The sequence below is a fragment of the Seriola lalandi genome, unplaced genomic scaffold (assembly GCF_002814215.2).
Source record: "Seriola lalandi dorsalis isolate HSWRI2012SDOR001 ecotype SW California unplaced genomic scaffold, Sedor1 jcf7180002054580, whole genome shotgun sequence".
Classification (NCBI taxonomy): Eukaryota; Metazoa; Chordata; class Actinopteri; order Carangiformes; family Carangidae; genus Seriola; species Seriola lalandi.
In genome coordinates this window covers 113,150-240,726 of record NW_019525133.1, presented here as the reverse complement: position 1 = coordinate 240,726, position 127,577 = coordinate 113,150, and the positions used below count along the sequence as shown (strand labels likewise).

At 40.4% G+C, this 127,577-nt stretch overlaps 5 protein-coding genes and 1 long non-coding RNA gene across 12 annotated transcripts in view; 2 read left to right on the top strand and 4 right to left on the bottom strand.

Moving 5' to 3' along the window:
- Positions 1-3,032, bottom strand: part of LOC111663743 (serine protease HTRA1A-like) — a 23,016-nt gene extending 19,984 nt beyond the window's left edge. The window contains exon 1 of the mRNA XM_023418038.2: positions 2,409-3,032. Coding sequence (XP_023273806.1) covers positions 2,409-2,871 — 463 coding nt within the window. The 5' untranslated portion in view covers positions 2,872-3,032. The remainder of the gene's footprint in view (positions 1-2,408) is intronic.
- A 3,165-nt stretch (positions 3,033-6,197) lies between these two features.
- LOC111663744 (pleckstrin homology domain-containing family A member 1-like) lies at positions 6,198-23,242 on the bottom strand. Of its 3 annotated transcripts, XM_023418039.2 has the most exons (14): positions 23,099-23,242; positions 18,277-18,506; positions 17,261-17,317; positions 17,088-17,133; positions 14,356-14,453; positions 13,777-13,908; positions 13,446-13,586; positions 12,882-12,950; positions 12,250-12,314; positions 12,058-12,121; positions 11,754-11,843; positions 10,381-10,454; positions 9,474-9,548; positions 6,198-8,347 (listed from the first exon to the last, which is right to left on the bottom strand). In XM_023418039.2, the coding sequence occupies exons 2-14, from the start codon at positions 18,415-18,417 to the stop codon at positions 8,116-8,118; spliced, it is 1,284 nt and encodes a 427-aa protein (XP_023273807.1). In that variant the 5' UTR covers positions 18,418-18,506; positions 23,099-23,242; the 3' UTR covers positions 6,198-8,115. The 3 variants fall into 3 exon arrangements, with proteins under 3 accessions (XP_023273807.1, XP_023273809.1, XP_023273808.1); XM_023418041.2 differs by lacking the exon at positions 9,474-9,548; XM_023418040.2 differs by lacking the exons at positions 9,474-9,548; positions 10,381-10,454.
- Positions 23,243-25,125: 1,883 nt separating this feature from the next.
- On the top strand, positions 25,126-66,142 carry phactr2 (phosphatase and actin regulator 2). Of its 5 annotated transcripts, none has more exons than XM_087177080.1 (13): positions 25,127-25,292; positions 50,105-50,290; positions 51,695-51,769; positions 52,216-52,356; positions 53,548-53,793; positions 56,258-56,783; positions 57,043-57,221; positions 57,895-58,051; positions 58,402-58,457; positions 59,760-59,821; positions 60,249-60,386; positions 61,201-61,277; positions 62,514-66,142. In XM_087177080.1, exons 1-13 carry the CDS (start codon positions 25,157-25,159, stop codon positions 62,527-62,529), a joined length of 1,995 nt encoding a protein of 664 aa, XP_087033206.1. In that variant the 5' UTR covers positions 25,127-25,156; the 3' UTR covers positions 62,530-66,142. The 5 variants fall into 5 exon arrangements, with proteins under 5 accessions (XP_087033207.1, XP_087033206.1, XP_087033208.1 ...); XM_023418098.2 differs by lacking the exon at positions 25,127-25,292 and adding an exon at positions 33,975-34,063; XM_023418097.2 differs by lacking the exon at positions 25,127-25,292 and adding an exon at positions 42,229-42,454.
- An 8,163-nt stretch (positions 66,143-74,305) lies between these two features.
- On the bottom strand, positions 74,306-76,008 carry sf3b5 (splicing factor 3b, subunit 5). The gene is made up of 2 exons (XM_023418030.2): positions 75,881-76,008; positions 74,306-75,055 (listed from the first exon to the last, which is right to left on the bottom strand). Exon 2 carries the CDS (start codon positions 75,024-75,026, stop codon positions 74,766-74,768), a length of 261 nt encoding a protein of 86 aa, XP_023273798.1. The 5' UTR covers positions 75,027-75,055; positions 75,881-76,008; the 3' UTR covers positions 74,306-74,765.
- On the top strand, positions 75,224-79,109 carry LOC111663738 (uncharacterized). The gene is made up of 3 exons (XR_002761407.2): positions 75,224-75,505; positions 77,444-77,561; positions 77,720-79,109. It is a non-coding gene; the product is annotated as an uncharacterized LOC111663738 (long non-coding RNA).
- Positions 79,110-84,412: 5,303 nt separating this feature from the next.
- oprm1 (opioid receptor, mu 1) lies at positions 84,413-111,718 on the bottom strand. Its single transcript, XM_023418024.2, has 6 exons — positions 111,137-111,718; positions 90,645-90,994; positions 88,949-89,124; positions 88,052-88,230; positions 87,591-87,774; positions 84,413-87,246 (listed from the first exon to the last, which is right to left on the bottom strand). The coding sequence occupies exons 1-6, from the start codon at positions 111,427-111,429 to the stop codon at positions 87,241-87,243; spliced, it is 1,188 nt and encodes a 395-aa protein (XP_023273792.1). The 5' UTR covers positions 111,430-111,718; the 3' UTR covers positions 84,413-87,240.
- Between the last annotated feature and the right edge of the window lie 15,859 nt (positions 111,719-127,577).

Here is a 127,577-nt window from a genome sequence, read left to right as displayed (position 1 = left end):
GAGAGAGCAGAGGGGACGTACGGACAGGAGGAAATGGCATCAGGTTTGTTTATCTTATCAGTTTGATCTTGGGATAGAGAAGGCGCAAACATAACACTTCCATTTTGTCAGAATTAGATGAAATCAGAGGAAGGGATGTCCACTAAACAGACTGCAGCAAAGGTGGTCGTTCAGACAGAGAAATACAGGAATAATAAGTAAGAGAATCCCAGGCCTCCTGAACAGGAAGGAAAACAGATGAGGAAAACAGACAGACAGAAACACAGACATGCAGTATTGGGTTTTCAATTAGATTAAAATCTAAATGGAGTGTTAAGAAATCTGCATGATCACAACTTTTCACCTATTCACCCAGATTCCACATTATTAGTCTCAGCAGCCAGTAAATACAGTTTTGTGTCACAAATGGGTAATTTGGGGCATGCTGGTAGTCTAGTAGATGCACACCATCTTGGTTGTTTTCCAACCCCCATCCCTCAAAAGCTTTCCTGCCAGCTTCTCCACTGTCACTTTCAATATTGGCTTGAAAAAATCTTTTTGAAAAAAAAAAAAAAAAGGATCAGTTTAAACAAATATAACCCAAAGATCACAGCAATATTTGACCTACTTTTCTTTGCCAGAATGAACAACTTGCATAATCACCATCTTTACCGTCCAGACACGAAATGACATCATGCAAAGTGTACTTGCATATGTGTTCTTAACATGGGGCCAAGTTGCAGGGGAGCTAAAATGGGGGGGGTCAGTTTCTTTTCATTGGGGGGTTCAGTTTCTTTTCATTGCCAGTCAACAGCCTTGATCACTTCTTATGCTGAAGTTTGTTTTTTTGTTTTTTTTTAATGGAGAGACAGCATTATTCTTCAACAGTGTGGACAGAGACACGTCTGATGTATGTACCAAATGAAATGTGACTCGTTTTATTGCGGCGATGGAAATTTTAACAGGGTGCCATGGAAAATCAATAGCACTCACCACAGTCTCTGCTCTGGTTTAGACATGGTTAGCTGCCTGGGAATGACTTAACCATATAAGTTGCTTACATGACTGACAAACAAATGTGGCAATATAGTCTGCCCCACCGCTGCGCCCACACCAGTTTTGATGTACATGTAAACCTTTCCCAAAAATATGGGTTGCTAATCTTGTGCTTTCCCCTCTGTGTCTCCTGCCTGTTTGAAACTGTCTTCCACAGAGGAGGACCCGTGGCTCTGAAGCAGCGCCAGGCATTCCTCCATCTGACTGTTAAGTGTGATTTATGAGTGACAACAGAGACACAGAGAGGAAGAGAGACACTAAAAGAGAGAATGGAGAGAGAGAGATAGGAAGGAGTTGGGGACGTTGTTGTTGTTGGGACATGGGGGTCAATAGGTTTCCAAGACTTGAGGTAAGTTACAGGTCTTTGAGGTAACAGGTGCTGAAGCTCTTCATTCAGACGTTGTCAGTTGCACATATGTTGCCTGTTTCAGATATAAAAGACATGCACACACACACACACACACACACACACACACACAAAAAACTGAAGAATGATACAATGTCTTTCCCACCTGTAGCTTCACATGTGCACAAGTGTGTTTGAATCAAGATATATCACACACACACACACACACACACACATATATATATAGCATTAATGATGATGAATGACTCACTAAATTAACTATACAACTGTAACTGTGCTGTTTCATGGAGCAGCAGAGGTGACAACTGACGTCTGTTTATTATTGAGCTCCACTGATTAGGGTGAAATACTTTTCACATGACACTGATGAAGTTCAGGTCCACATTCAAAACACTCATATACCAATTATTACACATGCATCATTTTCAGTACCGTTTATCATACTTATCAGGCTTTGGAAATACTTTTCAATCCAGCTAATGTTTATTCGACTGCCCTGGCAAGAGCTGTTTTGTATGAAACAATCAAGCACTTTATAGCCATGTGACTGTATGCATGCAAGAGATAATCCAAAGGCTCACATCTAGCTTTACATCAGGGGAGAGCTCATGACTTCATGCAGCCGGGAGAAAGTAAAAACGGTTCTCTGATCAAGTCTAATTAATGCAGGAACAAGGAGGAAACACACTTGAACAGTGGCTCTTGTTACCCCAGACACAATGGGGATTGTGTGCCACTGAATGAAGCTTTTAGTTTTCAAAATCTGTGTAGTTCGAACCACAATCGTCGAGCGAGGATATGAGGGGTCACGTTCAAGAGCAAGAAAAAACAAAAACATTTTAGACTTGAGCCAAAACTGACATTGCTGACTGTCTATGCAGGAAGTTTTCCAAATACAGATTTAAGACTGTCACACTGAACTCCCTACCATTTCTGATCGGCATCTGAGTAAGTTTTGGGGCCCTTGTTGACCCTGTTGTCCTGAACAAAACAACCTGAGCATTACCTTGCCCGCAGGCTCCTCGCTGAATGAAAAGAACAGGTGGCTGCTGCAGCTTCTCCGCCCGGCGGCTGACCCTCTTCAGCTCGCAGATATTCCGGTAGGACACCCCATCGCTTCCACAAACCGGGTCGGTGGCTTTGCACACGCAAATCCCGCTCTTGCTTCTCCTCCTCACCGTGACAGTGTATGCCACCCCGCCGGAGACGGAGCACTCCAGCCCGTCTCCGCACACGGGGTCCCCGAGCTTCCCGCTGCCGCCGCAGGCTTCGCCCTCGCCGGACGCACACACCGGGCAGCAGTGGCAGGCGTCGAGGGCTTGTCCCGCCTGGCAGACCGCTGGCAGCCGGGGACACATCGACTTGTCACACCTCGCGGGACATCCGATAACATACCGGCCTGAGATTTGCGCATCAGCCGGCGCGGACGCAAAGGCTACAATTACGCACAACAACAGTGACCCAAACATGATTCAAACTAGAAATACGTTTTAAAAAGTTAATAAGAAAGTCTACAGGAGCTCCAAAAGTTCGCTCTTTGCTTGCAGTGTTATGGGATGAGAGAGCTCAGTAGTGCTGAAGGGGGAGTCACTTCAGCTGGAGAGGCATTTAACTGAAACTCCACCGCGCAGCCAATTACGCTGCTGTACGTTTTTGCTGGCACCGCTTCATAGAGGCAACTCACTTTCTAGATAATCACAACAAGCCTGGTCATTGGTGGGTTTACGTGACGTGACGTACTGCCTCCAGAGGCGTGAGAGGAGAGAGAGCAGAAAACGAGCCTGTGTGTAGACAGATGTAAAATATACTGTATTTATTTAAGAGCTGTGAACTTGGTTAGAAGAAAAAAAAAGTAAGTTGTGTGTAAATTCTCTTTTCTGTTGATTCTATTGAAGAAAGAGGGTGGAGGAGCTCAGAGAGGTCAAGGTCAACTTCACAACACCTCTGGAATTTATAGACAACCACTGAAAAGCTCAAAGACATTTCAGCTGTGTCAGTGTTTGCTGATAATGACACTGAAAGTGATTTAATTATTTACAAACAAATAAAAATATAAAATTAAAAACCCAGTAGTGGAAAGAAAAATGCTGCCCAGATGTTTTATATGCTGTACAGCCCTCCACACATCCTGCAGGCCAATGTTTTTTTTTTTTTTTTTTAAACTACTCCCTTATGAATTAGTCACTCCTGGCACAACACACAAGCCTTATGGCTAATTAGGAAAATCAGTGATGGAAAAAAGTTGTGTGGATTGTGGGATTTGTGGAGTTAATGTAGCGCTTTCGGATGCTCTTGGTAAACAGCCAAATTTATTCTAATTGGAAAATAGCAAGAGAACATGATTTATCCATTTATTATGATCTAATCCCAGCTCTATGGGTTATAAGCACCCTGCTTGCAGGGAAATAAACAACATTTAATGGTGAGATCCAAATAACAGTAATCATTGCCTCCCAAGCTAAAGCGTAAATCATTTTAATCTCTTTTTTTCAATAATCATTTGTGCCACAGACTCAATGGAAACACCATAAAAACTGTTTAAATTGATTGTTTGTTGGAATGACACACATTTACAATATTAAGGGACAAACAACAAACCTCTGTTAGGGTTAGATGTCTGTGGTGAGCTGTAAAAGAGTCCAGTAAACACAGGAGGCAATGAATCAGTGCCATAAAATGCCTCAGCACAGTGTGATTGATTTTGGGTTCAGGGCAGTTTTGATGGCTCTTGGTTTAAATGCAGTGGCCAGGTGAATGGGAGCAGCTCTCTGGGAATGGAGGGAATGGAGGGACTTGAGGGGCGAAGCCCCCCGTGGTGCGCTGGAGCACTTAGTAACACAAGCTCCTGTATCCTAAAGGCAATTAGAGAGGGGGCATAAAGGGATGGAGTCGTATGCTCTCAAAGACTGGACTGGCTCGTACAGCAGAGGAAGCAGTAAGTAATTCAGATTTGTAACCTAGAGTTCAAGCTTGGCTAATTGTTTGAGGTATTTATGTTCAGAGTACTGTTGACAATGAATGAAACTCATACAGCAGCATTAAATATGACCTCACAGCATCGTCAGACTACACTATGTGGCAATACGCAGACAGGAAACGATGGGAAAATCTGCAGATGAAAACAACCTCATCTATAAGTCACACCCATTCTCCAACCAAGGGCAGTGAGCGTAACCAAGGATGGATGAGGTCTGTGTGATCTCCTCACTCAAGTCCGCAAAGATGTCTGAGCTGTGTGTGAATTCATGTCCACGCCTGAAGCCACAACAAAGTCTTACATCCCACAGTTAAGATCAATGAAGATAAACTGTAGCCCTCAGCTACAGTAGCCTGTATATCGAACATCTGTACAGCTATAGATGTTGGTTTCCGCTTTTTCTGTGAATCACTTACCACCACCATCCTCATCAACTGCCCAGTGCCTACACATGCAGTATCCACTATATTCTGTACATACAAACACTGCAGCCCAGACTGTGCCGTAGCTCTTTATCGGACTGATTAAAGAAGCTTTACATATTCAGCGTTGCTCCATGACATCACTGTGTAAATCCATCTGCACATACTGCATCAAGCCAGAGGCTGTATATGTAACTGATGCTGATGAAGCTGCAGGATAAACAAACATACTGTAGATGACTCAATCGTCAGTGCTGAAGGAAAATGAAACTAATTCATCCAAGTCCTGGAAAAGCAAATCTAAACAAACTTTACTCTATTTTACGTTTTTTTTTACTTTCCATTACATTCTACGGCTTTAGTTACTAGTGCAAATTAAGATTTTATCCCCAAAACATACAATAAATGATTACGCACCATTACAAATTTAACCACCCAACAGTATATGAAAGTGTTAATGCCACGTCAACCAACTACAACAGTAAACTGACACATGAATACATCAGTAATATAATATTATAACATTCACAGGAGCTTTTTTTATTTTATTTTGTACGTTTGATATTTTAGGTACATTTCCTTAATACCAATTAAGTACTTTTATTCAGTGTGGTATATCAGTGTACATACTGAGAAAAACAGATTATTCTTCTTGATACTGGCAGTAAATGATTTTGTAAACAGAAGGAGCAAGGCCAGCTCCTAACTGGGGCTCAGCTCTAATTCAACATCATCATTTAATAAATTTCAATACAAACAATAATGTTTTGCTTTAGTTTTTACATATTGAGTCTCTCAATGCATCGCACTAAAACACAGATCATTGCACTGATCTGTTTGATTCTTTATGTGGTTTTGTATACATTTGCCAAATCATAATACATATTGTGCCCTGCTGTTAATTGCAGTAATAATATTCAAAATAAAATAAAAAAACTTGCACATTTGCACATCACATTTAAATCTGTTGAGTGGACAAGTGTGGACAAAAAGAGAAAAACATAGCCTGCTGTTTTAAAGGTTTGGTTAAGTTTTGTTATTGTCTTGTATTGTTTACTGATTTTTTCATTTCATGACTTCATTCTCACAGATATTTTGTACAACTTGTATTTATTTCCACTCTTAAAACTAAAATCATCCTGTCACTGACAAATACAGAACTTATAGGGCACTGTGTTATTCACAGGAAGTTCAGTGAAACAGGTGCAGGTATTTCTCGAACCACAAGAGGGCAGAAGGAGCCGTGACGAGTGAACAAGCAGTTACACCAAAGGTCCACATGAAAACATGAGTGCAGACAATGGTGAATTTCTTTCCTCTTTTTATCTCAACAGACTGACTGTGCTCTTTGGTGAACGATTAGCACGTTATTGAATGATACTCCAGGAAACCTGAGCACGTTTTCAGTGTTTATTTCTTTCAAGTCATCCACATAATAAATAGAAACAATTCAAACCAATTACACCAGACTGAACACAGGTGAAGTAGCTTGGCTTTGTTGGGCTGAAATGGAGCAGGCACTTAAAAAAAAAAAAAGATTAGTGTGTATTATTTAGCAGGACTAAAATGGGAGATTTTTAAATAAAACCATACTGCCTGCTACTGGGATGGTAACACAAGTAAAAGGAATAAGATCAGGAAACATCTAAAAGCATATAAAAATAATTCTGCTGCACACAGCTCTATTCTGCAAACACACAACACACAGATCGGCCATAGATTAACTAAAAACCAAAACTAAAACCAGAAAGACAATCTGAGGAATCATTAACATGTTAACATGTTAAGTGTCTGAGCTTGAATGTTTTTTCTGTTAAATCATGTTCCAAAATGTTTGCATGGTGTTCACACAGACTAATCATCTTCAAACAATGATCTGCAGGTTTAGTTCATAATGTGAAACTGTTAGAACCCAGTCTGTCAGGACATGAAGCTTATTTATAACTGACCTGTTGCTGAAGTTTTTATTACTATGAATTACAAAAAAGCATACAAGCTTATGTCTTGCACTTCTTGTTTACTTATAACGCTGTTGCTCCTTTCCCACGTCATCCAGTGTCACAAATGTGAGTCCACAAAGTCTGGTATGCTGAATGTAGTTTGCAAAGACACTGATTCAGGTTGTGAAGTGATGCATGTACTGTGATAGCTTTCAAATTTTTTGTTTTTCTTTTGCGCCTCTGCACAGTACTCTCACTTTACTGCCAGAGGTGGAATAACTGTAAAAACTGTACATTAACATGTAAGTTAATTCAGCTCGTGGTCAATAACAGTCACTGAAAACGGCATTGTAAAATCAAACAATTGACCATAACCCTGCTATGTATTCAAAAATAAATGTAGTTTAAGTCAAAGGCTTGGCAACTAAAAAATCATACTAGATGTTGCTGGAATACATTTGGTCTTGCATTATTATACACACTGGATCACATATATATACACACATATATTTCCAATTTTTTTGCATCTGGTCCTAGACCAGTCCAGAATGTTTGAGTTATTGTATTTATTTGCATTAGAGTGAGGGTTTGATGTCAGACTAGGCTTGACCTATATCCCTAACACCGGCCAACAATAGTAGACAAATCCAGTGTTAGAATAGTGAGTGTGTGAATGGACCACACTGTTTAAATTAGATTATATTGAGGTGATGAAAAGCCAGCCCTCAGTTTGGATACTCTTTTCATATGAGGAAACACCTTGCATCATTAAAAGCTCCCTTATTTTTTGGAACAAAGTGGTTTACAAAAATGCTCTGCCCACAAATACCATTGAACGCATCTCTGTGCCTGTACAGGTTAAAATAAAGCTCTGTCACTGAAATCTAATCAGCACAAGTAAACTAAAAATTTGTAGTTTTGTTTGACAACATCAACTCATAGTAAATAAATATGCCATTGCAAATTCGACAGCACGCAGGCAGAGGGGTGTGGGTGAAGACCGGGTCGTCTTTGGCACACGTGTGCAGTTCAGTGGTGACCCAACTTGTTTCTTTTGCACACTGACAGCACTGACGGAGGAGCTCAAAAGATGAGTTTGAGATGTTGTGCACCGTCATCTGCCAACAGCTTCGGTTTGAAAACCAATGCCTGCCCTTTTGTGAACACCTGTTGGGCATGATTTCCTCTTTATCCATGGCATCTCTGTCAACATCCATCTAGACAAACAAGTGTCAACGGCTCAGACCTCACTCACTGGCAGGTCAGCGTCATCCAGGTCCAGGGGTGGTTCAGGCATGTAGGGTTCAAAGCTGCTCCGCCGTCGCCACGGTGACTCCTCCGAGTTGGTGATGGTGGTCACAGGTGGTTCGCAGGTCACTTTGCCAGACGCGTCTCCTGCAGGGACAGGCGTGCTGGCGTGTGGCTGTGACTGGGCCGTGGCAGCAGGCTCATGAAGTGCTCGCTGTCCCACGCCAGGCTGCGAGCGTGTGCCGCACGTGACAGCAGCCCCCCACTCTGGGTAGCATGGTGGCATGGCAGATATGGGCGAGCGAGGGACGGGGGGGCCCGAGGGGCTGCGGTAGAAAGTGGAACGGCTGCCGTGTTCCTGCAGCGGAAACAGTGGATGACACAGAGAGAGCAAGAATGAGGGGAAACAAGACAAGTGGGTGTTAGTAACAACAGTGACATCCTGATATGTATAGCTCATTTGAGAGGTGAGTTACAGACTTGGAATTAGCACCAACATGAGGGGCCTGACGCAGCTTGAAGGCTGTAGGTGCTGAAGAATGTAGCATTGCTAGAGAGTGGAGATGGTGGTAGTAGCAGTAGAAGAAGAAGTAGTAGTAGTAGTAGCAGAAGTAGAGGTAACGGGAGTAGTGGTAGTAGTGTCAGCAGGTTTTAGTTTTGGTAGTCTCAACAGGTTGTAGTGGAAGAGCAGAGTGTCTTAGGAAGCAGTGGTTGGTTGTTGCTCATTATTTCACAGCTTTTCATTGTCAGATTTCAATCTCTGAAACACAAAGCAGAACCATGGGAAGAAGAAAAAAAAAACAGCAGAGGTAGTGAAAACAAAAAAAGGGGGTAGCCACCGAGTAGTTGGTGAAATGTCGGTTAGAGAAAAATCCCAGACATAAAGAGAGAGACCACAATACAAATATCTCTGTCAACTTTCAGGTTCTGTATTTCCACAGTTTCTCCTACATGATGTGACCGTGACAGAGTGACATGCTGGGACTTTGCAGGCTTGTGAAATTTATGATCAGTAAAATCAATCAAAGTGTCACTTAAGCATCACAAGATTTAAGATTTAAAATTCCTTACACAAACATGTCAAAATATCCTGGGGGGAGCCACACATGTAAACACATTTATGCTGAATCCAAAGGTCCAAAATCTGGCTTTTTAGGAGCTGTTAGACAGATCACCAGATAATCTGATCACACTGAAGACTTAAAAAAACCTGAGAATTTTCCGCAGTTCATTGCACTGTTGATTAATTGATATCATCACATAACACAGACACTTTATAGCTCTTAAAACCCCAAATATTTGCATGTAAATCAACAGACCACCATGAAAACCTATAGTTTGTGACTCGACGTGTGGATTCAGCACTGGTAAGTTCTCATTTCAAAGCTGTTAAAATGTTCAACATTTAGCACATAGAAGGTATAGGAAGTCAACATGGAAACATCATTATTGTGTATATGAGAAAGAGAGAAAAAAAAACATACAGGCAGCGAACAGGAGGGAGGAGGAGAGACAAGCAGGATGTCACACATCTAAGACAGGTACACAGCTGCAGCAGACTGCAGAGATAACAGGGCATGAAGGGAAGAGAAACAGAAGGTGTGAAAGACACATGTACCCAGTAATAAAGACAGAGATAGAAACAGGCTTACGGTATTCATAGCTACGCTGGCACCGTAGTTTAAGCAGTGTGTGTGTGTTCGTGCATGGATTGTTCATCAACTCATGTATATTTTTACACCGAAGCGTCATCAATAATGGTGAAGACATGTGAAAGCTGTGAAAGTGAAGCCATAAGGGAGGGAGGGAGAGAGGGAGGAAGGAGGCAGTGGCTGCAGGTCTTTCCAATAGTTAGATTTTCATATTCCAACCGTTTAGAGCCATTCTGTACCTTTACTTTACTTTTTAGCATTTGAAAGACTTGAGGTGTGCTTGACTTGAGGTGCCATGTTTGTGGCGACAGTCATCACATGCAAGAGAAGCTAAATTAAGCACACCTTGAGCCTTTCAATTCCTGACACAAGATCTTTTTATACCTGTTTTGCTGGAAACTATCTGAATGCAATGGATGTAAACTTTGAACTGAGCTTAAAGTGACAGTTCAGCAGGGGAAAAGAAAAGCAAAGGAGGAGGAGAAGTGGATGAGAGAAGCAGTGCGGACGAGGGCGTGAAGGGAGGAGCGCTTGTTGGGTTATCACAGCCATACGTAGGGTGTGGTTGGTTCTTAGCAAAAAAAAGAAAAAAAGAAAAAAATAGAGCATCAGATGTGCCGTCAGATCTGATCTGCCCTCACAATGTCTACAACCACAAAGGGCCAGCCAGTGAGTGGAAAACAGTATTAAAAAAGATGAACTTATAGTTTAAAGGGGGAATTTAGACGAGCTGACATACGTGCTGCTGCACTCCCCGATTCGGGACGTATACCTCTGTATACAGGGGTTCGACAGCCGTCTGGCCTGCCGCATCTGCAACAACACAGTGCAAAGCAGGATTAGAGCAGATGGGCCATCTGCCCACAGGGAGAGGAGGAGGTGGAGAGAATGTGACAAAGAAAGACAGAAAGGGAAAAAGAGGATACAGAGAACAGGCACAGGAGAGGAAAAAGGAGGTGAGAGAAAAACAAGCGAGAGAGAGACAGACACAGGAGGCAAGAAAGAGGGAACTGTAGAGAAACAGTCAGCGGAGACGTGTTGAGAAGGATTCCAGTCTAACCAGAAGGAACCAGCTGCGGCAGAGGACAGTGTTTCCTCTGCAGTCGGGACTACGGAACCGGTTTATTTCTGTCTTCACACCTGCCAAGTCCATCTACCTGTCTCTAAGCATGTAGGCTGCTGACTGAGATAACTAAGCAGCTCTAAGACACAGGTAGCGTACTCACACAGATTTCATGTACTGCAGGAAACTGAAAAGTGGTGATGGCATATCGGTCATCTTTTGCACTGATGACCTACTTTAGTTTAAAAAAAAACCCCAAAAAATCAGTGTAGGGACGCCCTGGTGGCTCAGGGGATAAGGCGCCAACCATGAACTGCAACATCCCCAGCTCGGGTCCAGCTGGGACCTTTGTTACACGCGATTCTCTCTCTCTCTCTCCCTTCATTTCCTGTCATCTATCAACTGTCAGTTGTCTAATGAAGACACAACATGGCCAAAAAAGGACCTTTAAAAAGACATCTGTATTTGTCGTTGGATGGTGGGAAAATGCAGGACAGGCTGTGCCAAACACAGCAAATACTGAAAAAATACCCTATAATAGCCTATTAAGTTCCATCATAATGAGCTTTTTTTGCCAGATCATGTTGTTTCCTCATGGCTTGGTAGCAACTGTCCCAAGGCCCTGCACCAGTCCTCGGCTCGGGAGTTGGGAAGTCCTCATGTAGACTACACAGAGCAGAATTTAGCTTCAGACTTTTCAACCACAGCTACAACAGCTGGGCTTAATGTTGTTAATGCTGCAACAATAAGGGCAAGGTGATGCAGCCATACTACTGTTTCTGCATCTGTTTGACATGAAGTAAAAGGGGATTATCATTACATCTATGTAGCTTTCAGCTGGGTGAGCTGTTGTGTGAACAAGAAACTGCAAGCAACAATCAATAAATGACACAATATCAACAATAAGTGTTGTGAATCTTAGTCTTAGTCTAAGATAAGTCTTATGTTAAGCACATGTAAGACAAAGTCATGCCTGAAGTCATTTCTCTTTTCCACAGGTACATGTGAGGTTTGTGACTCGATGCTGAACTGTAGTGCATGATACATACTGTGGCAGCAGACCTCCCAGGCCCCCGCTGGGCCACAATAGCCCCAGAGACAGCCTTGATCCAGCTGTGCATCTCCTCTGGACTGTCCGCCTGGTGGAAACAGTGTAAGAAAACGACAGTAAGAAAACAGAAAAGAGAAAAGACAGAGGAAATGAGAATGAGGTAAAAGATGGGAAGGGAAACATGCAAATAGCCAAGAAAGTACAGAATATATGAACACTGCAGTACAGTAACACCTCAGAAACATCTGAGTGTGTAAATGAGAATCAACTGTACATTCCTTTTATCATAGAAAAAGATGCACCTGTATGTAAAACGTCCTTGATGTGGTGACGACTTCAAACAGATTATCTCTCATCATAATGTCACTACAACAAAAGTGGACAACAAGTCAAATCATATTTTTCTCATCTGCTGTACATCTTTATCTAAATCAGAAAAAGTAAACACCATCCTCTTTTTGTACAATGGGAAAATGCTGGGACATGTTAAATACCTCTGTTTGCACTCCTGGACTTTGTGAACTTCCTTCAGTGGAATCATTCTCAGAGGCTCCTTCTCCTAAAGTTAAGAAAATAACTTTTAATAATATTTGAAGAAGCCAAAACTAAACAACTGAAATACACAGGACAAATATTACAAATGCTTTTTATAATATATACTAGATTAAAACAAGGCTGAGTTTTTATGTTTCATAGGAATTGAAGTGAACTTTGCTAGAAGCAGCAGACTGCAAACTAAAAACCCTGAAGGTTTGTAACTTTCTTGACCTGGCTATTTGATACAGCAGACAGAGAGTCTGTGTCCTTGGGGCCTGTTGATAGCCAAATAGACAGATAAAACTGTCAAATAAGGGCAGACTCTGCCAAGTACGAGGAATGGGACGTGCAGTATTGTCCTGAGGACAGTCTGTGTGTGTGTAAGAAAAGCCAGGGGGGAACAGGGCATGATAGGACATGTGAAGTGAGGGCATTGAATTCCACAGACTGTGGATAAAACATGTTAGAAGTCAGGGCTGTGTGTTTGCTGTTATTCTGCCTCAGACTGTGGGGGTGAATCCAATCCACGTGCACCATCAATAAAAACATTCCTTGAAGGCTTCACATAACTAAATCAAAAGATAATTACCAAATCAGACTTGAAGTAACTCATTGAATTTTCTTCCAGGAGGAAATATCGTCGTTTCCAGTTCCTCATCTGAGGGAGAAGATGTTCAGAGCTTTTGTTTAATTTTCTGGCAACACAAGATCTGTCAAAGTTGTCAGTTTGCCACAATAATGAAAGCAATGTTTTTTCTAGTTCCGACACAATTTACAATGTATATATATAGAGAGGGGAGATTTATACTTGGACATTTATAAAGTACGGATTTGTACACACTGGAGAAATTGTTTTTCCTTAGGCAACCAATTTCTTTACCATTATCAAGCTGAAATCTCATCATCTCACATTCCCCAAGTCATAAGACTTAATACTCCCTCTCACATGAAGGAGCTACTTATTTTTATGCATGTCATCTTCATTATAACTGTGACATTAATCGTAAATTGTATTGTATGTCCACAGTGAGGAAAAGCCTGTCGTTCTGGCCACCACGACATACCTAATGTGAAACATCTCTTAATGATACCAGAAGGCAAAATGAAACCACCTCAGCCTAACAGGGAACCATGAGAGTGGCAGGTAACTCACCACAGCTCCTTGCTTGACGCAGTAGCCCGACTTAATGACGGTGTGCTCCTGAGCCGGCCTGCCCAGGAAGTACGGCAGCTGGCTGTGAGACCGATGCATGGCCTCACGCTCTGCTCTGTCTGCACCGTCAGCACCTTCACGCTGGGGGAAGAGTGACGACGGAAATATCGTAATTGCAAGTTCCAACAACATTTGAAAAAACAAACAAACAGACTTTCGAGAGTCTGAGTTAGACTGAGTCTATAAGTTAGACCTATATTATCTATGCAACTTCCAGTTAACAGTAGTTTTTCAGTGTTGTGTGTGATGGTGGTGTGAGGGTCATGTTTACCTGTGTCTGGGTGACGATGGGGACTCCTCCTATGATCTCTGTCTTATAGGAGACTTGTTTCTTGGTCGCCGCAACATCTGGCAAAACCTTCTGGTTCTCTGAATTCTGTTGGCCATCAGACGCCTTTGGCACCTTAGGAACACACAAACACATCAGACTTCAGAGGACTGAAGACAGTTATTCATTTAACGCATATAAACGCAGAAATAGACATTTTGCGGAATTTTGTAGTCGTATTTTTGTAGTAGGATGTAGTAGGACTTCTATGAATGCAGAAGTTGACAAGCCTTTAACACATTTTTATATCCCTTTCCTTTCTGGATGGTTAAAGCTTCATGGAGAACAAAGGAAACAGTCCTTTATCCCAGTACTCAGGGTAACAATACAGCATCCTGTTAGTCATGCTCTGACTCACTCTAGTCTTGTTTCTTGACAGTCCACTCATTCATTTCTCCAGAAGAGGAAGAAATAAAAGTTCCTCCAAGTGATAAAACATGAGCCAAAAAGAACAGATGATTGCAGCTGAATCTGGGATAAACTTGTGTTTATCTGTGAAAAATGTGTATGTGTTTGTCTCACAGTGATTTTAGTGGCTTTATTGAGAGCGTTGACCCAGTCCACGAGGTCCTGCTGATCATTGGCCTGCAGGAAGAACTTCCTCATCCCCGCATTGATGACTAATAGATCATAAAAAAAAAAGTGATGGGAATTGAAAGAGTGAAAGTATATTGAGACCTTTTCAGTCAGTGTGAGACCACATTCTCTTCACTACACCGTCTGATTCATTCTGTTTAATATGAATCACATGCATACGACACTACTAGTACAAAGCTGTACTGACTAGCTGCGCTTGTGGCTTTTCTTGTATAGAAAATAAGATGTGAATACGAGCGGCAGGAGAACAGATCCACTGCCACAGATTTCTCTAACTGAAAAACAACTGAGCCAAGGGACTCTCCCACACACTACCAGCAGCATTTTCTCTCCATGTGGATGATGACCCAGCTCGATTCAGCTGCCTCAGTCTGCCACCACCTACCCACTTCTGACCATGACGGGGAAGGAAAAACCCCATAGCTCCCAACCACCAAATTTTCTCGCACATTTTCACACCCATGTGAACATGAGCAAACCCCATTTTCAATCACAAAGAAATTTTTGGGTCAAATGCTGATTAGCTATGGATCAGGATTTGGGAGCTGAAAGAACTCAAGTCTCTCATTCTCTCTCTCTCTCTCTCTCTCTCTCTCTCTCTACCATAAATCCTTGAATTCTGCAGCTCAAACCGTCCTTGTGTCTCCTCTGTTTCCTTTCGACACCATGGGAATAAATTACATTAAAGCTGGACTGGTAAATCTGGCGGGGGCGAGCTGTAAAATGCACTGAGAGCTCAAACTCTGTGGCACAATGAAGATCATTCTTCCTTGTTCGTTTGGTCCAGCTCTTAGACACATGCAAGACCTCACGCTCTTTTTTTTCAACTTCCCTGTAAATAAATCTGTCTGTCTGGTCTCATTCAGGTGATCAGCATGACTTAATCCAACTGTATTAACCTTCTCATGTGCCCACTGTATCTTTGGGAGTGGAAAACTGCTTGGTAGTGGTGTAAGTGTAGTGGTCTCTTAGGCGCTGGGATGACAAATCAGGGAGGGGGTTATCAGATCTGACTCATAGTTACACATAATAAAACAATGTGTGCTCTTGAGAAATGCAGCCAAGCACCAAAGTTCACACAAATGCGGCACTTTTGATCTCCCTCATCACCACACATCAATCCCACACTGTAGTGGGGTTCTAGTTTCTCGCTGTAAAAAGATCTGTTAGTGTGATGGCCAGTACCTAACTTCTCTAAATACTCCTTCCCCCTATGTTAAGTTGCTAGATGCAGGAAGGGGGTTGGGGGGGGGTGATTCGTAGATATCAGCAAAACATGTGGCACACAAACGGCAGTTTAAAAATAACTTAATCAGAATCAGGTTCCGATTAGGATGCCGGCATCCTGTCGCAACCTCTGCAAGGCAACTGGTGCGCGCACACAACCAGACACAAACACACACTGTGGTCAACTTCTTGTTACACACTTGTATTTCCTGCTATTGAAGCAGATGGAAGAGGAGGAGCAGGGCTAGTAAACAATAATAGGGAATGGAGGTTTACTGCTACATAACCTGTGATGGTTCATATTTATGCAACATTTTTTATTCCTGTCTCAAACACACGGGGTGAGAAGAAAAGGACAAATCAAGTCAACATAAACAACACAAAATATTTACTAGTAGGATATCAAGCAATGAAAAAATAAGGAACTAATTTTTCTGGATTTCGTTATTGAACATGCATGTGTGTTTAAATGAATAAACGAGTTTGCTTACTTGAAAAATGCAATCTATGTTTCAAATGGTGAATTTATTTAATCTAAGTTGAGAAATATAATAAAAAATCTCAAGTCCTGAAGTTCTTAAATTGCTCTGCCCTCTGCCCTCTTAAAGGTAAACTGTGGACTGTTTGACCACTGGTGGCGCTGTGCAGAAGTGGATAAGTAAATAGTTAAGCCAACCACAGAGAACAGTAATACTTATCAATAGTTGGTGGAGGCAACGTGCCTTAAAAGCAAGCAATGAACCAGCGTGACAGAAGAAGAAGCTGGTGTAAACAATGAAGGTTTGGAAGACAATTATAAAAACAGGATGTTGGGAGAAATGTTGCTGATCCTCTGAATTTATTAGACCTAAAAATATGACCCAAGAAAACTTATCAGGTGCCAACACAACCATCTCATTGATTAAAGTTATGAAATATGAAAGGCACAAACGAGCCTTTAATAGTTACATCTAATGAACACAAGCCCAGATCATCAACTGCTGCCACCTCCTGCATCTCTGTGTGTTGGCTAAACAGACAATGTTGAACAAAGCTGCCTGGTCAATGGTGGAGAAAGTATGTTGAGAGTAGTGCTTGACCAAGTCTAGAGGGCAGACAAGGACATTCTCCCCTTAGGTTATAGTACTCAGCTCAGTCAACGTATGATAAATCACACACTCATTGCTCATGTTTGCAAAGCACTGTAGGCATTTTTAGGTTCTATACATGATGTGAGTTTCTTTAAAATGATTCATGCTGTCAACCCATTGTCCAAGACCCATGTCAGTACAGAAAAACAACGCTAAAAGGCTAGAGAAAATTATGTATATTTCGAGATAGATCTATATATTTTTATGACACTGCTCCTTCAGTAAACTATAAAATTAGTATTTTAATGCTAAGAATTTAATAAGACATAGCTAAGACTGTGATGATCAGTGTTTTCTTACCAAAGCAGAATTCTGCCTTAGGCCTCAGCTTGGTGGCATCGCTGACCTAGAGGAGGACAAAGCTCACAACTGTTAGCCTCCCAGTTCAACCAAATACTGTAAACTAAATCTATTTATACATAATCTTACCATGTTAGTGTCAGATAAGCTTCAGTGGTAAAAGTTTTGTGTACCTTAGAGATGTAGGTGAGCTTGAGGGAACCCACGCAGTCTGCTCCAACAGGCAGGTTCTGTCAGAAAAAGGTAAAAAGAACAAAATATGCAAAAAGAGAAAACTAAAACTGATCATTCATCATTCTATTCAGGCAGGGGTCTTAGCTGTAGATTACTGACAAAAAGTGTGGTGGAGGGGTGAATTCAAGTTCTGAAAAGCGAGTCAATGTTATAGAGTAAGTACAGTATATTTTGGCTTCATTCCATGATTGTTAATTTCAGTGTCTTGCTGTGTTTCTGAAACTAGGGGATCCAGATTTAACATCATTAAAATTTAACCTTTTTCAATCTATAAAAAGAAAGGGACTTACTGAATTATTTAAAATTCCTCTTGCACTACATCATTTATGAATACTTCATGTAACAGCACACTTACAAATACAGCATCTCCAAACCAGCATGATGTACAAACCAAGGGGAGAGTTACACTGTAAAAACTGTGACACCGTGGGTCATAGAGCAGAATATGTTGACCACTGTGCTCCCTGCAAATATCTGTGCTCACTACATGGACACAATGTTTAGAATACAAAAAACTAATCCCTGGTTTAGAGTTAAACTATGAATTCATTTTATCCTTATTCTAACCCATTTACAGCAATATCTGCTGATAGCTGAAACACAGACGCATTGTTAGCAATGAGCTACTCCTGTGCCTGTAATTTGCGCTTCCTAACTGCTGTAAACAAGGATAGCATAAGTTCTCCCATCCTTGCATGGCTGTGTGGTGGTGAAACTGCCTGTACTTTGCTTTGTGTTCAAAGTGAATGAAGACAGACTAGCTAAAAGTGGCCTGCAGTTAGCCTACAAGTGCATGACAGCTGACCATCCACATGGATAACTAATGTTAGCTGCCAGACCGTTCCCTGTAAATTGTACAATATCACATCAACAAATTTGCCTGTGCAGTTACCTGCAGGATTTTTTCCCCCAAAACAAAGCTAACAGTTAAGCTAACGCAGCCCTGTGTAATTACCTGTGGGTTGTCCATGAACCACACCAGGCTTCCCTGCTGTGTGTCCAGTATGAAGTAACGGCGCAGGAACTTGCCACTGCTCTCATTCTCCTCGATGTCCAGGAAGCCGCAGATGCGGTTCTGTCGGTCCACGTAAGGCATCTCGCCGCCGGGACATTCCCTGGCCTGCTGGGGCCGGGAGTGGAGAAGAGCGGGAGAAGAGCGGGGGCAAACGGGACTGGGAAGAATTCCTGAAGGACAGAGAGAAAAGAGTGCACACAGATGGGTGTAAGGAGGGAGTAAATGAGGAATTTCTGTTGTCTTTGTGGTGAGCCTTGCTAGTGTGTCCCGCTCCCTCCTTCTCTTTCTCTCTGTATCTACTGTATCTGTGGTCTCTCTGCCACCTGGAGCTCACTAGACTACAGCCTGCATGGGGATCATGTGACAAAAACCACAACCCCGCCTTTATCCTTTTATATCAGCCTCACCCACTCTCTCTCCTTTCGTTCTCTCTGAGTCTCTCTCTTTTTCCTGTAACACACGCTACACTCTGTCACTCTCTCTTCTATCTCCTCCACCCACCCTGGCTTGCTCTCTTTCTTTCGTTCTCCCTCTTCTCTTGCCGGCCTCTCCTCTCTCACTTTCTGTGCTATCTCTTCCCAATTGCTCTCTCATCCGATTTGGCAAGCCTCTGGCCAGCCCCTTCTATCCCCTCCCTCCTGCCACAGCTGAGCACCCACTTGAGCATGGTCGAAAAAAAAAAGAAAAAAAAAAGAAGAAAAAAAAGGGCTCAGCCGTGTTCAACACAAAGAAACAACACATACACCCCGAGGAGCTGCACAGGAGAGAATGTACAATATTTAACCTGCTGAGGTCTGACACATCCCTGAAACCTCCTGCTCACTGGAAATAAACAAAAAAGTAAATGATTGAAGTACATCTGTTTAGTCTTACGTGTGCAAACGAAAGCGTCTCAATGTCAAACCCCTGTGTGGGTGAGCACAGCGTTACTGTAGGCATATTGTCGCATTAGCCTGTTTAAGCTGCTGTCTTTTTGGACTGAGCCTAAAATATGTGAGTGAGATGAGTCTTTGGAAAGCAAAGATAAAGACGCTCTTTCTCCATGACGTTATGAGCACTGTGTGGGTGGATGGGGGCAAATCAGGGACAAAAGGCCTGGTTGTTGTGCATGGAGTCTGGGCTGGGAGCATCTCAGTTAGTCCCTGCATCTATCCGAGTCATCCCATTTGACACACAGGCACGAGAAAGGAGCCACACTGTCAGAGGCGACTATCTCAACACTACACAAGCCCTGATTGTCATGTGAGAGTGAGAGACGTCTCTGTAGAGTTTAGTGATCCTGTAAATGAGGTGTTGTGCACTAGTTCATCTGCATGCATGCTCATGCATTTCAGTGATGCAGATTAGATGTTAAAGATAGCGCTAAACAAAATCCCTACAAGGTGAACAGGCAACCATGTGTACTACGTAGACTTTTAATTGAATGACAGGTAAAACAGTGGCCTAGTTTTTTTTTCTAGTTCTTGTGGAAAAATATGTAAATCAATTACAGCAAAAGAGCCACATATTTCCCTCAGTAGTTGGTAGAGACCAAAAAGGGAGCTAAAAGGGAGTGAATATTGGACTTATATTCGACAGGTGGTCAGACACACAACTCCAAAAGAATGCAAATATTTCTTCGTCGAGTAACTACTGGATGTGTTAAAAAAAAAGTTCACCATAATCAACTTGAAGGTGATAATATGTCAGTGTTGTGTTTACAACAACTGTCCCTGTTTCTGGAGAACAAACTATGTAATAGAGCCATGTTCATAATTATTGGCCATCAAATTCAAACATACCAATATATCTGCATTTAACTTATATCCATGTATCAATCTAACGCTGTCCTAATTCACATGGCATGGATGTTTTAAGATCAACAATTTCTCGCTGAAGCAACCCCTGTATAGATGCATAAGGCTAGTCGGACTTTGTGGACTCACACTCATGTTAGACAACACAAAGCAGGTTTACATGCACACTAGTATCACAGTTGATCATCTTATTATGCTGATTGGGAACATGAGAAGCCTGGTTATTAAATATTTTCTGTATACACAATCACAGCAGTATGCAGGTTTTTCTGATCGCCAGTCAGTGTAGGCAAGTGTTTGAATCCTGCACATACAAACAATCTGTGTCACTACTCTACTGGCTGAGTTGCACCAGTAGTTAGCAATGAACCCGGTTTGGTTTCCAGCTGCCATGACATTTTACATTTACCACTGTGCTAGATTTTGCTCTCCATCTCATCTTTAGTAATGAATGAAGAAATTCACAATAAGGTTTATCCTCTGGTTTATCCTCAAAGCCTGACCAATACTGGATTATTTAGAATGATATGGATATTTGGAAGTTTTAAAAAATCTGAACAACAATCTTGATACGGGTCCCTTATATCTGTTTTATGTCTGAGAAGGACAATTTACAGTCGAAAAATCAACTGGTCAGGACAAACTATGTAACAGTGCCACAGTTTCTAAACTACCTCAAACCTAGTTGTCTTACATTTACAACCAGTATATCTGCAGCAAGGTAACACTGATATATATACTGAATATATCAGCCTGTCCAATTTATCAGCCTAACTCTAATCCTCTGCATTACCAGTGTCAGACTTAAGTGAATACATCATCATTCGATTTTTTTATCATCTTTTTTTTTTTCATTTTACAGTCTTATTACTTGTTTAATCCATCCATTGGGCTGATGGCTATGATAGGATGATAAGAAAACATAAGGTGTTTGTACGATGTGTTAGCATAATTGGATTTCTGAAGCCAGGATATTGGGTTTACGTGTGCAAACATAACTGTGGTATTTAAAAACAGACAATTACCAGGATACTAGTGTACATGAACAAATGAAAATCATTCTGTCCGGGCTCACAAATGGGAGAACAGATCAGGGCTTCCTGTGTAATCAGTTGGGACCGTATAAAGACTGGGTTACAGTGAATGAGGGAAAGCGAGAGGTATACACTCACAAAATAAATGAAAACATGCAAAGTGAGAACCAGAAGACTGCACAGAGGAGCAAGTTTAAAGGTCCAACTCTGAAGAAGGTCAGACGAGGCTGTACGATATACGTTGACTTCTTTCTATGTCAAACATTTCCCCCTGGTATACTCACTCTTTACATTTGTTGGAAGGCTTTGTCCACCATCACATGGCAACCAACTGGTCACACAGGACAAGTCATAAAACGAGAGTAAGCCAACAGCTGGATAGCCCAGTAGAGAGTCATTGTTTTCCTTTCATGATCTTACACCACTGCCATACAATTGAAAGTAACACAACAGCTGGAGACAGTAACTGTGCCTGCGTACCTCTTCTCACCACACATGAACTACACAGTAAATCACTAATCTAGGTGTCGAGAACATGGAGATAAACTCCCAGGGGGCAAAAAATTTGCTACTGGGCCCCTGTTGAACCCAACTATCCATGGCTGTGTGCCTTACACAGAAACCAAACACTACACTAGAGATTAAATAGCTGATAAGACATTACAAATTAATTGGCAACAATTCTGATAATTGATTATCTGTTTAAGTACATTTGTTAAGTAAAAATGCCAAAACAAATCTCTGGTAACAGATTTTCAAATGTTAATATTTTCTAGTCTCAGTTCAGTAAACTCAACATCTTGTGTTGACTGTTGGTTAACTTGGGCTTCAGGGAATAATGATGGGCATTTTTCACAATTTTCTGACATTTTATCCAGTGAACAATCAGTTGATTGTTACAGAAAATAACTGTCAGATCTACTGATCGTGAAGTCCAATCCAGCCTTGCTCGACTTTCCCTGTGTTAACCACTTGACAGAGAGAAAAAATATAGCAATATGATAAAACACAACTTTTCAATTAATCTAATTATGTAGACCCATAACACATGGACTAAACCTGGGGGGTGGGGGGTGGCTGTGGCTGAGGCCCCTGTGCAGTTGGCCATTCTGCCCGTTGATGATTCAGCCTTGTTCAAGCAGATCCGATGTTTAACATTGGCTTTCAGAAAGACTAATGCAATAAACCATCTATAAGAACAAACACTGAAGTACAGAAGAACAAGGGCAGTAAAGAAAACGGCTTGGGGCTGAATTGGCTGCTCACGGGTCAAAGGTGGGACAGGTCATTCCAGTTCAGCAGAAAAGAGTAATTTCTGGTCGGGGTCTGGCTGTGAAAGCAGCACATAAGACCAGCAGGTTTGACAGGCTGGGTCCCATTTACCACAGCAAAATGCTAGTGTGGGTTTTTGTATCTCCATAGCAGGACAAAATGAAGATGCACACTTGCTAATTGCTAACTTGTAACACCGACTCCGCCACGAGTCACTAAAACAAACGACATAGCCAACAAGCTTTCTGAACTTCACAAAGGATAACACAGAAATAACTTCACATTACCACAACACGCTGACAACATTTGTGTTAGCAGCATCAGTAACTCTGGCTCGCTGGCCTGAAGTTAACTGGGAGACATGGCTCAGGTTAGCCTGCTTTTAGCAATTAAGGCTACTCGACAACACATCATAATATTAATTTACCAAAAACTAGAAACTGTCATTCCTGTATGTTTGGACCTTTACTAGCTAACTGCATCTGCCGTTCTGACAAACAACTTTTGTCACACGCGTTAACCCAACGTTAACCTAGCTAACATTAGCGACTCGTCTTAGCCACCCTCGAGAAATTTATCAGACAACTTTGACTGTACGAAACAACACAGCTACGTTTATTAGCGTTGACTAGTTTCGTTTAACGTCCCGGGTCAGCTTACCCGAGTCTTCCCTTCTGTGGCTGCTGAAGTCAGGGTCCGTTGGTGTCGGTTGTGTCGGGTCTGTGTGCTCTGCCTCAGCCCATCTCCACTGATCCACGACACAGAGAGCTCCACTGCTGCTACTGCACAGATCGTCTATTATGAAGATGATCACGCTGTGGTTTAAAAAAAAAAAAAAAAAAAAAAAAAGGAAAAAAAGAAAAGTAGTCTACCCGCTTTGTGATATCACAAGCTTGAATTCATACAAGTAACAATGTAGCTATTCCAAACTTTAAAGACAAAAAAGTAATTAAAAGATAAAATAAGTACTATTAATAAGATAGATAGATAGATAGATAGATAGATAGATAGATAGATAGATGATAGATAGATAGATAGATAGATGCTATGTGCTGAATATACTCTGTACATGATAGTAATATATTGTATTACACTGTACATTAGTGCAAATTAGGTAGATATTCCTACAGCTGTACAGTAAGGTGCAGGATTGTATTGTCCATGCATGTTAAACAGAATTAACAGTACTCTGAATAGGCACTATGTGTGATGTGTGGCTAATTTAGACATTGTTTATACATATGGCAACATAATATAAACACAGCGCTGGAAAGATTATCAGATTATTACATTAACAGATTATCAACTCTGCAATGTTCAACCTTACACACAGATGGACAAGCTTGTTCTACTGCTAAGGATTAAGGACCCTCTCCGCTATAAAGGGCATAAACCAATGACAGGAGGGTATTAGAACATCCACATAAAGGGACTTAATAAGTCTTTATTACAGATAATATTCTGCACGCCACTCAATATGTCACTTTACATAACCGGCCTAGTGAAAACAAAACAAGGATTTTGTTGCTATGGGTAGTGTGGTTTGAATCTATATGACAAACAAGCCCAATATTTCGTTTGGATGAAACCTGTTAGCCTATATTAAAATAAATAAACAAATAAAAAACCCTGCATGTTAACTACTGTGTCATACTTACTGTAATCTGCTCCATTCAAACCTTAAACTGCTCTGCAAAATGTTTTCAAGATCTGGTTCTCAGAAAGAAGATCAGAGTGAGAGCTCTTACTTTTTTTTAATCACTTCTGGTGTAAAGTGTGAGACAAGCAGTGGGTGTCAAAGCGGGATAAATAAACCACAGTGGTGATTTAGCGACATCTAACGTTTCAAGGCTGCAGCCACTTGGGTTTGTCTATTATTTCCCATGATGTTACAGTTTGTCATTGCGTAACATTTATTTTGTCAATTCAACACAGAAAACACTTCCTTCAAGCAAACCTTGTTGCGTTGCGTGTATCTACATAATAGACCTGAAATCAGTAGACTACTGCTGGCTGTTCATAACATCTATGACTATTCTGTTCACCACTGAGCAAAACTGGAGCTACAGGTTTCATGATTTCATGTTTTTCTTTTTCATTTCAACCACTGGGATCCCTTCAGAAAATGTAACGTCAAAGTCAAACACCCTGCGTCCAAATAATAAAAGTTTTATTTTGTTGACCTCCTCATTTCCTGAAGATAAATTAAACATATTTATTTTCATTCAAACAAAACAGAAATCACACTAAAGGGCAATTTGATACACATTTGTGCATACAGTCTATGCAAACCTTATATTCAAATTAGCAGGAATAAGCTGCTAATAAATAGGCTATATGAGGCCTATTTTTAATGCGAGTATCCTGCAATGGATTTGGCAGTGTAGCACTCAGACATAGGAAATAAAAGAACAGGTTTAGCAGTCAGGCAGATACTTGGCATGCAGCTACCACTACCTTTCATCATCCCTCTCTTAGTAGTCACTCATATCGGTAACCTCTGTTTCGATGGGCGTCAACAAGCACAGGGACAACTCACACACGGTCTGTCAGTGTCTTCTGCAGGACGAAAGTTTGAGTGGAAGAGGAGGGGGAGGAGGGTTGGGGTGAGGATGAGGGGCGGACTCCTGCTCTTGCTACTGCTGCTGAGGCTCGTGAAGTTTCCTGTCCTTTCGTCTCTGCGACCTCTCTCCCGGCGGGCTGACAGAGGAAGCGACCATGGAAGAGGACGGGGATACCTACACGGAGATGAGGCATTTTACTCAGCTGTGGCCTCTCCCCAGGTTCCGCTCTCACAGTGACACCTACGGATTTCGCTCCAGAGTGCTGTTCAGGCTGCGGGGAGCCCGCTCAGGTAGGACCAACTCCACAGTTTTACTAACCCAACAGCTGTACAACAAGGCAGATTCATAAAAGCAGATAATGGAAACCTGGTCACAGGATCTTGACGCTGAGAGAACACATGTAACTCAGTGTAACCCAATGATGCTGTTTTATTCATTTAGGCCTAAATTAAACTCTTGTTCATTTTTGTGAAGCAACTGTCAGAGCTGAGACATAAGACCTAAACCGCCTCTGTCTTTCATTTCTTTTCTTTTGGTGTTGCAAGGTATACTAGTTGCTCCCGGCTACACAGCATCTCCAGATGACTAATAAAGCAGCAGCAGCAGCTTCCTGCTCTCCTACACACAAAAACTTCCCCCCTCTCTTTCTCTGTGTTCGTGTGTCTCTGGATACCACACATTTTCTTTTTTTTGTTCTTCATTATTAGGTCATAACCTTTTTAATAATATCTCCTTGTAGTTTCCTTCCACTGATCATCAAAAAAGAGAAGTCTGAAGTTTGTTGTAAAATACAATATGACCCTCTTAAGTCATCACTGGTGCACCCAGTGGTTAATAGTCACACGGTACGTTGAATGGAGATCTCATTTGTGTAATGAAGGTGTTGCAAGTGAGTTTATGTTAAATAGGCTGCACCCAGTAACTAGTAATCCAAGTGCTTGGCAAAAGGCACATCATGAAGACAAAGAACCAAAGAAATCTACAGTAATCAAAATACAATTCTACCTGTAAAGATAGATATATAAATAGATTTAAATAAATAGATTATAGACTTTATTTATCCCCTAGGGGAAATTCATATGCAATTAATAATTTATTTAATATTTGTTCTCACTTTACATCACTGCGTGTAAATTAGTTTTCACTTTGATATGTGGCTTCTTCTCTAGAGTAAGTGTTGTAGAACACTGAGTCTTAAGGCCTAAGAGGAGAAGATGAAACCTTTTCACAGGCATTGTAAGATCTCCACCACAGTGCTAACCAGCTATTTGTTGTCCTCAGCGCTTTACTTAAATGTCAGTGTCATATTTTTTCTGCCTGCTGACGACATTGGCTGTTGCGAGAGACTTCATACACATATATATTGTTTCAGTGGTTATAACCACTTCCTGTCAGCCATCTTTAGTGCTTTAGCCAAGATCTCACCCTGCAGTTGTGCTCTCCACTCCAACTACACACCTAGATCTGCTCTCACATAATCTGCAGACATGGAATGTATTAATGTATTTTTTCCACAAGGTCTGCCTTGTTTTACAGTCTGATCAAAGTATTTTAACATTACAGTAATATTTATGGTAGAAGTTGCACTTATTCTTCTTGTGTTAAGTGGCCACAGGAAGTTTTCTGTGTTTATGGTTAAGTTGTAATTACAGGAAATAGTCATGAAGTGGAGCCGTTAGGAAATTAGATGTCCAAAGTTGTTTATGTCTCCTGCCAGTTTGGATTTTGAGCTTGATGTTTGAACTGTCTAAGAGTTATTTGACTGAACCTGAACATGAAACACAAGACGACCTGATTGTTAAATACTTCATATCTATGTCCATATACAATCCACTCATATGCAATCCTCACATTAAATCATAGTTTTATAAATCTAGATTTCACAATTAAACTAAATTCACAAAATATCCCTTTAAGATTTAGTCTGTGTTGTGATATTGTGTAAACCGAACAGTTTGTTCATCAAGCAACAGGGGGAGCTAATCTACCTTTTAACAGAGATCCTGGAAAACAATGTGCATTAAAATGTCAGCTCACACATATGAGAGCATCCATCCCACAGGGCGAGGCTTCAAAAGCATGTCTGAAAGTGATCTGAAATGTAGATCAAATCTGACATGAAGTTATAAAACCACACATGACACAAACAGTATTTCTCTCTGAAAGTTTTATTTGAATTACAGCACTCTTTTTTAAACCTAAAGAGATGTAGTAGATTCTGCTGATGAGAAATTTCTCTCGCCCAAGGGAACATGCTCCTGTGGGGAATATTACCAGAATTAATGTTTTAAGGGAGGGATGTAAATTAATTTTTTTTTTCAACAAAATCTAAGAAAACCTACGACTAAAAAGGAAATGTGGCCCACAGAGTTCAGGAACGTGCAAATCAACAGGAAGCATAAACAAATATAAAGTAGGCCGTTTTGGGTAAAAGTGAACTCTCAGATTCAGTTTGATGAGGATCAATAATCCGTCCCCACTTCAATTATGTATCCTTTATGTCCACTTCATCCCTTTCAGGGTTTTGAAGGAAGCTATTAAGTCCACTTGTGGCAGCATTCATCTCTGTGCTACTAACTTTATATGGACTTGTAAGGTAATTGGTTATTTTAAAAGCAGTTCCTGCATGTTATCCAAGTTATCAGCAGTTTTGACATAAAGATTTGTAAAGGAGGAAACAATCTCACTATTATCTGCTGATGAAGGTCATGTGATATGACTGTGATATGAACCTCTCCCTCCTTTCTCCAGGGGCTCCACCTGTTTTATGTCTCAGTTTGACCGCTTAGATCCAACAGATCTCTCTAATATTGTTGGTCAGCTCAGGTCCTCCACCTGTTGCTTGGATCCTATTCCAACAACATTTTTTAAAACCGTCTTCAATTGTTTAGCACCCGAAGTTTTAAAAATCATAAACTGGTCTCTTCAGTCTGGTATTTTCCCCACATCACTTAAAACAGCCGTCATAAAACCACTCCTGAAGAAAAAGAATTTGGATCCCAATGTTATAGCAAACTATCGGCCCATCTCCAATCTGCCATTCCTGAGTAAAATACTTGAAAAAACTGTTTACATTCAACTCAAAAAATATCTCACATCAAATAGCCTCCTAGATATTTATAAATCAGGTTTTCGTCCCCACCATAGTACAGAAACAGCTCCCATCAAAGTAATAAACGAGCTGCATATAAACACAGACTCCAAAAAAATATCCATTTTTGTTTTACTTGATCTCAGTGCCGCCTTTGATACGGTTGACCATAAAATTCTGCTGGAGAGACTCGAGAAATGGGTGGGCTTATCTGGTCCTGTTCTAAAATGGTTCAATTCATATTTACATGACAGGAAGTCTTATGTTTCCATCAGCGACTTTTCTTCCAACAAAAGGGACGTTACATGTGGGGTTCCCCTGGGGTCAATTCTTGGACTATTACTGTTCAACCTGTACATGCTTCCACTTTCACATATCATCACTAACCATAACGTCAATTACCACAATTATGCAGACGATTTGCAACTTTACATTTCTCTAAACCACAATGACTTATCTCCCATACAGTCCCTCACCCAATGTATCAGTGACATTAATAAATGGATGACAGAAAACTTCCTGCAGTTAAATAAAGACAAAACAGAAATACTAATCTTTGGTGCACAGACTCAAAGACTGAGAGTGGCTGAACACCTCAAGTCCCTCTCTCTGGAGAGCAAAACTGTTGCAAAAAATCTTGGCATAATCATGGATAGCAATTTAAACTTCAGGAGTCATATCAACCACATCACAAAATCATCTTTCTACCATCTAAAAAATATATCTAAATTAAGAAGTTTTCTATCAAAACCTGACTCTGAAAAATTAATTCATGCATTCATAACCAGCAGATTAGATTACTGTAACGGCCTATTCACTGGCCTCGCAAACACAAGCATTCGACAATTACAACTAATTCAAAATGCAGCAGCACGTGTTCTCACTGGTACAAAAAAATATCAACACATCACACCCGTTCTTAAAACCCTGCACTGGTTACCTGTCAAAAAAAGAATAGATTTCAAAGTCCTCCTGTTAGTTTATAAAGCACTAAATGGTCTTGCACCTCAGTACCTAACAGACATGCTAATTACCTACACACCAGCAAGAACCCTCAGGTCCACAAACACTAGTACACTAGTCATTCCCCGCACCAAAACTCAGGAAGGGGAGGCTTCATTTTCTGTTTATGCCCCACGCAGGTGGAACAGTTTGCCTGAGGCAGTAAAGACTGCCCCGTCAGTCAATCTTTTTAAAAGTAGGTTAAAAACTTTTCTCTTCTCAACAGCGTTTGATTGTGTGTGTGTGTGTTTGTGTGCTTGTCTACTCTGTGCTTTGTATTGTTTGTTATTGTTGTATGCTGTAAAGCGCATTGTGTCTGCCTCGTGCATGAAATGCGCTCTATAAATAAAGTTTGAATTGAATTGAATTGAATGACTGAAAGCTCCAGAACAGCTGCTGAGTGAGTGACAAGAACATTGCAGTTTATATTTTCAAAGATTATACTAAACAACCAATTGTTAGTTATGTTAATGAAGATAATTTTAAAGCTCTTTTCCATAACTGTTATAATGTGTATAAGAATATGAGAACGCACATTAATGCGTATCTGCATATGAACTTTGTGTATCTGTTTGTGAAAAAAAAACTATTTGGCATAATGTGTAGGCTGAGATGGTCTTTGCTGTCCGCTGTAAATAGCATGTTGTCCTCCAGATGGGCACCGTATCGCTATGGTAATTACACAGGCAGAGAAAAGAAGAAAGAAGAGAAGGTGGGGGGTGATAAAAGGGAAGAATAGTTAAAGGGTGAACAAGAGAGGAGAAAAATGTAAAGGACGGCAAAGAAGTAGATATATTAAGACAAAAGAAAACAATAAGGGACAAAAGGAGGAGATGGAAGAGAGTCAAAGAGCGGAAAGTAAAGGAGGCAGTCTGATGGGGACAAGGGAAAATTATGAAAACGGTAAAGAGAAGAGAGGAGGCAAAAAGAGATGCAAGGACAGGATGATTAAGGAGGATGAGAAGGCAGAAGCAAAGATTGAAGAAAAGAAGAGGATGTGTGGGTACTCTCCCCGAAATAACATTGATTACGTACCCTTTTAGTCAGCAATAACTACTTGTTAAATGTACTGTAATGCAGAGAACCACCCTTCCTCCTTCACTGCCCACACACAGTCTATGCTCCGGCACTGTTGAAGCTGCGGTAACAGCCACTGACATAACCAAAGTGTTGTCGTTAATCTGTAATTGTGTTCTAGCTTGAACTGTTCACATATCATTGCTTTCTTCAGCTGTTGCTTCAGAAGTATAATCTCAAATTTGATCACCAAAATTATTACAAATTCAGCCTGTGGGGGTGATGAATGCGTGTACCAACTTCGTTACAAGCCATTCTGTAGGTTCAGTAGGACAGAGTCCCCAGATAAAACAACACAAAATAACATTTGTCTGCAGTGGTCATAGGTGGTGGAAGCATGGGTCAACAAAACACTGGACCTTACCTCGGGAGGCCACTGTTTGTTTCCTGTTTCCGACTGTAGCCATGGCGATGACGTTTCCCAAACCATAACCAAACCATAACCATAATGCTGTCAGACCATAAAACGTACTGTATTTAACTTTCAACAGTGACTGATATTGTCAGATCAGAAAATGCTTTGTTGTGTCGTTCTAAAGGGAAATTACAAACATATTTTGTTGTATAATTTGGTTGAATTGTTTCTTGGCTGTTCATCTCATTTTAAATACCCTACGCCACATGATTACAATGGTACCGGATACTGGATTATACCAGTAGACAAACAGGTGATCGCAATCCAATAACTGAGGTGATTGCGTGATGACACACAGGTGTGTTGTCTAGGTCGTTAATGCACAAAACATTTTTTGTTCTCTTCTGTTCCCTTCAATCCTCCTGAACTCCTGTATACTTTGATGCTTTTGAAAACCAACTGCTCTTTCTATCGCTTGTATTTGCACGCTCAGTGTTGAATGTGACCGCCTCTTTTAGGGAGGATTGTATGTGTTGCTCTCACATTTAATGGTGGGAAAAGAGCGTTAGACTGCATGTCTTTTTAAATGCAGTTGAAGTACTGGCGCATTCATGTTTTTGATCTACTTCATTTCTTTTGTGTGAGACCGTGTCGTGTGTGTGTGTGTGTGTGTGTGTGTGTGTGTGTGTGCGTGTGCATGTGTGAGGTGAGTTGATGATTCTTTGGACTGCATCACAAGTCAAAGTCTATCCGTTACTCTGTGTGGTTACTTACTTACCCTTTAACTCTATTAACACAGCGAATAAACAGGATGTTAACATTATGCTGTGCAGCCTCTAATCATGCTGTGTACATACAGTAAGTGTATGTGTGTGTGTGTTATGAAAATTTTAATAAACGCCTAGGTTTGTGTGTTTAATTAAAACCGCAGGTGGAGCGGAGAGAAGATACTGAGAAAAACAACAAATGTGAGATCTTAAGCTTTAAGATTTTGAGACATTAGACTGTCAGCGAGAGGATTAAAAGGAGAAGAATTGAAAAGGGAGAAAAGGGGAAAGAAAAAGAATGAAACAGGAAAACTAGAATGCAAATAGAACAATAAAATAGATCACCAAGAGAGGAGAGGAGCACTACGCTGTATGGCTTAGTAGTAGCTGCTCTTATGTAGTCAATAACCTAATGGTTGTGTGGACAATATGTCTCTTCTCTGTCCAGTCTACTTGTGTTTACATTGGCATACACACACACACACACACACACACACACACACACACACACACACACACACACACACACAAAGTGATTTGTGTCTCTCATTTGAGTCCATCAGCGAATTTATAAGGTCCTGCTCCTCTTAGTCATAAGTGGATCTTTAGTATCAGATAGAGATATGTTTTATAAAGAAATTAAGAATCAGACAAACATACACACAAACACTGAAGTGGGTGCATATTTGAAGGGGACATGCAATGCCAACTATGATTTGTCTGGTGCTATCGACCCACAGTGAGCTGTGAGATCCAGCATCACCCCTCACTGGCATACAGATGACATATTTACTGTATTGAGTGGCTCTTCACAACACTACAGGTGTGTGTGTGTGTGTGTGTGTGTGTGTGTGTGTGTGTGTGTGTGTGTGTGAAAAAAATTGAAATGATCATCTGTCTGCATCTTTGCCCTTCTTGCATTTGATCTAGCACCATCTGTGATTCCTCTCTATTTCTCCAGAGTGTTGCGATTATTACTGACGTTATGTTTATGATCTGCAATGTTTTTATCATGGTGAGGTCAGGGTGGCATCATAGTCAGTTTGGGGAGTTTGTATTTGACGCCATCGAATTATTTCTCCTTGATATTAAATATTGCGTTACTAAGCAACAATCATGGTTAAAAACACTTTAAATGTCATTTATTGAGAGTTTAACACTCAAACACCCAACTAATGTGCTTTGTCAGGACTGTGTAGGTGTGATTTGATCAGATCTGATTGACAGTGATTAAACAGCCCACCACTTGTCATCAGAGCTACGTCGATGCTAAGTCATTATAGGTGCACACATGTTCATGACATTCACTTTTTCAAACTGTTAAACCAGAAAGAGTGATAAAATCGAAATAGTTCTGACTGGCTGTACATTTTGTGACTTGTTTGTTTGTATGTGTAAACTCCCATCACTCATGGTAAGAAGCTGATTGCAAAAATAGATTTTAAATCATTTTCAGGACCTTTAATTAATGACGAAAAACAACTGATGTATTATTGTAAAGATTCAAATTTCACTGTGAGTTTTCTTTTCTGGTTTAAGATTATTTATTAAACTCCCTGCAAACAATAAAATAAAACTTAATGCTGAATCAATTACTCAAAAATGTAATTTCCCACATAATCCATAAGTCATTTTTTAAAAGCAAAAATTCCAAACACTGTCTGTTCCAGCTTTCTTTACATCAATGTAGATTTAATATTTTTTTCACATTTAATTGGCTCTGGGAAATTGTGATCAACATTTTGTCTGAAATTTTTTGTAGACTTAACAATTAAATGAAAATATAGTAAACAGATTTATTGATAATGACAATAACTGTTAGTTGAAGCACTAGTTAAAATAAATATGTTTAAAAAGGACTTAAAATATTTCTGACATTAGTTTGAAAAGGAGGAATATAACGTGGTGCTGATCACCTCGGCAGTGAGAAAACTGTCACCATGAAATAATCACTGTAGGTGAATATATCACTGCCACTGGTCAGACAGAATCACTTATTCTTCTGTCTGCCACTTTAATTATGATAATGTTGCATGTCTGCTGAAGATGATTGACTGTACAGAGATGAAGAAAAGTGCAGCAAGGAAAACTAAAGACACTAAACACACAGCAAACTTCCTGCTTATTTTGATGCATTTCTCTTCCGTTCTCCTTCTCTTTCTCTATCCTTAGCAATGACTCCTCAACTGCATCCCGTTCTCCCATCCTTTCCTTTCCTCTTTTCCTTTCCTTATTCCTCCTTATTTCCTACGTCACCGTGGGACCTCAGCACAGCAGGGGAAAAAAAAGGAAAAAAGAAAAGGAGTGACACTGGAGCCAGACTCAGTAGCCAGAGGAAGGAGGAAAACCCTGACAGGCAGGGGAGATGGAGATAAACGCAGGACGAGACGCAGACTGGGAGGGAGAACGAGGAACAGAGATGGAAACAAACATTAACTTTTAATGCTCTTTATTGGAGTGAATGGAGGCAGGAGGGAGGGAGGTGATGGAGGGAGGAGGGGCGAGGGAGTAGCAGTAAGTGGAGAGAGAATGAGGGAGGGAGAGAGGCAGGGCCAAGCGATTAAGGAGGGAAGTAGATAGCGAGAGAGGGGGAGAGAGAGACAGAGAGGGAGGGGAGAGAGAAGAGGAGAAGAAGGAAGACAGTGAGAAAGGGGGGAGGGGGAGCCAGAGGGGGGAGGGAGGGAGGCAGAGAGGTGGTGTGTCGGGAAGAGGCAAGGATCAACTCACACTGCTGATAATCTTTCCTGGGTCAAATCATGGAGCATGATGGTGAGTTTCCTCCTCATATATATATATATACGCTTCTCTTTCCCTGTGCATGTGTTGTCCAGTGTCTCATTGACTTTGTGTTAACGTAGCAGAAGGTATGTGAGTCACGTAGAAAGAAGCTTTCCACCACTTCTTCTATTCTCATGCTGTCCTTTACATGCAGCTTTGGATGTCACCTGTTAGCCAGTGATCGCTGCATATGTAAAGTCCACACACAGGCTGTAAATCTTCAGCCTGTATTAGCTGAGTTATGACCCAGCCTGGTAACAGTAACAGTGTTACTGTGTTTAGTTTGAAGTGAGCTTTTGTAAAGACCACTCAGTTAATCATATAAACAAGGGGGTCACACTGCATTTAAATGTGCACGTGACTCAGTACTGGTGTCTTTGACTGTTTCGCAACATGAGCGTCTGACCATTGTTGCCAGACAGCATTTGGCTGGGTGGCTGTCGCTGTATCTGTGTGAGCAATGCAGGGCTGTAGCGAGTTTTCCTGGTTTCATGATCCAAAATAAATATGTCAATGACAGCACACACACAGTCATGCATTATGTACAGGAACACTACTTTACAGACACTAACGGCTACACTGTGCAATATTAATAAGATGCTAATGCTGCAAGTAGAACACTTAATAACATTAAGGTTGGCCGTATCTTCACTTAACCAGGCTTCTGGTGCGCGGCGAGGCCCAGCTTTTCTGATGACACTTTTAATAAAAGATTATTTGGCAATGCTTATGAATCGATGATTGTGTGCTTAAGTTTAAAAGCAGGTATTGGTTTTGTAAATCTGCCCACACTTGCATTATCTTATACGGCTAATACAAAGCTGCATCCACTGTAATGGCATTAACTTTATTGTCAATATTTCTATAGAGGAAAGAAAGCTTAATTCCAGATGTGCTCGGCTGGTAGCCATCTTGGGTGAATTGAACTAAATGACAATGATATGTTGTTACATTGGTTGGTGTCACACTCAGCTAGAGGAGGCAGGCAGGCTATATCGGGCCCATGTTATCTAATATAGTTTAATTACTGTTTGCAGAGGTTGTCATAACATATCATTGTGTTTAATGGACTAAAAACCCTGTCTGCTTTCGTTGCCATGCATTAATAAAGGAAGCCAGAATTCAGGGCAGAGATGAGGGTTAGACTCCAGTTGTTTGTTTTGTCTCTCTTGTTGTCACCGGTAAGATTTACAGCAAGAGATCCATTTTTATCTGTGTTCTAATATGTGTGTTTATCATTACTGACAGAGATGCGGGCTGGGTGCTGAATAGGTACACAACAAATTTCCTCTGTTGTGAATTTGTGAAACAGCATTTTGCAATGCAAAGCAGTATCTGTGAGTGCGCACACATGCATATGCATGTTATGTGATGTGTGTGTGTCTAGTGAGCATAAATGGTGGGTCATAATGCTCCTCTGTATTTTCTCTGCTCACTGTTGATTGTATATGTGTCATACTTTGTGTCAGTGTGTTTACAAGGTCTGCGCTTGATATGGAGACAATGAACACATTTGTCATGTGCACAGTTTAGTTTATAGAAGCTCTTGTAGTTTGTTCACATTCTGTTTGCACATCCACCTCTGCACTCAGGACAAGTGAAGTTACCTTCTTAGAGAAAAAAGGTAATTCCTTAAGTTCAGTTATGCTGAAGTGACAAATACTGTGTCAGTTTGCAGTGTGCTTCTGTCTTTGTCAGATAAGTCTGCTTATCTCTCCCTCACACACTCATTTAATTTGATGTGAGACTTGCTTTACAACATACTTCCAGTTTGGCAGATGGATCTACAGGTACAGCCAACTCTCTTCTTTCTTAAAAGAGAAATATCCTTTGATGAAATGATTCACTGAATGGCGTAATTGCCAGAAATAATATATAAGTTGTATTATTTTATCTGGCTGATAAATCTGCACTTCTATTTACATGAATATTGCCACTTTCAAAACAGACGTCAGCGTGTCAGTGAAAAGTAGCTGGACGTCGGACAAAGCAACCACCATCAACCAGTGGCAGTGTGGTTTAAAGCAAACCATGTTGAGTCTCCATAAGGGTAATAATGTCCTGACTAACAGCCGCACGACACAGCTGAGCTAACATGACTATCATGCTTAGGACAGCTGTTTTTCCAATTGACATCGGCTCTCCATTAAATCTGTGCAGATATGGCCTTATATAGTTGGAATATGAAGGTGTAGATATAAATGCTGGCTTCTGTTTGTTTACTCTCCCCATTCACTGTCCTCTTGTGGCCTCATGTCACACACTTCTGAAGCACAGTCATGGCTTGTGTTTTCTTTATGTCTGTAATATTAAGTTGTCATTACATTTTCCTGCCACTGTGGCCTTTATTCTGCGGTTATTATTAAAGGGAATATCAGTCTCTCCTCCAGCTCTTTCTGTCCCCGTCTCTTTCCTTGTGCATCTCTCTTGAGCTCGTTTTCTCTCAAGCTCTCAGGCCGCCTGTCTGGCAGGATGTCAACTATTGATTTATACAGGCAACATTTTAGCAATGATGGCGGCTTATGGGTTGTGCCAAACAGAATACAACAAACAGGAGATCAGGTTTCAGACGAGTCGACTGGTGGATGTGAAGAGGAAGAGAAATGACAGTAACCACTACTGTATCAATCAACAAAAGACTGCACAGTTAATATTATATGGTAAAAATCCCTTTAATAGGAACGCATTAGGTTATGAGAGTAGAGAGAAGGGACAAACTGGTGTTTGTAAGGAATGATTAAATACTGGGACAATATTGCAGGACTAAGGAATATACAGGACAAATTGTTCAATATTAAGTTTACGATTTTGGGTTATTATTAGCAGCCAAAGCCACAAGCATTGCAATTTATTCTCAAAGCAATTTCAAGCCCACACAGGTGAGCGATAAATGTCAGTCAGTGATTTACATTTGGTGGCTACACAGCAAAAACACCAAGAGAAAGTCAGACCTATTGAGAGCAGAGGTAGTTTGGGATAAAATCAAAACCCCAGAAAACGTGGCTACAGAAGTCTTCATCTATAGCATTAAATATTCATGAAGTCCAAATGTTTAGGTAGGAAGTGCCACTTGAAAACTCAATCTGCTTTGTCAGGGCTGTTGGGGTGTTGCTGGATTAGATTTGATTGACAGGTACCAAATGACACACAAACAGAGTGCAATAGAAACCTTCCTCAAGCTAATAGGCTACATGAAACAACCTGAAATTCCACATTTCCACCATATTTTCCATATGGTTTTCGTCGTGGATGAATCAAGGACAGCAGTTTGCGTTTTTATCACTCTTTTAATCCCATTATCTTGTTGCCGTCTTCTACAGCGGTTTGGATGGAAATGAGCATTTATTTGGAATTTCTTTTGCTGATCTTCTGGAAATTCTGGCAAGATTTGCATTTAATTTTGAGGGGAACTTGTCTACAGTAAAAAGCTGATGGAGAAAGAAAGTTTGATATTCATAATCCTACAGAAGGATCTGCTAATGACAAGGAACCCTCACACATACACTGACAGCATGGTCGGTGCACTTTACACGACACTAACAATGCCAACAATGACCTGCAATATACTGAAAATGTTCCTAATCATATGCATTTGATAGAGAATGATTTGGACCAATGACAGCCCTCAGTGCTGTGATGAAATTCCACTGGTTGTGTACTGAGACCATTTAAGTACAGTTGGTCTCAGCTGAGCTCAGTTTGCTTGTGTAACCGAGCCTGTTCCTTGCTGAGTCACACTTGACTGTTATGACAGTTTGTGGTCTGAATCACGATCCTGATGCAGAGATGTCTGCTTCCCGACAATTGAAAAGGTTAGCTGCTCCGTAACATGCATTAAGAGCCACAGGTGTCACGCCTCACACTTAAACCAGCATGCATGTAAAGAGATTGTGCAACTGCGCATAACTGTGAGATGGGCAACTTCTAAGGAAGGTGCTCCTTTCCTTTCAAGACAGTCATGGATGCACAAAATCATTTCAGCCCAAATGACACACACACATGCACATAGGTTCCTTGAACTTTGGCTATGACAATATTATGAGACTGTACCCTGGCAGAAACTGAGTTTAATAAATAAATCAAGGGGAAGGGAGAAAGGCTTTGAAAGTAGCACTTAAACAATTATTACCCCCTTGTTCCGCTGAGGCTACTACTTAATATTTGATGACTCCTTCCCTTTCCTCAGGCCCTTCTTCTCCTCCTCCTCCCCTGTCTTCCCTTTTGTTTTTCTGGTCAAAGAAAAGGTCAGGCACCCTCAAGTGATCTCAGTTATTTAGTGTCAGGACAAACAGGAACTGGTTCCTGAAAATTGTCACCTTCGCGTACAAATTCCCGTTCTCAATGAGATGTCCTCTTGACTTTGAGGATTTTCCCAAAGATCTACGTTTTGGATATCGTATTCTTGTCCAGATTTACAGAAAAGTATCAAATTGATCTAAGCTAAATCCAGAGGGAACTTTTCCCTGCATTTGTTTGATCAGGCATTGACGGAGGGGAATAAAGCAGCAGCCAAATAGTCAATTGTGAGTTTGTGACCACGAGTTCCCAAAGAAAAGATACCATCACAATCAAACATATTATTATATGATAAAATTTCCCATGTACACACATTCACTTTTGGTCATATCATATAGTGACTACAATAAATACAGTGAATACTGAATAAGTGGAAAATAGGTCGTTGGATTCAAAATGACAAACTTGTGGAACATGAAGGTCAGTTTACTCGTCATGGGGAGTACTACTGAGCTTGTGAAAACAGCTGTATAATGTCTTTTTTATTCACTAGAATTACTGTGATGATGTCATGAGGATTATTTGTGCGTGGGCTTGGAGTAGAATAAAGGTTGGGCTCAATTTATATTCAGTCTAATTGGGTCAGGTAGGGTCGTGTTGCGTTGCTGTGGGTTAAGGGGCCTGTGTTTCAGTATGTGTAATAGTGAAGTGGATCAGTGAGGATATGGTGTGTCATAAGGAGAATTTTTTTATTTCTTTTTTTGGTGTGGACTGTAAAGTGAAGGGAAAAATTTCACAATAAGATACATAAAACAAAATAAAATATGTAAAACATAGGGACTAAAACCCACCACACAAGCTGACATACAATGAAAACATAGTCTAAAGCTGGTCATCGTTAAAACAGCATCACCATCATCACCCATCAATACTATGTGGAAGACTGATTGTTGGGTTTTGTTAATTCACGAGCATCAACGGTACTGGGATATTAATTCATCACCACAGTATTTTCCACTGTCCTTATTGTCTCTTTAACACACGTAACATATTCAACATGCTTTGCTGATAATGCTGTTAATGACATTACCTCTCTGTCAATGCTAACGCTGTCACCTTCCTCTGTTAACTTTACTTCCATCCTTCCATCCTGTCTTTATCCTTCCACCTCTTCGCAGACTTCCTTCCTGTCTCCGTTTATCCAGTTCCATTTTACTCACTAACGACGGTCCCGTCAGACTGCAGTTAATCTGGCAGCTCCCAGGTGTGAATGTGGCTCTGAAACGGCTTAATGATTTATACTCAATATATACATGTTTAAAGATGTCAGATGTAGGATCTTGCAAATCACATTGAGATGACAAGATTTAAAGTGTGTATGCAAAACAAAACAAAACAAAAAACAAATGCTGCCAGTCATATGACATTGTTGACTGATTGTAGATGAGTCAGGTTACTGCATTATAAGGGGGTGAATAAGGCCATGGAAAACTTCAGTCTGCCCACATTGAGTGTTTTGTTCAGAGTTCACTGCTAGCTTTATTTTCGCTATTGCAGCAACCCTTATCAATAATGAGCTGTAATTATATACATGATAAGACCTACGCTTTAATGACTTAAGAGAGTATACAACAGGGTTGCAAAATAATAGTGAAGAGGAACTGGGTAACGACAAATCATCAGTAGTCTTCCTATGTCAAATACAAAATTTCAGTTTAGTAGTTAACACCAGATGGCAGTATTGGCTTTGAATGTCACATTGTGTGTGTGTGTGTGTGTGTGTGTGTGTGTGTGTGTGTGTGTGTGGGTGTGTGTGTGTGAGAGAGAGAGAGAAAGGGAGAGGGAGAGCTTTATCTGTCATCACTGTCAACAGAGTGTCAGTTGAGACCATGCAGAACCCAGCCTGACAGAAAACACACACACACACACACACACACACACTATACTATGATACAGTCTACAGTCGTTCTGTGGCGGGAGTCTTTGGCTTGGTTTGCCACAGTTGTCAGTGAGAAGTGATTCGAGTTCATGTGTCTAATATTAAACAGATATTATTTCTGTGTCCTATTAACAAAGCATCTAATGGCCATGCTGACAAACCTTGACAGATTTTGCCCCCATTTGACCCACTCAAAGCTGGACTGTCATTTTGTTTTTTCAAAATAAATCTGAATACTGATAAATTGATAAATACTGACACTCCTCCTCAGCCACATACACTGACCAGACCCTAAAAGTATTTATTAATTACGGACTAAGCTAAGCTAAATATATTGTGTCACACTGAAACCAAATCTAAGTGTTTCCACTTTCTTACTTTCTTTCCAGTTCTTTAAGATCATTAAAGATAATTTGATGAAATATTAGAGAAAATAAAGAAAATAATATGCAGATAAATCAATAATGAGAATAGTCATTAGCTGCTAATCGATTTCAGTTGTTTTAGCACTGCAACATACCATACCACTTATCATCACCCCACCATCCGTTCTTATCTCTCCCTGCTTCAACAGATCAACAGTCAGGTCTATTTGTGGATCTCTGTGATATCAAGACATGAGCAGATCTCTACCACAGTCTGTACAGTCTTCGTTTTGCACACACACACCCGTATTTGTCCTCTTTAAAGGCTTGTAGAAATTAATTTATAGTGATGGAAGAACTACTCAGATCCTTTCCTTAAGTAAAAGTAAAAAATAATGTAAAAATACTCCATTTCTAGTAAAAGTAGTTTAATCCAGTAGTTTCAAGTCCTGGGGTCAGGCCCCTCCTAAAGGTCACCAGATAAATTTGCGGGGTCATACAAACATATGTTTATATTATTTGGGCTATTTTTATAATCTTTGCTTTTTAATGATAAAATGTATCATTTGACCTCTTTGGACGTCAAACAGTTAAATAAAACCCGTCAGAGAAGTTCAGAGGGGAAATCTGAAACATGGCAAAGGGCCCCCAGACACTCTCTGTCACAAGCCACATGGTTGGAAACCACTGGAGTAATCTTAACATATCTTATATTCTATAAGCTTGTGGAATATTTTTATTGTAAAATATGAATCTCTGCAGTAACTAAAATCTATATTCGTCAAATAAATGTAGTGTCATAAAGTATGCAGATCAAAACACATAAATCCAGTCGTTAGCCAAGGTTGGACCAACTGGGCAAAGCAAACTGCCCAGGGGGCCTAAGGGATCTGGGGTTTTCTGGGCCGCAGATCACCTGAGGCCCAAAAAGCCCCAGGTTTACTAGTTATAATTTGGGTCTACATAATTTAAAACCTCATGCAAGGTCATATTATTCCATCATAGGAGATCTAAAAGGCTGCAACCAGGCTGCCAGAGAAAACAGACAATATATACCAAATATTCACATTTGGGAAGTTGATACCAGTGAATTTTTTACCGTTTCAGCATAAAAAATGAAATATTTTTCTGTCAATCAATTTATCGATTAATCAACTAATCATTACAGCTTTAGAATAAGCCTATGGGTGGTTTCTGGGTGTCTGGGTAAATAATGACACTGCCATGTATAGTGGTGGGGGGGCAACAGGGGTCCAACAACAAATGTTTGCCCCTCAGGAGGTTAATGCAGCCATGTTCGTAGCTACTTTCTACTTTTGTTAATTTAAGATATCTATCTAACCCTACATCATTCATCGGGACTGTTTTTCTCACAGTGAGTGTTTTCACTGTTTTAAACTTTCCCGCTCTTGCAGCCCTTGCCGCCCATTATGCCCATTATCTCGGCCAGTGTAAACTGGTGACTGAGGGTGTCGGACCCCTTCACCCTTTGACCCCAGCAGCGCCTCTAATCTGCATAGAGGAATGAGAGGCATTCTTCAGCTGCTCACAGGAGGTGGTGGTGGAGGAGGAGTAGGAGGAGGAGGAGGAGGAGGTGGGAGGGGAAGTTACGACGTAGTAGCGGACCCAGTCAGTCAGTGAACCAAGTTTCCAGAGACTCAGCCATCACGGTGTGAAACTTTTTTTTTTTTTTGAAATGAACACACTCGGCGGCCGCGGACGGGATTTATGCGGCGTTAGAAGGCCGTGATCGCGGGTTCGGGGGCCCGGTCCGGCCCGGTGCTCCGGAGAAGTTGAATATGGGTCAGACTGCTGTGTCCGCCGTGTCCCAGAACGCAAGCGGTGAGTGTGTGTGTATATGTGTGTGTATATATGTGTGTGTGTGTGTGTGTGTATATGTGTGTATACGTGCAGTCTCCCTCCCTCTCGTCTCTCTCTCTCACACACAAATTCCGCAATCTTTACTCAGGAAGTCTGCTCATTTTTACTTTCTTTCTTTAACAGCTATGTCGGTTAATGTATCGGAACTTATACACAGTTGAACTCAAACAAAGCGCTTCATTTTCTCCTGTTAATGGGAAGTTGGTGAACTACATGTGTGTTAAATGAATTCAAACGCTCTTGTATCATTACAGGACGGTGTTTCTAAAGCCCTCGCTGGCTGGGTGACACAAACACAGTGAAACAGCCAGTGTTAAAGCGGGCAACAGTTTGAGAGGATGTGTTGTATAACCACAGAGTTGTTTATAAAGCTGCATTGTAGCTGCCGGGTAATGAAGTTCACTGTTTGGTGTGAGTTTATGTGCTTTAGCAGCCGCTTTGACATGGGTCCAGATGAACTGAATGAGAGCAGCTGAGTTTTCCACCAATTAGTTTTCTCAGACGAGTCCAGAGATTGACCGGAGGAAACATCTGAAGACTGTCTAGCTCAGTTATATCCATGTAGATTTACATTTAATTCACAGTCAGGAATCTGTTAAATCAAGACAACATCATGTCATGAGTCAACAAGTGGGCCTACTCATCTTTGTCGAGGCTTAGCCGGAAATTTCCTCACTTACAGTTGAGGTTTGACAGAGGCAGAGCTTTTCCGTCCAAGTAGAAGAGAGAATGGAGTTAACACTACATGTGCAACTAATGATAATAGACTAACGCTAATAGATTAATCTGCTGATGACTTTCTCGATTCATTGAGTGAACATTTGGTCTATCAATGTCAGAAAAATGCTTATCACAGTTTCCCGGGGCACAAGATGCTGTCATCAGTTTGTTTGAACCAACAGTTCAAACCAAAAAAGATCAATGAAACTTCAGCGATGAAGTGATTGTCAAAATAGCTTCCAACTACTTTCTGTCGATTGACCAATGGACTAATAGTTCCAAGTCTAGTTGTCGCAGTTTTATCTCTATGTGGGTTTTCCTTCTGTGTTTTTTCACACAAGGCTACAACCACATCCTTTTGAACATATTCTTAATCTTAGTTCCTGGGACTGAGGACCTCGCAGGTTTGATTCTCACTGGTGAATCAAGGGCTGTTTCACACACCTGGCGCAATCAAAAACCAGCAATTCAATACGCACTACATGACTATGAAACATTGCTTCAACTGTTTGAGTTTAGAGATGAGTGAAAAATAAAGTAAAACCCAGCTCAAAGAGTCTTAGTAAGACCAGCTTCAAATAGTCTTTGGAGGGATGGACATCATTTCTCTAGAATATATCACCTCCTTTGGTGTTTCGATGATGGTGGTGGCGTCCGCTGTCTAACAAGTTTGCTCCTAAATCTCCCAAAAGTGTGGAGGTAGACTGACATGTGGTGACAGTGGAGGCAATGGCATATGATTCACATCATTATCATACTCATCAAACCCTGCAGTGACCTCCTGTGCCATGTATAAGGCTAATAAACGTCAGTACTTCAATTCTTAATCAGATTCTTTCTCTTGTTTACTTCTCCTTTAGTAAGATTTTGCCAGATCTAAATATAAATTTAGTTCCTTTTAGACTGTATTTTATTTAAACAAAGATCCTGTACGGCTGCTTTGAGTTCAGCTCCGGCCCTGTGTGGAAGGATCTGCATGTTCCTCCAGGGAGGTTATGTTTTCATCTGTGTCTTTTTATTTGTCAGCAGGATTACGCACTTTTTGCATTGAACTTGTTGGAGGGGTCAGGCATGGAACATTTTCAGGGAAGAACCAATTACATTTTCGGCAGATCTCGCTCATTTACTATGAATATGAATTTTCTTTCTCTGAAGTCCGGTGGAGGTTGTTTGACATTGGCCTTGGTGGAGGACTGTGCTCCATGAGTGCCTCTCTAGTTTGTTCTTGCTTTCATTTGCCAGATTTCTGATTATTGACAACATCACTGAAGCATCAAATCATCTACATTGATGTTAATTTTCACTAGAGCTGCAAATAATGAGTACTTTCATTATTGATTATCGATTAACTGTCAAAAAATTGTGAAAAGGGACCATTATAATGAGCAGCTTTGTCATATACCATAAAGAAAAGCATCAAATCCTCCCATTTGAGAAGCTGGAACCAACAAAGGTTTTGCGGTTTCGCTTGATTAAAACGATTATTCAATTATGAAAACTGATCCTGATGCTAATTTTCTGTAAATGAACTAATCAATTCCTCGACTAATGGTTGCAGCTCTTACTCAAACAACATAAAGTCACTCAGGTGTTTGGATAACAGTTACAAAGCCTTCGACTTAAATTGCTGGCTCCTAAACTGGATGTATCATAATCTTTTTCATTCACTGAAGGAGAACTTTACTTCTTTAGAGAACTCCACTGATAATGAAGCTGGAGCTATGAGAGAAAATTGATTATATTGGGATGTTGGATTGTTGTTTGGTGAAATCTGAAGCCGTCAGCGTGGCTTCACTTTTCACTGTATTCTGATATTGTATAGAAAAATCATTACTAGAGAAAATAAGTGGCATATTAATCAAGTTTCAGTTACAGAGGGACATTAACTATAATACATAACTTTCAGGGGATCAGGAGATGCTATACCTCCATGCTTAAAAATGTTTGCATGCTTTGCATGGTCGGTCTGTCTGTAAACATTTCACATTGGTTCACATTTTTTATGGGAAGGCTTTAAGGCCGTGAGGTGCAGGAAGGGACGAAGGACGCCGGATGAAAACAAAACTGGACCTTTTTTATGACGCTGTCAGCATTTAGAGTAAAACCCAAACTGTTTAGTGGAGCACTTAGTCCAACATGCTTAGGAACCTGAGGCAATAATAATGATGCATATCGTCTGCATTTGGCTGCGTTATGGATTACATAATGACAATGTGATGTGCTTTAAATGCTGAATCTACAGTACTAAGAGCAGGAGGGGGAAGTGATTCTGTCAGGGTCTTACTGAAAGACCATAACATTAAATGGATATCCTGTGAGCCTTGATGAGTTATTAGCGTACGTTAAAATACTGTAAAGCTGTGGTTTCCTTTTTGATTTCTTTTAGGTCTGTTACTCTTGACTTAATCCAAGCTGCTTGGTCCTGTGAGAATCATGAGTTAGGCTGTAATGTGCTTCTCTGTCCTACATTGGAGAAAGATTTGGAAGAAATGACCCAAGTGTTAAAACTGGAGCTAATGCCCAGCGTCCACCCTCCCTCCGCTCTCGTCCAACACCTCTTGTTGCCCTCTTTTCTTCTCCTTTCCTTCCCCCTTTTTCTGCCCTCCTATTTCCCATGTCGTCGTCCCCCCCGCCTCAGTTTCCACCTCTCCCCCTCTTTCTCTTCTCCCCTCTTTTGTCTCTCTTCGCCTCTCTCTCCCCCTCCATCCCTCTTCCTCTGTTCGTGATGTCTGGTTCTTCCCTCCCCGGTGACTTGTAGCGAAGGAAGGAAGCCTCTCCCTTTCCCCCTCCTCCTCAACACATGTTCCTGCTATAAGGTCTGAAAAAAAAAACATGCTGGCAGCTTTGTCACAGTACATTGCCACTTAAACCCTGTGATGTTGTGCCAGACAATATATGCCATATAATGCCATTGAAAACATGAATATAACTGCCAGGCTGAACGGCGGTTAAACCAGTTCAACATACAGGATTACATACAAATTGAGTATGACTCTAACATCATCGGCATGTGCATCTTGGCACAATAATTACAGCTGACTGAACAAATCCTGTGTGTTATTTATTCATTCAGATGTCTGCTGTGTCTCAAGTTGTGTTTCTGATTATTCCACCCACTTCCACAGCTGCTTCATATCCAAATCCCAACTCGCCCCTGTAGCATGATATCGCGATCGAGTCATCTGTTGCAAAATAAAACGCCTTGCTATGAAATCCAGTGTGGAATCATGGAGTCGAGTCAGCATTTGTTTTGTGTAACAACATCCCAGAGTAAAGTCGAGGTGGATTCGAGCCACATCGGCGTAATTAAAAAGCTGTAGTCAATATTATTTTGGTAAAAATCCAATGCTTTTCTTGGACGGATCGCTCTTGCAGGACTGCTGTGTTAAAAAAAAAAAAAAAAAAAGTGCAACCTTTCGCAGTTCCTGTGTGAAATGGAAGGATTTGAATTTGATTCAATTGACTGAGGTTTGCTTATCCACATAATACTTACCATTGTTGTAATCAGCAGATTAATAAATGAACAATTGTCCTTAGGGCTTACATCTTACATCCGTATCTAATTCCATTCGTCATACTGTACAAGTTTGTGTTTCGGAAGACTTTGAGGTGAAGCTATATTCAATTCTGTATTTGTTTACGGATGGTGGTTCATGCTGTTACTTCCTTTGTTGCTGACAGGATTCTATGTCAGAGGCGTGAAGTGGTGAGTTGGAGTTGGGGTGGATGACCATGAAGCTGCCTGTTTGCTCACCCTTACCCATGACATAAAAATTAAGTGAATTAAAATAGGTCTGTTGTGGTGCAGAGTCACTATTTAACTTATTCATATAAACAATTGATTAAATCAGGTATACTACTTGGTTAATGTATTTCCTTTGTTTTCTTCAAAAGTAAAATTAGCACACATGTTTTGACATTTTACATAGAAATGTTGCAAATGTTTCTATAATGAAAAGCTATTTAAATGTACATTAGAATAATGGAAATGAACAAATCTTGCAGCACCCTCGGCCTATCCTCTTGACACCCCATTATGGGAACCAGAGGTCTAGTGGACAGGAGTACTGGATTTTCTTTGGGGGGAAAAAAAACCCCGAAAATAACCTCTGACGTAATGAATGCTGTAGAACGGGACTGGGATCAATTAACGGTGTAATAAAGTGGCTGCACATGTAATTTACTGACTCACAAAAGTTGATTTGTGAGATTTTTGCAACTGAACACACTCATTGTGAATGTCTGGTGAACTGAATGTGTGCGACAAAGGAATGTAAGCGTACTCAAATATCCATTTCCTGTATTGCTATGTGACACACATGAGTCTCAAATCAAATCTTCCCTTTTTCTTAAAGTACCTATTCACTCTCGGTACTTTCACAAAGAGAAGTGTGTTTAGAGAACCGTGCTCTCTAAAGTTAACAATAATCCTTCCCTTGCTCCTCTTCACTCTTTCGCTTTCTCTTCTTTCTCTCCTCGGTTCTCTGCATGTAATAAGTTGGATCATTGTCCATATTTGGTTCCCACTAGAGGTTTTAATAGTTGGACTAATGGTGATGATAATCGCTGTTACTGATTTTCCCATCATTAGCAGCACAAAGCAGCTGCTGAAATGCACCTATTGTTGCGATTTGATATCAACACAGAAACAGGAAATGAGTATGTGAGAGTGTGTGTGTGTGTGTGTGTGTGTGTGTGTGTGTGTGTGTGTGTGTGTGTGGATGTATATGTGTGTGCGAGAGAGAGAGCTAAATGAGTGTCTGGGGAGATCATGTACTGGGCTCTGCACTGCACTCTTCCCTGTCTTCTCTCTTGGTTTTTGTGCTCTTAATTGCCATGTTGTGTACGTACATGGGTCAGGGTCATAAGGTGAGCAGAGTCTGGCTGGGAGCAATCATACCTGCATGGTTTTTATGTCTTGCTGTGTTTTACAGAGCACAATTGCTTTTCATTATTGGAACCCCACTTTATAGTTCAGGCTGTGGAGACATCTGGTTCTTGACATAATAATCCTACTTTGTCCAATTTAACTCTTCTGCAGGCCACCAAATGATTTAAAGGCCCAAAAGCTTGGCTTTAAATCTTAAGTATTACTCTATAACGTTCAGATTTCATGACTAAATAAGCAACAATCATCAGATTTTGATTCCATGGTAAATCCTGATTGGTGCATGGATATGTGACATCATCTTTATCTAACTCAGCCAACCTTAATGATAATAATAACTGAAAAACTGTTCTAACTCATAGTAAGAAGATGATTGACTTTAACTTCATCCTTATATCTGATATAATACGCTTTGCTCTTACATTGATCCGCCGTCACCAGTAAGCAGCAATCAGAGGCAGTTTACACTCATCAGTTTAATTCCCATCAGTCAGGCGTATTGAGCGCCAGATGGCTATCAACATCTAGTATTGGCATGATCAGTCTGTCAGCACTGATGAGAGCCGACCAATCAGCTGGGAGCTGACTGTTTTTCATTGAGCTGAAGGTTAGAATATGGATTTGCTCCACCAGAGAAAATGTTACGAATGAGTTTTTTTTATTTATTAATTATTTTTATTTCCTGGGATTCAGCTGCATTGTTTTTATTCAGCCTTCAAACAATAGTTTAGTCATCAATGTGGAAAAGTTTATCTCACTAATAATTCCAGTGTTGGTCAATGGGAAATCTGGGAGATTTTTGCTGACTTAGTTGCTACTTCTACCAACCTTTTATTGTGTTTCTGTCAAAACTGTGTGACAGAGAAATTTGGGGGGGAGGGGGGTTAACTGGAATGAATGTTATAACTAAACCTTTTTAGATGCACAGTCCCATCCATGTGACTTTGGCCTCGTTAACGCAACTTCAGGTGTTTTGGTCTGCACACAGACACAACCTTGACAAATTATACGTCACTCAAAAGCGCCAAGTCTCCTGATTCCATCTGAGCAAAGAATTTCAGGATCATCACTGCAACAGCTGTCGTGCTGTTGTAATTGGTTCAGACTTGAGGCTATGGCTCCCAAGTGTTTCCCTCACAGTGGTATTAGTACAGTCTTTATATTCCACTTTTGATGGGTGAAGCAAAAAACCAAACAAAATTTTACATTTTATTTTTGGGCTTGTGCATGAAAATGCGGGTGTTTGTTGAGTCTGTTACACCGATGCATATGTGAAAAAGTTGTATAAAGCCTTTTGTGGTGAAATCTGCTAAACTGCCTCATGTGATGTCACTTGAGTCGGCATTGTTTTAGGCTGAAGAGTTTGAAAGTGAAAGAAATCATCAAAACGGATGTGGAATTAGAAACAAGTGAGCTGACAGTAAAGTGTCCCAAGTGTCTTCTCTGAAAACGGCTTAAAACTTGACATTCCTTCGGGGGAATGGATTAACTACTTCGAGATCACAAATAATATGATTCATGGAAAAAAATCATTTAAGTTTGCGTAAACTTTTGATTCCTGCTGGGCTCCATACACTCAGGAGGCGTGAGCGATTCAGCAGTGTTATGTGGCTGCAAAAACAAAAACCCCCCTGAGCTTGAATCTGAGGAATCACACACCACCTCTCTTTCCTCTGTAAGATTCCAGTATGGTACACACACACACACACACACATGCACGCACGCACATAAACACACACACACACACACAATCTGCAGTTTTCCAGAAGGTTCACAGCACCTCTAATCTTTCAACAGGAAGAGGAGGAGTTGTGGAAGGACAGGGATCTAGCCAACACACACATGAGAACACACACTACAAATACTGTACAGAGACAGAGTTAGAAAGAGTTGTAGAGTGGAACTGACATATGTCAACATTATGCTTTATGACAATACTTCTCTGCCTTTTCAGCTGTTGCTTACTCTGATGTTGTATTTTTTTGTATATGTGTGTCTTCCAGTCGATGGGTTGGAGAAATCATCATCGCTGGCCAGCTGTGACGTGGTGGTGGACAGCGCCACCAATACCCAGAATGCCCCTGCATCACGGCAGCAGCGAGGCAAGCTGTCGTCACTGGGAAAGCTGTTCAAACCCTGGAAGTGGAGGAAGAAGAAGACAAGTGACAAGTTCCAGGATCTTTCCAAAGGTGAGACGTCTTGCGTGTGGGTTGTATTTTAATGTCATTGTACGAGCAGGTTGACGAGAGGCCTCTGATTTGCTCTCCTCAATTGACCGTCTGTGCAACATCATGGCTTACGTTTCTGTATTTGTGCTGAACATTAAGTGTGAACAGGAGCAACGTTGCTCCCAGAAGAGCTGTAAAAGGAAAAGAGTGAACGCTTTGGTTTCACTAATTCATTCCTGAAGCGCCGACGTGGAAATAAAAAGGAACAGAAGCAAATACAGAAAGCAGAGACTGTTTTCTTTACGGTTGCCAGGTGTGGTGAGCCTCTCTCCTTTATGTAGCTGTATGTATGCTTCATACCTCCATGTCCTGCTAGTGGATTTCAGGCGTCTGTGCTGGTTGGAGAAAAAGCAGAGTCGGTATAACACACTAAGTGGGAGGGAAACTTTAGCCATTAGCATTTTGGTTGTAGTTCTTTTTGTGTAATACTTCATCGATCATTGTGTCAAGTTCCTCTTTTGAGGAGTTCAGTTTTTGGATGTCAGAGGTCAGGAGCAGCTAGAGTGCATCATCCCTGGAGCCTTACTACATCTGCACTTGCAGTCGATATGTTATGGAGTCCATTTAATCTTTTTCATGGAGGTCATATCAGTATTTTCTCCTCTTGATTATATTCCGCTGATGTAGTCTGCTCAGGTGTTATCTCCTTTAATTTGATCCCCAGTAATCCCTTGTTATTTAAAGGTATAAAACAGTGGTAAATGGACGGTGGCATAACTTTATACAAATGCAATTAAAAAAAAAAAAAAAAAAAAAAAATGTGAATCTTGATTTTGAGCCCAGTTATTTAAACCATGTATTTTGAAGAGAAAACAAACACGGACATTCAGAGAATTTAACTTTGCTTGGAGCATCTTTTTTTGACAATCAAGCACAATTAAGGGAAAAAGTGCATAATAATCCCCCAGAACCAAAGGCAGTGTCTTCAAATTCATTCAGTTTGGATATTCAGTTTTCTGTCGTACGTAATGAAGAAAAGCAGCAAATCCTCATGTTTGAGAGGTTGAAATCAGACAATGTTTAATGTTTTTGCTTGAAAAATGATCGGTCCATTAGCTTTTTGTCGGTTCACCGATTGATTATTGATTAATATTTTCAGCTCTAATTGTGTAGTCAACTGTGACCGTGCTCATTAGGTGATGATGATGTAAGATTGCAGCACGATGGCAGAATCGGCTTAGTTCCTCCTGTGGGGGGGGGGGCAACGATGCTTTCGCAATAAGAGGAGGATAATGGTGTGGCTGTTGTGCAATGCTTTCGCAGATTTCTGTGTAAATTCATTGCTGCAGAAGACTAGATAAAGGAAGACCAAGTAGAATTCCCCTGTTGAATCAGACATTGACCTTGACCTTGTTCATCTTTCAGTTCTAGAGAGAAAAATCTCCACCAGACAAACGAGGGAGGAGCTCATCAGAAAAGGAGTTCTCATCCCTGACCAAGGTTTGTCTGATTGCGCAAAATCTCAGACATTAATTACTTTGGGAATAAAAATAAAAAGAGGGAAATGATGAAGCCGTCCAACACTCAACATGACCGTGATTGGCCGGTGATAGAGCTGTAATTAGAACTCAGAATCCAAGTCACTTAAAAAACCCAGATGGAAACTTTGTCATTTGTGAGATCTGACATCTCAACCGCTTCTTTAATGATTTATTTTTCATCAACTACATATATTTGTCTTTCTGTCTCAGTGTCCTTCACACTTCAAATGTTTCATATACACTAAAGATACCATGTCCAGTGAAATGCAATTCCATTTGTCTGTAGCAATGCCAGTAACAGCAGCAGCAGCTTGAAATACAAATTTGAGCTCTGCTTCAGAGCAACTGAACATTAGTGATTTGGTGGATTTCAGTTACGGTAACAGTTCTTCTTTTCTCTTCTAGACGAGCCAGTCGGCAGTGAAAATCTCAACGGCCACGCCACATCCAGTGTGACATCAGAGGAGGTCAAGGTTGACATTGAGTCTCCAGAAACATTGCAGGAGGAACAGGCCAGCGGGCCCGTCAGCACTGAGGACAAAACAGGTAACTTCTGCATCAGTAGCTGTGTCTAACATGAGCTCTTGTCCTACTGTGACCTGTACTCTAGAGATAACTGGATCCTCAACACTGGCATCTCTGTATCAATTGAGGCTTTAGAGCAGAGAAAATAGCTTCTCACTGATGTTCACATGAAGAAATTTCTGCACAGAGAAGGAAATAAGGAAAAAATATGGCAAATGAAAAAAAAAAAGATAAGAGAAAGGTTTTCTCTCCAAGGTACTCCCTAAATCAGTTTGATTAGATAAATATATTCCAGTGCTTATTTGTAGACACGTTTTTCAGGATGTTGTGGTTCTAGTTTGTACATTTATTTTGGTAAATAAAGATGGTCTCATCCACAGAGGTGAGACACTGTAGAATAATGTTGTGTTGTGTGCCGATAAGCACATACCAGGAAAAACATCCTTGACAGCCGAGCAGCTACTAAATGTTAGATTGATCAATGTGGTTTCACTCTTCCAAACATGTCATGTTGCTCAGGAATGTGGGACTTTTTACAGCCCTTTAGCGATTCTATTTTTATATGCTAGAACTAAATGTTGTAGCTTTTTTTAGACGTCGGTTGCTTTGAAATCTTTGACTCCTGGTCGTGGAATGCATTTGTATCGGCAGCAGTTTTCTGCCTGACATTGAATCCTCTGTGGGATCTCTGACCGGGCCTAATGTGTTCAAATAGATATTCCCATTATATCAGCCTGCAGCAGGCGATCACAGTCTGAACAGAGCAGAAGCTCCATCTCCTAATGCCTCCCTCTCCCCCAGGAGACAGGCCACTGTTCTTCCCTCTGATGCTGCTTAAGTGTTGTGCTGTTTTCATCTCAACCCTGTTAGCATTGAACTCAGAGCCATTTGTTCATTCATTTATCAATAATCAGAAAGGCACAGGTAACAAACACTGCAAATACAGTAACGGTGCACACATACCATCATACTGGAGGTTTGGAAGGTTAACGGGTTAGTTTTATCTGTTAATCTTATGGAAAAGATGTGCAAGACTATAGATTAAACATCATCCTCATTCGGTCTTTCCAACTCGCTCTTTATCTTTCATTATGTCTTCTGTCTTCGTTTGTTTGTGTGCACGTCCATTGGACAGATGTGCATCTTTTGTCTTGCTTTCAGTCTCCGTTTTAACCTCTAAAATTTTCTTCCTGATTCCTCTGCTCTGCTCAGAGAGGTGTGATACTAAACCCCTCGCCCGGGCTAACCAGGTGCGACCTCGAGACGTTCAGTCTAAAAAGCAGCAAAGTGCCACTCTGCCCGCCTCTTCCAAACCTGCGGGTGGCACCGCAGGCACGAGCAGGCACAGAGAGGGGACCTTGGCGACTAAAAAGACAACTAAAACCACAGGGAAGGCAGGCTCGTCCACTCAGGCTAAAGCTAACCCGCGGAGCACTAACACCACTAGTCGTGGGATTGGTAAGTTCAGCGAGTTGGGACTGAAGACAGTTTGCCTGACCCTTGTTCTCGCCTTGCCTGCCTCCCTGCATGGACAATGTGCTTGTATCACTGTTTGAAAAGAAAGAATACTCACTATGAAACCGACTGCACCTGTAAACCATGGCTTAATGTGCACTCCGTCATGTGTTTGAAGTGATGGTCAAGTTTCTGTCAAGTGCCTACAAACTAGTTTTTCCCTGTTTCTCCCTCTCGATAGTGTCCTTTCCTCATTAGAAGGGATTTTCAGTCAAGTGAGTAACTGTAGGAGTGTTGCAGTTATGGTCTCTCCCTGTCTGTTTTCTGAGAAAGCAGAAGTGAAGATTTATTTTTGTAGCTCTGTAAACGCCTCTACACTACAAGTGTGTGTGTGTGTGTGTGCATGAGAGAGAGAGAGAGAGCACGTGAGGAGTTTTTGTCGCATGGCTTTCATGAAATATAAAATGAGCTCTGACAACCTCATGTGCTTTTGACTGACGGCATGATGCTAGGGCATGATCACCACCCCTTGTCTGTGTGTGTGTGTGTGTGTGTGTGTGTGTGTGCGTGTGTGTGTGCGTGCGTGTGTGTGTGTGTGCGTGCGTGTGCACGTGCGTGTGGTGCCTACAGCATGGTAAAGGAAACAGACGGGAGCCCAGAATACTGCATGTGATGTTCACGCAGTCTTTGCTGAAGGGCTCTGTGTATTTTTCTGTTGTTATCAGAGAAATGGTACAAAAGTTGTTTCATTAGGGTTTGAATAACATTCTAAGTTCATCCCGTCCCTCAGGCTGCTTTTACCAGCGCACAAAGACACTTTACAGACACTTAAAGTACTGCCTCAGTCAGTATTACCTTAGGTATTCTATATTTGTCTCAGTTTTAAAGATGTGATTAAAAGTGGTTATTCTAGTCATAAAATATTATGGCTGCCAGCATGTTCTAATAGAGCAGTTTATTGCTCCAGCTGTTATTATTCAATGGTATGAATTGTCAATGTAAATACTTTTACTTTTTTACTAAGCTGTGAGTTTTTGACTGTTGGCCGGACAGAAAAATAAATCGGAGGACATCATCTTTTGTTCCAGCAAATAATGATCGACATGTTTACAATTTTCTGTCGTTTGATGGCACAATCAAAAGATTATTTTGGGGGCGTCGTGTAGCGTAGTGGTTTAAGCAGGCGCCCCATGTGTAGAGGCTACAGTCCTCGCTGCAGTCGGCCCCGGTTCGAATCCCGCATCGGACGGCCTTTCATTGCATGTCATTCCCCCTCTCTCTCTGCCTCCCCGATTCCTGTCACTCTCCACTGTGCTGTCCATTAAAGGCATAAAAGCCCAAAAAAATATACTTTAAAAAAAAAAAAAAAGATTATTTTGGAAAATAACCAATAATAATGGATTAAGTAAGGAAATGAATCATGAAGTGTAGCCCTGTTGATCATACTATTTTAAGTCCAGCTATGTTTTTTTTTCTGCAGCAGCATACACATCTGCTTGTTAACTGGCTTTCCCTATCTTCTTCTTTTAAAATGAAAATAATAATTTAATTTATATTTTTTTGTTTCATGATGGTATAAAAGTAGCTACATTTTTCATTTTTGATATCAGTATAATTAAATGATTTTTTTTTTCTTCAAAGTCTTTTGGATAATGTTGCATTAAATCAGTGTCTACTTATATGAACAAACTTGAATTATACTGTGGGCTCCAACTTTTTTAGACTATATCTGTTTACATTTTGGAAAATGTACTCTGAATTTGCTTTTAGTAATTCCTGTTTGGAATGAACCCTTGGATGTACTGACAGCTATCACTGGATGACTTTGATCCTGAAGAAAACTTGTTTCTCAGGCAACTTCTGCAGTTATAAGGAACATCTTTTTTCAGTAATTTTAAGTGAATTTACAGTTGTTTACTCTTGACAGACAGTGATCGAGTGAACGATATCCCCACACTGAATGTAAAAATACGTGTATTGCGTCTGTGTTCGCATTTGTTATGACCCAGATTTTTTTTGACTCAAACAGCTGCATTTGTGGCCTGCTTTAATTGCATCCGAAAAACCGCTCAATCTGCCAACGCTGGCTGTCAATGAAACACAGACGCAAACACACCCCACTAGCCAGCTGAGGCAAAAAGGGGCATTTTTGATATTTCCCCAAAGACATCTTTATGTTTTTTTACTTTTCATATAAAAATCCATAAACAACATGTTGATATTATGTTGACTGCAAAAAGAGATGCCTAAATGTGACTTAAGATGGACTTTGTAGTAAATACTAGTGTAAGACGATGCATTTGCATAGACTGAACCACATTCACACCTACAGACAACAGAGAATTTTTGTTTACGTAGCTTTGCATGTCCTCAGACTGTGGGAGGAAACTGAATCAGCTGGGGGAAAGAAAAAGTCAAACTCTTCATCTTTCCCTTCTCATTTTCTCTTGCTCATTCTTCTCCTCAGCCAAATCCTCCCATCCAAAGAAGACAGGAGGCGCAACAAAAACTACCCACACCTCCGCCTCCACCCCTCGTTCTCGTGCATCTAAGGACACTAGCACTGCAGCGCAGACTGATGGGAAGGATGCAAGGACCAACCGGAAATCAGACACTCCCACCTCTTCCTCTGCACCTCAAAAGGCCTCTGCAGAGACTCCTAGCCAGCCTGGGGAGATAAAATCCTTGCCCCTTTCCTCAGACTCCAAGCCTGCCTCACATAAAGCCTCAGGCAATGAGACAGAGGGGGGTCGAGCTGTTTCTCAATCTGCTCCCGATGCCTCAACTGTGGACGAGGAGACTCGGAAAGGTATGGCTCCTGAACCCACAGACCAGTCTCCCCATGTCAATGCTGCTACAGAGGACACTTCCTTCACGGAGGGCGAGACAGACAGCAGCTCGCAGGGGGAGAAACTGGGGAGAACGGGAGAAGAGGGAGGAGAGGAAGAAAAGAAGAAGGGGGAGACGGATTCTGCTGTGGAGAACGTCCCAAGGTAAAAATCTAGTTAGGACATACAAGAAGGAAAGGTTTAAAAACACCTTTCCTTCTGTTCGCTTTCTCTGCAGGTCAGTTGCTTACGCTTCTACATTACATATCTACACAGAGGTTGGTTAAAGCAATGAGTGGTTGATAGTAAATCTGTGATTTTACTTAACTGTGTCCAATAGAGTAAATATTAATATTTAGTAGATATCCAAGGACTTGTTCTGCTTCAACAAATGCGTGTGCTCATAATTTCTTGTTTCCTGCAGGTCATCAGAGGGCCAAACTGAAAAGCCACAGGGCCTGAGTGTGAAAACGGAGAATGCCGAAGTGACAGTGATCCCTGATAGGCCGAGAGACAGCCAAACTAGCGACTCTGACTCTGACGGCCCAATCCTGTACCGAGATGAGGAGGAAGAAGAGGAGGAGGAAGACGAGTACACAAATAGTATGGCAGTAGCTTTGTGACACATCACACAATAAAGGAGAGAAGTTGTTATGCCACCTGCAGCCATTGTGCTAACATTTGTCTGTGTGAGGTGCTTCATTAAGAAGTACGTTAGATTCTTCCCGTGCTTTCACACAGTATGTACATTCCAACTAAGTAGTCATGTGCTCCTGCAGTTTGTGGTATAAACAAATCAGGTAGCACAGTGTTTCACCCAGGGATGAGTCGAACTGAGCATTGGAAAAGGAAAAACAAGTGACTTTGAGGGTGTCATGATAGTTGATGCGTGGCAGGTCCGTTCTTGAATCTCCCAACAAGTATGGGAGTTCTAGAATCTCCCAGCAGCCTCCAAGAGTTTCAGAATCTCAGAGCAGCTGTTTGGGAGTTTTCTGAGCATGTCCCAGCAGCGTGTGGAGGTTCTAGAATCTCCCAGTAGCCACTTGAGAATTCTAGAATCTCTCAGCAACCAAGGTTTGTAATTCAATTGCACCTGCCCCATCTACTACTACTATAGGAGCTAGATGCCATGTTGTTGTTTTTTTTTTGTTTTTGTAGCATACACTATATCTTCAGATGCGTCACTTTTCTTCATTGACGCTTAATTGTTCTCTGCAGCTAATCTCCACGCAGGTTGTTTCAAGGCCCTAAGAACCAGGTTGCGTTTCTGTTCCAGGCTCTCTGGCCAGCAAGATCCGGCGACGAGACACCCTGAACATCAAGATTGGGAACCGACCCAGCAAGAAAGAGCTGGAGGAGAAAAACATTCTGCCGCGGAGCTCTGAGACAGAGAGACACGAGCTGCGCCAGCAGATCGGCTGCAAACTAGTCAGGTACACACACACACATGCACAGACACATTCAGCATGTTGTGAAAATGTAGCAAGGTGTGAATTTTCATCAAAGATTTGGCGGCGCTGTGGGCTAATAACAGGGAATGTTAATTATTTTTTGGTATAGTTGTGGGCGGTGTACTTGTACAAATCACAGTAAAATTCTGTGCTGAAGTTTAGTTTGGCCTTTTCTACCAGACGAGGCAGAAAGGATGGTGGCAAACAACTGTTGGATCCACAACAAAAAATAATAATTCATGTTGTTTTCTGTAGAAATCAGTGTAATGTTTAAATCATTTGCTTTCTGCTGCTTGTTGAAAAGTATGAGAAACACATTTTTGTCTTTTCAGGCGCCTGAGCCAAAGACCCACCACAGAGGAGCTGGAGCAGAGAAACATCCTCAAGCGTAAGTTTCTGAAATACACTTTTAAACTGGGGAAAGATGTGATGCACCACTGATATATTACTATTTAAGTTCAGAGGCTTAAATAGTAATATCATTTATATTATTTTCAAGCTATGACAAGATGAAGAATCAATATGAGTTCATGGAAATGGGTATTGTGGTGTTTCATCGCTCCATCTGTGGGAAGCTTCGTGTCTCCCACACTGAACTAATGTGTTCAGTCACACTTCTTCTTTTTGCTTTAGTCACAGTACACCACTGTGATAAAAGTTAGTTCAGGTCAGCTAGTTAGGCTGCTTTGTTCACAAGACACACACACACACACACACACACGCACACACACACTAGTTCTGATAAATTAAATATATATTCTTATTAAATATAATCTTTCAAATGGTCAATAAAATGAGTTTGTGATGCGAGCAGTACTAATTGTTTTGCAGGAGGGTTTGCTAGCTCACTCTTTGTGCTAACTTATTACTTACTAATTTCAAAGAGTTTTAAGCAAACAGGTTTTTCGTGGCATAACACTGAGTAATTATTAACATAGGAAATTAAATAAAAATAAAATCCAATATGTAGGTGGTATAACTACAATTTTTAGAAGTTTAATTGTAAAAGTTTAATTTTAACATAACGTGGGTGCAACAGTATAGCATGACTACAAATATGCGAATACTGTATCCGACTAAGTTCAACATTTTGCCACACTGTGTGTGAGTGGACACTCTCGGTTCTTTGAGGCTGTTAAAGTTAAAGAAGACTAAAGTGCCTTGTTAGAACTGGAGCAAAAACTTGTTTGGAGGTGTGTACTGTTCCATTTACTCAGATTTTGCAATAAATTGGTTTGCAACTTATTGCACAACTCGCAACTTCAGTACATCCGATGTGTCCAGCACAAAGACTTTTTCATTCAGGAAGAAGCACAGAAACAAGAAAAACAGTTCTACATGCTTGTTCTGGTGGTGGAAAAGAAGAGTTGGGTCTCTCCGGGCTGTGAATCCCAGACGGCTTGTATTTCAATCTCTGATGGGAACACTAGAGGTAAAGGAGTTTACCAGCATCCCAGGCCAAGTCACTCACTGGTTATTTACACACATGTATTGTACATAATGTACATCCACGAAGACACAACAAGAGTATATATATATATGTCTATGTTAATGTTAAGGCAGTTACTCCGCTACATAATCATGGACACGGTTGAATGTAGTGAATCACATCCCCCACTTATAGATAGAAGCAGAAGCTTGTTGCAGACACAGTAGGTGTGAAATAACTCTGCTGGTTCTCTACATGCAGAAAAGAATGAAGCAGAGGAGCAAGAAGCCAAGCAAGAGATTAAAAGGAGACTCTCCAGAAAGGTACTGTACACGCCAGCTACACACACATACACACACACACACACACACACTTAAGAGAGTACAGAAAGGAGAGAGCGAGTCTATATTTAGCTGCTAATATGTTTTGCTCCACCTTATGAGTCAGAAAAGATGCTCTGTGTGGTGAAATGGACCATCTAGTGGACAGAGGTGGAACTGAAGGAGAAAAGCATTCCTGAGAAGTTGGGCGTTTTCTGTCTCTGCAGCTGCTTCCTGGAAATGTATTCATTAATCAATACAGGGCACAACAGTAAAATGAAACATAAGAGCACAGGCGTAGAGAGTATGTTAGATTTTATTATAACTTCAAACTAAAAAGAAGAACATTGCCTTCTCCTGAAATATATGTTTATGATCTAACTTCTCTCCCTCTTTCACGTTGTGTGTGTTTGCGTGCGTGTGTGTGTAGTTGAGCGTGAGGCCTACAGTGGCAGAGCTTGTTGCTCGAAGGATCCTGCGTTTCAATGAGTATGTTGAAGTAACAGACGCCAAGGATTACGATCGGCGGGCAGACAAACCCTGGACACGGCTTACTCCCGCTGACAAGGTACAACAGTTAATACACTGCTTTGTAAAATGCACTTTGCTTTGTGTACAGGCAACTTGTCATGTTGAAACAGGAAAGGCCTTTAACTGTTGCCACAAACTTAGCAGAGCACTGATAAACAACCCCAGACCGAAATTACACACAGTAAACTGTGGACCGTGAAGTGGATGTTGCACGACGCTGTGCTGGAGGACACTATCTGTGTCAAGCCTGCCCCCTGCTGTTGACGTGTAGAACTACACAGCACAGAGAAATCACACACCCTAGTGCCGATGTCCCTCACCCTAAATCCTAAACACTGAACCCTCACAGACTTGAATTTGCATCACCTCCGTAATCAGCACGAACGCCTGGGTGCAAGAGGGCGAGACAAAGGCAGTGTGAGGAAAGGGGCAGAACTTCATGCTCTTTGTGGGATTTCCATGACCAGTCAAAATGCGAGACTTATTTTTCAGTTCAAGTTATTTGGTGCAGTAAACCTTTATATCATTATTTATGTTGTTTGATAGTAAGAGACAATAATAAATCAACATAAGAGAGAGAACAAAGAACAAGACACATGTGTGCTGCTTCATACATTTGACCTTGTCCTTTCCAGCACTGTTTTAAATTCTGGACTGTCAACATTACAACATTATTTTATGAATTGTGGGCAGTTCCCTAAAGCAAAGGCTGCCCTCAAAGACTGTTAGATATCAGCCTCAGAGACATAGTTGATTATTGGCTTTGATTTGATGTGTGTGTGTGTGTGTGTGTGTGTGTGTGTGTGTGTGTGTGTGTGTGTGTGTGTGTGTGTGTGTGTTCTGCCCCTCAGGCTGCTATCCGTAAGGAGCTGAATGAGTTTAAGAGCCGAGAGATGGAGGTTCATGAAGACAGCAAACAGTTCACCAGGTACTCAAGCGGTCGATGGCCTCCACCATTTAGCCCCGACTCTGACGATAACTTACGCTTCATTAGTAATTTATCACTGCGAATCCTGCTCTTTATTAGCTCACAATGATCAATATGTATATTACTCTGGTCCCCCGAAGCCATTTTCACTAACCACATTGAAGTCGTGATATACACCTGGGTCAGCTCCAGTTCATTAGCCTTGGGCATGGATTGCCAATAAAGTTCAGGTTCACTCTCTCGTATGTTATTAGATCTGTGTGACATGGTTTTATATTGTATCGCTGTACAGAGAATATGTCCACCAGTAAAAACCTATAATATGTTTTTAAAACAACTGCACAATATGAGATTGCAATGTTTGGATTAACCCTTAGGAGAAATTTCTCAATGTTTGTCACATTCACTGTCTGATACGAATTCTATATATTTTTGCTCAATTATAAAAAACAAATTTAGAGAATCCAGTTTCTAAGGATGAATATCATTTGTTTTGTGCAAATCTCCTGCATGTGTTGTAATACTGTTTAATTTGTTTTTCAGCCCTCAGGAGAACAGTCTAGCTTCACCAAGGTCTTTTGACAAATCCGATTATATTAGGCGCACACAAGTCCTCCTAAATCCACCTTTTTTTTAACCTTTATTTAACCTGGAGTCTAGATAGCAGGAATACGTTTTGTTCTCTACTGCTGCAACATTTCAAATAGTCAAAAATCTTTGGCAGAAAGAAACACCATTATACCAATCTCTAAAGCCACTGGCTCAAAATGGACCAGCATATTGTTGTGGTAGATAATTGGCTGTATAACTGGATTAGACTTGAATATACGCTGCTTTGACCAGCACCTGTTAAAATGTTTTGGCTAAGCAGATTTCTGTACAGTGCCAGTAATCTGAAGAGATTTTTGCCCCAGGAAGATACAACATTTCAGTTCCACACAGGTGGTTAAGTCAGGCTTAGCTGTGCTGAAATTAAACTATGTCATGAAACTTCACAAACCAGCCACAAAGTGATATATTGAGGTAGCTTTTCTTATTCAGTTAACACTCCAAAACTCAATGATATACAGTTTACTCTCATATATGCCAAAGAAAAGCAGCAGTTTTGAGAAGTTGGAACCAACAAATGTTTGATATTGTTTTTTTATTGTTCAATATAATATATATGTATATCTTATAATTGTTATTTATTATCATGTACTGTCTCATGAATGAAGCCTGTGTGTGTGTTTTCAGATTCCATCGGCCCTAAGTGCTCTTACTGCCAGCTGGACGTCGGCACCACAAGCTCTCCCGTCCACAGCTCCCAGCAGTCTCCCGGCCCTCCAGACCCTCAGTGCACAGCTCAGTACACTCCGCTTTGGGATCCTCTTGCCCCTGATGTTGTTACATCTATAGTGACAGCTACAGGTGTGTCTTAAGGCCTCGGCCATCCAAGGGCACCTGTGAAACATACAACACATATCCATAGTCACAACAGTGGTGTGTGTGTGTGTGTGTATAGCGCTCTGATTAGAACCATTGATTTACTGTAGATGGCCAGAGCCTGCTGGTAAATGATGATTTTTGTTTTTTTGGTTCACTGCAGGCCTTGTGATGAGAGGTTCCGGTGAGGAAAAGGGGCAGAATGACCCCTGTAGTAATGATTGTGGCTATTGAGTTTGAGTCCATGCCATGGTATGCCTTGACATAAAGTGGCCATATATGGGCGTCCTCATGGCACAGGAAATGGGAGTGATTGGATGGTTGTGTGCTGATGTCAGTGCCTGTGTCATAGATCAGAGGGAAGGAGAGGCAGTTTGTTCCGCTCCGATGTGCCTCTCGGAGTTGAATCTGAAATACTGCAGTTCATTTATAGACATATTTAAAGTATATTGCCACTAGAGGGCATTATATCATAAGAATTATAGCCTGTAAGGATGAAGACGAGTATGTAGATGAAGAATAAACTGCGAGTGTTAATATTTATAAGTTCTGAAGCTGAGGGGGCGCTGGGTACCGGAGGCATTAAGAGTGAAGTGCAATGGAAATCGCTGCAGTTCTAGCCACTTCTAATCCCTCAGCACTCTTCATGGTGATACATGATAACCATTTACCATCATATATCCTGTGTTGAGTTATTAAGCACCAGACGTCGAATCACAAAGTGCTGGACTTGCCGTTTAGAGGATCTACTTTTCATTCTTTGACTTCAGTTTTTCATTTTAGGCTTTTGGCTGGAGCTCCTACTCAGAGTATCTTGGTGCCAAAGAAGAAGCAGGAGTTTGATTGCACATTTGAAAGTTGGCTGATTTGATATTTGTTGGGTGGACTTCATATGAAGGTTTTATGAATATAGAGCAGAGAGGCACTAAGAGTTTCACCACTGAAGCAATCAGCTGGCCTCTCAAAGAAGTGGAGAAGTACTTTTCCATTCCCTTGAACATGCTTTTGCAATTTAATCTTGTCAGCCGATGACAGTTACGTAAGACAGGCTTCCTGACAAATGGCCCTTTTACACTTTGCCCTAACGTGCACCTTGAATCCGGCCGTAACAGTCTGTTATCATCAACACAGCTGGATTTCTCTTTTTACCCCCAAACTGTAGAATTTTACCATTAATCCGAAAATATGAGGGAACTGTTTGGTATTTCTGGAAATACACTAATCAGTTAAACTACAAATATTTTGAAACAAAGAGGAGGATTTGATGCTTTTTTCTCTCATATGATATTAAACTGAATACCTGTGGTCAGATAATACAAGCAATTTAAATTGAAATTGAAGATATCAGCTTGGGCTTTGGGAAATTCTAACATGGATTTTTCAATATTTTATGACATTTTATACATAAAACAAAAAAAAATACCGAATCGTCATATTAATTGATAATCAAAGCAATCATTAGTTCCTACTCTAAAATGCACTTATTCGCTTTCTTGCTAAGTATTAGATGAGAAGATCGACACCATCCTAATGCCTGTATGCCTAATATGAAGATACAGTCAGCAGATGATTAGCTTAGCTTAGCAAGAAGACTTTTCTTTACCTTTGAACAGAACAGTTAGCTGTTCTTTCTCCTGTCTTTATGCTAAGCTAAGCTAGTCGCCTGCTTGTTTCATATTTAGCGCACAGACTAAATCTTCTCATTTAACTCCTGACAAAAAATTTGATTATGAGTGTTTCTCAAAATGTTGAACTATCCCTTTAATACTTCACACATAACGATTACATTTTGTATTTTGCACACTAAAATAAAAAACCTCAAGATGCATGTTTAAAGGGGATGAGTTGTCAGCTGTTTTTGTGTGGTTGTGTTTGTGTTGACTGAGCTACCGGAGATGAAAAGTCAGATGTAAAAGAACAGATCAAACCTGTCAGAGATGTTTAAGGACTAAATATGAGAAGCTGGTAGAGGAGAACAAAACAAAACATGACAGCTCACTCATTGTGGATTTTCATATCAAAATTAAACAAAAACATTAGTAATTTTTCATTCCCAGCATATTTGAACTAGATAGACGATGTTTGCTGACAAGTGATTGACAGATTGAGCTTGCTGACGTCCAAAGGCTTGTGTTCAAATAAAAGACCTCCAGCCTTCACAACACTCGTCATTCTGGCAAATAGTAACCGAAAAGGACGGATGTGTTCCCTCTGCTTCCGAATGTGCGGAGGTTGTAACATGAAATGATGTACAGTGATGGAAAAGAAACCAACAGTATTCATTCGTGTCAATGTCTATGTTGTTATATATATTGATTATTTTGTACAGAATGTATATTGAGCATGTGCATACATTGAAATCAACTTTACTACCAATATGATACAATGCAACTTCGATGTGAACGTTTTAAGCTCTGATTTTAGTCGTCTTATTTTTATTTTTTTTATCCTCCCCGGACACTGGTAATGAAATGAGCAGCACAGCGCACATACACGTGCTGTTTCCAGGCAGAATATCAAGCTTAATGTCTTGAATAACTGTCATGTCTTTATCAAACCTACCTGTTCCCTAAGCAGATGATAGACAAAACATTATACAGGTAGTTATAAATCGGATTATTATTTAATATTCTGCGTCACTTTCGTTTTAAGTGAAGTCAAGAGGTGCAATGCAAGCAAAGAATAATCCTCTCTGGACCTCACGTTTGATTTATTTCTTCAGATGACAGGATACAGCTCCACATTTTGACATGATCCCAACAACTTTTTAAACAAGCTCAAGTTTCAACAATCCAGTTGAATTTTATAAGAACAGGAAATAGACGTCTGATTGGTTGCACGCAGTGTGAAATCAGTTTCTATAAAAGCAAACATGGTGCACACCAACAGCAAATACTGTGATAAAAGACCAGAAAGCTCTTATATCAGATAAACAAATAAAAAGTCTTACTTCTTTTCGCAGCTTTGCTCCTGTCGCAGTGAAGTAAACATGAACATGTTGCTTACACCCACCTTAGAAAAATAAGATAAGTTAAAGCAGTTGAAGCATAACTGGTAACACTGTATTTTAACTCGGTGTATAAGCAGTATATAGTCAATGAATAAATGATTATGTAGTGAGCAGATATAAAGACATTTTTATGCGTTTATGAATGTATTTGTTAACAACTTTAACTCCTTTTATGAAGCATTGATAACTATTAAACATGATATAGTATATGTGTAATTTTATATAGTATGTCTTCACAAGTTTTAAACACATTTATGAACGGTTTAAAACCTGCCTGTCATTTGTACATGTGTATAAAGGATTTGTTATCATTATTACAGCCATGTTATATGTTATCGGTCATTCATTAACTATGTATACAACAGGATGCTTCATAGGAGAAGTTATAACTGTGGGCGAAATATATTAATAAACACTTTATATGTCCTTATATTTGATTACAACTACATTATAGTGTATTACAGATCATTTATGAGGTGTTCATATGCTGCATATTAATGCTAAATTGACATGTTAAGATAAAGTGGTGCCCAATAAGAAGCTTTAGAAATCTTGTTTGGGTAAATCCAGACAAGAGCTTGGTGTTATCTTAGAGAGTCCACAGACAGACCACATCTACAATTTTTATTTTTTTTCAACACTGATGTCTAATTCCATATTTTAGTCCAGAATTGGGAATAAGTATATCTAAACTAAGCAGTTGATATTGTGGAGGAGCCTTGGCAGCTGATGTTTAGTCATAACCTGTCAGTATTAATCAGAAGGGGGAGTCCTGTAAAAACCTTTATGGCTGCCGTCTGGTTTCATCTCACCTCGTACAGGACTGCAAAAATAAACACAATAAACCTTCAGAGTTAAGAGACCCAAAGAAGCTGTAGGAGTTATAAACACACCCTACATTTCTATCCACTGCAGACTATGTGGAATTAAAGTGTAAAACATAAAATAACTGCTTAATTTCAGAAAGTTTTTCTCTAAAATTCCAGTTGAGTTGTTTTAAAACATTCACATCCATTTTGACTCTGGCTTTCCTGACTGCCACTTTTAATTTGCAATTCTGGAGACATACACCAGTTCATGAAAATGTTTGTTTTGTGAATGTTTGCTGCTGTAAAGTGTCCTCCATCGCTTCCCCAAATCAAATCTCTAATTTCACACAGGAGCCATAAACCAGACTGCTGCTGCTGCTGTTGTTGATTGAAAGCCTTTTATCTTTATCATGTAGTCTTTTCTTGATCATGTGAAATTCACGGTAAGGTAACATGATTTGTGGGGTATTGATTTTTTTTTTTTCCACAAAAACGCAACAAGATGCTCAAAGCAGCAAAGACCCAGGACTGAACATTTCACATGGACTCCAAACACCTTTACTGTATGTTTGATCTTTGAACTCATAGGACGATGTCATATATCCCAAAAAACCTGCTACTGTTACGTGCAAACTGTCAGACTGTGTATATTGTTTTTGTATATAAAGAATCATGGAGAAAAAAAACATAAAAACATCCATTTTGTCATTGTGGTTTCTCACTTGAGTAATAACACACTTGAGCATATAAGACAGGAATGTAAGAGTTAAAATGCATGGATGCAAACAGCACATACAAAGTGCAGCAGCAGAGCTCTCTGAGATGAAGAAAGCTCTGGAAAGAACAAGACACTCAGTACGGTTTTTTAAATACATGCACCATTCCATTATTTCCTGGACTAATAAAAAAAAAAAGATCTGCACTGAGGTCAGGAAAAATTTACAGCCTAGGTGGGCGCTGAAAAGTGTAGCAATAAGTGCCAATTAAGCCTTTCTAGGATTTTTTCTTTATTCAAAAAAATGAATAAAGCCTTTAACTCATCACCTTACATGTGACCTGATTGTGAACTATTGTCGAAGATGACAGCATAATTACTCTGAGAAATCTGCTCTGAACCTCACTGTGCCTTTTAGTTCTTACTGAGTTTCTGCTTGGGTTACTAAAGGACAAACCATCATTGTAAAAGTGCAACAGCTGTATTTCTATTAGTCTTACTAACAGTGCAGCTCAAGGGAACATGGGTCTGTCTCCGCTATAAGACATCACTGTTAGATGGATTGAATACGGACATTCATGGTGCCTAAGAGATGAATCTGGATGACATAGGTGATCCTCTGAACTTTCCTTTAGCACCGTGAGGTTGACATTTGTGGGTTTGAGTGAAACGTCTCAACAGCTTTCCGCTGGATTGCCGTGACGTGGATATTTTTATGTTCCTGTCACACATGAAAATTTAAGGTTGTTATGATAATTCGTCAGAAAATGTATTTATTTATTGAATACTTCAGTTTATGATTAAAATGCCTGCAAAGGTAATGACGTTCCCATCAGCTTCAGCTCTGCTTTGTATTTAGTTCATATGTTAGCATGTGGGCTAACAGGCTAAATTATGATTGTGAGTATGGTAAAGCTGCTAAAAAAAACTATAGTTAATGTCATTATGAACATGTTAGCATGCTGACATTTGTATAGTGTGAGTAAGTACAGTCTCACAAAGCTGCTACCAATGACTCTGTACACTTAAGTTAACGTAAGAGCATCAATAATCACTAAAATAATCCTGTTAATGTCTCTCTGCTGTCTTTTCACACTTGTGGCTCGGTTTGCCCACAAAATACAACTCTAATCAAATCCTTCGCATGTAGTTGTGATGCTCATCAGTTTAGCCTGACTGGTGCAAAACAAAGTAATTCCAGTAAACTCCCCTGTCTGTTTCCCAAATGTGAAGTCAATATTTAAATGCATCTTCAGTCTGCAATATGCAAACACAATCTGACAAACACATGACTGAGAGATGAAACACATTACTCTGCCGTGCCATTAAAACCACATTTTCCCAAATGGATTTCCAATAAATATCCCAGATAAATGTGACTGTAAATACTGTGTGTTTGAACTGTTCTGACCTCATGCTTGCTTACACGTGGGATTTCTGAGAGTGCATGTCATCTTAATGTATGTGCCGCAAACATCTCTGAACCTTTGAGTAAGTGTGTATTCTGGTTGATGTTGGAGGTTTCTATGTGAGTGACCATTATAGTATCAAATTGCACCCCCATATACTCAGCCTCATGCAGAGTACAAGCCTGCCAGCTTTTAAAGTGGATGTGGGCATAATGGAGTTGGTTCGGAGGAAGAGGACGAAGGAAAATGAGAACTAGCGGCTGAAGGAGACATGGGACGAGGAGAGTAGTGAGGAGATTGCAGAGACGGAGATGGTAGGAAATGAGAAACAATCAAAGACATGAATCACTGGTGGAGCTTATATGTTCCGCTTTAGAGGCCATCTCTGACAACCTGCTGGCTTTGGAATGGATTTTACAGCACAAAGATGATTCAGCTTGACCTCGGTGACAGGAGGGTCGAAAATTGAAGTTTTTGATTTGTTTGCCAACTTGTCATTATTGCAGCTCCCTTGTTCAATATATTGATATATATATTATTCTGACAGTGGTGATAATGGGTTTTATAGAACAAAGGAGGACAGCAAGGTAGCTGTAGCATCTGGTGCTTGTATCTGGAAGATGCCCCCCTAGGACCACAGTGGTCATAAATCTCCTGCTGTTTCTCCCTCAAACACACACACGGCCCCGCACACACACACTTTTTTGACCTGTGAGCACCCACAACTTTATTCCTAGAATTCCCCACAGCCATATTCTTCCAACCTGAAACCTAACCCTTATAGAATGAGGCCCTTTTTTTTTTAAAATTGTAAAACAACCAGTCTTCTTCAAAAAGTTTCCAAGTTTTAGCCCCAAAAGTCATACTAGCTTTAAATCAGACACACTCACACACACACACACACACACACACACACACACTCCCCACATTAATGAAGTTTCCCAGGCAGGATGGTAAGGCAGTTTTGTCCCTGGCGCGCTGCCTGGAGGTCTCCGCTGTAATGCAGCTCTTCTACTCAATTGGAAAACGCTGGATATCAATCATGAGTCTAATATCCTCCAAGGTTACAAAAAGTGTGATTATTATAGGGTTGGTTCTGCCTTGTTGTGCTGTTCTTATTACAGTCATTCCACTTCTCAAGTTACTCACTCCCTTTGCAAAAAGTGAGTGAAAGGTTATAAAGGGTTGCCAATGCTGGGGAGAAAGAATATTTCTGAAATCTTTAATCTTCTGTGCTGAGAAATTTTATGAAAAGGTAATTGATGGTTAAGAAGTGTGGGTGATGACATTTGTTTCAAATCCAGTTAAAAATGCATTTGTTAATCAAAGCTGAGTTTAAGTTAAACTTTTATCGCACAAAACTGCTTCCAAAACAGTTCAGACCAGACACTCATTTCAGTATTTTGTCATTAAGGTCTAGCATTCATTCCTTCTCATCTTCTGAGTGCCATTGTTCCTCAGGAATTCTGGTGCCAGACACGTACTCCTGAGTTCTTCACAGAAGACATCCATGTGTTTTGTCCCTGCTGCAGAGTCAGATAACTTGTGTGTTTTATCTTGGATGTTTCCACTCCACTGCTATAGGCTAATCTGAGCAGCAGAGATGGAGAAAGAAAGAGGGAGCAGGCAGTGGGAGAAAAGGAGGAAGTGGTGAGGTTTTGCGGGGGTGGGGTGGGGTGGGGTAAAGAAAATAAGAGTGAAGAGTTTGGCGGAGGGGAACAAAGGAGGAGAAGAAGAGTCAGCGCAGATAGATGGATCAAAGAGGTGGGTGGCATGGAAGGGCAAAGATAATTGGATTGTGGGAGCATTCATATTTGATAAGGGTGAATGTGCTTCCTGGACCTTTTCACCATTTGGCTGAGCTCCTGTGTAATCAGAGGAGAGAGCAGATGTGGACAACTGGCCAAACGAGACGCTCACATTAGCATCAACACAGAAAGGCCAAACGGCTATTAAAAGGTGCCATTCACCGTTTCAGGTGCCATTTAAAAATGCTAACACGCACCGATGCAGGTGCAGTTTCCACTGTAACCATAGCCTTTAAAAGGGTCACCTCAAGGAACAGAATTAATTGCCTCTTCTATCAAGACAATGCAGGATGCTGAGTGAGGCGATAATGAGCTGCCATGCCAGATGAGATCGATTCAGTGGGTGTTGGGCTGTGAGATGTTCGAGGAGGCCTGTACTTAATGACCTCAGCACTGGTGCGATGGACCTCACAGTTAAAAGAGTTAGTAGTTGAGCTGCTTCGAACGGAGGTGAACCTCATTTCTCTGTAGGTTTCAGCTTCAGTACCTCTGGAGGTTAGAAAAAACAAAGTGAAAAATGATGTGAGGAAAAAGTTCTGCATATTCAAGATGATTATTAATTGCACTATAATAACTTACTAATCAATCCAATAAGGAAATATTCTTTGAGAATCATCTTGTCAATTGAAAACAAATAACCTTGTAGCCAAACCCTGAATGAAGTGAACTTATGCAAGCACAGGGCTTCTGTATCTTTCTGTCAACATCTATTTGCTCTTTATGATGCCAATGTGATCTGTACGGGTTATATGATCTATTGTTCTGTCATTTTTTTCAGTTTTGTCAACACAGAAGCTGCTATTGAGTTTGAGTTGTATGTCTCGTTTGTTTTTCTGGATCAACGCCAACTCATTCAGGTGAAAGATGTTTCATGTATAGTGCCAGTATGTTATGAAGTAACCAACAACTACAGGCAATCTTCTCCTGATTCTTCAAGATTCGTCGCAGGGAGATATCCTGATAGAAGATTAAGATTGGCAATACAGTTCACTGTGAGGGAAACGAGGCAAAACAGTCCTAATATAGAGCTGCTTATCTTTATCTGGGTTTTAACAGACTCATGTTTACTTTGCAGAGAATCTTGGCAGGTTCAATATCAGGCTCAATTTATCAATGTATCATAAATCATGCAGCAGGCTTCAGGTGTTGCAAACATTGCTCATTTTCTAATCTGAATTTCTTTACTTTTCTCATTTCCCCAGCCCAACGGAGGATCAGCAGGAAGGGGCTAAACACAAGGCATTTTCCCTGATATTTCTCTTGGTTACACACACATTTAGAAGAAGAAATTGTCACTTAATATATTGGTACAGTAAAGACATATTTCACATAACCAAACAAAAGCCAACAATCTCTCACAGTAAATGAACAACCTTGTGATGATTGATCCTTTCTCACAGGGATCATTTTGGGTGTAGGAAACTTCTGAAGACATCCTGATCAGCCTATTCAATCATCTCTCCTATCTGCTGGTGGTTTTCTCACTAGACTTAACACAATACATTTTATCCTTTTTTCCTCTTTTCTTTAGAGAAAGCTCTGTAAAAGAAATGCTGCAGAGGTTTCTCTGAGTGCTTCACTTACAAAGTGGGTGTTGCACTTGTACTTGAGAGCCTATAATTAAAGAACACCCACCTGCAAGTATTATTACCATTAGAAAAGGTGAGCCCATCCCCACTGATGCAACTAGAAACTCAGCAGCAGATGTCTATTTATATGCTTGTCTCTCAGAGAAAACAAGTCAAGCAGTTTATCAGTGTTTTATGTGCATGTCTGCATGTGTGTATGTGTGTGTGTGCGTGTGTGTGTGCCTGTGTGACGGCACACCGACAGACCTCATGTTGTTTTCTCGCCTGACTTGGCAGCACTGTCTCTGCGGCTCTCACAGTGAGGACAGATGGCAAGGACTTACCCTACTAAGAAGCCCTCCAACACACACGCGCGCACACACACACACACACATTGAGACGTAATGCACAACACAAGAACTTCTTTGGCACCCATTGACTTGTCTCTCAATCCAACAATGAGTCACGCATAGCATCCTCTCCCACCAAGTGTCTGTGTTTGTGCGTGTGAATCTGGCTGGGAGTATGCTTTGATAAATCACCTGAAGTCAGCAAGTCAAAACACAGCACCTGCTGCTCTTCTCTAGTCACGTCTCACTGTGGCTGCTGCTTCAAACATCTATTCTACTTCAACCACACTGAGGCAATTTGCATTATAAACACATTTTGTCATGTACCAGTAACATATTAAATTGAGGGTCCTGATCAAAGGCACTGATTCAAATTCAACACTGGATTAATCCTGAGCTGTGTTTCATGGTAGTTTATATGGTAGTGCCACTGCTTGAAAGGTTAATTTGCGCATACAGATCTAATTGCTATTATTTGCTCTTCAGATATGTAGAATGAAAAATACCAGACCTGTCAATTTTTAGCTCAATCCACCATGAAAATACGATACATGAGAATCAACCATCTGCTCAAACAACGAAGAGTGATATACTGTTGCCTATTAAATAGACAGTAAATCTTGAACATGTGGCAATGTAATAACTTCCTTTAAATGAGACAGAGCTGATCTATGTGCACTGAAATGCGTGGGTGGACAATTGGGTACAAATGTGTGTGCGTGTGTGCCTGAATGTGATGCATGTGTGAGAGGCTGTGTAGGTGGACAACAGTTTGTTGGATCTGCAAGGCCAAACAAAGTCTCTGCTGAAAAACACAGCTGTGCAGTACATACATGCAGCTGAAGAGCTTTATGTCTGAGGTGATAATATTCTAGCTTGTAGGTTACATTTTCCAGACTGATCTTAAAACAGCTGTATTCTTACAGGTTTATTGTTAAACATAAACGTCAGTGCAAAACTCAAACATCACATACTATTATTTATGCCTAGTATTTATCATCTGACATTTTAAGCTACAAAAAGGTATTGAAGACCCACATACTGTATGTTGAGAAATTGCTCCCTATGGTTCCAGACTAGGAGACTTTTATGCCCTATGTTGAGTTCACTTTGATTGCTCTGTACATTATGGCTGTAATATATCTATTTTCCTTCTTCAAGGACACTACATATTTGCTGTTTCATTTATCATTTCTTCATTTTTAAAAGTAACCAAATGTTTTCTCCCTTCCCTGTTGTTTTTCACTTCATTATTTTTCCTATTTTGAAGTTTGTTTTTTTCCCTCAACTTTGTCCCTCTTATAAAAAATTCAGACTGGCACATGCCCTTTCCTACTGTCTGAAAATGTAATTGTCAAATATATCCGTGTCCAATTTAGTACCAGTAAACTGACATCTACTATGCATGCATACCACACTACCGCTTTATTTGTTGTTTACTTCTTCGGATAGGTGACACATTGAAGGAAAAACTTGAATAAGCCAGTGGAATAACATCAATAATGCAAATGCTTCTGTACTGGATGTGAGTTCACTCAAGGATTTCATGCCTATGAATATGATGTGAATCATACACAATAGGGAGATTTTGAAGTGACATATTTGAAAACTCTTTCCACAGCCTGACATCAAATGAGGGAATATCTTTCGGAAGAATGGTGTTCCATCCCTCCTGTAGCATTAGAGATATTGAAAATCTATACCAAGGAGCAGTGGTCTGATCATGGTGGCCCAGCACTGCACAAAGTGACTTTTTGTTGGCTTTACTTTAATTAGTCAGCCATTTGTATGTAGTCTGGGTACAGACATTGTGATGAGAAACTATTTTATTTTCAAAAGCAGCACATGAATAATTGAGCAGGTGCCTGTCGACTAATTAAACCCATGAACCATAAAATTCAAAAGCATGCATTCATGATGTGAATATATCAACATAGAGAAAAACCTCATTTTAATTAAATCAAAACAGATGTTTCAATCAAGAATACATCTCCATCAGTTAATACGAATACTTGACAATGATAGTACACTACTTTGTACACATGTTTCTATTATCTTCTCTTGGGTCCTTAAGTCTTGAAGCTCTTCCTTACTCTCATTTCTTTCACCTTCATAGCTAACTTCCCTGAGAGCTGCAGATCTGTACAGGGAAAGAAATATTTTTCAGTGGTCCAGATACAACAAAAAATATTCTGTTGTATACAAAGACCCTCCAGTCAGAGTTGGAAGAGTTGGCAGGGATGGAGCAGAAGTTCTAACTTATGGTCAGAAATTTTAGAAGAACATAAAATTGAAAATGTTTGGCAGAAAATCAAGTTGAATGTCCATGAGAAATAAAACCGATCCTACAAAACAAACTCCAGTATAAAAACATCATGTGCCCTTCAGTGTAATCTAAGCATCATCAGGTTTGTCTGCTGGTGGTCCACATGGTTGGAGCATCTTTTCCATCAGGTTAAAGCGGACACGCGCTTTGCTCTCATTCTCAGCAACAGAAAAGTAGTTGAGCAGGTCAAAATGTCCCATGTAGGAGCAGTAAGAGTCTCGGTGCTGGTTCACCAGCCATTCCCACTTGCTGGTGTCCGCGTGTCCTGTGCCGATGTACTTAGACTGGAGATGCTCCAGTTGACTGTGGATGTTGTATCTGTCTGTCATTCTCACTGAGAATGAGAATCCCTGAGGCCCTGGACAGAGAAGGAAAAAAATTATAATTCATCATAAAAGTACAAGTTAATACAAAATTCAAACAGAGGCAGAGAGGTCTTCTCAGCGTAGAAGCTAGTTTAAAAAAAAAAAAAAAAAAGGGGGAAAAAAGCAGTACGCCTGTCTCAAACAGGCTATATGTGCGTTTTCTCTGCTGCCAAACAAGGGTTTCTTTCCGGGAGCGAATGGTGATTGTCGCTTGACAAGAGCTTCGGCCATAATTGTCTTTATAATACAAGAGGTTATAATACGCCGTCTAAGCAGGTTTCAGGTCAGATTGGAGGATGCAATTAGCTGTTACCGGGAAGTGACGAGACGGACCATGGCTAGCTAGTTAGCATACTAACTTCAGTAGGAGAACGAGAAGAAAGGGCACGATATAGACAATAATTGATATTGGCGTTGCTTTCCACTACCGGAGACAGCTCATGGTGAGTAAAAGAATGAAGTTTGATGCTGAACTCACGACGTTTCTTCTAGATTGCTAAGTAAACAGTTGTTAATGCTAACGTTGGCTACGTAGCAATAGCAAAACTTACAAATAGCTCCCTCCGCTCCATCTTTCTAAAATTAACTACGTTCTATATGTTTGACTCAATTTCCTGCCGAATATAACTTAAAATTGATAGAAAGGTCCTAAAATGTTCTCTAACGCTACAAAGAAACAGTTAGCATGCTAACAGTAACGTAATGCTAGCTAGCTGATATTACTCCAATAAAAGTATTTTCGAAACGGCTCTTTTAGCTAAATATCAGTTTTTTAGAGATAGTATATCGTACAGCGTTCAGAAGCATAACATACTTACTCGATAATATGTAAAGAGCTGACAAACAAAGGCAGAAGATGTAAATAACCAACAGACCGACCACACTTCGTCTCAAAGCAATGCAGCGATGACTTCCGGCAGTGTCCCCCTGTAAAATGAACCGGGGGGAAAAAAGCTTTAACAATTTGTTCTCGTTCAGCAAGACAGATTGGATTTTAAGATATAGTTTGTAGATATACTATAATTAAAATAAATTGTTGCAAACAATTCATTAAAAGAATAATATTATAAGAACAGATATAAGAAAAACAAACAGACAAACAAAAAAAAGTCTGGCTCGCCATGATTCTGTCACTCGCTATAAATTGCTTCCAGTTTGTAGTTACTCACAGTTCTCAGGAAATATGTCACATGGTTTTTATCACTTTCTTGTACCAGATGCCAAGTGGTTGATGGACTTTGTTTCCCAGCAGTTGCTTTCATTTGAAATTTCTGTTATCAAATCAAGTCAATTAAATCAATCTTAACCATACTCTTTATAACAGTGATTACAGAGACCCAACAATTCCCACCATGAGCAGGCACTAGGTGACTGTGGCAAGGAGGTTGCTAGTAGCAACGACTACTGGCAAAGTTCCAGTAGTTTGGTGATGATCTCACTAACATTATACCATCTGTCTGAGGCTAATGTCCCAGAGACACATTTGGGTCTAATCTGCACCACTTCTGCTGTGTGTGCCAGACACAGCCCAAATGTCACAAGCCAGGCCTGACTTGGGTTACAGCACATGTTGTGTGGACTAGACGCCTATACAACAGTTGTTCAGGCATTTCACTCAAAACTAACTTATAGTGGCACTAGTGGAATCATTTAAGTCGTTAGGATTGGGAAATAAGAATGTCTGTACCAAGTTTCATTGCAATCCATCTAATAATTCAATATGGAAAGACTCATGGTGACACTTGAGTAAAATGGGGATTACCAAGGAGATATTCAAGTGGGACTTAAATATCTGTACAAAATTTCATGGAAATTTAATATTAGTTGAATGGCTGATAAAATATGTCGGTCTGGACCCAAGTGGGAGACTGACAGACCTATATTTCCATCCTTGTAGCCACATAGCAGTGGACTGTATCTTCCAAGGTGACTCTGTGGTCTCACATATGTACTGTCTGGCTGGAATGATAAAATAGTTTTTATCTTCTTTGTAATAAAATTGTTCTATAAAATATATTCACTTTGGGGGCAGCACTGTGGTGCAGTGATTAGACCTGCCGCCTCACAGCAACAAGATTCTGGGTATGAACTTGCAGGCCTGCGTGTTCTCCTCGTCCCTGCGTGGGTTTCCTCCAGGTACTCTATTCAGGTTATCTGAAGGTAAATCAAGCAAACTGTTGCAATAGCAGTGTCCCATGTGTAGAATGTTTTTATAGCCAAAGCAAATTTTTAGTTTCAGTACCTTGATGGGAACATTTTGCACAATCTGACTTTTGCACAGGTTTGTCTCCTTTCCGATTTCAAGTTTTTTTTACTGTCATTATCAGCATGTTGCTTGTTGAGCTGAGTCATTGCCTTCTTGTTGTTTCTCATTAAAACAGCAGTGGAGATGTGCAGAGACAGCAGATCGAAGCAGATGGCAAGAGTCATTGTAATAACAAGTCAAGTGATACCCTCAGCAGGTCACATCCACTGGGTTAGACTGCCTTAACATCAGAGGTATGTTCATCTGGTTGGCTACATAAACCCCATCATATATAAAAAAAAAAATAATGTAACCTCTTTCTGGCTTTACCCAGGAATGTTTAAAATCTCTCTTGCATTTCCTCTAGAGCCATTTTGAATGATTTACATTTGCGTTTTTGCTTTTTTTCTAGATCTTGAGCCAGCAATTTCTACATGGAAAATTGATTTTGGCTTTTGCTCCCACGGGGGAACATAAGAAGAAGATTGCCTGAACATTTACAAGTTAAGACACATTTGGGAAAAGGGACTACATTTTCAATAAATGTTCGTACTACTTTTTCTGTTTGAATGTGTTCAGCCTGTGATAAAGAGAAATCACTCAAAACATTTGCCATGATAATGGGGCTCAATAAAAGCAAAAAAAAAGAAAATAAGGTAGTACAGTTAATTTCCACTTGCATGCTGAAAGCTGGGTTTTGAAGTCATTGTAAGAAAATTAGGTAGAAAAAGCTTCCACCGTGATATCAGATCATTTCACTGAGGTTCACCTTCTTGGTGTGGTCTACACAACATACCCTATTCAGATAAATACCTTGAGGACTGCTGATGTTCTTGACCACTGATTGGCTGTATAGCTCACTCACTCTGTAGAAGAATGTCTGATAAGAATAACTTGGTTTGAAGGATAACAGTAAGAAGTACGCAAGGTCCATTATCACGCTGCACCATGAGAATCTACAGGGACAGAGATTACATCTCTGATAGCAGAGCCAGGCAGGAACCGTTGGGAATGAGGTCAATGCCGTGTGGCACCTCAACTGTGGCGGAGGCGGATATTGTCCGTATCACAGTGCCCAGAGGATTGTGTGAGCCATGATCAGTTTCCATTCCTTTTAGCTTGTGATATAGTGCAAGTTATCCAGGCTTTATCTTTAAAGTAGGAAAAGGAGTTCAGTGAGGTTTGGGGGATGACGCTGGACTGCATCTCTACTCTGCTGCAGAGGCTGAAAGCACAATGACGGCGATGGATAGCTGAAAAGATGTGGGATTTGCATTAAAATGAGAAAAAAGACACAATTATACGCTTGTCATTAGTCTTGTGACATCCACTTGAGAGAGGAAAAATGAGATAGAAGGGGGAAAGAATAAGAGGAGCTGTTAATACAGCCTGCAACATTATGCTTGTCCTTTCACTTATCTGTGCGTGTGTGTGTGTGTGTGTGTGTTTGATCGTGACCATTATTAACATTTTCTTTCGTTTCCATTGCACTTCAGTCTCTAATTCTCCTTTATTAATATTCAGCAGTTTGCGTAACAAGCAGTGCATCATAATTATTGGACATTGTGGACAGATTGCTGAAAACATATGAAACAATGTAAGTGGACAGAAAAATGATTGTGGCCTCATGTAAGAGAAGGTGCAAACTTAAGAAGGATACAGAAATAAATTACAACTGTCTTTTAGTCAGTTCAGCATGTCAGTGAACATGAAACAATGTGAAAGTTGTCCACAGGCGAGCATAAACCTCAACATAAATGGAAGATTAAGTTTCCAATAATAAAGTAATTCATGAAGGTTTACTTTGGTTTAAATTGAGCTTTTTTTCTCAAGGAAATTCTTCTGGAAACCAACAGAGTGAGAGTTGTGTCTCTCTTAAGAAATTACAGACCTGTATTACTGGAGAATTATAGATTTTTATTATGGAATATCCGTTTTAAAGGAATACACCACCGAATCGGACTTCCATAAATCTAGAAGAGAGACAAGTTAAAGTAAGGACAGTCAAAATTGAAGCATCAAAGGATGACATATCTTGATTTTTAGTCTCTAGTATGGATCAAGCACCAAAAACACAAGATCCTACAATTCCCATAACTCAAGCATCTTTCATTAGACCCTCCCTGCCTGGTAAACACTTCAAACCCCATGATTCAGGCTTTCCTTTCAAAATTTTGTTGCCAACAACTGTTAAGACAACTGTTGAACTGGTGGAGTGCCCCTTTAAGACAAGTGCGGAGAAGAAGGATCAATTCAAAACTTCCATTGTTTTGAAAAAGTGATCTTTTTCAGCCTGGTTAGGGACAAGACCAGTGTGTGTGAATCAGTTTGGCTCCACTTGCATGCAATGTTTACACATATTGCAGAGAGACCTTGTCAGTGTAAAGTTTCTCATCATCTTAAGGTATTGTGGCGTGTTTCTCCCTAGATATCATTCCAACTTTTCTATAAAATGCACTTGGTTAACTGCTCCAGCGTCTGAGGAAGATGCCCTGTCAGAATAGGACCCAAGTTTATTGAGTGTATTGCCAGGTTACTCAGACCTTTGTCAATGTGTGTGTGCAAATAATGAATATAATGTGTGACACATAAGCATAGATTCTTTTCCTCTTGTTATTTTGTGTTTGTTTTTGATCTCTGCCAGAAACAAAATAGATTCAATTTTATCTATCACTTTTGCAGAGCTACACCTATGGTAAAATAATATTCACAGGGGCAAGATTATCAAACATTTGAAAGCCAGTCTTTTGGTGAGGAGTCCTGGGAACTGCAAAGCAAAGCACTAGCAGGGGGAAGGGGTAATGAAATCAGGTAGATGGATAGGAATATTACCTGACTGGATGGCTCCTGTGCCACCACAGTCCTGCTGATTGATAGCCTATAAAAAATGGAGTCAGCAATACGTCCAGTGATTTAAACCAACGGCCTAAAACGGAACCCATTCCCAACCACCAGGCGTCAGAGGCAGATAGAGAGAAGACGTAAAAACAAACTATACCCTGTAGGGTTGTAACAGCGAGGCGGCTCGCTGGTCAGCTGACAATCTGCCTTCCCTTTTTTGCTGGGTGCCTAGTTTACTGGTGGACAAAGTAATGGGGTGGATGACTGGTGGTCAGTCCCACTCATTTTCTTACTGTAACATTAGCTCAACCTAACGGGCTGGTTTGGTTCTCTGGCTTTACTTCCTGTCTCTTTTCTTTGGACAATCCTTGACTTTCTTTCCCCCACAACACCCGAGATTCTCTCTGCAGCGTCCACCTCCCACCTCCTAATGTGCTGTGAACCACGCCAGCAAAAAGCAATGTTCCTCTCAGTTAGATGATGAGAGCCAGTTAGCCATTCATCTAGGTGTGAAATAGCCTGAGGAAACTCCTGCTCTGACAGTGCTGAGTTGCTGGGGTATCAAAGCCTGGAGGACTTAAATCGGATTTGGCATGGCTCTGGGCACACAATCTCACCCCGCCTCACCCCTGCTGTTTCGGGTTTTGTAAAGGATTTATGTTTATTTGTTGTTAAAAACTAATTAATTTCCCCATTGATCTCATGATGTGATCAGTCAAGAACCTGTTTGCTCAAGGCTTTGGTTACAACCTGCGCAAAATCACCTCAGTGGCATATAAATAGGAGATAAAATAAGCTTCCCTGGAGCCCTCGGAGTGGAACAGCAGATAACTAAGATCCGGGGCACTGCATGATTTTCTCAATGAATAGGAATCACATTTCCTGAAAGTACAGATTCAACACTCAATCTTATTATTTAGGCAGTGACTGTTGCAGATATTGTGTTACTGTACAAGCCACATGACACTCAAACCTTTTAAAAACACAATTCCAGGATGTACAAAGTGGGAACCTTTAATCAGTGATACCAGGTCTTAAATACAGTAGTGTGTAGCATAAATGTGTTCACATGCATTGTAATAAGATGATTAATTTTATCAGATATTTCTGGTTAAAAGAAAACAAGGTATTTAATAGCTGTCCCCTGTATGCATGTAGAGAAAGACAGTACCACATTTCTGTATTTCTTTTTACAACAAAATCGTCCTCGGTCTCCTCATACGAGCCCTTGTGTTTCTCCTCAAGACAAAGACTTGGGCTTTGAAATATGAGCTCAGGTGTGGTTGATTAACTTTGCTGTGGTTGATTAGTTTTCTGTACAGACGAGGGCAGCTCCACAACATCAGGTCCGTGCGAAAGCGGAATTTCTGCAGGAAAAGGGGACATTCAAAACCACTTGATTATAATCGCCATGACACTACTAATCATGCTGCCAACTCCAATAAGACAATGCCTGGCTCCTAGCCGTAAATGCCGTAAACACACCCACGCACATCTGAGACAATGCTGATGACGCTTTCTCACCCAGACACCGGTGTAAACAAATTATGTCACACTATACATGTATGCATCCATTTTTTGGAAACACACAGATGCTCTTGGTTCATAATGTTCACACAATACTGTCTACCACAACAGCTCAAACTTTCCTCAGTGTTTGGAAAGAGCCTCTGTAATTCACTCCATTTCACTGCAATCAAGGCAATCCCAACCACAGTGTGAAAAAAAGTACAATGGCGTGGGAACAGACTTCAGCCCAGTGTGTGTTTTAATGCCCTCTTTCACTTCCCCTCCACACCTGGTAATATATAGCACCATATGTCAAGTGAGAGGAAACTTGCTGAGTGAGAGGGCATCGACAGCGAGTTGCCCTTCAGCAGGCCTCGTAACTGAGGATAATGCATGATTTGAAATACTCAGAATAGGGAGGAATGAAGGTTAACAGATGGTTCACTGTCAGAAATAAGCACTTAAACATTAAATTCCATAAAAATTTTATAGAATTAAATGCTGAATTGGCAAAAAATATACTGTATATTCCTTGATATTCCATTATGCATTATCCAAAAAAGTTCATGGACGTTATATGAGATGTGAACAGCCAGTCTTACACAAGTCCATTTAGGTTTTTAATGCAGTTTTCAAGGGATTTCTCATGAGCAAAAGTGCAAAGGAGAGAAAAAACAGCAAGGTTTTTAGTTGCTGCTAAAATACACAGGTATGTGTAAGTACTCTCTCCCTCACAGACATAATGAACATTACACAAGTGTACACATATTTAAATGTAGTTCCAGGGCCCTGGTTGTGTGAATGCAGAGCTCACTGACTCAGTAGGACAGTTAAATTGCAACCGTTGTTTATTAAATTTATTACACCTGGGCTTTTACTGCAGTGAGTCAAAGTCTGTGACGTCTCAATCCACAGACGAACACACATACAGACTGAACTGACGCAGCACTTTTTGGGTGAAATACTGTATGGGGATCACCAAACTGCACAATATTGAGTTTTTACATTACAGCAATCATTTGGTAATAAACTAGAGTTCTGTAGGGAGCAACAAGTGACTGATGGGGAAAAACACCTGATGATTGTTGGTATGGCCGCGCGAGAGCACAATAATTCTTCTGTGTTGACCACAAGCGGCAACCTCGGAGGCTGAAAAATGAGGCCAATACGGAAGTACCAAAAACTGCACTTCTTCGACTGGCCGCTTGAGGCTGGCTCCAAAAGCGAGTCAATCCCCATTTACTCCAATGATAAAATGCCTAACTTTACAGCAGAAATAAACATGTTTACAGCCTGGTACAAAAAACGGTTTCGGTCTAAAGCTAATTTCCTCCTTTATGACAACTGTGCAAGGGGTCTATTTTTCTATAACTCAGCTGTTTACATTTTATTAAGGCTTAAAGTTATGGCGAAATGAGGGCGTGCCATTTTTAGTGACAGGCGGGTGAGCGTATGCCTGCCACAAGCCGGCATGCGCCGAGGTCTCCGCTCGACACGCGCCCCTCTGAGCCAGGTAGAGGCAAGATGGCGACGACACAACGACCGTGGGATCGACCCACTCTAAACTTTACAACCACACTTCAGAAACCTATGGGAGACTGCGTCCATCTTTATTTATTTCTACTCTGCCTTTGAATGACTTCTTACCTTGACCCTTAACCATTCTCACTCCTCACGCGTTAACCTAATCAATCCAACCAGCGAAGACAATGGCCATTAGCCAATCAGATGCAGTGTGGGGCGGGTCATGTCAACTCTATAGTAGGGTTTGTAAACTTACACCTGGCTGCTGTAGCCTTGACAGCTATTAGAAGGATAAAACCACAAGAGTATTCCAGATTTTGTTGGCCAACACCGGCTAAAGAGAGCACAGATTAAGTCCAGCCTTCGCAGGAGAGCAGCTCCACCAGGTATCAGGCTAGGACTGACTTGGTGGCAGTTGAGGAGCCTCTCCAGTCACCCAACTTCAATTTTCCGGCCAGACTTTTTGGGAACTTTAAAGAAACTTTCAGCCGTGCATTTACACCAACTGGGTTTGTGGCTTCATTGCGTGGCGGAGTGTGGTCAGGTTGTGTGTTTTGCTTGCATGAATAGGGTACACTTTCCCGAGGAGCCTGACCCAGGCCGTCCTGATGGCCACATTTGGATTATTATAACTACTGCATTGTTTGCAGCTCAAGGTAAGACTGGTGTAAACTGCCGCCGAGCAGTTTAATATTCAGCCGGCAATTACTTCATACTGATATAAGTTTGTTGAAAAAATGCGCGTATTTGGATATGTTCTTATGTGCTGTGCAATGGGCTTTTGGATATGTGTATTGTAATGGTATGCAATAGTATTTCTGAGTCCTTTTTTATAGACCTGGCTGCTGCTGTTACTGCTGCTGCTTGTTTGGTGTTTAATAGTATTATTGTAGGCCTATGTTGTATTTGTATGGCTTGTATGGGTTAGGGTAAAATGCTCCTCCCACTACACCACCCCCAACTTAAAACATCTTCCTGCAGCCCCCACTGCTGGATTTGAGTTATGTCTGCCCCAGCTCCACAAAATATACAACTGAATGACAATCCATATTTCATCAAAATTCATTTTTCTTGTTTGTTATTTGTACTCTTACAATCTTAGTGCACACAGAAGACAAGCTGCGTTGTGTCTTAGGTTGAGAATGGAGAACATACTGAATATACATTTGAAGAAAGGCATGACCACAGTGCAGGTGATGCTTTATTCAGACACAAGAAAAAAGACATTCAGTGAGATTTTGAATTGCCTTTTATTCCATAGACGATGCACTGATGAACAGTAAAATTATACGTATTGTATTACAGCGTGTCATTCGTAAAGTAGAAATTATTGTCTGTACATGAGTGACAAGAAATGCCTTATAATGACTAGAATACAACTTAGGTCACGATTGAGTCAAAAGTCATGTAAACAAGCAAATGATAGAAAACAGAGTAAAATGGTGGTGTGTGCACCGATCAAGGACGCACTCAAATTATATTCTATATGGTGCACCAAATGTCACCTGCTAAAAAAATATGTGTTAATGATACAAATTACATTAATGCCAAATGTCACCTTTTGTGCTAGACAGTGTACGCTGCAGGTAGTGCCTGACTGACAGGTTTGTAGCTGTAGCTGTATAGACTAGCTATGTAGCCTAAGGCTTGAAATTTGGGAAGATAATGAAGCATATGGTTTTAATCCCACTTGATACCGACATGGCATGTTAGTATTTCCTGCACTCGCGGCTTGAAAGGTGCACAATACCAACTAGTGGAAAACTCGAAATTCTTGATATATTTACACCTGGTAGGTTACATACCGAAGGAAAAACACTCAAACATTCTGGCTCTATACGGAGTCACATATGTGCCAAATATTTTATTCCTTCTCTTCATTCTTGGCCTGAAATTTATTCCAAAGCATCGAAGGTGACATTTGGCTCCTCAGCATTTGTTTGTTCACATCATGTATTTTGTAACATGAAAATATACTTTACATTTTGTCACAATAAACACTTTGTGTATGAAATACAGCATGTGACACACTGATGCCCCATACATAAGTAATTTTAAAATTTGAGCTGTTCAATAACAATTTATTTTTGATTGTTTTGACACTGACTGAAAGCAGCGATACTAAAGATGGACTGACTGCAGCGTGATTTTATCATTGGTTTTCAGTCAAAAACAATTAAAAAAAAAAAAAATATGAGACAGTCTTTGAAGTTATACTCTATACATTTTCATATCCACAATTTAACATTTTACACACATTGTTTATTGATTAATATACACGTCTTCAGTTATCACAGCAGATTCAATGACAAAATCTATATTTAGAAGCACAATAACTTGCTGGTCCACCATCATCTTCGGAAATCATTTTCTGACAATTTCATGATGTCATGTTTATAAAAAAGCAACACAATACTTACAGTATTTTACATGGGAGATTAATACAATCATCTTTACATATCTTTAGAAAAAATACTGGTACATAGAATATCGAGTAGAGCTACTAAGAAGGCAACTGGCAAGTATAGCACACAGCACAACACGTAAGCACAAGCAATTCTAAAGATTTAAAACAGATGTACAATCCTGCTTGGCTCACTTGTTGAATACTTCAGAGGAGAAGTGACTCCATTTAAACCCATACCTGGTGTAATGGCTGTTAAGCTGCTGCTCATCATACACTGGTAGAAGTATCACATGTTCGTACTTTATGCTGCAACAGCATGCTCTGTGCAAACAGGCTGATGTGTCTTCTTTGCTGGTTTAAAGGATCCGCATTTCAGCACAAAGATCCAGAGTAAGAAACGCAGCTGGTTTCTCTTCTGTACATTCAAATTCAGCAGAGAGGATATACAGAGCTCTACTGTATGTCTGCTTAATGGTAAGTCCAGCAACAGATCAGAAAATGTATTTACAGAGACGAAATAGAATTAGTAGGAAAGGAAAGGATGAAGACTGAGGGGGCAGTAAATGATAACAATGGGTTAGGTAGGTTGAGAGGAGAGAGCAAAGTTGTGCTGTACTTGCTGAAGTGGCCAAAGCCAATGCGGTGCTGTGCAGATGAGTCAGTGGAGAACGGTGTAAATAAGGTGTGAGGTATGATAGGGTCAACCCCTGCTGAACCTATACAGAGGCAGGATGAAAAGCACAGCTGTTGCTGTGAATGACTTTGAACAACACCTCCTGTCCACTAATGTCTTTGTGTGGTGACGAGCACTGAGCCTTTGAGTTTTCATTATCAATCCCAAATCAGATTACAGTCTACACACTCAATTAACCCCCATTAATCCATGTTTCCTACAACCTACACTGTGCTGACACATGTGTGAATGATTAACAAAAAAACAAGAGGAGGAAAAGTGACAGACGGGCAAGATGGCATATAATATTGTCAAACACAAGATATAAAACAGTTATTGATCTTTTTTTTTTTTTTTTTTACAACTGAAATAATTAGCGATAAGATCAGGGTCAGGACAGGAGCCTTAGATCAATGAGGCAGCTCTGTAGACAACACAACAACATATCATATTACTGGCTTGTGAAAGTGGCTTTTATAGATCTGTCTATACATCTGTCTGTGTGTACTGTACTTATTCTGTCTGTATAGTCTACTCTGTTATAATAATGATGAAAGCTAGATAAAAAATTGTGGTGTTAATGCAAATTTAGTGCAACAACTTCTTCGATTAGGAGGACACGGTTTTGTAATGGTTCTTGGTTTTCTGTTTAGTCTAGCTTGACTGCATCTGCTTCAGTCAGAGTAAAAGCCTTGCACAGCCATGCAGTTAGTAACAGTTAGGATGGCTGAAAGGTGAATGGCCCTGACCTGATGCAGCACTGTAGTTAAGCTTTCAACACATTGTCAGAATTGGTCTGTGCTATTTGAGTCTCAGTCATGTCTCTTTGTGTGTACATTTGGCTTGTGTGTGCGTGTGTGTGCGTGTGGTGTGTGTGTGGTCAGAGCCCTGTGGTAACCTGCGTGACCTCTGAGTTGAGATCGTCGTTGGCAACGCCGCCACAACAGCGAGAGTCCACTGACGACCCCTCCAAGGCTAGTCATACCTACAGAGAGAGGAGGTGCAAGAGGTGAAAGTATGTTTATTCTATAGTGTATGTAGTATATTTATATACAGACATGACCGTCTGTCCACAGCCATATACTGAACCAGTAAAAAAAAGGAGATAGACGAGACAATCAACACCATTTTCCTGTCTGTACAGTAAATACGAAGCTACAGGCAGCAGCTGGTTAGCTTAGCTTAGGGTCTCTGCTGGTTGCCTGGCAACCTCGTGGTCAGGACAAGTCTTACACTAAGGTAGGCTAACCTGCTGCTGACTGTAGCTTCACATTTACTGTGAGAGTGGTACCAATTTTCTCATTTAACTCTCACTGAGACACTGAGTACCTGTTGATTGGACCTTTCTCCTGTGTTTCCACTGTTGTGTTCGCGCTGTGGGAGCTTGCGGCTAGTGGCTCCGGTCCGGGACGAGTTCTGCATCTCCAAAACCGAGGGACTCGGGGTGCAGAACTCACGGAAACAACGCTTGAAGTTCTCATCCAGGTAACCGTAGAGAACCGGGTTCAGACTACTGCAGGGGGGAAAAACATCACACGAGAAAATCAGATTCCCTGTAAACCCAGCAACATCATTTTCACCTTTATATTCAGTATAAAGTGTGAAAGTGTGAAAACTACAAGTTAACTTAGGTCATTGTATAAAAACATATATCAACAAATGTGCTTTAATAAAAAATTTAAAATGTGAGAAAATCAAGCAATAGACAGCAAATTTATTACATTATTTCTTTATTACTTAAGAAATCATTTATCTGAATTATTTGTCAAACGCTACTGCGCGGTGCGTACCTGTTGGTGTAGCCCAGGGCGATGCAGAAGTGCCAGGTGATAGTCTGCAGCGTGGAGCTGGGGATGTTGATCAGTGCTGTGATGATGACGAAGATGTGAATGGGTGTCCAGCAGACGATGAAGACGGCAACCACCACCAGGACCATGCGGGTGATCCGGCGCAGGTTCCTGTCCTTCTCCTGTGTGTGAAAAGGGTAAGTGGTTTAATGGCTGGGGATGGGAGCACGAGATGAGTGTTGGAGAACCGAGGAAGAAGTAGAAAGAGAAAAGCAGGAGAGGGCGAGGTAGATAATAATGATTGAAGTAGGAGAAATGAGAGCTGGGAATAAGAGAGGGAAGGAAAAGTGGAGGTGGAAAAGGAAAAGGCCAAATGAATTAGAGAACGTGTAAGGGAGGATGAGAGAAAGGTGGAACGAAGATGAATTGAGGGGGGATGAGAGGAGAGGTTAAGGGAAGCGAATCAAGAGGCAGAAAGATGATGAGAATTGAAGAAAAGTGGTTAAGAAAAGTGCGGTGGTGGGTGAAAATATACAACCACTTGGTTTTCCATTTGTATGTACTGTGTATATATCTGCATTAGAATGAGCACATGTGTGGCAGCAAGTGTTTGGCAAATTTTCTCAGATACTGAATGTTAAGTATTGCTGTTGGGTCATTTCACCTTCTACTGCAAATAATTAAAACCGAGCCACAACCTCAGGCTTAAGGTGATTTTTTTCCTAATTGCTTTCTCTCCAGAGACATGAGTGCATCGTGTTTGCATACTCACGCGTTCCAAAATTCCCATTTGCATCTAATTAAAAGCCTTTGGCATCAAATCTAGGAAATAACCCACTATATGTAGTAATTTTGGCTCATGTTTGTAAAAGAGATTTCTTAAGAGAGATTTCTCTTAACCTGGGAGCCCGACAGCATGCGCACACTCTTGAGCCGCAGGATCATGAGGCCGTAGCAGACGGTGATGATGAGGACGGGCATGATGAAGGCAAAGATGAACACGCAGATCTTCAGCAGGGTGTCCCAGTACCAGGAGGGGTGGGGGAAAATCAGCTTGCAGTCAACAATACTGGAGGCTGTGCAGGGTAAACAGCCACGCATGTAAACAGGTAAACAGAGACACAAACAGCCGTTAAATGCACACAAGCAATTTCATTTTTATTCACTCTGTTTTCTTTTGACTGGCGATGTTTGAACATCAATGCTTCATTCCTCTGAGATGTGTTTGTCTAATCTGCTTGTACACAAAGCAGCCAATTGCAGTCTTGTACAGTAATAGTATTTAGGGTAATGGGGTAATAGTCTATATATTTTCATTGCTGTCAATCAGTCAGATTTTCCTTGATTTCTTTCCTTCAGTATTTGTGTGAAACTGATGAGTGTTAGAGCAATATTCACTCTCCTTGCAAGCTCTCCAACAACTCCTCTGTGTCGAGTCTTTTCACCAGCTAGCTGCTAATTTTCTTCTGTGGCTCATTTGATGGCCTGATTGCCTTGAGCTAGAGATACCGACCATGAACCGCAATATTGCCACTTTCAGCTCTGCCCATTTGTTTGCCTGTCACTCCCCGTCTCTCGCACTCCTCATTTCCTGTCATTTCTTTACTGCTCAAATCTCTAATAACGGTACGAAATGCCTCCCAAGACTCCAGTGTTATGTCACTGCCACTAGTGCACAAAAGGGTACTTATAAATGTAACTGGTGTCTTCATGCAGCCTATGTTTACGCCATCAGGGGCTGTGTGTATTTAAATCCCATCAACTGAGATAATGAATTTTTATCTATGTGTAAATGTGCTGTCTGTGTTACTGTTGGATATTGGTATGTATGTATATGTATCAGAATTTCCTTTTACTGTTGACGAATGCATCTGACATGTAGCCCTTTGACCAGAGACCTCTATGTGTTTCTTATGCTATCTCACCGTAAATGTTTTGAACTAACTGTACAGAAATCAACTGAAGTAAACAATTTACTGAAAGTTTTGAAGAGCTGAAGCAGCAACATCTTTAAGCACCTTGGCTCCCTCACAGTGCCAACTTCACGGTGTCAGTAAATCTCTCATTATTCTCTCTCCTCCAAACAGAGTGTAATCACACTTCAGCAATATCGGTGGCAGTTTTTCCTCCATTACAGCTACCATTAAACAGAGACACCCTGTCAGAGGAGCCTGTCTTTGAAGGCTCTTCATTTACTGTGCAGTTACGGTAGTTATCAGCCAGGCATATAGTATTAGATGTCTTTGCAATTACATAGAAAAACTCTTATGGGTTGTGTCCTTCTTACGGAGCCTGCCGGAGTATATAACTGCCCTTTAAATCTGGGATGCACAAAATTAACTGAATGTGTTTTCTTCAGCTTTTTTGTTTGTATTTGTTGCTGCGCCATTGTTGAACTCATCGTCTACCAAGGACTAAGAAAGAAATGAGCCCACAGAATGAGCCTTCAGTTTTTTCATTTTGTCATTTGCTTCAAGGATATTTCAAGGAGAGCTAAACTTATTTATTTATTGTTGTCATCATAAAGGATATACAATATGTTTGTTGACAGTTGCCCTCAGCAGTTATCAGAAATAATGTGTGTGTTCATGCTTACGTGTGACAGCGGTGGAGGCCATGAACATAACAGGCAGCCCGATGGCCGATGAGAGAATCCAGTTGCAGACATTGACGATCTTGGCATTGCGGGGCGTCCTGAAGTCCAGCGCTTTGACTGGGTGGCACACAGCGACATAGCGGTCGATGCTCATGGTGGTGAGCGTGAAGATAGAGGTGAACATGTTGTAGTAGTCGATGGACATCACCATCTTGCACAGGATGTCCCCAAACGGCCAGGTCCCCATCAGGTAGTTGACGCTTTGGAACGGTAGCGTGCTGGTGACCAAGGAGTCGGCCAGAGCAAGGTTAAAGATGTAGATGTTGGTGGCTGTCTTCATCTTAGTGTATCTGCACAGAGGGCACGGATTTATTAGGAGACACAGATTCATAATAAAAAAAAAAAGAAGGGGAAGGTAAGAGAGGAGAAAAATGTGGATTCAGTTCATTCAGTGAATTTGAAATGTTTTATGTCATCTTCAAATGAGAGTCTTCCATTAGTTCTCACGTAGAGAAATATTTGAGTCTCCTGATTCCAGACATGGGGTTATGTGAAGAGAGACACCACTTCCTGGAAAATATATGCTTAAATGGATTGGCATTTTAAAACCATCTTCCTTGCTTTCTTACCACATAATAGGATTTTCGTACCATTGCTGTCGCTGAATTGTGCAGAAAAACTGAGGGATTAGGTTTTCCTTTATGGGTTGGAAAATTCTCCTATTTCTTAAGGATAATTAAACCATTTAAAAACCCACTGCATTATATAAAAAATACATTGTCACCGAGCTGAGAATAGGGCTGCTCTCAGCTCATTAAAATGTCAATATGGACATTAAAGCGCATTTAAAAGTACAGTTAGTTAGATTATGTACATGTGTTAAGGCAATGAACACTGCAAAACAAATTCATTCCTATCTTTACTTATTATAATTTATTAGATAGAGACCTCCTCTCTGATTTAAATCAGTCTGTACCTTTCTAAGAAAAAAAAAACTCAAACTCCAAAAGATGCCTGCTGAACTCTTTGCAAATATCAGTCAATAAATTTTCATATTCATAAACACACGTAGGGCATGATGGTGCAAAAGTAAGTCGTAAAATAACACTGCCTTTTAGTCTATAAACCACTGAGGTTGTACTTATAATACAGCAATCAGGAAATGATCCAGAAAGAAGCAGTAAGTTTAAATTTATAGCTGACATTCTTCCCCTGTACAATCACAGCAGTAGTGCTACATGAGCTGGGCAGAGTATCCTGGGATGTTTAGTGAATAACTCAGGTCCTCTGTGTCAGCTAGCAGCACATTTTGTAATAGAAAACTCCTTGTTTCATCAGTGGTAATGGCTCCAGTTTAAGGAGCTGCCCACAGGGGGAAACTCCATACTCCTAAAAGTTCAAACAGATATCACAAAGGAACGATTTTCCTGCGGCTGTTTGCAGAGCATGTAGTGCAAATTTCTCCATAACATTTACTTGCATAAATGTTTGATGAAACATAATCCATTCCAAAATTTCTTTCAGTAAGTTCTTACAGCTGAGCTATTTGAGGTTTTGTGTATTTCACTTTGTACACGTCATTTCCCAACAGCCTGTTAACAATTCAGGCTTTGGCACAGCTTCTTTAAACCTTGAAACATGAAGGGACACAACATGGCTTCCAATAAAAGACGTTGTTTGAGAATGACTAAAAAGACTCACTTAGTAAAAAATTCATTTTTTCCACCATATTTACCCAAAGGACAAACATGTTTAACCTCAGGTAAAGATGCTGCAGCTTTTCATCATCTGAATGAAGGGTCATCGAAGAATGTCATTGATGGTCCATCACAAAAACTGTCCTTCCAATTAATATGGTGGAAAACTGAACAAAGCATAAGCGGTAGTTCAAAGAGTATGGAGGATAGTGGAGTTTTTATAGACCCCAGAAGAAAAATGGTGGATCCATTAGCAAAGAGAGAAGAGGATGGAATACAGACAATCGAAATGGATCGGCTGTTAGAGCTCTTGTCGGAAAAGAAATATACGGTGTTTAGAGTTTGCTGAGGGTGAAGCTGGATCACATCAAAAAAAGATCTAGAGCTATTTATCTTGGACATCGCAACCCAAAGACCCAACTGTGAAGTATTTAAGAAATAATCAGAATCCACTTATTCCTTATGATGAACACATGTTTCTGGTCAAGTGAAAAATGTTGTGAAAGTACTGTTATTATATATTTATGGATGAAAGTGCAGTGAAAAAGTTCAGCCTGCAGCTTGAGGCCACATCTCGATGTTTGACAGGTCAGAGTGAAAGCATTTCTTTTTAATCAAGCTGCTTTTGTTTTGTTTTTTTTATTGTGTGAAATGTGAGAATGATCTCTACTGCTGGGTCCCCCAATGAGGTCAATATGCCTAAGAGCTTTAATAAAGCTCCACAGAGTGGCATTACATAGTAAAGAGCTAATCATCCCCGATAATGAAGGTATAATGAACCTACCCAGGAATTAGACGATTCTGCCTGTGAAAGCAACTTCAGTCCTATTTTCACTCAATCATTTTGAGCTTAAAATATTCAAACTGACATTTAAGTGATATTTGGGAGAGAAAATTGATATCACTCCCCTATCTGTCCAATAAATACGAACTATATGAGCTACAAGCATCAGCTGGTTAACTTAGCATAGCATGGAGACAGGAAACCGGGTGAAATAGCTCATCTGCTGCTATCGAAAGGTGACAAAAAGTGCCTACCTGTACCTCGAAAGCTCACCAGTTAACATATTGTTTCTCATTTGATTAATCCGCCAAAAAACTCTCGGCTCTAAGCAGATGCCAGGTTGTACTTCAACAAAAGTAATATAAGATGATTATTCGTTTTAGAGGTGCTGCTGACTAGCCTTACATTTAAAATACATATGTTATAGTGGTATCAGTCCTCTCATCTAACTCTCTGGCTACTTAGACGTATCCCTGCTGTAATGTTATTTAATTAATCTGGACCCACAAAGTGACAATGACAAATCACACCCACTGGCCTTCACTTTATTAAACCCAAACTGTCAGTCTACAGCCGCGGTAAGTTACTGCTGTTCTGTTCTAGCGCTCGCCTCAATAATCCCAAATCCTCTTAACCACCAGAGATGACAGTTAGTTCATTAAATTCTGATTAACTTTACCACTGATGGCTTAGTGTGTTTGTTATTTCAGGCTTTATTTGCACGGGGACCGACGAGACACCTCGAGACGCAGTAAAAGCCGTCGCCATACACTGAAGGCTGCGATGGAACTGGAGGTAATTTCCAACTCCCCCTTATTGACTTTGAGACTGTCTGCAGGTGGTAACTCGTGGCTGCACATGATCGCTTGTGTTTCTCCTGTGTGTTGTAAGTCATCGCCCTCCTATGTACAGCCTGCTGTATGGAGGTGAATTGGCTCTACCTCAAGGAAATTAATTGAAAGAAGTGTTTTATTGATTTTTCTGCCTTAATTTATTCGCCGCCCTTGAGGTTTCGTCCCGCTGATCATTCACTGTCATTATGTTTTGATTATATTATATTGATTATATTTCTTTGCAGGCTTCATCATTTTGATTTCTCAGACCTGATGTATAAATAAGTAAAATAACACTTTAAGTGGAAATTTACACATAATCACATAAATTCTTGGGATATTATGTGAATACAGTGCTGTGAGATACCAAAACTTAACCATAAACAGTTTAAAAATTCTAAACAAATGAACGATATGTTGATAGTGAACTCTGAAGATTTGTTCTGCAAAAAAAAAATATTAAAATAAATTTATAAAAATGTAATTAAGGCTGCATTAAATTTGTGCAAAAACATTTTTGCTGTTGCAAATGAGTCATATATTCTTATTATTAATGTAATTTCTGGGAGCTAGGGTTGCCTGTGCACAAGATGATGTTTCCCTGAAAAGAGCCACCCACCAGCAGGTATTTCATCAAAATTTCAAACACTTTTATGAGCATGAATGCCTATTGTGTTATATTAATTGACAACACTGAGTTACAAAATGGATATTTACTGAGGAAATTAAACACATTAAACACACATTAATACTTTACAAAGTATAAAATGTATTTTTATGACAGCAGCAATCATCTGAAAAGTATTCATAAAGACGATACAGATCTGGTTTCTCATCTGGCAATACAACTGATTAGAAAATGAAAGCTCTTTTTATACTATGCAAAATAAGGAAATTGTCTCCTTTCAAGTCAGTAAACAGACAACAAATAAGACGTTTACAACAAATCCTCCCCGGCCTATAATTGAGAGGCAGAGGAAGTCAGTGAAGCCACAGCGAGACCAGACAGAGGTAATCATTACGCTCCTTCTGTGAATAAACAACACTTGACAACAGAAAATGTTCTCTGTGCCTCTAAACTATCTGGACTTGGTCTTTTTCTGGACCACTGGAGCACAGAAGTGGCAGATAAATGTGCAGTAATGGACCATAGAATCCTCTAAAACAGTCCTTTCAGTGAAATTATGTATAATTCATAGCCAGGCAGGAAGCAGATCTAATGGGTTTCTCATCTGTTTTTACTTCTTAAATGAGTAAAAACAGATTTGGTAATGACGGTGAATTATCCCTGAGAAGATTCTGACGAGAAACAGATTTTACAAAGTCATCACACATGCTCCCAGTCAAAAGGCAGAGAGGCTGTCTGTCCTCGAGGATGCATTATTCAAACATCCAAATCATTTCACACCTATGCAGATTCACAACTGTGTCTTCCTCATTTGAATACATTTCCATAAAAAGTAGGACGGTTTAGGATTTGTTTTAATATTCTATAATAATTCTATAATATACAAAGTGTTAAATATGGCCATTTTGGCAAAATTGCAATAATGATAAAATACTCTGGTTTTACCCCAGCTATGACTGAACACTCAAATAACCTCCTAAGTAAGCTCTGAGACAAATTGAAAAGAAAATTACAATCATCTCCTGCCTTGCTCCCTAATGAGCCTCATTTGTTGCTGAAACTGTAGAAAATGTAGAAAGGCAGAAGCAGCTTTTTAATTGGTCATTCTTTCGAACAAGAATTTTTTTATTTTTTTGTTGCTGTTTTGGGCCCTTGTGGAGAAGGTCCTCCCCTAAAACAACACCATAGGTCACCTGTGCAAGCAGATTATTACAACCTGTAGTTGTGTTGTATTGTTATGTGACCTCTTGGGGCCGTAGTAAAGCAAAGGAGGGTCAGTATGAAGTCTGTGTGAAGAGGAGGTTGGGGTCGATGGATGGATGGATTGACAAAACAAACGACTTCCACACAGGAGACCGCTGTTTGATTCCCATTTGAAACTGATTGTCCACAATGTTTCTTTTAACCACAACCTTAACTGCATGTTTATTATTGTAACCATGGCGATGGAGATCCGATACACCTACCGCCGTATTTGAGGAGAAGCTCCTATACGTCATATCATAAGTGTAGAACTTAATGCCCTTGCGATGTTGATCAGAAGGAAAATTTCAATACATTTAAGCTTTGGTATAATAAGGGATTTAGAAAATGTAACACACATTTTTGTATAATAACATATAATAACAGTGTAATCAGCTCCAAGTATTGCTTATTTAGATTTTGTCAAGTTCTATCAAGTTTTCTGCAAGAACTCAAACCATCTAAGATTGAGAGTATGCTTTATAACCATAGGCTATTGAATGGTCTGGAAGCCGAGGCCACACTGTTATCGTATTATTGTGTTGTTATTTTTATTCTGATATCTTGAGATAACAGAATAAATAAATATTTGTGACTATGGCCTTTCTCAGTTTCTGTAGAATGGCATCTCCAGGTCATATAAAAACTCCCTGAGGCGCTACTGGCAAACACAGATAGGGCAAGACAAAAGTGGGTAAAAGACTTCGAGCTTAGCTCAAGTAACAAGTAACGTCTACTCGGCACAAGCAAGTCAGACCCTTAGGAAATTTTACAGGCTGTTTTACAGCATGAGTGAAGACTTTGACCTGCTTTTGGTGCTAGAGGAAAGGTCAGGGAATCACCAAATTCCTTAGGATTCATCCTCTGGGTACAAACTTCATGGCCATCTATCCAATAGTTGTCATTATTTAAGTCTGGACCAAAAACCCATGCTGCTATGGCTTAAAATCAAAGGAAAAGAATGAAAATGAAAATCTCAGAAAATAAGTTATTGTATTTCTCATATTTCATAGGGTTGACCCCTTAAACACTATTCACATACATGTTTAGATGCAAAAACTCTCCTCTGATGCCATAAATGTCACAGGTGCTCCCTGTGTAATAACAAAGAATCAGACTCGCCCCAGCTGTTTGATAACAAAAGATTAACATTTTCCCAATTATTTCTGGCTGCAAACAATGTCCGAGCCGTGTTTGATTAAAGAAACACTGAGACGGTGACTGATGTGAACACACATGGGGATGACCAGGCAGGAGAGGAGAATGCATCCTGCCCACACAGCATGTCCCCGGTTAATGAAAATGGTACGCGGCGTGGAGCCGTTCAAATGTGCCTGAATGTTAATTAGCTGATAACTGTCTGTTTTCACATGTGAGGATCGTGCTTCACCATGGCAACAACCGTGACCAGGCACGCATGATTATAATAACATAAGATAAAATAAACATAAGGATGTTTATCTGTGGATGGAAAGCTCAGATTAAATGAGGCAGTAACAAGAGAAACCTTTTCTGTGGTCAAACTTTGCATCATCTACAGGTTAGAAAATACATGTGGCACATATGTGCTGTGATGTTTTGAAGGTCTGGTTCAACATTTGTTTGATCATTTGTTTTTCTGTATTCAGACGTTTCCTCATTCTCTCCCTTTTGCTGATGCTGTCTGATGGGTTCAATATCAGCCGGTGAATATTAGCTCCACTCTTGTTTAATTCAGTGACCACAGCCCCTGTCGAAGAATTTGAAATCTCGATGGCGGATAATAAACCTCAATCAAATTGCAGCAGTTTAGTTAATGGCACTGTAATAAACCGTAAAAGCAAAGTGATTGAGAAAAAACAGATGTGGCTATTGATTTGTTAGACACAAGTTTGTAAAAATAAAATTAGATTAGGATTTATTACAGTTTACACCTAATGCCCTGCTCATTGTTACTTTTTGTTGCCTTTGATGTCTCAGGTAGATAATTTTAGAACGCTAACAGACCGGACGTTTAAAAGCACTATGAGTACCAGTACGAGCTTTGTGTATCTACAGTATATTTGGAACAAGCCTGCAGTGAATCAACAGTCTTGTCATCATATTCCAACAAATGTCAAGATGAAACCTACACACTAATGGTCAACTGTTTGGAACAAAAGCAGATTCATTTTCATGGCTCTTTTTTAAACACTGAGCTAAACATAATTCATCACTATCCAGAAACGCTGGCCAGTGTATGTGTGACCTCGTGTATGATTCATGGGCTGCTGCTGCTGCTGCTGGGCGCAGACAAACCATTAAGTCTGGGTTGTAGAAACAGGGGCCGCTCATGTGAACAGACATCTGTATGCCTCTGGCTCTGACCAATAACACTGTCCATGCACACTGTGAGGAGCGTGATGGATTAGGGTGCGTAGGGTGTGACTGTGTGCGTGTCTGACTGCTGGGCATGTGTGTGTGTGGTGAGCAGTAACAGGAAGCGGAGATTTTTCTGTGCGCTTACTGCATGCATGTAATATTTGTGTTGAAATTTTCCATCACTGTATATGGAAATTTACATATTTACATTAAGATATTGATATATATCCTATCATAATATAGTTCACTGGAATATTTACAATCTGTATATACAGACAAAAATAAACAGACTGGAATATTTTTTTGACTAAGTGATGAAATACCTGACAAATCAAGGTACCTCAACACGTTCATGATGATATAAAATCCAACATTGCAAGAAAACAGTCTTGCCCATTGATTACCTACAATGGCCTCATTCATCCAGAGATATTAAATGAATAATCACCATGGTATAAACAGTATGGCAAAATGTTAAGATGGTTGGCAAGTTTGTACTGTCTTACTGCATATATTGTGTTATGTGTTATATCTGTTTAAATTTTCCGTCCCATAGTTGTTTAGCTATTTCAGTTTGGTTCAGATTGGTGGATCAACAGAAAGACATTGCCATCTGTGGAGCCACGCTGCTGGCACAGCTAAAAATGCCCCATAAACAAAGCCTGATTAACTGTTTATGTTCATTTCGAGCAACAGCTAAACAGTTAGCTGTGCCAGCTGAAAAAGTCCATCATGTTGATGAGTTTCTACAGACATTTTGATACTTTTTTTTTCTCCACCATGAATCCGAGTCACCTTTTGGTATCTGCTTTTATCTGCTGTGAATCCAGGCTCACTACAGCTGCTGCCGAGGCTCTCTCCTCTCAAGAGGATCCTTCAAGTTTAACTTAATGTGATCCTAAAGGTACAAATTACTTATAAGGTACATCATTAAAGCTGAAGTTATTTATGCTTTATTGAATAGTTGAGCTAATAAAATGCTTGATAAATTATGCATTACACCTCTTGACTGTTAAACATATAGTGAGCTTGGACCTCAGAGCCATAACGAATGTGAAGACGTTAAAAATCACCTAAGAGTGTTAAGGTCGGACATTAGGTTTATTATTTTTTCTTGATGCATTTGAACATCCTACGAATGATGTAGCTATGAAAAAACAGTTGCAGGAACATGGGACTGAAAGGAAAAGCACAATAATAACATGTATTTGTCAGGCACCGCTGGGAATAAGCTGCAGTAGAAGCAGATCCAAATACAGCCTTGAACGCTGCTAAACGGACCAACACACACTGTCACAGCCTGACTGAGCTATAGCACTTATTCTGACACCGACATAAAGGCACTTTGAGGTGTTTGAAATGACCTATGATGACACTTTCACTGCTAAAGGAAAGTTTTGTTGCTACAAAAGGCTAACGTTTGAAAACCAAGCAGCTTGAGAGAGAAATATAATGATGTCATACTAAAAATGTAATAAGCAATATATTTTTTAAAACTGACAATGAATCAAATGATCCACACTTATGTGAAAGGGGTTTCAGTTTTGGATTATCAAACCTGACAAAACCAAAACCATGCTGTATTGTATAAAACTGGGGACAGTACAGTACATGAGCTAACACAAGCTAGCTGTATGCTACTATCGTCATGGTAACGATAATACGTCGTGGAGCATACCAGCACCAGGCGTATCAGATCTTTGTCGTAACAATAATAAACATGCAGACAAGATTGTAAAACGGTTACTGGTAAGGTGTAGGCATGAAAACTACTCGGTTGGTTTAGGAAAGGAAAGTGATTTGGGATAAGATAAGTACTTCCTTAAGGTTAGAGGAGCTTTGTTGTCATGGTTACAATAATTAACACAAGCCTAATGTTGTGGAACGGTCATGGGTTAAAGAATCGGTTCCAGCAGGCCCCTTCTAACGTGGACTAACAAAGTGACGTACTGTATAGAGTAACAAATTCTATGTAGAACGTCACCTGTACTTCTGTCATAATCACTGTGGCCACTAGAGGCCGCCTAACGATAAAACCTAACTATTGGTTGTAATAAGAAGTTTGCACAGGCGACCAATGGGGTTGTTTTTTTAACAGGAGGACAGTCTCAGCAGCAAAGTCGTGCAGAGAGGAGGTCGTAGTGGATGGATGGTTCGGCAAAACATTGGACACGTGAGACTGCTTCATTTTGTTTCCAACTGTCTGTCAATGCCGTTTTTTTTGGAAAGCATGACCATGATTGTTTTTTAGTTTTAACCACATTTGTTATTGTAACCATGATGACAAAGGTCCTCTAACCTTAAGGTAGTCATTTGAATCCAAATTACAACGTTTCCATAACCTTAACTTATTACTTATTCTAACCCAAACCCTGATCTTTCCCTAAACTTAATCAAGTCGTGTTCGTGCCAAAACTTAACCAACCCTCAACCACAGTGTTGTCACGTCATGAAATGGATTTATTTTTCACTTGTATCACTTTTTGATACAAACTCAAAACTCAACTCAAACACCTTTGTTCCTTCCCTGTTTCATCTCCAGTGCATCTGAAGACCCGCTGAGTTTAGGAAAATTAGTTACTGATAATGGATTAAAAGACAATTGCAGCGTTTGAAACTGAAAATTCACACATAAAGAGACAACCTCATTCTGCTGCTGTTTGCATTTACTGTGTTTGGCTTTGGTGTTTGAATGGATGTAACAAATGACTGAAACGGAAACATAGTGAAACCAAAAGACCAAACCTCTAGAGCATCTCTCTCCACAGTAGTCAATCTGCTGGATGTTTAAAGGTTAGATTTATTTCTTGCTTCAGTACTAAACCAGGATGAAGCTACCAGCAAATAAAGGTTTATTTCTCTTGTTCACTCGCTTTGTTCTCTAAACCGCCTCTCCTCCCTCTCTCTCATGTTTGCTCATGCTTTCAACTCATTCACACACTCCCTCTTTATCTCGCTTTAGAAGCTCCAGAAGCCAACGCGACACATATTTATCATTAATAAACACAAGTACACAAGTTAGCCCTATTTGCGCTAGAAGTGTAGAATAAGCTGGAAGTTGTTTTCTAACTTTACTTGCATTACTTCCAGTTCAGGTAAGTCGATAGAATGATATCTATTTTTTATTAAGCTAAGCTACTAAAATTGTTTTGACAATAGTGGCTCCTCCATAAAAGGCGAAATGAAGTAAGGAATAACAGCACAAAGCAAGTATTTACAAAGAATTAGAGAAGTTCCTGAGGCACCATGGTGAGCGAAAAAAATTCATCGAAATATTTGGCTTTTCAGTCATCAAACATCCATTTCAATGCCTTCAACTTTTCATCATCACAGAAAATGTTGTCATAGAAACCCTGGTTTGAAAGCGCTGGTTGCATTAGTCTTGCATTGTGTTGTGTATGAGTTCCTCCTCTCTGCTACATCCTGTCTCTCCAGGTTTGGCTTAACCCCAGGTTCAACTTTCCTGTCTCCACTGCTCTAATTTACTTTACTCTTAACCATAACAGAGAGAGCAGAGAGACAAACAGAGAAATCCAAACATACGTCAGACAAATGATAAAACTGATAGACCTAACTGATAAAAAGATCAGAAAAGTGTGTTTGCATAAGAGCTTTATGTAATTATGTGTATGGCTGTGTGTGTGTGTGCGTGCACGCATGCGTGTGTGTGCGTATGCGTGTGTTGTGTGGATATCCAGTTAACATGCATCTAAGTCCTGACTGAAGGTGCCTGGATTGAGCTTGACAACACACATTTCCTGAGCTGTCACAGAACATCTGCTGTGACTCGCATCCACACCGAAACTCACTCACTCACTCATTCACTCACTCACTCACTCACTCACACAAATTCAGATGAATATACAAGATTTATAGCTACAAATCCAAATGTCAGAGCGATTAACCGTTTGGCTGAGTGTGTTTCGGGGACAGCAAACAGACGGACACTTTTGTGACAGATGTGCGCTCAGAGGCTCAGAGTAATGCATTCATACAAATACTCTCCAACACACATTGTTCAAATGCAAAGCAAATGCAAACAAACACACTAACACGGACTCACAAAGCCGGATTTCTTACGTTGCATACAGAGCGCTTACGTTTGACTTACTGCAGAGGTTCGTGTTTTGGTACCAAAAGTGTTTGTAAGCTATTATCAGTGACTACTTCCCACTGTATTTAGCTCATCCGATCCAAGATGTTTCAAAGGACTTTACTTTTCCAAAACCATCATTAGAGTATCACTGTCTATCAGCTGAAATCTTTCTTTTAAGCCTTGGTACAGATTAGTCTTTTGTCAACATGTGTTACAATGCTTGACAGCCTAGTTTCAACACTTGATATATAATCAGTGTTTTGAATGCACTCTCAATAAAATCAGCACATTTCAATGTCAGCCAGCTGTGGTATTTTCTTGTTTGGCCACATCACTTGCCAATACGTAGGCGGTGAGAAGCCAGTGTCGGATCGTGTTCTCTTCCCTGCACTTGTGTCTCTTACAGGTTGTTCACGATGCCTGCTTTGAGGGAGAGGTGAGATCTGAGGGGATGAAAATTAGTCTTAACACCATCATGTAAGTGAAAAACAAAAAACGCTGCTAGCAGTTCCATATAGAGTTCTGATTGTGATCCAAACCCAACAGGTCCTGACAAACTGGGGCTGTCATGTTACAACAACACATAAAGAAAGACAGAGAAATATATGCATCCTGCTCATAATCAGCGTCAGAGCCATGAACACTGCCCTGTGTTTCCATTACGCTGGTGCTTTTATAGTAGGTAAAAGGTACTGTAGGTAGGTAATTAAGGTAAATGTAGGTAATTATGAGCCATTGACGGCAACTGTCGGGTCTTGGGTCTGACTCAAGCCATTTTATTGTGTGTAAATGTGGGTTTGGGTCACATTTGGGTTTGGTTGTTTTCAAATATATAATTAATGTTTAAAATGTTGTCTTTTTCTCATAAGAGTAAGTGCAGCCAATGTCTTGAATCAGCACAATGAGCTAATGTCTAAAATGGATTAAATTAAGCACAAATATGTGAAGCCTGGGTTCTCTGGGCGGGTCTTAACAACATACAGTACATATCATTTTGGTTCTGTGTCTGTACTGAATACACACAGATTTTCTTTATTTTTCTCAATGTCGTCTGTTCTATTGAAACATATATTTTGCTCACTTGTGGTACTTTAATAAATGGAGGATGGACAAGAACTGACTCGCAAGAAAAGCTACAGTATTGCACCTCAGCAGGTTACTGCCTTAGTTAAAGCTTTCGTCCTCCAATAGGTATAAAAAAACGTACTGCCTTTCCTTTTACACACCCTCACACATAAGTTGTTGCCTTTCAATAGAAAACACACACCAAGGTCACGAGACCTGTTAGCCCTCTCTGCAACCTTTGCAGATCCACCATGAGCACACTGATGGAAACATTTAATAAAAACATCCATCAGCAGTGAGAGCTGACATATTGGAGCAGTCCTGATTGGCCTGACTGGAACTGATGCAAGGAGATCAATATCCATGGACACACAAATGCAGTGTTGTGCAACTGCGTTCATTGAACACGTTCATATTTTTTGTGAGCGCTGAACTGAACGAATGCGTTTACAAATGATGAACGTGAACTTGAACGTGAGTGAATGTGAGTGAACGCCGCTCACGTTTTATGACAGTTTTACAGCAGTTTTACGTCTCCATAGACACGGCCCAGCATGGCTGGTGCTAGCGGTACAGACAGTACAGACGCATCTGCTACTGCTGAAGCCAGTTTGTTTGAGCATTTGAAGCAGTTTTATGAACAAACAAGTGAAGACTCAGACGGATTATATTTATTTATTAATGTCTGTTATACAATGATTCATTTAGTTTGGGAGTGGCAATGATTTGAGGCTAGCGATGGATGGGTAGAAGGAGGTTCTATTGACAAAGAATAGCATCCTATTTAGTTTTTTAAAAAAGGAACAAATGAACGTGAATTAGTTGATTTTCATCCATATGAACTGAACTTTAAACTAGTTCGCTCTAGTGCGAACTGCAAATGCAACTTTCACTGTATATGTGATGCTTTGTTTCATAGCACACGTATTTTTCCCTCAATCTTGAGTACAGCAGCAGGGTGATGGATTACCTACTTCAAGCAAGTAATTACCCCATGCCATGAGATGATGATTTTTTGCTGATTATTGTGGGGTCTGAAAAAAAAAACTCAAAAAGTGAAGACCTGTAAATGATAATTTTAGGACACCTCAACAATCCAAACTTGGCCTAGTTTCAAAGTGCTTGAATTTGGTTTGCAAAACTCCTCAAACAGTTTCTAATTGGGATTACCTAGATCACAGTGACATAAATCACACACACACTGCGTGTATTCAAGCTCCACTACATTGTGCGCCGATCATGGGTTTGACAATAGTTGCCCATTTCATAGTGATTCACTCCTAAAATGTTTTTCCATATCCGGAAATATGACAAAAAAGAAATAGGGAACCAATTTAGGCCAAATCCAGATCCCCAGTGTCACCGGCAATGGAAACTGGGACCTCAAGGAGAGTTTATCATCTTGTTGCTTAGGAACACTGTTGTTAATGTACTGAAGATCTTCTGCAAAGGGTCTCTCTGTGTCCTTAGTCCTTGTATTAAATCCACATTCATTAGAGCGCAACTGTTGTACAGAGAAAAGGTTTGGTAGCTCTCAAACTGTGATTAGTTTCCATTCAAATGAGGTCATCACTTGACCTCTTGGTTTGTTTGGTTTGTTCATCCTTTGGAAAAGTTGCTTTGAAAGAAGATTTTCTTGAATCATTAAATTAATTTTGAGACAAAATCTCCAACATGTTCAGTAGTATGAAATGGCAGCCCTGATGAAGAAAGACTTGTTTGATGATACCTGTCACAGAGTATAAAGAGCAGAATCAGGGTAAGTGAGTGAGTCACATTGCAAGTGACAGATGGACAAAGGAGCCGAGAGCTCCCATCAATCAGAAAGCACAGAAGGATACAAAATCTGTCTTTTGTTCTCTCCTCTTTAGTTAATCATCTTTCCTTCGTTCTCTCTCCAGCTATCAGTGACTATCACATTTCTCCAAAAAATTACCATTTCTATTTTCCCAAACATCTTTTCAGTCTCCACAGTGAAGGTCTGCCAACGTTGTATAACCCTATGTAACTGGTCCTGAATGATCCATCCCTCCAATTCATTGTTGTTTTTTTCTTTCTGTCACTCTTTCTTTTGCCGAGTCCTGTTGAATCCTGACCGACAGCACTCTAATTCTCCAGCAACGTCCAGTAGTATTAAGAAGGTCATCACTCATAACACAGGAAGGATGCTCTCATTACCCTTCTCTACTATCTACTCATAATTTCCCCTCAACAATAAATTAGATTGTGTACCACCCTGTTGTGTGCAGGTACACAAATTTAATAAGAGCGGCATTCATAATTCCCTTTTCGTTCTCTGAGCTCTCAAACTCTTTCACTCTGATAATAATCATGATCGTTTAAATTCAGGCAGTTTTGTGGTAAACACACAAGTCAAACAATTAATCTTAATTATCAGCTGAAAATTTTATTGTTGCCAGGGGCAGAGGTTATGCCCTGAATAAATTTCTGACTGATTCCTTGACTCATTTAATGCCAGGTGAGTTTTTCAGTACTCCAAAGCAAACAAAGTGATTGAAGCATAAAATCCACAGGCGAGTGGCAGTTCTCCAGCAGTCCGCTTGCAATTGGTTAACAGCAATCAAGGCCACGGTCCATAATAGCTACATGTTCAGCGCTGCGCAGTTGTTACAAAACCGAGGTCAGAGTGCAGAGTTTCAAATGTTTACAGGCTGTGAAAGGGTAAGAGAGGGATGTGCCGAGCGCTGCACCACGAACGAACACCAACAGTGGGATGCAACTCTGAGTGACAGACGTTACTCTGAGCTGGTAGGAGGTTCAGGGCATCAACGTCTGCTGTTGGTTCAGTCAGTTTACCTTCATACCTCTCCTGTGACGACCTGAAGCAATCCATATGCCGGATGCTCCTACGCTGTATCGGCCTCCACGCGGGAAAAAACACACAAGCAGAACTTACATCTATCATGCATGAGGTTGTTCATGAATACACATAAAAGGTTTCTAGACTCTCGAGGTAACCAGGTCCTGTTCACAGTCATCAAAGAGAGGATTTGAAATTAAATAATTGATCCTGAGGGCTGATTTGTATGTATTTTTTACTTGGTTAAAAAATACTATGTACACCCAGTGACTAATTTGTGTTAATGAGAGGGGAGCCATTCTCTTTCATCCCACACAACTCACTCATTTATAATTGTAGTTGATAGTTATAGTCAGTTGGCCTTATTCATGCTCCCTGCTCCCTATGTACGAAAATAGATGCTTCAAAAGATGAAACCATCACAGCTTACGACACTTCCATGTGACCGTGACGTTGACATGTTGTGTTCAGCCATACATCCACTAGAGGGCAGCTTGGGGTCAAAAGTTTCTGACAACAACAAACATGGCGATGGTGAGAGGCAAAAGCAGAGGCAGCGTTGTAGTCGGTGGTGGTCTGTGAGGCAGTTAAATGCATTTCTACACTGACAGTAGAATGACCACGGCTCAAAATGTTCTGCCATTTTTTTAATTTCTTCGTCACGTCCTAAGGTTGTGTTTCGCTTGAACTGTTGGCTACACTGCCCCCACGGTTTCTGGTCATACTGCTCTGGTTCGCCCGTATCCTCTCAGAAAACATGGACAGAAGTCTCCATCTGTATCCGTATATGTATCTAACATTGAGCCTTACATGAAGTTCATAGAGAGGTCCTGTCTATACTGGACTTAAAGAAATCCCTTCCTAAGTGTTCCCATCGTAAGAAACGGGGGACAGAACCTGCAGTCCTTGTTCCATGTAAAGAAAATTGTGCAGTTCAGCTGTGGCTAATAAGACGCTTACATGGTTTGAATTAGACAAACCAGGTGGTCATGTTCCAAAGTTATGGTCTTTAAAGTATCCAGTTCACTCTTTGTGTTTGCCTGGACAGTGTTTTCTGACTGACAGAAGGCACCCACTTGAATTGTTCGTTGAAGCGTCACGGTAACATCGGTTGAACTGTAGAAATAATTCAACGCACGAAATGAGGTCTGTGGATTTTGTCCGTCATCGCTCACTTGTTTTCAGCAGCTGTTATGCACAGGAGAAACAGGCCCAGCAACCGATGACCCTTTCAATGTACATATGGCCTTGAAGACTTAAAAAATGTGAACGTAATTCACGGATACCTCTTACCTGTTTGAGCACCAGAAATTGAGCTTTAATGCTGTGTGGTTTTTTGCTGAGTATTAACCTGACTGCCAGGTGTCAGTGCATCAGTGGATCAAAAGTCTGCAGGTAGATTGTTTGAAGCTCAGCCCACTATTTGTCATGTCAGGCAGCAGGAGCTACTAGAAACCCATTATAGAGAAACATCAGTGATGATCTGGGAATTAGTCCTGTGACTCTCGTCATAACAGCATATGTCATGTGATTGGGTTCACACTCTCACATAAACAGCTGTGACACAGATGTTCAGAACCTACTTTGACATTAGACAGGGTCACAGAAAATTCGCCTTTTGTTAAGAAGCAACAGAATTATCCTAAGCCGCATTTGTTGTGCTGCATGCTGTATAATGTAACAGCAGTTTAGTGCTTCCATGTTAACTGGTGCAGATGTTCAATGGCCTCTTAAGCAAAAGCATCCAAAGTTTGAGAAACGCTTGACTGCTGAATGTGACCGACCAGCTACAACAGCTCTTCAAGCTGGATGGGGGATGGAGGCAGGGGCTTGGAGAGGTGGTGGAGTAATTTTTGCACTCATCACATCTCCCGGTGTTTCCATGGTAACAGCAAGCACTCTGTACTGATGGCGTATTCCTTGTGGAACCCAGTGGTTTCTGTTCAACCGCAATTGATTTTTCCGATTGAGCGTGCAGATCTCTGGTTGTGTTTGTTTGCTCACGAGAAGTTTGCGGATGTAAGTGTGGAGGGAACAGACGAGGGGCAAAGAGAGAGCAAACGGACGGAGAGATAAAGAGGGAGAGAGAAACGGTTTATGGCTTTAAGGTTATCATTACTCAGACAGTGAGGGGGGAAAACATCCTTCATCTATGACTGTCTCTATTTAATCTAGCAAAATTGCATTCAAGGCCATGACTGTAAAGTGGGGACTGAGAGTTCAAGACTACATTTCCATTTACAAGTAAATATCCACTGTGTCATTAGCTAAATGGCTGTTCACTCTCAATCCACCGCCAGAGACTGAAAAGAAAAAGAGACAGCAGAGATAGAAAGACAAAAACGCTGATGAATGTTAATGACCCTGATGGATTGTGGTTCTCTGAGGAATGAGATACTCCTTTACCTTCCTCCTAATTCCTGTAAAGTCTCATTAATCCAGCTCAAAAAGTTTCAGAAATCTGCAAAACTTTTCTCAGCCACAAACACACTCACGACTTGCACACATGCATGGTTGTCTATTAGTGTCAGGGCTGAGACCCATTTCCTTACCGTGGAGAGAGGGCAGGAGGACGGGTGGGTCATCCTAAATCTGTTCTCACACTACAGCCAAGGATGAGAGAGCTAAAGCTCAAGTAATGCCCTTCACCATCTATTATCTGCTTTGTAGACAAACTGCTTTAGAATACATGATACAAGCCTCTATACTCATACATCAAAAACACCACTGCACCACTGCCAGACATAGATCCCCTTATTAAAACGATGCTGGTTCCTAACTTATATCTCAAAAGGCGAAGTAACCCCCATCTGCCCAGTGCTCACCTTTCTTTTTACACTTCATTTTGTTGCTGTGGAATAGCCAGGGGCCAAAGTAATTTGGGGTAGAAAACATCCGACAGAGATGCAGAAAACATCCTGTAAAGATGTGTCCGTTCTTAAGCAGAACAGAACTACTTTTGGGAAGCACTCAGTCTGAAGGGGATGATGCATGTTTTGCAAATGAGCATTTGCTTGATACTTCATCTGCCCTGGAAACAGTGGAGAAGCGAGTGGATTATAGGTGCTCCAATAATGATATCATATATTACAGTGTTAAGAGAGAAGTACATCAAAATAGAGAAGTCTCCAACCTTATTTTACACTTTAATTTCTCTAAAAAGAAAGTGAATGTGGTGCACCTGTCTGACAAGCTCAGCACAGCAAACCCTCCACTTGCCCACTCTTCACTGACTCCATCACACCAGTGAAGTGGATAATCACAAGGTAGAAAAATGAAGATGGACCACCTTCACCTTTATCTCCATTTTTCTCACTTCTTAACTTTCTCATCGCTCACCATCAATCTTTCTCACCTCAACCTTCCTCTCACGTCCAGCTCTTTTTCAAGTCCGTCTCTCACCTGTCCTGTCCTCATTTCCCTTCTCCACTCTCTCTGTCTATCTATCTCTCCTTATCTTCTCCAATCTCATGCCTTTAATTACCTGAAAGAGCCTAATTTGGGAGGACGTAGCATCAGCCAGGGAGCATTTAACCAACATGAATGTCAGATTTTCATGTGTAATTAAAGGCCACAAATGAAATCCTGCTGCCTCACAGTGGAATCCACCTCGGAGGGCTGATATCATCAGCACAACTTGTTATTTTCAGTTTAATTATTTTTTAAGTTAACCGTTAAAATGGATTTATATTCTAACTGATTCCATTCTTGAGTGTCAGTTTTGTTGAAGTCAGTACTGATGATGGTGATGAAAATGAGAAATACTCAGCTTGTATGAGACCTTTTTAATACTAGAGTTATTTGCCCCTAAAGAGTCCTTAGTGAACTGGTGTCTCGAAGTGTCTTTAGTGTGTGAAATGAGTGTAAGATCAGAAGTCTCACCTTTACCGTAGAAGGAGCAAGTGGGCTTGAAATCTTTCATTTGTGCACCACTCATCATGTACTACTAATTTTTTCTTTTCGTGACAGGTGATTAAAGGGAATGAAAGTTCTTGTAGAGATGAGATCTTGATAGTGTGAATTTTGTTTCAAACAAAGTTTGATTGTTGACTAATGAGATGTCGACGTGTTAGCTGAGCGAACAGATTCGGCATGGAAGTGGCCTAGATGAGGGAGCAGTGGAAGGCACATATTGAAGCATCTATAGTGTAAGTCTTTTATGCTGCTCCCATGAGTTTTAGATATAAAACAAGTGATGCCGAAGCTGAGTCTATTGGGCTCACTTTGTTTTAAGAGCACTTATAAAACTGTTTAAGGTCACTCATCTAATTTACATGAGAGTTGGAACAAGCAAAGCCATATACAAGGGAATAGAGGAGGGCGAAGCTGCAGTGCATATGAAGACAGCAGCATCTTTGGCTCCATGCTGCATCGTTAGAGTTATATGCCGCATCTTGTCACAACAGCCATTTACCTGTTTAACTCTGGCTCAGTGGATGGAAGACAGAGAGAGAGAGAGAGAGAGAGAGAGAGAGAGAGAGAGAGACAGCAAGGGTATGCTTGGGCCTTAATTATACATTATTCCTCTGTTAAGGATATTGTCAGTGTAAAATAGGAAGCAGGTTTTTGTTCAGCAGCCTTTCTGTCCTCTCCGGCCCCTCGCTCAGTGTTTTTTATTTTTATTTATTTATTTTTTGCGCGCTGGAGCAACTTGCGATTGGAGGCATTTTTACGCAGAAACGGCAGCTGAGCTGGGAGAGCTGTCAACACTGCATTCACATGGTCTCAGTCGGCCTCGTAAACACACCACGCACACACACTCACACACACGCTCTCTCCCTCGCCCTCTCTCTCTCTCACACACACACACATACACACACACCTTTATGTCCAACATGATTAACACAGCAACAGGTTATGAGTCCTTTCTCACTCACAGTCATGTTAGAAAATGATATTTATAACATGTAAAAGGCCTAATTACACAGCTGATAAATCACAACCACACTCATCAGTGTTTTTGGGGGGAGTACTTTGTTCTCTTACCTGACAATGATATACATGACCAGCACGTTTCCAACCAGCCCCACCACGCACACTATGGAGTAGAGAGCGGTGATAACAATCGCTATGATAACCGGGTTGGCGTCGTTGTCCAGGCTGCCGATCAGTCCGCGCTCCCCGTCGCATCTCACCTCCGCGAAGCTCGCGGTGCTGTTGGCATCAGTGAAGTTCCGACAGAAGCTGCTGCTGCTGCTGTTGTTGTTGTTGTTGTTGTTGTAAAGCACGGGGAGCTGGCTCCGGTAATCTGCGTCCGAGCCGTTGCCTGCGCTCTCCATGGTCCTTGCTCTGTGGTTGTGATTGGAGTTGAGCGCGTTTTTTCGCCTCCCCACAGGTGCCTGTCCGCGGACTCGGTGCCCGTGATGTCCCGCTGGGTGCTTGTTCGTCGTTTGCTTGGAGAAGCGCTTCGTTTCAGGCGCGGGACGGACCGCCGGTAACGTCAAATGTGGCCGTGTTGAAGAATGTGGCAGCGTGTGATGAAGGGAGGGTTAACGCCAGCCTGCGCGAGACTTTACTGATGACCGTAGCGCGGCACAGCGAGCCTGCACGGGACAGAGGCGACGGTGTGAAAATGAATTACTTCGCTCCCTTTCTTCCTTCCTACCTAGGTTCCTTCCTTCTTCTCTCTTTTACGTCCTCCCCTCTCATATTTGTCCATTTCTTCCTTCTTCCCTTCCCTTTCTCTTTCCCCCTTTCTTCCCTTTCTTCCTTACTTGGTCCTTTTCGTCTTTAATTCTACCCTTCCTTTCTTTCCCACTATCCATCGTCCTACCTTCCTTGCTTCCTACCTTCCTTTCTATTCCCACTTCTTGTTTACTTCTTTCCTGAATTTACACACTCTTTCTCCAATCTTCCTCCTTTTTTCCTTTTCCTTTTTACCTTCTTTCCCTTCAACCTCCCTTTTTTCCTATCTTACATTGCTTTTGCTCACCTTTATTAATTAATTTCTTCTTTCCTTCCTTTCTCTTCTTGCCTCCCATCCTATTTCCTTGTTCCTTTCCTCTTTTTCTTCCTTTCTCCTTTCTTTCTTGTACCTCCACACCCTCAATTATCTTAGTTCATTCCCTTCTTTCTTCTTTAGCCCACTTTATTTTCTCTTCCCCCTTCTTTTTCTTCCATCCTTCCTTCTGTCCTTCCTTTCTTTAATAACCTTCCTAATCCGTTTTTATCCCTTTCTCCTTTCATCCACATTTCTTCCCTTTTCTTCCTTCCTTCCTTCCTTCTTCCTTTTCTATACTTCCATCAATGTTTTTATCTTTCCTTTCTTACCCCCTTTTCCCTTCCTTGCATAGACTTCAGATCAATAGTGACATGTCCGTAAGTGACAATCTCCTGAGACGTAAGACTGTATCTATCATTTTCACATATTCAGTAAAACAACCAACAGTGCCTGTTGGATTATAAAACAGCAGCAAGTAGCCACATAGTAATGTTGATGAGGAGGAGTCCAGGGATTATCTGTCAAGCCATCCATGCATGTACACATAACACTTTGAGGAGTCTCCTCACTTCTGATTTCTGTTTTCTGTGCTGTGCTCTAATGAGTGAAGCCGAGCGGGGGAACGTAGCACAGTGTAATCCAATAGGGATTGATTTTAATCAAGATAATGTCCCTGCTTGTCTCATTACAGTTTCACAGAAGCAGAAAATGGGCAAAGATCATTTACTAAACGTGCTGGAGGCCTGTTTGGAGCAAAACTATTCAACATGAGCATTACTAGTGCTGAAAGTCATCACTGAAAGTTTGTTTTTACAGTTGCTTTAATCACAGAAAACCCACACAATAACAAAAAAGTCAGCTAATTATATAAGTGAGAGAATAGAGAGCTTTCTTGAGAGAGAATTTTATCTCTGTAAGAGCACAGAGACTTCTTCAAACGCACAACAGGGATTCTTTTAGTTCATAGTGACATTATTTATGCTGTTTGGCTTTTATTTAAACCAATATTGTCTTTCATTTCTGAGTTTGATATGTAGATGTAGATTTACTTCTGTGGCCAAAATGTTTTCCTTCAACGTATGCCCACACATACGGTCAACTCCCCAGCTTGGCTGTGTTTTGTGCTGATAGGTATATGATTCAGTGGTGCGAGACGGAGCAGGATTGCACTATGAAGTGTTACAGTCACTGTTAACATGAGCAGGCTACAGATGGATGATGACATTTCAAGGATAATTTTGTTTTTTCAACATCTATCCTAATACAAGAGTGGATTGCACACTAAATAGACTGTGGATTTGGAAGATACACTTAATTTGTCTAAGTCAGACAGCTGTGGGCTTATATAACCTTTAGCTGATGCTTCAGGATGCATTTTTACACTGTCCATTTGTCATCTTGTCTCTTGTGTCATAGTCACTTATGGAAAGGGCACGGCTGCAGTTACTTTTTAGAAAACATGAGGCCATGTCTGGAATGTTCCTGGGAATTTGGGAGTTTTAACAACCTTGGGGATCTTACAACCTACAGAACGTACAGTGTTTGGAGTGTGTGGAGAGGCCTTTTAAACAACATTTAGACATTCATGCTGAGAGATAAATGGTAACCCTTTAGAGGACCATAGTTTTCTAGGAAGTCTCCTAACAAATCTATAGTACTAAATAAAGGAAAAGTTTTAATTCTAATTAATCATTTTAATGAGTGCAGTGAAATGGGGGTAAAATGGGAGTAAAAAGTAAAAAATAAAATTAGAAAACATAGATGATCAAATTTTGAAGTTCAAATATTAAAATGATAAAATGCATATATTATATATACAGTATTTTCAGTGGATTTCAGTCAGAGTTTAGGTAATTGTGTTGAGTTTTTTATTTTTCAAATTTAGGGGAAATTTAAATAAAACTTGGAAAATACCTGAACTTAAAACAAACCTAAAACACCGTGGAGACCTCAGTATCTTTAGTCTTCAGAGCCAGAATGTTCAATAAGCAATAATGCTCTAAGTGTACATATTATATACAAGTAATACAAATATTGTTTTAAGACACACTCTAAAGAGTCTGAAACTATTTTTTTAAAGAGATATTTAATAGCTTTGTGCACAAACTAAGGATAAAATAACTCTGGTGGAATAAATCAGATAGATGATTTCCTCTTATGCTGAGGCCTAATGAATGAATGAACTCCTGAACTCATTTCCACTCACTCCTACAAAGACACTTTACTACATGCTATGAGGGGAGGGAAGCTGTTAATGCTGGTTTTGTTTGAAAAGTAAAATTAACACACTTCATAACATCATCACTATTCCTCTGATGTGCTGCCACTATATTTATGTACCTGTGAAGTGAAGTGAAGTGGCTTTTGTCCTGTTGCCATGGTGAGGATGAACATTATTTTTCACAGAGGCAACACCTTCATAGCCTCCACAGATGCTTGTTAACCCTGCAGTCACATCATATTGGATATATTTCCTTCAGTGACTATAAACATAAAATTCACAGCACCTCACCTGCCTGCACAAACAGAACACAACCGTAAGGGGTAGAATAAAAATGATTTAATTAGGCCTATTTCTTTAAAAAAGAAAAAGAAAAGTCTGCTAGTCTCAGGGGTTGTTAGAAGAGAAAGCATGAAGTTTTAGAGGCTGTATGAATGTGCACAAAGTCAATGGAAACGTGCAAACAGGTGCACTTTGCCCAGAAATTGAGATACCCTTACAAGTTGAACACATTTCAGCTTGAACTGAAATTCACACTTATCCCCCGTGTACAGGGGTGGGTGAGAGGGGGTGCCATGGTGGCTTAGGGGTCCAAGGTGCCGTGAACCATGAACCACATTGTGTCTAGCCACGTACTTTAGTTGCATAACGTTACCTCTCACATCGAAGGATAAAACCATAATGGAGGAAAAGCTTATTGCACCGGCTAAAGAGAGCACAGATTAAGTCCAGCCTTCGCAGGAGAGCAGCTCCACCAGGATCGTTATCGTTCGCTGCCGCCAGAGACTGATGTTAGCACCGCCACCACCGAGGAGTCTGCTGCTAACAGGTATCAGGCTAGGACTGACTTGGTGGCAGTTGAGGAGCCTCTCCAGTCGCCCAACTTCAATTTTCCGGCCAGACGTTTTGGGAACTTTAAAGAAACTTTCAGCCGTGCATTTACACCAACTTGGTTTGTGGCTTCAATACGTGGCGGAGTGTGGTCAGGTTGTGTGTTTTGTTTGCATGAAAAGGCTGCAGGGGGAAAGAACTTGATTTGGTGCCCCATCACTTTCCCGCGGAGCCTGACCCAGGCCGTCCTGATGGCCATTACTTTTAACATCACTCTCATTTACCTTTTCTTGCGTATTTGAATAAGTTCTTGTGTGGTGTGCGCAATGGGCTTCTGGACACGTGTATTGCAATATTATGGCATTATTGTGAGCTATTATTGTGCAATAGCATTACTGAGTCCTTTTTCATAGACCTTGCTGCTGTTGTTACTGCTGCTGTTTTTTTTGGTGTGTGTGTGTCTGTGTGTGTAGTAGTATTATTGTAGGCCTATGTTGTATTTGTATAGGTTGGGGTGAAATGCTCCTCCCACTACAGCACCCCCAACTGAAAACATCTTCCCACCATCCCAACATCTAGCCCTGATGTTGTTACTATAGCAAACCTCTGTGTTGTCAGTGTATCGGCTGTTTGTGATGAATGAACAAACACTCAAGATTTCTCAGTGTGAACTGAAGGGGTATTCACAATATGTAACAGACCTGTAAAATAGTTTTAATGCTGGACTGATGAGGAAACCAATGTTGCTCAAATTAATGCATTTCATATCACTGTGACACAGCTGTTAATGCTAATATTTGCTTTGTAGCAACAGCAAAACTTACAAATAGAATCTTTAAACCTTTTGTGATTACGCTTGAGAAATCAAATTCTCTTTTTCCACATAGAAAACCACAAAGCGCTGACAATTTTTACATGGTCTGTCAGTGTGAAGTGTAAATTATGAGGCTTCGCACCAGGAGTCATGACCCAAACAGCTAAGACTATCATCAGCACTGAAAAATGATCACACAGCCGTCCTGTAACTGATGTCTGTTACCAATCACAGAAACAGACACATGCATCACTGCTTTACCAGAAGTATTCTCCTCATGGCCTCGCAGTGTTTTGTCATAGATCTTCTTACTCAGACTCGCATCTTTTTATACAAGACAAAATGTATTCTAGCCGGCTGCACCTATTTGTCATGTTGTATTTGATGAAATATGTTTCATCTAGGGACGTTTATGTAACCATCTTGAGGCATGAGGCATGTGAATCCACACACTTGCGTGGTTTTTGGGATGTTATCTCAAGTGATTGGTACTTTGGATTCAGAACAAAGGCTCAAATTGAATCACATTTGTTCTAAGCGACTACAAGGCATCACAATAGATGCTGAGACGTGGAAGATTTTTCTTTATCTCTGGAACGGGAACAGGCAACACAAAGAACAAACTAACAAAAACAGTACAAAAAAAAAAAAACTAACTAATTCAACTCCAAACACCAATTAGCAGCATTTTGTTGGCTGTAACAAACCAGTTTGGCACGGCACTTGATATCTGATTTTTGAAATGGCAGGACTCTCTACTGTGTTCACATTGTGAAAAAAACCCTGCAGATTTATTTAGTAGGTCAAAAGGAACAGTGTTTAAAATCATGATTGCATCTGACAAACAACCAGCGCCGACAAAGAGGAACAGTGGTCACAAGTTAACAACACTAATGAGGGGTGTGTGGGGTATTATGACTGTGATAACTCTACGTCTAGCCTATTTAAAATCACATTTAGGTTCATTGACAGAGACCTGCTACTCTATAATATGATAAATAACTTTCAGTGTTCTTTTTTTTATTCATTAAACATCATTTCAGGACTAAGAGATATTTACTCCTAAAGACATGCAGAGGCAACACTATCACCGGGGCAGAATGTCAGTATTGGAAACCCTGGATTTCATTCAGTAAGGTGAGGGAAGTCGTGTTTATGACAAATGTAATATGGTAAACTAGGCTGGCAGAAGAGTTTTTAAATCCCTGAGCAGTGTCTGCAGATTTTCCTCTCAGGCTGTGTAGAGCCCCAATCACAGTCAGCCTGTAAGCAAAATCCCGGGCAAAAAAGTCACAAAGCACATAAATATTATTGCAGCGAGTGCACAGCAACAGCTGGTAATGCACTAGATGAGTATTAGCATTTTTATCAGCTCCTCGCTTCTCGCATCTGGATAATGACCCCAGTAGACACCGGGCCTTTTGTGAATGTAATATAGTCATTGTACAAGGGGTTTTTACAAATAGTAACAACTGCAGCTCACAGTCATCATGACCCATCTTTGTAGTCTTGTTTGCAGCAGCAGTTGAATTACATCGAAATTAAGTCCCTTTTATCTAAGTAGCCTACTTATATTTCTTTCTACCAACTTTCACACATAATGGCAAGCATGTACGCAAGATAAGAAGAGAGTCTAATAAAGCCAGTAAAAATAATATAAAGGAAAAGATCCACCCACAGTCTCTCTCTCCCAGCCCTCTTGTCACTATGCATTTAGTTATACATTAACAGTCACAGTCTATACATCTTAAATACAATGTAGAATTGAATTAAATAGGAGGTTGTCCTAATAGCAGCTGTTGTCTCATAATTAAAAACATTAATAGACACAATCGACTTTGATTGAGATTGTGAAAACAGGATGCTCACCATTTCCAACTAGAAATAAGAATTTTCTTAGCTGCAGTGAAGCCATCTTGACAGAATAGGGAATTTGTTGTTTTCGTGAAATGTTTACATTATTTTGTCTATGCTATGCACTGAGCTGGAAATTGACAATTGACATTGATTTAACAGTCAATTTCCTTGTTTAGAGTAACAACAGTTGGATTTTTCTTTTAAATGAGTGATTCCCATGATGTTACAGTCCTTTTGGAAGTCTCTCTCTCTCCCTCTCTCTCTCTCTCTCTCTCTCTCTCTCTCTCTCTCTCTCTCTCTCTCTCTCTGTCTGTGTCTCTCTGCCTCAGGCCACCCTCTCCTCCCCTTCAACAGATTTATGGATCATCACTTTGATGGAATAAATTACACTCTTCAAAGAGAGGGTGACAAAACCTTTTGACATTGATAGCCACTGATGATAAAGTATGTGGCAAGCATTATGAGTAAGGCTTAGAGAAAATAATGTGACTGCTGAGAGGAAGGGATATTTAATGATATGTTATGTTTCATCGAAATGGCTTGTAGAAATAAAACAAAATACAGCGGTTAAGATGGAAAATTTACTGAACTGTGATTATTTGTTATGATGTAAATTATTTAACTTCAAATAAAACAAAGTACGATTTCAAAATTAAAAGCACAAAAAAACTGAGTATTTGTATGTAAAAGATGATAGTTCAAACAGTATGAGGTGCGTTGGATGAAAAAACAATCATATTAAGATGCTTAAATTAAGCTATGGATTGTATTCTGTCTTCATTGCTCAATGGCAGCCCGAACGTCACTGATTTTTAAAACTAAAATTTAAAGCCAAACTAGCCGTTCTGTGAGTCTATACTTTGAATTAACATGCTCACATGTTGATGTTTGGAAGATAAAATTTTGACCTGAAAATGTTGCTTAATGATCAGTACGGGCCGCCAGAGTTAATATAATTCCTCCTGGGGGGGTGAACATGAAAGGCTGTACAAAATGTTGTACCAACCTATCGAGTAGATGCTGAGATGTTTCACTGGATAAGTGAAAACTCTGAGTTGCTGGTGGTACTGGAGGAAAAGTTAAGGAATCACCAAAGTCAGCAGGATTCATCATCAGGGCTCCACAAACTGAGGTACAAAAATTTCATGGAAATCCACATGAAAGTTGTTGAGATATTTCAGTCCAAAGCAACTGACCAACAGATCAACTTTGCCATCCACACAGTAACACTGCTGAAAACATAAGTAATGAAATTGACTGTAACAAGTTACTTTTAACCCCTTATAGCTCCAGTTTTTGCGCCACCACCCTCGACAACCACCTCACAGACAATTTGTGCCAAACATACAACGAAGGGTTATTTATAATCGTCATGCATTTCCTGTGAGCATGGACTACGTTACTGTCACATGTGGGAATATCTCCCTCTGCAATGCTTCCAGCAAGTGTAAACAAATGACACGCAGGTACTTATTTGTTCTCCAGAGGAAGCTTCCCAAATCAGCCTGTTTACAGTCTTTGTCTTTCTGTGGGGTAAATATTGTCAAACAAAGGGAGGATTGGGACAAACCAGGGCTCACGTGTTGCTCTTCCTCCTCTTCCCATCAGTGTACGATGCTTCTCGTAAAATGACAGCGTTCCTCACTTCTCTCCTCTTCATCACAGTTCAGCTCAATTCAAAAGGCTGCTCTCTTTAATGCAGCTCCATTCATTTGCATTTCAATTCAGTTCATTTCAATTTCAGTTCTGCTCTGTTCAGTTCAACTCACTTCATCTTTTTTGGCTGCAAAAATCTGAGCTATATTTACAAAGATGATTAAAAGAATTAAAGCTGCACTGATGGAGATGTTTTTATATTAATGATGGAACAAATGACTGTGTGACGTGAAAGGTGTCGCACATAGTGATACTCTGCACTTCCCCTCACCTGTACAGAGCCTTTAAAGCATCTAAAACAAAATCACACAAGGAACTTGCTGTGGCAACGTTGCAAAGCAATTAACGTATAATTGTGTTCAGTTACAACTAGACTCCTCTGGGAATCTTAGCAAACAAACTTTTATTGTAAATAAGGTGTTTTAGTGAGATCAGGCACAGTGTTAACTATTGACACAACACAGGCGGTGAAACTCTCGTTATATAGGGATAATGAAAGTTGTTACTTAGTTTCTTGATGTAAGGAGTAGTGTGTGAAATGTTGCAATTGCATTTCAACACCTCATGCTCGCACTTATTTATATACACACAAAAAAAAACGAAAATAAAGAAAGAACCACTTGCACCGTAGTGCTCCCACCATTTTTGATGAGATCCAGCTTTTGTTTTTTTTTTTTTGGGATCTTTCCTTTCAGTATACCTCAAGGTCAGATCCTTCCTGTCCTAAAACAAATGAAGACACATGACCGTAACATAAAGGCAATGAAATGCAAAACATGTTTGACATCGGACTGTGATTTAGAGCTTCCCCTCGAAATTACACTATAAAAACAATCCAGGGATAAATGGTCACCTTGAAGTTACTTGTGAGTGATGCTTTGCCTTTTCATTAAACTGTACATACTGTGTCATTGCACTGCAGCTTCTTCTCTTTGACATAATGGGGCTCGATGAAGTCTGCTTCCTTCATGAATGCACTGAATTTCATTCTGTAAAACTCACAGCCTTTATTTTTCCATATTTTTTTTATTTGCAACACTCAAAAAGTGAAAGAAAAGTGGATTTTGCTTATATCTGCTGTAAGTCTGAAGCCCCTCCCCAAAGCAGTGTGAGCATTTTCTTTTATTTCTCTCCAAAAAAAACCAAAAACATTTTGTGTGAACTTGCTGCAGATTGTGCAAGTTTGTTTGTTTATGCTTCAAGCCAGTAAATGAAGAAGGAGGAAGTCAAAGTAAACTGGAACCAAAGTAGCAGCAACCGAAATCAGACCAACAATGAAGCATTAAAGGCAACTGAGGGGAACTGAAGATGAACTACCTTTTTTTCTATCTATATATTGCTTAACAAAGAAAAGGAAATCAAAACATCAGTAGCTATTCCTGTGTGTATTTTTTTATGTGATATGTGTATTTTTGTTGAATGTCAGACACATGGTTGGAAGCTGCAGTGTGAAAAATTGGATCACTAAGCCTGTGCGCACGGTTTTATTCCACAAATGTGCGTTTTGTTGCAGAGGACTTAAGCCGTCCAAATCAGTTTCACCAGCTAAGTGGCAGGAGGGAGTGGCCTGAAGGTAGACAACATGATGACAGGATCAGAATGACTCATCTTGTGAGTCCCTGTGGTAATGTCATGGCAGGTAACTCGTGAGCTTGTGTTGCTTGGTCACAGCAACATTTTCAGTTTTTCAGAATTGTCAGTCTGCTTTTAAAGCTCCACATAAGACAGAGAGAATCTTTTCTTCATGTGCACATGTAGCTGTCAGAGACTGGCACTGGACGAGCATCTGCCGCCCTGCTGGTGGCTGGTAGCCCACATCTGTCTGTCTTTCTAATTAACCTTCCTCTGTGTCATCAATTCTCGGTTCAGCTCATTTCTAACGACGAAAGTAAAAATCATCCCACTGCAGAACAAGCATGTCTTGGTTTGGTATGCAGATTATGTGTTGAGAATCAGGAGACTGACAGTAAGAACTCCTGAATAATTTATAGACACTTTTTGGAGCACAGACATATAAAATTGTAAATTAAGACCAAACTGTCTCCTAAAATGATAAGTTTATATAGAACTCATTTGCATTAACAAACTAGCATTTCTATGGGGAACGTAATGCCACTGTTCTCTACCAGTGCAAAATGTTCAGACTGAGCTTATTCAAACTGACTCAATGTTTATGTTATTCTCAATTCATGGCAACTAAAGCATCTTTCATTCACTAGATTGTATTTGTTCTCAGAGAACAACTTGACATTTTGTTGGACGTGCTAAAGTCGACCACAAATTTTGAAACGAGTAAGAATTATCTAGACGTATCAAGACCTAGAGATTATTTGAGTATACTGTGTTTTTAAAAATGAAAAACAAAGTGTTTTGTGCTTTGTATTGAAAAATATTAACGCTTTCAGGGCCCAACAACTGTGTTACTGTACTATTTCTAAGTATCGGCTTCTCAGAGTCTCTTCAAATATGGATGTATTGCACATTTCCTATTTCAGAATAACCAGGACTATTTGAAAATAAAGATAAAATACACTTAATAGTTTAGAAGATCTGGGATAGCCAGAGAAGAACTAATGAGAGAAAAAAAGCTAGACTTGTTCCACATCTTCTCTCGACATTGTTACACAGTGTTGCACCACCGATCTGTCCCTCTATCATCTCTCCAACCCTTGATCCATTCATCTCCATATTGACAACATCATCTAGAATTTTCTGTTTTACCTCATCCCATCCTTCTCTGTATTCATACCATTGCTGTATGGAAGTACTCTTGTGCTTTTCAGTATTCTCTCCATCACTTCAGCCCACTGCCTTTCATCTTTTTATGGCCAGACACTCAACTGAAGCCAAAAGGAGAAAGGGGGGAGGTGGTGGTGGTAATATCTCCATTTACAGCTGAATGTGTCTGACTTCACTCACTGTTCCCTGTTAGAGGACAGCAAGTCTCACTCAGCAGATGAGACACTTTGATAAGTCCTCACTTTGCTATCAATTCAGATGTGCCATTATCATCACCTCATTGTTTAAATTATTGTTTGAATAAAAAAGATATTACAGATGATAATATCTTTTTTATTCTCTGAAATGGAAAAACTCTGTTTTGTATCAGAGTCACTGACACATCTGGCCTCCTTGTTCATTTTGTCACACTAATAACTTGGTAGCTGCTAGTATCCTATTTGACTTTTCCTCAACTCTAGACCACACACACCCACACACACACACACACACACACACACACGCTCATAAACTGGGTTCACCATACATCCTGCACCTCATTCGGTCTCAGTTTAATGCTACTCAGTGATTTGATTAATAACCTTTAAGAGAGTTTGTCTCTTCCTCCCAGACGCAAGCTCGCTTTCCGCAGAGCAGGAAGGACACTGTTAATTAATATCAACTTATTATGAACTCATTGTTTCATTGGTGTTCATTATATAATTCAGTTTAATGTTGGGGCTGTCATCAGGCCTTGGTGGACAATGACCACACATCGCACAGAGGGACTATCTCATATTGCAGCATGGTCAGCCCTTTAGCCAAAGCCTGCTCTGATCAGTTTATTTGTATTCTGGTAAATATCAGCTTTGCCAAACTAAAACTTTTCTGATTCTCTGAGTACTTGTCTTGCAGATCTGAAAAAAAGAATACATGCACATATAAAAAAAAAAAAAATAAAAAAAAAATAAAAACACAGATACGGTTAAAATTCAACTGCTTGAGAAGGCACAAAGGAGAAAGCCATAGAGATGCTTAGATGTGTCAGTTTGAGGCAAATTGCCAGTGCCCAGATGGCATATCCATCTGGGCCAATAAGATAATGGGACTGATTATCATCCACAAATTACTGTCCACAACTACAATCAGGTGTCAGGTGGTGTAGCTCTTACAGCTACTTACTAGGTCTGACAGCTACACGGAAGCTAAAATCAACCCTTTAGCCAGACAAGAACAGCAATACTGGACTTCTTTTCGAAAAGTTCCTTGACAATTTTTTATGACCGATCCCAAAGTTTGACCTTTTATCCACTTTTTTTTTTCTGCCTTGCAACATAAAGAGAACACCACTTCCTGCAATGCCCCCGATCACTGTAACTGGATGTTAATCTGTGCAGAGTTGTCCAGCATTAATCCAAGGATACTGGACTGTATAAAACATATACATTATACAGTATGTACAGTGTATATTGTGCAAGGGACACCCCTGTCCACATACCCTTCCTGTTAATGCTAATACAAGCCCCCTTAGCGACTCACTGTAGCCTCTCTGCCCTGAAGAAGCTAATTACCTTTTTCAGTCTTTATGCTAAGCTAACAGTTGCTGGCTGTAGCTTAATATTGATTGGACAGAGAATCAGAGTCATCTCTTTTGCAGGAAGGAAATAAGTGTAAAAGAATAAGTCAAACTGTAGTCCAGAGCATAAAATGATATTTTAGACAATAATGTCCTTAAACTTCGTGGCAGTATTTTGGCAAAGACTCTTTCCCGTTTCTACATGAAAATGCCCCAATGCACGAAGCAACATCCATGATTAAACAGGTTTAATTTGGTGTGGAAGGACTTGACTGGCCAGCACAGACCCTTGACCTCAACCCAATCTATCACCTTTAGAAAGACATATTGAGGTGGAAAAACACAGGTGTAAAAAATAGTAATGAATGACATCTGAACTCTTTTAGCTGCTTCTGTGGATATTGTGCACGCTGGTTCATTGTCACACTGTCACGGCTCGCTGGGACACTTGACTGGAACACAGCCATCGTTAAAGTTTTTAGTAACACCTGTGTTTTTCCAACAAGTCAGAATGTCTGCTGTGAAAAACGCCTCACTAGTGCACTTGTGGCTGAGTGGGAACAAATCCCTACAGCCAACATTTTGTGGAAAGCTTCCACACAAGAGTGGAGCATGTTATAGCAGCATATTAATGCACATGGTTTTGGAATGACATTTTCAAAAATAACCTATGGGTGTAATGTTCAGGTGTCCATATAATTTAGGCTATGAACGGTAAAAATGTAAAACTGACATAGGCCTATATATAAAGTACAGTCTGTCCTCGTCACCACGAAAATTGTTTGCCTGAATATTAAATACTCCACTGATTCATTTTTAATATACAGTGAAATACACACCTTTGCATACACACACACACACACACACACACACAAACATACTGTAACATCTTTTCTTGAATGTATGTTTCCAGTCTATCGTATTTTCATTGTCTCTCTTTCAACTTTCATGGTCACTTAATGTCCTCTAGTTAGCACTTTACTTCCCATGTGCATCAGAAAATTCAATTTCCTTCTCAATCATGTCAGTGTCTCCTTTCTTTTACCAAGGTTAAAGAATGATCAGCTACCCTTACCTTTCAAGATGGTCTTTATAAATGTTTTCTCCGAAGCCAATCTTGTACCTGTGGAGATTAATTTATGTTAAATTACAGTCACATCCACTTCCAAGAACTGAAAAGCGTATTTGCAGAGCTGAACATTTTACCGGTGAATGGCTCTTAGTGTAAGGGATAAGAGGAAATCCATTGTTAGGTGGTATACAAAATCAAGAGATGATGTGGATAAAGGTCTGACCTTGTAATTGTCCTCTGACCCACATAATCATGTTAAACAACAATGTGATGTGGCTGCAGTTTAACATCTCAGTTACCACCAATGCCGTCTAAACTTTGTTTTGTTGTAAGAAACTGAACAACAGTAGCACTCAGAAATCAGAAAACCATTCACCAAATAGCACTATTCATCACTAAAGAAAACCCCCATCTCTGACCTCTCTTCACACTGATTGAAATCACAGTGGTGGCCAAGTGGATCACTGGGACGAGCACTAGGGAAAATGGAAAAGGGCTGTTATGAGTCAGTGGGTGGGTCAAAGTTGTTGTGTGTTCCTGAACATAGGCTATTAATCGTCTCCACACTGCTACATTTTCACAAAAAAAATTATAGGGAAGAAGACACAATTATAGAAGCCCTTTGACAGCACAATACTGTTTGTTATGACGTCAATAGATATTGCGGCAATGTAAAAACTGCATTGTTTGGATGGATACAATATGAATGGGGAGTTGTTGTAACAGCCCTGCAATAAAATAGCACAGGAAGTTGTGTTTGTGGGGTCACTACATACAGAGGTGGAGACGTTAACCTGACACACATTTGAAAAACCTGAAAAACTTAGTTTTGAAAACACTTCTGATAAAGCATAAATTTTGTCTTAAGTTTTCTAGTGTCTTTTTCGTCTTCATCTCATTGTAGTGCACTAATCTGTAATGGTGAAAGCTCCAGTCATAGTGAGTGCTTTTTACCCCACCAGCCACAAGAGGCAACAATGAGCCCGTTCCACTCCAGAACAAATGTCAACAAGCCTCTAAAAGGTGGCATTTATGCTTTATCAGTAAAGCAAGATAAACTGTATAAATACTCCCTTTCCCCATGTCACAAATTAATTCACCAAGAACGTGGGCTTGCATGTATTTGATTGGCAGATGCAGTGTTTTGCCAGATGACGTTGTGTTGCAGTAAAAGCTGAGTCAGGGTCAACAGAGCCAACAACTCTGTGTTGTCACGCCTGCTGCGTCAACAGTCCGTCTGAACACAGTCTTAGTCTTCCCACTGATGTACAGATGAATGAATTTCTCTTACCCTTCCAATAATCAAGCTGATTTTCACCAGCATGACAAGGTTTCCTTTTAGTTAACACAGACTAGCTGGTCTCCTGTGTGCCTTAAACTTCATTTGTGGTTCTCTAAAGATGTTATAATGCGGCATCTGCTTTTTCCCTTCACTTCACAACCATGCATTGTCACCAATTATGCTGGAGTAACCCAGACCAAAATGACTCCATGCTAGCTGTGCCCACAAATGCACAATGCTGTTGTTGCACTTCGAACATATGAATCATTCTGATTATACAAAGACAAATGTCATCCAGTGTATTCTTTCAGCAAATGTCAATTTGTGATGTGAACAAAATGCGAACTGATGATAGTGACAGAGAAAAGCTTTGGTTAAACACCAAAGCAAAAGCCTAAAGTGTTGAATATTCATGAATGTACAGTGTGTACATGAATTATTGTCTGTAGAAGTGTGTTACAAAAAGGTCAAAAGGAGACAAAGAGGTCTTACTTTCAGTTCTCCATTCAACTTAGAGATGTAGCTGCTCCTGTTGAAACCACTTTGTACCCGAGTCAGTACAGAGAGAACATGCATGGCTGCTTCCAATGACTTTGTTGAATTTTAAGTGTACAGGGACTGAATTTGATGCCAGTCTTCAGTCTTTGCTTCATTTCGTGGTGTTTTTATCTGTGATTGTTTCTCCACCACAAAGGGTCTTGTTTTCCTTGACATCAAATGTGGAATTTACACTTATGTCTGTTCTTCTCCCTCTCCCTTATGTTAATAATTCATGTACTGTTTATGAGACATGCAGCAAGTGCATGCTAGTTGACTTCCTGCTAGGTAGATCAGTATGTTACTATTCAGTTGTGTGCATCTAACCTCCTTAACACACAAAGACATTAGTTCTGATTGGATCTCTTTCCAAAACATTTTCTTCATACTGTGAAAAGTCTTATGCTAATATCTACACCTGTGCAGCCTAAGCTATACAAAGTCATTAGAGATGGTAAAGCCTATTTGATTGGCTAGCTTGGCTCCATTTAGTTTGAATGGACAGGTAACATATTTCACATATCTCCTCTCCTCTTTTACTTCTAATTTCCCGGCAGTTCTTGACTGAGGCATAATATTCCTTTGTGATGTCTAATGATAATACTGTTTACTCTTCTGTGCATCCAACAACCCTTCAGATAATGAGACATGCCGACATGGGTCATCTGCTCCAACAACATCCCTTTGAATTATATGTTTGTGTATCCATGGCAACAACTTTGCAATCTGCCGAGCTCTTTTCTTCTTCTACTAATGAGAGGCCGGTTTTTGGCCATGACTTGCTTTGCTTACATGCATATCATGAGAGTGTGTGAGATGTGACTGCTTGTTTTTTAAACAAATTCCACCCACACACACACACACACACACACACACACACATACACACACACACACACACAGCAAAGTCCATAGACACATTC

Bases quoted from the DNA above. Each gene is read 5' to 3' on its own strand.
- LOC111663744 (XM_023418039.2), bottom strand. From the start codon at position 18,417: ATGCCTTACGTGGACCGACAGAACCGCATCTGCGGCTTCCTGGACATC. The intron at 13,587-13,776 runs GTAAACATGACC...CTCTTCCCCCAG, and splicing joins CCATCGTCACCCAGACACAG to CGTGAAGGTGCTGACGGTGC. The intron at 11,844-12,057 runs GTGCATCTTTTT...TGTTTCCACCAG, and splicing joins CAAGGACGTTTTACATACAG to GCGGACAGTCCAGAGGAGAT.
- phactr2 (XM_087177080.1), top strand. From the start codon at position 25,157: ATGGAAGAGGACGGGGATACCTACACGGAGATGAGGCATTTTACTCAG. The intron at 50,291-51,694 runs GTGAGACGTCTT...TTCATCTTTCAG, and splicing joins GTTCCAGGATCTTTCCAAAG to TTCTAGAGAGAAAAATCTCC. The intron at 60,387-61,200 runs GTACAACAGTTA...TCTGCCCCTCAG, and splicing joins GGCTTACTCCCGCTGACAAG to GCTGCTATCCGTAAGGAGCT.
- sf3b5 (XM_023418030.2), bottom strand. From the start codon at position 75,026: ATGACAGACAGATACAACATCCACAGTCAACTGGAGCATCTCCAGTCT.
- oprm1 (XM_023418024.2), bottom strand. From the start codon at position 111,429: ATGGAGAGCGCAGGCAACGGCTCGGACGCAGATTACCGGAGCCAGCTC. The intron at 90,995-111,136 runs GTAAGAGAACAA...CCCTCTGTGCAG, and splicing joins GTCATGTATATCATTGTCAG to ATACACTAAGATGAAGACAG. The intron at 87,775-88,051 runs GTACGCACCGCG...TCCCCCCTGCAG, and splicing joins GCCCTGGGCTACACCAACAG to TAGTCTGAACCCGGTTCTCT.